Genomic DNA, 144,179 nt, shown 5'->3' on the forward strand with positions numbered 1-144,179 from the left:
TCAGAAGGTTAACTAACAATAAAATTTTTATGAAAGTCTGTAGTAAAATTAATATCATGTTTATAAAAATTTAGATTAGTAATATCTTATTGGAATGAGATAGCGCTTTTGCTTTGCTTATGAGTAAATGCCTTCAATTATTTATTTTTATTTTCAACTACCAAGAAAGCATTACTGCTTCCAACCTTTTCCTATTCATAAACACAATTTAATCTTTTACATATGTTTCAAACTATCTTATATTCAGGTACATGTGTAAAAGGGGCGGGATACCGGAATTTTAGTTTTGGTGGTATAGATGCGGTTTCGTCTTACTAACTGTTTCACAAGCTCCCGTTGCGGCTCAATAGCTTTCTCCATAATTTTGATAGAGAAGAGTGTTCGAGCAATGGTGCGAACAGCTCTGACTCCTCTTGTCCTATCAACAACCGACAGAAAGAAATTTCAATTCGCCATGTATTTTGAGTTCCTCTGTTTCGCATAAACACTACACTAGCGAACATCCATGCTTTTTCCAGGATCACAACTCGAATGCAACGAAACAACAGCAAAGAGTACTAATCATTATAACAGATCAGAGCAGAAGTCTTATCTTTAATCAAACATTTAATAATGAGCAACTTGTAAAAGAGTATCGCAGTCTCCATGCATGCTCTTCTAATGTGAGTGGTCAACATATCAAGCTCACAAGTGGAAGATGAACATATACGGTTTGAATCCTGACGAGGACACAGCTGATTTTTCCGGTTTCTCTATTCAGAGAGCTTGATAGTCTCTACGAGCTTTTGCTTGAAACACCTTGCTTCCCAAATAAATTTAGAATTCTTAATGAAATATTTATTTCCAGTATCACTTCCCGTTTGCCAAATTTGCCTCGCGAAATAATTTTTTATTCACAAATTAAAAACTTAATTATTGGCTCAATTATCTGGTAACCGCACATTCAGTTCTACAGAAGAAAATGAATTATTAAATTAATAAAAGATGATTTACAGATTTATGTACGATATGTTCCTTTCTTGTAGCATGTATGTACATGTAATGTTTGGTAGTATTATCAATATCGATGTATTTTCATAGGAAAAGAAATATTACTTTTTATTATCTATGTTTAAGAAGACAAAAGGGCTGCGGGAGAAATAACTTCCTGATTTCATATGCAATTAATGAAGATGTGATATATGTTACGAAAAATATTATTTCGCAGTCTGAAAGAAGAAGGCTTTTAATTTCGTTTCTCTTATTAACTTTAACTTATGTACTAAGAAATAACTTTCTATGTGGTTTAAAATGATGGTACTACAGCACATATAGCAAGCGAATCGATGAGCGTACTGTGCTAAATGTTTCCAGGGTGTCAAACCTCAATTCGAAGTGTCATTCTTTAGCCAGTTTATTCTCTCGAACTTGCACTTTGTGACTCTGTAGCGATATCCGAAAGCAAAATTTACTGAGGTAAGTGGAAGACAAACAATGAAGGATGGAATCGGTAATGAAATCGCAGCAACATCGCAGCAGACATGACAAGTGAAGAGTGATGCAGAACTTCTTCAAGAACAGAGTAATGCAGTGTAGAAAGAGTCATACAGGGCGACGCTTGAGAAATGAGAGCTCAAGTCAGCATTTGGACGATACCATTTTCAAATGAAAGAGAATTATGTTTCACAAAATGGTGATTGTTGCAAGATGTTTGTTTTTATAAAAATGGTATACATATTTTTCGTCGTAATTCTGCACAGTGGTGTATTTTATTATTTAAAAATGTGACAAAAAAATTATAAAACTTGTTCTTTCCAACTGGGAAACAAAAGTATTATGTAATATCCATTATCGTTTTGTTATATGCATATGAAATACTAAAATATGAGAGTTATTTCTGCTGCTTCCAATAAAAAGAATTACTTTTAGCCAATCTCTCAATGAAATCAGGTATTGCTTATAAATAAATCTTTATAGAAGCAGCAAAGGCTTCCTAAAATTTTATGATTTTTCATGTTAAACGTTTTGTATACATTTATGAACGCGTTATGAATTCATATTATTTCATTTAGGATGAACGTATTTTGAATTTGTATTGTGATCATAGAATTAAAAGTAATATATTATTTAGACTGAAAAATTATGAAATTATAAATTTCTGTATTTCATAACTACTTACGTAACTTGATTCTTTAATATTTTTGTAAGAAAGAATTATTTTCAAAACTTTGAAATGTACGTTCAATTAAAAAAAGTGCTATTGAAAATTCTTGCCCAAAAAGTTATTTTTAAAATATTGTTACGGTTTTTGTACTGATTTATTACTAGAAACGGCTAAACACTTTTGAAATTGTTGCCATCAAATATTAGAGCCCTGTATTATACTTAAAGAAATTAAATAATGAAGAATCTGCATAAATGTTTGTATGTTTCTCGCATTGTAATAAAACAACGGTACCTACAGCCCTCGAATTTTGTATAACGTACGTGTCCACCCGAATATGGGCATTTGGAAGTCTGAATTTAGAATTTCTTTATCTGCGAACGAGCCTGCGTATCGAAAATTCTAAAGATATGTTCTTTTAAATATTTTGTGATATTGCTGTTGAATTAAATTTTATTGTTTAAGTGAGAAGATAATGAATTTAATAAATAAAGGTAACACGCAAAACGTTAAAAAACGCCCCTTTGAGCATAATATAAAATCTGAAGGCTTTCAGATTTATTTATTTATTTATTTATTTTTATTTATTTATTTATTTATTTATTTATTGATGTCATAAGGCTCGATATACAAAACGGGCTCAGATGATCCTAAAATTTTTAAGGGGTTTTACAAGGAAAAAAAATCTGATGTGTACACCACTACTTCCTTGTATAGAATATTAAATTATAAGCATTTTTTCATGCATTTTATTTAAACTTATTGGATTGAATTAAATCTGCTTCGTCGATAGCGCATAAACCACAATAGAATAAATGCACTCTTTAAAATTCACTATATATGTTTACCATAGCGACAATCTGGCGCTAGGTTCACTTAACAGCGTTATATTTCGTTCATATTATAACTCAGAATGCACAAAATTTATTTCATTTGACGAATTATCTAATCGTTGGCACATGTTCTATTCAAATACTACAATAAATCTAGAACGATATATAAAAGAAATTAAGCAAACAAACAAACAAAAAAGAAACAGTTTTTCACAGACGACTCAGTATTTCTCATTCAATTAATTTAGTTCTCACTTCGCGACAAGGCAAAAATACATAAAACCTCAAAATATCTCTATTAAAAATTACGAAGCAAATCTTAAACACTTATTTCCTCGAAAAAATTCCAGAAAGGATTAAGCATGATTTGATTCGCAATAATAAATGAAGGCGTTATCTTTGTTGTTGAGAAGCTTAGTCTCTCTAGATTGGCAACAAATCTACTATTCTACTGTTTCAAATATAAACAAATATAGCCACCATGTTATTTAAAAATTAGGCTTAACAGCACTTAAACAGCTTTTAAGTTGTTGATAATTCTACAAATATTGCTTACAGAGTTCCTGAAGGCATAAAAACCTTAACCGGAAGATAAAGAACTACATAATTCAATCATTTTTTAAAGCAAAAAACGCACAATTTACAAACATATAAGAGTAAAGAAACTGAGATCACTGTGTCGGGTAACAGAGTGGATATATACATAAATATTTTTAAAATACGTTTGGTTGCCGATTGCAACCAAAATACGAAATGCACATCTACATGTTATAGTAGTCTTCACTTTCGAGAGACTCACTTCGTGAGAAGGCAAAAATACATAAAAGCTTAAAATATCTATATTAAAAATTACGAAGTATATCTCAAACACATATTTCCTCGAAAAAATTCCAGAAAGAATTAAACATGATTTAATTGGCAATAATAAATGAATGCGTTATCTTTGTTGTTGCGAAGTTAAGTTTCTCTAGATTGGCAACAAATCCACAAGTCTCCTGTTTCAAATGTAAACATCAATGGCCGCCATTAAAAAAAGGCTTAGCGGCACTTAGACAACTTTAAAATTGCTGATAATTCTAAAACTATTGCACACAGATTTACTAAAGGAATAAAATCCTTAACCGGAAAATAAAAACAACATAATTCAATCATTTTTAAAGCAAAAAATGTACAATTTACAAACATATAAGAGTAAAGAAACTGAGATCACTGAGCCGGGTAACAGAGTGGATATATATGTATAAATATATTTATATACGTTTGGTGCGGCCGATTGCAAACAAAATACGAGGTGCACATCTACATGTTATAGCAGTCCTATATACAAAATTTCAACGCTCTGAGGCTACTCGTTTTTGAGTTATGCGAGATACGTACGTACGCACGTACGTACATACGTTCGTAGAGACAACAAGAAAAATTCTCTTCAGAATTAATTTTAAAGCAGTTTTATAATTTTTTGAAGGAAAAGAGTCTTTTATTCTGTCCTTACGTACAGATATCACGCAAAAACTTCGTTAAATTGCATTCGATAGCGGTCAAAATGGATATTTTCGTTGAAATATACTGCCTGAAACTTTTCACGATTACAATACTTCCTTTTTATTTCATACAAGGAAGTAAAATGGGCTTGCTTGTAAGACGACCTCTTATATATGAGCTTGATATGTTGATAACTGTCTACAATCCATAAGAAAAATAAATAATATAAATACTTATTCAGAGATAAAACTGTATAAATGCGTTTTCCTTTAACGCATATTTGAACGAATAATAAATGTTTTAGTATGTTTTTAAACTTTAGACTGCGCTTATAAGGCAAGTGAAGTTTTTAGAAAGAGGTTTAAAGGGAAAACACCCTACTAACAATACAGTATATAATTCTATAAAAGCAAGTTTAGGGTCAGTGGTGTTATTAAACCATTATGAACTGCGAAAGTGTTACGAAAGATTATGAAATTCCTTAAAATGAATGTAAAATTTCAAATTACTATATGCGAGCAGTTACGAAATTTAACTCTATACAGTAAAATAATAGTTTTAAGATTTTTCAGTTTCTCGTTAGTGTGCAGTCGAAAGCATTTTCTTTGTTTAAAAAGGATATTTTGCTTACTTAGGTATAAAAGTACTTGTATACTAAATGGAAAAATTTTATTGAACTTTGAATAAATGAAGATTCATTTCAATTCCGAACGTAAATTAAATGTTATCCAAATAGCTATTTAATTTCGAACGTAAGTGAAATCCACGACAGTATTAAACGTAAGTTAAACAATCAAATTAATCTTCTTGTGCTTACCAGCACTCAAGTGTTTTTGAATATATTTCAAGAAATTTTTTTTCTTCAGCTAGTCTAATCTCCTCGATATAGCTGATATTGGCTGTTTCTAACGAATCAGCAGAATTTGGCTTTTGATTCTTAAGAGCGCTCTTTGGGAAGCACAGCATGTACACTGTTCCTTAACTACACTCATTAATAGAACTGAATAATTATTTAATAGCTACTAATGAAGCTAAATCGATCGCGGACACTTAGCCGACAGGACACTTAACCGACACCAGTTAGCCGACAAGACATCTAGCCGATAGGGACACTTAGCCGACATGTACATTTAGCCGACAGGGACACTTAGCCGACAGGACATTTAACCGACACTGACACTTAGCCGACTGGACATTTAGCCGACAGGTCATTTAGCCGGTACGGGCAGTTAGCCGACAAGACACTTAGCCGACAAGGACACTTAGCCGACAGGAGATTTAGCCGACACGGACAGTTAGCCGACAGGATATTTAGTCGACAGGACATTTTGCTGACACAGAGAGTTAGCCGTCAAGACATTTAACTACAGGACACTTAACTATCAACACGTTTAGTCGACAAGACACAAAGCCGACAGTAACGTTTAGCTGGCACATACCCAATAATTATTCAAACTTACTATCAAATACAAATTTCTCGACTACTCCGTAAGTTCAATATTTAAGTTATTTTTTCACTATCAGTAAAATTCATTTTTCGATTCTTAAAGATCTCATATATACTTTTAATTATTGTGTTAATTTAGCATTGTTTGATATGTATCCATGGACCTTATAAGAAACAGACCAACCCAAATGGGTTTTCTCCCTTGCCGTGGCGTATTGCCGGCTGTCACCTTGACCACATCCGGAGTAGTAGGGACAACTTGCAGAAACTTAACAATAATTGGCTATTGCAGCGCGTATAATTTTCAAGAAAATGCTGGTGATAGCACCTCATTTCACAATTTAGAATTTTTAAATATTTTTATTTTAGAAACTGAGATTGATTTTTAAAAATTTAGTATGTTTATCAAGCGTAATTAATGTTCTAAATAATTATAAAGCTGTTACATGCTTTCAGGTCTGGATATTTTTTTAGCTTTTCCTATGCTGTAAGGAAATCTGTATCTCCTTCTTTTAAAAAATAATACTTTAAATCTGAAGTAATAGAAAAATTCAAACAAACAATTTTCTCTTACAATTTTTATGCTTTTTATTGGTGTAAATAAGTAAAAAATACTAAAATCGAAAAAAATGGATTTTTGAAAGTTTTTGCTTAAAATTCTTATTTGTACTACTTTTTTAAAAGTATATCTGAATATTATAGCATAATATTCTACAAAGGAGTTTTATTTCAATAATATTTCTAATACATCATAGTGATTAACACTTTTAACAATTTAATAATTTTTATGCATTTATTCTAATGTGAAAAATTGTATTTAACTGTAATAATTAATTGTGCTAGTATTTTATAGTGATTATTTTTTAATTTATGTCTAGTTCTGCATAAGTTTTCTTATTTATTGCTAATTTATTTTATTAACCCAAAGGGGCGGCAGCTCAGAAAAGCTATTAGTTTCGAAACGGCATTTTGCTTTATTTCACTATAAATGTCCGTTTCACTTTGCAAACTGTTGCCACCAAATATTATCGCCCTGTATTAAATTTAAAGAAATTATATAATGAAGAATCTGCATGAATGCATGTATGTTTCTCTCGCACTGTGAAAAAAACAACAGAATTTAGAACCATAAAATTTTGAATAACGTAATCCTCCACCCGAGCATGGGCACCTGGACGACCTAATTTCGAATTTGTTTTAATCCATTTCATATTTTGTAACTTTAACGAAGTTTTGATTAAGAAACTAAACGAGTTTAAAGCAAGCAATGACAACCCTGTACAGAAAATAACAATCTCCAGCGCGGAAATTCTAAAGATATGTCATTTTCAAATATTTTGTGATATTGTTCTTGAATTAAATTTTATGTGGTTTACTTGCGAAGAACATGTTTAATAAATAAAGGAACCACGCAAAACGTTACAAAAACGCTCCTTTGGGCGTAATATAAAATTATATTGCAGAGTGCTTCCAGAGTTTATCTTTTTTTTTGCCTCATTGCACTCAAAAATGTTTATGCTCCGAATTTTATGAATTACTAAAATAAATAATCATCCTGTAATGTTAATAATTAATTATCATATAATCAAATAAATGATCGTCCTGTTATGCTATAATAATTTTAAAAACTACTGCCTGAAAATGCTCATAAAATCAAAGAAAATTAGCAGATCTTGTTTAATTTTACCTTATTTGTTTCAAAGCATCATATGCTATCAGTATTATTTAATTTTACTTTATTTGTACACAAAAATAAGTTAATAAGTTTTGCAATAGAATTTTTACCGTTTTACTAAAGTAAAGAAATTTATACAAGAATTACGCTTGAAAAAAAATCCGCAAAATGCAGTAAAAAGTGCTTTTATGAGATATTTTTAATATTGTTTGCAAAAACTGTGACTTTCATAATCTCTTCACTTATACAACTTATCACATTTAATAATTAAAAACAGTTATGTGATACTAACGTTAGCGGTTTCCGTGTTAAAGTAAGCCAGATCGTCCCTATTCTTTCTTACGGACATGTGGGCGACGCACGCTCCGCCCACTGGGTTAGTCTATCTCTTATAAGGTTCATATATGTATCGTGCTGTTTGGTGTATATTGGCGAAATTGATAAAGCGCTGAATTTTCGCGTCAGGGAATATGAATGAAATTTCGAAAGGAAAAAAAAAATTTTTAGCTAAGTACGGCGGTCACTTAATTACATTTTAATGTGAGATCTTCAAAAATTATTCATGAAGCTCCTTCATTTAATTAACTGGGTTCTTTTGAACACTTACACTTCATTAATAATTTTTCTTGTTTACTTAATGATATTAATTTTCCAATCTCGCTCTTCCAAATGCTTTCAAATTTTGAATACCTTTACGTTTCATTACTATTTTACACATCACATCATGTTACATTCTTTCTCTTACAAAATCGTTTGGCTCTTCCCACTAATGAAATTTTCTTTCCCTGTCATGAAAATTCTGAATAATGCAATAAAAATTATTGTTATTCTTGAATTGTATTTTTTATGGAAACATATGGTGGTGAGAGCTAGTCGAGCAAATATATTTTATTTTGTTATTAAAAACAATTAAAAAAAAAGTGAATTTTTAAGACAAGCAAAGGTATAAATTATTTGCGACCTCTATAATTTGCAGTTCATGCCACCATTCTTGAGATAAAAATTCTGTAACATTTTATTGACCACGTCTCTCGTTTGAAATACTTACTTAGGTTAATGTTTATAGCCCTAAACTAGTGCATAATGTTTAATTTAGAAGTAAAATATTCTTTAAGGTTTTGTTTTATTCCTTTTCGAGAAATTTCAGCGCTTTTTCAATTTGGCCAATGAACACCAAACAGCACGATACATATCAAACAATGCTAAATTAACACAATAAATTAATATGATATCTTTAAGAATCGAAAAATGAATTTTACTGATAAGTGAAGAAAATGACTTAAATATTGAACTTATGGAGTAGTAGAGAAATTTTGTAATTGGTAGTTTAAATAATTTTTGGGTACGTGTCAGTTAAACGTCACTGTCGGCTTAGTAACCTGTTGACTAAATGTCTTGACAGGTAAGTGTTCCGTAGCTAAATGTCCTTATGGCTAACTCTGTGTGTCGGCCAAATGTCCTGTCGGCTAACTGTCCGTGTCGGCTAAATGTCCTGTCGGCTAAGTGTCCTTGTCGGCTAAATGTCCTGTCGGCTAACTGTCCGTGTCGGCTAAATGTCCTGTCGGTTAACTGTCCGTGTCGGCTAAATGTCCTGTCGTCTAAGTTTCCTTGTCGGCTAAATGTCTTGTCGGCTAACTGTCTGTGTCGGCTAAATGACCTGTCGGCTAGGTGTCCGTGTCGGCTAAATGTCCTGTAGGCTAAGTGTCCTTGTCGGCTAAGTGTCCGTGTCGGCTAAATGTCCTGTCGGCTAAGTGGTGTCGGTTAAGTGTCCCGTCAGCAAAGTGGTTGTCGGCTAAGTGTCACGGACCCAAGCTAAATAGCTATAAAATAGTTTAACTTCTTTTTGATGGTCATTTCTAAACTGAACTGTAAATGACTAGCGGAGATCTGCTATAAATGAAAGTTCAAGTCTACAAAGTGAATTCATAGGACCAGTTAACTTCAGTTTCATCACGCATCTTCACCTTTTACTAAAGATTTCAGTAAACTGGTTAATAATTCACATTAAATAGTAAGAAGAAATGAAAAATTTTATTTTTTACTGGACTGTTTTAATGAGCAAAATTTTATGCACTATATATGTTATAAAACTAGATCATGTAGATGAATAGAGCTAATATAGAATCAATGCTTAGAAACAGAATTCTTTATATATTACTCATTGCATAACTAAGAAATGTTTAGATAACTTAGGTCATCGTTTCGCTGAGAAATATCAATACTACTTGCTACCCTAAAATATTAATTGCTGAGAATGGTACATGTATCTAATATCTGCGGATTTCTTATGATTCACAAAGAAGTAACCCTATTTCTCCCCTCTAGTAAGTTGCACCTTAGAAGAATTTACAAAAAAAAAAAAAAAAAAAAAAGCTTTTATGAATATGCATATTTGACAAGACATATTAAACTCGCATTCACAAATTAATAAGGATTTTCAGACAAAGATTTATATTGTTTGACCTTGAATTATGTACTTCGAAGAAAAGCAGATTTATAGAAAAATTTACAATCTTTGTGCAAATTCTTTGAATTTTTATGCAGAAGAAAAGGGAAATTTGATAAACTAAAATTATTTTGTTTTATTACGTAGTAAACAAAGGACTCTGTTAAAGCATAACTGCTCAAAATAATTTTTATCGGTATTTTTGTTTCGATTTCTTAATTATTTAGAGATCTTAAATGAAATGTGAGTTTCTAATTTTATGAAATGACTTATAAAGACAAACGACCTTTGACTAAACACATTCCTTTTATAAAAGTTTTCATATTTTATCTGAGGCCAGATGAATGACATTAAAAGTAGTAAATCTTGATTGCATTTTGAACACATTTTTTTTTTTGTTTGTTTGTTTGTTTGTTTCTTGATTATTGCAGATACTGTCCAGTTAGAGCTTGAAATTTGCACCGCACCTTTTTTTGTTGTTGCCATTTGAATAACACATTTTTTTGTTATTTACAGATTTTCATCTTACTTCTGCCATGGATTTTGCTAACAGAAGGCTTTCAACCAATTCCCAAGTTACGTTCTTCTGATGTTCCTCTTATTGTCAGATCTCTGCAGAAATCAGCTTCGGAATACATAGCTCGTGCAGGAACATCAAAATTTGATGATTTCGAAGCTGCAGCAGACAGTCTTTCACCATTGTTCATAAGAGCTCCTTCCACTCAACTGTTACCTTTGTCATTCAATGAGCAACTGTGGCAGAATAGTTATAGACGTGATTCACCTTCTTCTGGGTGGTTTGGTTTTAATCATTTCATTCCGAGATCTGCAAGAAATTTCCCTACTAACGCGAATCGAAAAGCTCGGAGCTCTTATCTTCTAGGGGAAAGTTCACAGTTGCATCCTATGACAAATATTCAGAACTCTCATCCCACTGATGAACTGGATCTAGACATCGCGTTGAAGCTCAGACAACTTCAACAGAATCTACGTCTGTTACCTCAGCAGAAACCTTTCGAGCAACCCCATTTCGTTTTGATGGAACAAGCAATAAAATTACCTACGGGATTTCTTGTTCCTGCTGTGCGCAATCATCAGCAAAAGATTCGTCCAAGGCATTTGCACAGTCCAAACAATAGTCCTAGACATTCCCACAATCCAAACAAAGATAACCTAAGGCATTCCCACAATCCAAACAAAGATAACCTAAGGCATTCTCACAATCCAAACGATAGCCCAAATCATTCTAACTATAATCCGTCTTCTAACAACCATCTTCATAAATCAGCGTCAGCTTTGACTCCGGTGACCATCAAAATCCTGCCTCTAAAACTGACTTCAATAGAGATAGCGAACGCATTGAAAAGTGTGTCCTTTATGCCTATACCTCTAGACTTTCTGAACATAAAAGGTAACGGAGGCGGAAGCGACTTTGAAGATAAGCCAACCTATAATGACAGAGACGAATCTCAACCTGAAGAAGGATGGAATGATGAAGAAGAAGATTTACCACCTCCATCTTCGCATGTAGCAACACCACAAGATAAACCTCTCGGAATTACATATGCGGAAGGCCGAAGATCTGAGCGTTACATCAATAGATATCACCCCAGAAAATAGAACCTGATTCTATGATTAGAAGTCCTACATTGCAGAATAAGATTATTATCATCAAAATATTACTCTCATATCCTTTCAGATCTTTGAGAGAAAAAATAAGATATTCGTACAAAGATCTTACGAAGATTGTTTATTGTGCCACTTATGTTAAGAAATGTGAAAATTTTCACACATTTATGTTTTTCATTTTGTCTTTGGTTTGCTAAAAATGAAAGCAAAGCGTAACCTAAACAATTTCAGTTAAGTACTGAAAACTTACATTTTTCACTCCTGGTAAATTTTTAGGCAGCAAGAAATCTGGCATTATAAGTTTCTTAAAATAAACTTTATTCAAAATGATGAATTTCAAGATTCCTCAACGAGTTACTAGCTTTGATATGCATTGCATACGCAGAGTTCAGTACACTTACAAGGCGATGGACGACCTGATTTCCCATAATATTTTCTTTCCAGTTACTAAATATAGGCACAGCGTCGAGGGATAATTCTAAGTTATTGAAAATTACATTTTCACTAAATTGCTTCTACTAGAAGCAGAAATTTTATTTCAAAATTTTAAGCATTAAGCGTTAATTGGGATAGTCGCAGCAGTACATAACGATTAATTGTCGGAGAACAGATATGCAGTATTATCTTAGAGCAATAACGAGTTTATAATCACTTCATCAGAAAGGCTGATGTTTTGCTTGATATCATTTTGCGTTATGTTGGGAATCAGAAATGTTAAAGATAAAATAATGTGCTGTGCTGAATGCTTTTTGAAAATGGTTGGTATGAAAATTATATTTTACTATCATGTTATTTACTTAATTTGACAATATGTTATGTAATGAACGTTTAATGGTACTTTATGTACTATCAAGCTGTAGATCAAAAATTAAATTTTTTTAAGAAAAGATAATGGAAAAGAATAAAATATTAAAAAAAAGATTTTTCTGCAATTTCACATCCTGCCTGTTTCATTCTAATTTTTAATATTTTACTTCGTATTCAATTTACCAAAGCGAAATCAGACAATTTCGACAGTTAGAATATCAAAGGAATTGAAACACCTTAAAATTACGTCTACAAGTGTTTGAGAAGTGCCGAAGGTTCAAAATCATGAGTTTGGAAACCATAAAAATTTGAAATGTATGAGACACTGATAAATCAAATTTCAATTCAGACATATAGAAAGTTAAAGACATATATATAGACATATAGTTATTTTATCAATTGTGGAATTTGAGATTTTATCGGTACACATGTTGAATAAAATACTTCGATAGGGTCTTCGAAATTAACAACTGTATAAAATAGAAGCTGCGGCTTCTTTTTTATTGCTCATAATAATAATTTTAACTCTTTTATCTAAGGAGCTATGCTTTACTGAATTAAGTTCCTTCTTCAGATGTTAACTACCAAAGAAGCTATTGAAATTAAATAGTCATAATACATCTGAATGTAAATAAATAATTTTCAAGTGAATAAATTAATATACACAAAATAGATGTGCTCTTCGATATAACTCGACTGAATAATTACATAAATCCGTTTAACATCTGATGAAAATTAATTACGGCCATTTTATTCATACGCCTCCGATTCATTCGGACTAAATTCAAAAGAGCTATATTTCTATAATATTTGCTCAAGGTCAATAACTTCTTTTTAAATCACTATTTATTTTTAAAACACTATTATGATACTCACTACCATGATAATAATACTAGAACAGAAGGTATGTGAAGAATATATCGACTTAAATAAAACTGCACATATAGATTTTATTATAATTCATTGATTATTTTCTTTAGTTCAAGCATTAATATTTTACTGATCTGAAAGATTTTAGTAAACAAATTCTTCTGAAGATTTTCCGTTAAAGTAATTAGTTAAGTGTCTAGTTAAAATGAGACAAAAGTCAACTTTAAATTCCTTATGAAAATTCTATAAATTTCCAGAAAGATAAGCATGGATCTGCCTGAAAGGTAAAAAATATTGCCTTTTCAAGAAGACTTCAGACTTCAAAATGCTTTCTGCCGACAGAGTAATTTTGCTCCTTGAAGTAGAAGGTCTTTTTCATATTTGATATTGCCATGTTTCTTTTCAGTATAAAACTGTCTAGATTGGCACACTTTTCTTAAAAAATAATTTTTTAAGTATTTTAAATCTTTTTCATTAACTTATTGAATGCCCTTCACTTGCATTATGTCTCAAAATTCATGCAACATATTGTCATTAAATAATAATAGAAACGTAGTAAATATTACAGAAAGAAAAACTGAAAAACTGTTGAATCAAATCCGAGTCGACTGTAGGCGAACAACTAAAACATAGAGTCTATTAATTTCAGTTAAGTATTAAATGGATTTTATTTTTCTTTATAAAATATTGGCAGAAGGTGTAAAATTATTAAATATTTTTATAAGTTTAATTTATGGCCGGCATATCAACTACATGAATAGCTTTGTTACGAAACACGTGCATGAAGGTGTTTTCTGTGGAATAAGTTCTAAAAATTTATTTCTTCTTCGACATGTAACCTTCATGTATGTGTAGTTATATATATATATATATATTCACGTATATATGTAAGTATAAATTAGAATTTAAATTAACAATAGTCCCTTAATGCTTAGTTTTAATTTGGTATTCCCCTCTCTATTCTAAAATAGTAATCTTTTCCTGCACTGCGTCCTTTCAAAACTAATACGTGTCATATGAGTCTTGCATAACGCTGGTGATGTAAATAGAACTAAAACAGCCAATAATAATTTTAAAGCAGTATTACCTATCCAATCAAATACATCGAGAATCCAAACTAACTCATTTTGAATGAAGATTTTATCCTATCGACTTGAAGATGTGAAGCCGGTAGGATACGAAACTACGCGGGGAAACCGGGATTTCAATATATAAGACTAAAAATTATATGTAAATATATCAGTTAAATTAGCAATATTCCTTTAATGCTTAGTTTTAATTTAGTATTTCCTCTCCCTATTCTAGGAAAAGTTTTTTTTTTTTTTTTTTTTTTTTTTTTTTTTTTTTTTTTTTTTTTTGCGTTGCCTTATTCCGAGATTAATCCATATCTCGAGATTAATCCATATCTATCATATGACTCTTAAATAATGCTAGTGATGTAACTGGAACTAAAATTCAAACAGCCATTAATAATTTTACAGCAGTATTAATTTTCTACTTAAATGCGGACAACCATATGCAAATCGATTTCATTGAGAATATATCTGCGTATATTAGAAATAGCTGTAAACCATTGATCAAAGATATTTGACATTAACTTTTGATCAAATATTTTTAATCAGAAATCTTATTCAAAGAAAAGACTAATTCAGTCAAGAAGATCACCACTGAAAAAAATCTTTACTAAATACCTTGCTATATAATTACTGAAAAACCATATTCAAAATAAACATTTACCAAAAAAATACGTTGAAAAAATTATTAAGCTGCAATGAGAGGGGATTCCGTTTGGGGAGGATATAGCTTTAATAAAAAAAGTATTTTTATACAGTTTCTCTTATAAATCTATTTAAGTTTTTTTTTTTCAGAAACTTAATTTAGTAGATTCTTAATGATATGTTGAGAAGAACACTTGTCCTTTGGAAAGAAAAACATTTTCAGATATTTCAGGCATCCAAACATTTCTGAAAGAAACACTTATATGAAAAACTTAGCTAGCTAAATGAGCACTCGGTTTGAACAGAAAGAAAATGAGTGAAGAGAGAAGGCCAAATGAATAATGTATTAACTTTTAAAACAGCTTCTTATTGTTTTTCTTTTCCCTTATGTAAGTTAATATATGTATGACATCCAAGTGTCGTACACATGTTAAGTTATAAGTATGTTAATATGTGTATGACAACAAGTCAGCAATCAATCTTTTTAGAAAGTCAGCCAGATAATAACTGCACTGTGCATATGGATACTATATATCAGCACATATTAATTTTTAAATAAATTTTAAAAAATATTTCGAAGCTTAACGAGCCCTGAAATTATTTCACTCTCCCACTTTTATTTTAAATAGGCCGAAAAAATTAAATACCCAAAGACAAAGTTCAGTCATTTGAAAATCAAATGGAAAAGTTTGACTGGAATTTAATTACTTTGGAGTGTTTGTTCTACAGGAGTACTTCCTATTCATTTATCTTAAAAAATTTTTGTATTTAGCAAGTTTTGCATTTTATTAATATTAATTACTTTTATTTTAATAAAAACTTATAATTAATTTACTATATTCTTTTTGCTTAAACAGAATATTCTTATAGGTCATAACTAAAAAATTAACGTGAATTTTACCTTATCTACATACGTATAAAATTTCCGTTTTCTAATCTATATACTATTTTTACTTCCTTGTACGAAGTAAAGAGGAAGTATTGTAATCGCGAAAAGTTTCAGGCAGCATATTTCAACGAAAATATCCTTTTGACCACTTTCGAATGCAATTTAACGATGTTTTTGCTTGATACCTGTACGCAAGGGACAGAATGAAAGACTCTTTTCCTCCAAAAAAATTATAAAACTGCTTTAAAATGAATTCTGAAGAGAATTTTTCGTGGCGTCTGTACGAACGTATGTACGTACGTACGTATCTCGCATAACTCAAAAACGAGTAGCCTAAGAAGGTTGAAATTTTGTATATAGGACTACTATAACAAGAAGATGTGCACCTCGTATTTTGGTTGCAATCGGCCGCGCCAAACGTATATAAATATATTTATATATATATCCACTTTGTTACCCGGCTCAGTGATCTCAGTTTCTTTACTCTTATATGTTTGTAAATTGTACATTTTTTGCTTTAAAAATGATTGAATTACGTTGTTCTTATCTTCCGGTTAAGGTTTTTATGCCTTTAGTAAATCTGTATGCAATATTCTTAGAATTATCAACAATTTTAAAGTTGTTTAAGTGCCGCTAAGCCTAATAATTTTTTTGATGGCGGCCATTGCTTGTTTACATTTGGAACAGCAGAGTAGTGGATTTGTTGCCAATCTAGAGAAACGTAGCTTCGCAACAAAAAAGATAACGCCTTCATTTATTATTGCAAATTAAATCATGCTTAATCCTTTCTGGAATTTTTTCGAGGAAATAAGTATTTAAGAGTTACATAATTTTTAATAATTTAATTTTTAGTAATTACTAATTTTTAATACAGATATTTTGAGTTTTTATGTATTTTTGCCTTGTCGCGAAGTGAGAACTGAATTGAATGAGAAATACTCAATCGTCTGTGAACAACTGTTTCTTTTTTGTTTTGTTTGCTTAATTTCTTTTATACATCTTTCTAGCTTTATTATAGTATTTGAATAGAACATGTCACAACAATTATATAATTGTTTAAATGATATAGATTTTGTGCATTCTGAGTTATAATATGATCAGAAGACTCGCAACCAATGATAAGTCAGCTTGCAGCCCACGTCACAATTGGTCACGCCCCTTCGCCATTAGCTCCTGCACTTCTGGACTCACACCTCGAACTTATTCTCTTTTCAGCGCCCAAAGAGCAAACATCTGATGACAGCCGGAACACATCAAGCAGAATGCTTGATAATCTCGGCAAAAGTGTAACTTGGAACTTATAATATGAACGAAATATAATACTATTAAGTGAACCTAGCGCCAGAGTGTTGCTATGGTAAACAAATAGAATGAATTTTAAAGAATGCATTTATTCTATTGTGGTTTATGCGCTGTCGGCGAAGTAGATTTAATTAAATCCAATACGTTTAAACGAAATGCAATAAAAAAGGCGTATAATTTAATATTCCGTATAAGGAATTCATTTGGTGTACACTTCAGACTTTTTTAAATGAATTATAGATTCGGTACAGTTTGCTTATTAAAACTGTTAACGTATTTTGTCTAATTCATGACAGTTTCGATTGTAAGAAGTTATCCTTATAAAACCTTATTTATTACCCTTCAACTTTGCTATACCTTGAGTCGATTGTAATAATTGGAGTAATAAACACAACAATTAAAAAACTGTTTACATAAATTTTTATAGTAATGTTTGTATCATTAATAGAATAAAAAATGGTACTCTAAGAGGTTTCTGATACGTAGTATTTCCACTAATCAATTGCATGTCGGATACTTTCAGTATTATGAAAATTAGTGTTCCATCTTAAATCTTCTCTTCAGAACCAAAATTTGTTGCATGTGGGACTACATAGTCGAACGAAGATGTATTAAGGGCCTCGCAAGGGATTTACTATTTATTAATTACCAGCATGTCAATCTATAATTTTTATTAAATTAAATCTGAAAAAAAAGAAAAGAATTTACTTTTAAACTTAGAAGATACTGTTTTGAAAAAATAATTTTTAATGATGGACATGACATTTTGAATGCGAACATTCTGCATGTTTTTCTATACCACTATGATTGACGTGGTTACAATTGCAGCACATATGTTTAGGATATTCGTTTGAAATTTTTATTCTCATTTCATTTTATGAATGCTAATTTTTTTTTCAGATTTAAAAATAATTCTTTTTTATCAGATTTAAAAGTAATTCTTTCTTTTAAGAGAAGAGTGAATTCATTTTTTTTTTTTCAGATTTAATTTAATAAAAATTATAGATTGACATGCTGGTAGTTAATAAATAGTAAATCCCGTGCGAGGCCCTTAATACATCTTCGTTCGACTACGTAGTCCCAGATGCAACGAACTTTGTTCTGAAGAGAAGATTTAAGATGGAACACTAATCTTCATAATAGTGAAAGTATCCAACGTGCAATTCATTAGTGGAAATACTACGTATCAGAAACCTATTAAAGTACCATTTTTTATTGTATTAATGATACAAACATTAATATAAAAGTTTATGTAAACAGTATTTAAACTGTTGTGTTTATTACTGCAATTATTACAATCGACTCAAGGCGTAGCAAAGTTGAAGGATAATAAACTTAAAACAGAAAGTTTCTTTCAATTAAGACCTCTGAAGACTGAGAGTTTGATTCAGGCTCGATCCTTGCTGGCTGTAGGTTTTCGTGATTTAATTCATGTGTAAAAGTGAAAACGCTGAATACAAGACAGTTTCCAGACTGCCCTCCACGAAGCCATCCCTTTCTCTAGGCAGATAACGTACTTTGCCATATTAAAAAAAAAAAAAAAAAAAAAAAAAAAAGTCGCCTATTTTAGGGGGGGGAGGGAAGCGAAGTTATTTTATTTTCGGAAATACCTTTTTCTCCTTCCATCGGTCGAGCATTTACTCTTCAAGTACTGGTCAAAATAGCAGAATCTATCTCTCCTTTATAAAGGCGATAAAGCGATATTTCTCCGCGATAAACCTGTTTCGGGGCTAGGATAGTACATCTTCGGAAGAGGGGAGAAAGCTACAGCTTTCTTCGAGATTAAAACTCAGGTCGAAGATACGGCAACCAGACTTCCCAAAACAGCATGCCTTCAAGAATACTTAGGAGCCTAATACTGAGCGAATGAGTAAGACAGTTGAACAGGTTGTTAGAATCATGACGAATGGACTGATTATCCAGATTGTGATTTTTTCCATGGACAAGGTATATATGAATCATTTTTGCTTACATAGTTCTCCACAAAAGCATTCCCCTTTGGATTCTTGTATACATTTCACAGTCTTGTATTTAATTAAGAGTTAATCAAGACCAAATTTGAAAATTGAGTTTCTTCAGGCTGACATTTGACGGCTTTATCTTTCTCCGCCGATATTGTGGAGTCAAAGGCAAATGTCTTGGATTGAATTGGATTGGATTATTTAATTATGGCAAAGCACACGAGGGCTATTTACCTAAAGAGAGGGATGCCTTTCTAAGGAAAACTGGCTCGTATACACGTTACACATGGGGAAAACCACGAAAACGCCCATGCAGCCAGCCCGTACGCGGGATTCGAACCTCGGACCGAACTACCAGTGTTCAGCGTCTTTACCGCTCAGCCACTAAAGGCAAACGTCTTAAAGGCCTCTGTGAGCGTAACCCCGCCTCAGACAAGCGCCGTGAGATAGCGGACGGTACCACGGGAGGTATAGACGTGGCTGTAGTGCGTTGAATAGTCGACAATGATACCGTTGGAGACGGTTCGGGCCTGCCGAATAATCATCCTATTTTGCCTCGCATTTGTGCTCCTTGGCCTTCCAGAGCCTTTTTCGTCGGCAATTTCCTTGTAGCAACCATTGCTGCCAACATCTTTGCAGAACATTGTCTGTATGCTGTAGGTGGCGGCTTATTATTCGGTATGACCACCCAGCTTCAAGCAACCCTACAATGCGACCGCGTTCGAAGTTGTTTAGTTATCTGTAAGGTCTTGTGTATATAAATGTACGTAAATGTGAGTGCTACTGTTTATATCTGTCTATGAATCAGTTATTCAATTACTAACTATCTATATCACTGTTACCACTATCTCATAACTATATTAATATCCTAAATTAGCGTGCTATTATAAACTCATATGTTTATAATACGAGTACATATAAAACTGAAAAATCTATTTCATTTCTCCCAAGTAATTTATATAAGCTGCTCATTTTTCCCGTTTGAAAGCTTACATTAATTATGGATACATTTTGTTTCCTTTACATGCTTTAAAGATGTATAAAAGCTTTAAAAGAAAAATTCAAAAATTATTCTTATAAAATAATATTAATTTCTAAGATAATGTATTTAGAAATGATTAAATTCTAATCTCTTTATGAATATCAGCCTGATTATCGATTATTCTAAAAACAATTTCTTTTATTCAAAATATGTCCCTTTCAAGACGAAGGGAAACACGCCTGAAATAAATCATAAAAAATAAGCAACAACCTGTGTTATGCTTAGAGTTTTAGCATAGAAACTCTATCGATTTGCACCTGATGAAGAGGCACATTGTTCGCTCTCGAAATCGACAGAATTTCTATGCTAAAAATATACGCCTAACACAGATTCTTGCTTCACGTTTATGATGCCCCATTCAATTTATTCAGATAATTGAATTATGTCGTAATACTTTTAATTCAAATCATTAAAAAATATAGAAACAGTTGAATTATAAAATTTAATCGAATTAACATTTTGTAATCCAAAAAAATTTCATGCCTGAATATTTCCATTTAGAGTTCACCTTTAGCCACCATCTTTTATTAAATCTAATTTCCAGGTTATCTGTCTTCCAGGAATAATAGATATCGACAATAATCTTTACGGATAATTATCACGAAATGTGTATGAAGGAAAAACAAATGACTCAAAAACTTCATCGTTTTTATGTTGAAAGAAAATTTTTTATTATACGTATTTACACCGTTTGGGCATTGACAGAAAAATTAATTTATTGTGAATATAAAAAGATGTTTCCCATCACTGGCTCAACAGTAGAAGTCCATTTAACTTTCCGAAATATGTCAAACATTATAAACCTTAAGTTTACCAAATGCTACTGGCACCTAAACTGCCAAGACCAAGATGCGATTGGCTAGGAGACAGAATTTGTAGAGGACTTTGGTTATATCCCAATCCGTATCCTCGGATTCCACCCAAGCCATGAAGACCATTGATTCCACCTAAGCTGAGGTATCTAAACCTGTCTAAGGAGTTGCCGATTCCTGGGAGATAACTTTTCTGGACGTATTCAGGCTGGTAGACGACAACGGGCTGGGGACGTGCAACATTCAAATCTCGGAGCTTGAAATCTCTACCATAGTTGGACAAAATGTCACTTCCTCTATTGTGGTTGGCGGCGACATCAATGAGGGCATTGTTGTGTCCATAAGCATTGGAACCATGCTGATATCTGTTTCCATGGGAAGCCAAATCACGTAAAGCATTAGCACCTCTGTTGTAATGGTCTCTGTTTTCATTGTGTTTGTAGCCGCTGCCATAACTCTGAGCGTCCTGATTTCTGTCGTGGTGCTTTGTTTCACGTTCATAGCCGTAACCCTTTTCGTAACCATACTTCTTTTCGCGTTCGTATAAGCCACGGTCATGGGCCTTTCTTATATGACCTTCTTGTGCTCCAGCTGAATGGAGAGCTGCATGGGCACCCTGGTCGTGATGATTTTGAACAGCGAGATCCCTGAGGGCGTGGGCATTTCCAGCACCGAAATTGCTAGCTCCATGGCCAGACTGTAAATGCTGCAGATTTCTCAGGCCTCCATGGTCATATCCACGAGCAGCATGATTTCCGTATTCAAGGCCACTATTCAGATGCTCACTTAAATGTCGTGGTTGTTCATGAACATAGACTTGTGGCTGAAGATAGTAGCCATCAGAGGCCAATGTAACTGCAATGCAGCTGAGTGCAACCACGATTTTCTGCAAAATGAAACAAAGCACAATTAACATATCATCATTATAGACAATATTTTAAATCTCATGCCTACAGAAATATTACGAAAACATTAGATATGACATCTTAAATTTCGCATTAATCATCATCATTATAACTGAAATCATTTTAACACTAAAGGATTGATTATCTTAACACTGGAAGCTAATTGTAAGATGAGAAAATATTTTTCTTAAAATACTTTTCCGGCCTACCCTTTTAAGATATTTTAATTCCCAGATTTACATTATGTAATGTTATGAACACTTTAGAAACTTAGTTTGAGTTTATGAACATTTAAATTTTGGTAAGAAAACTTCAGAAAAATAAATTAGTGAAATATTTCGCTCAAAAATTGAAAGCCCGTGTGTATTTCTTTTATACCCTCGTAAAGCTTCTTTAACTAACAGAAATGTGTTGATTATAACTTCAGCATTTTAAAATTTCATTAACATGTCATCAAGAAAATGTTACTCCGGCAAACACGGAAGATACAAGCAGAGATTAGATCTGTAACATTTTAATTCTTCTTGCATTTAAGAAGAATATTTGCTACATTTAGCTGCATGATTAACAATTCTTTCACTAATAATATCACAATATTTATGTAATGTTATTAAGTAACTTTAAAAAGCAGTTTTTCCTTATTCATTGTTTCTTTTCTGTTTTTATAAATAAATTATCTGAAATTTAGCAAATATTAGCAAACATGCAACAGATGGCGCCACAAGATATGTTCTTACGTTGAATTTGAGCTTCGTCGAGCAAACAGGAAATCATGCTATCGAAAATAGATCAATTCCCCTGCTATGCACAGAAAAAGGGAAAGAGGTAAATATTGTTGTCATAATACAAGGAAAGGGAAAAAAAAAATCTTTCTTTCCTTCATTTTCTTCCCTCCTCCCTTTTCCTCCTCAATGCGTTAAGATGCACAGCCCATTTTGATAATGCCATTAGTGATAAGTAATATTAATTTACTTTATGTCATATCGTAAAAATATGATTATGATATCTAGTATTAGTGTTAAAATGTCATGTTACAAAGATACTGATTTGAGCTACAACAGCATTAAATGTCGCCTTTTCCCACTTCATTACAAAAAAGAAGTATCGTTCTGTAGCCAAGGTAAGGTATTACATGACGTTAGAAATATTTTTTATAAGTAAGGTATTACATGACAAGTAAGGTATTACATGACGTTAGAAATATTTTTTATAAGTTACTTTAAGGAAGGTGTTTATAAGAATTTCCTATTAGTTATATTATAAATTACAGCAAGCTATGTTATTAAAAGTGAAACAGGGATTAAATGTTTTAAGTAAATACGTTATTTTCAAATCATTCAGTTTTTTATGCTAAATGCAATGTGTCTCTATAATGAAAAATTTCATTTAAAAAATTCTCTTTCCAAAGATTGAGAAATTAGAAATCTGTCAGTAAACATAAATTAAAATTTGCTAAAGACTGAGAAAAATTACGAAAACTGACAGTTTGCCATTATGTCTATATCGTTATTCTTAAATGAATATATACTTCAACATTGTGGTACAGCTAATGGTAATAGGAAAGCAACTATTACAAAAATGAGCATTTATAATTGTCATTCTTTCCATTGGCTTCACGTTTCATATTCGTTTTATTTTTCAAATAATTAAACTATAAGGACCAGGAATAATGAATAATTAAGATGTAGTTTTTAAGTGTAAAGGCAACAATATTAAAGATGCAGTTAAAAAAAAGAATTTACAATTGAGGAAAATTAAAAACTGTGATGAAAAAGAAGTAAAAAAAATATTAGTAATTGTCCAAAATATTCTTTTTTACCTCCCTCCACCAGGAAAGGAAAAAGATTTGAGGGCAAGTAAAAATTAATATGGATTTAGATTTTGAAGGCATTATCTAACTTTCTCCTTGCCATTGTTCTCTTTAGTACAATAAAATAGGTCTCTAGAAAAGAAGACATTTGAAGCTAAAATTTACATTCTAAATTACGTAATGATCAGATTTTTATTTTCTTTACGGATAATAGCTGAATTTCTTGCTTCATTACCATGCTTCCTTATCTCAAGATAACTTAAAATAATGTAATTACTACAATAAAAAATTTCAGTTTTTGAAACTTTGATAATTTTGAGTTATATGCAAATTAAGATGATATTCTGAAGAAATAAAATTTAAACACAGGAACTTTTTAATTCATTTACATGTTCTAGGTATGACAGAGGACATACTGTATCGCAATGCTTTAACTCAACATTTTAGTTAAATTATTTTTAAGAAAATTCAAGAATCATCTTCAAACCCATAACTGATGATTTGTACAGTTTAGAAATTGAACTAGTATAGTTAATAAAATGTATACTCACTTTTTTAGGAGTAGTATAAGGGCCAGCTAATTTGCTGCTATAATTGGTATTAATATCAAGAAACAGTAAAGAATTTTGTAAAAATGAATAATTTCGATCGGAATATAAGCAATCCAGACTTAAGATCTCCATGAGACGAGTAAAAAAAGGCGCTTGAAAATTTTAAATATAATTAGGAAAGTCTACAACTGTAATAATAATGTGTAATTTTAATTACGTTTTGAAAGTTACTTAAAATCATAGTATTTGATTAAGAAAGAATTTTTTAAAAATATCTCAATTTAATATTTAGAAAACACCTTTGTAGAAGACAGATATAAGATATATTAAGTCCGTAACAAACTGATGAACAAATACGACTGCTTTTTAGCTCATGTTGCCATTTTCAAAATAAAAAATTTCTTAATTAGTAAGCTCGTGCAACAAAATAGTCAGCTGATGCAGAAAAGTTATTTATTAATTAATTATTAGTGCTTCCTGATTTGAATAGTTAATTTTTTCTTGACATTCATTCCTAATTAACAAATATAATTTTTTGAAAAGTTACTTTTCAATAAATATTTAAATATTGAACGAGAAATAAAAAAGATATGGATGTGTGGCAATAAAATGCGCAAGCTGTTTCGATAAATTTTTAGAACTGCAATTCGATTTTTTTGCATTTACTTTGTTATCCGATTTTTCTTAGAAAAAAAAAGAAAAAAACAATTTTTTAAATGGGACTAATTATTCTATTAATATAATGAATAAATTAGATCTTCATAATAATGCAACTGAGTATCTAATTAATAACATATTTTCCAAAGTCTATATAATTTCTATGTGGTAAGAACTTCTTTTTCATCCTAAACTATTTGAAAACGTCAACTATGTCATTTGAAACGTCTGCAGACAGAGGTGAAACCATTACAAAGAAATTAAATAAATTTGTCTTTGCATTGACTACCGAGATGAAACATTTCCTCCTTCTCATCTTCATTATTATTGCTATTAATTTTCCCTTAATTCAAAGATTCTGAATAACAGCCCTAACAAATGCTTTATCATTTGAATTAATAACTTTTCCTAAAATATTATTATTTATATTTTAAAATGCTTTTAACTGCCAATTTACCAAATTATTCTTCAAAATCAATAATCCAATTCTTGGGTTTCGAAAGAAACGGAAAGGTAAAACTTTGTTGTACTTACCAAAAACATGATTATTCCTTGATGATTGTTTGTTGAATGACATTTTGTTGATTCTGCGGTCTTTTATACCCACTTCAAAATCCTTCCAAAAATTCCATGCGTTCCAGAATCAAAACTCTGAATCAGATACCACGTGACTTACCACGGTCTCAATGGCACGGTGCTCTAGAGTTCCAATAATACATTACACAATAGATTCCTTAACTTTGGCTAAAAGGATCATGAAGATTAGGGATTAAGAGCAAGGTTAGAATCGCCAATAAGATTTGTATAAAGGGGAGGGGGAAAGATATGTCAAATTTGGCGATTTGTTCGGAGATAAAATTTAATTGTTCAAAACGTGGATCACATTTCTCAGTGAAGATTGTTGTGGTTAAGGTTTCCTGTGGAATACCTTTTACGCTTCGCTGCGTATTTCCATAAACTTAGAGCGATGAACCAGAACAGCAAAATACTTAAGAGTACTTTAATATCTAATTTACAAACAATGTAATTTCTTTTAATTTGCGAATATTATGTAATAATAGAATATGATCGTAGTTATAGGAAATAATACTCAGCTTTTTCTAATATTATTGATGCTAGATTATGAAGAATATTACTGTGAATTATTGTGTGATGAGGAACGATTACTGTGAAATATTTTCTAAATTTATATAGATCCAGTGAAAAGAAATGAAATTTTTACACGCAGAATTCGGCTTCAACTGGTTTTTTTAAATATTTAACAGCAATCTGCTCAGAGAAAAAACACGCATATTATTAGAGAAAACATCTATCTATAATGCGCTGTCTGGATTTTATTTCAATTCAATTATTTTATTTATTTACATTTTTTATTTTATTATTTATATATATTATTTATATATATTATTATTTATTTATATATATTATTTATTATTATTTATTTTTATTTTATTATTTATATATTTTACTTTTTCATTTTTTGCACTTTTAGCATTACCAAATTACCGAACTTTTAGTGTAATTTTGTTATTTAAAGTTTCTGATAACTGCTTAGTTACTACTTAGTTGAAACATTTTTTCCTGCAAGAGCACTAGCTGCAGACTGTTGATGAGAATCTCAATGTCAGCTATCTCTTTCACTAGAAGTATTAGTAAAGCAAGCAGTTTTTCTATATAATAGGAATATAACTATCTAAAATGTTTGTTCATTGAGTTCCACGGTCTGCAACTGTAACCATTTCGAATGAAATCTCTAAATAATTCAGATTATTTTTCTATAAATAACAACGCGCTGATACTAGATCCTAAAACTAAAATGGGACTCACCGTACTTATCGGCCAATTATGTTTCGTCGTTCTATTCTAGTTCCAGAATTTCTTATTCGAATCTATTGAAATTTATAAATGGCCTTTTTCTCTTTCAACCATTTCAAATATTTCAGTAAATATGATTAAATGATTTTTACGTCGGCTGTTCCTTAACTGTCTCTAGTCAGTGTAATCGTTTTTATTCATAATGGTCGTGACTTTCTTCCCTCTCACGAAACACTAAAGAAGCGGTTTTTGAAGTTCTTAAAATTGTGCAAAAATAATTAATATTCTCAGTGACCTCATATTTTTAATTTTAGCCGCGCAATGAAAATCAAATTAGTATGCCACATAATAAAAGATCCGTTGGAGGCTAAAACATATTATCTATACCATGTTTGCTCTTTTTCTGCTGCTTCATGACTTAAGTTAAAAATTTGTAAAAAAAACACACTTAGAGATATTGTTATGAATACTTTTTAAAAGAATTTTCTACTCTAAAACAAAAAGCTTTCGACATATCCAAGGGACGAAAGATCAGAAGCAATTAGAATATAGGCTGAAATTGCGGAGAAAAGAATCAGGTATGAAACATTATTAAATAATCAAAGATCGCAAAGTGATTTCAGGCTATCGCCCGATAAGAAATTAAAGTTTCCCTTCCTGGATGGTAAAAAAATAAACATTGTTTCATTACCCTTTGAGTAAGCACATTCAAGACTTGGAGAGTTTAAGTGGACATCATTCTACAAGCTATTAAAAAAGGCAGAATATCTGCGAAGAAGGTGATGAAACCTTCTATTTCATTTACATCTTGTAAACTGGTGAAATAAATTAAAAGAATTTGTAAATTTTACAGAATTGCATGAAAAGAACTGAACTGAAGGAAAAACCACTGCTTCTAGATAAAAAGGCAAATCTTGTACGGCAAATATGTAAGCGTACACGTGTGTGTAAGGCGAAGGCAGCAGAAGAACAGGCTTTATAAGCTCGTGGAGGGTAAGACGAATTGCGTTCGCTAGCACACCTCGGTGAATTTCTTGGTGTTATCTTGCAGTAATCGGTTAAATTTACATCAGAACAGTAAAAATGAGTAACCATCAACTTTTAGATAATGGAATAAGGTGGCGAATTGTGGGGAGGCTAGAGGCAGGCCAATCGCAAGTCCAGATATGCAGAGAGCTTAATTTAACGCCCAGCATCGTATGTAACCTATGGAACAGCTCCAGGATACTGGATCCATCGAGAGAAAGCCTGGGCAAGGTCGTCCAAGAGCCACGACGGCCAGACAAAATCGCTATTTATCCATTTTAACGAGGCGTAACTGAGGGGCTACAGCTTCTCAGCTCTCTCGGGACCTGTATGCAGCCACAAGAACCCGTATAACAAGGGTGACTGTTTCCAAAAGACTGAATGAGAGATGGTTTTTTGCCAGAAGACCAGCTGTTTGCTCACGTCTACGGACAGGAGAGTCCTATTAGCATGGTGCAGGGCAGCATAGTGATTCGAGTACGAAGCAATGGACGACCGTTCTGTTCACTGACGATTCTCGGTTTAGCCTAAACACCGATTCTCGCCATACTTTCATATGAAGAGAAACAGGGACCCGCTACCTACCCTCCAATGTCCGCGAAATCAACAATTATGGCGGTGGCGATGTAATGGTCTGGGCAGGCATTATGTTGGATGGCCGCACACCCCTCCATGTCTTTGACAGAGGCTCTGTGACTGGTGTGAGATATAGGGATGAGGTGTTGGAGCCCTAGGTTTGCATTTTCCGGGCTGCAGTGGGCCCCTAGTCCATCTTTCAGGAAGACAACGGGAGGCCACATAGAGCTCTTCTGGTCGACGAATTTCTCGAGAGTGCGGATATTCGCCGGATGGATTGTCCAGCCAGGTCTCCAGACTTCCATCCTATACAGCATATCTTGGAAGCTCTGAGAAGAGCAATTGCAACTCACAACTTCCCTCTGAGAACTATCCAGGAACTGAAAACAGCGTTGTTGAATGAGTGGGACCAATTGCCACAGGCACTGATAAACTCCCTTATTTCCAGTATGACAATATGCTGCCATTCCTGTATGACTGTAAGAGGGGACCATACCCCCTATTAAAACATTTCTTTTGTGTCTTCTGCAACCGCTGTTTCAGACCTTCAGACTCCCATGAGTGTTACACACGAACATGTGTGTCTACTATAACTGTTGAATGTTTAGTTTGTTTGTATTATATCAACCTATATTCACACTAAATTTTATTAAAATCTGTCTAGTTGTTCTGGAGATCTAAGATCAAATATGAAAATTCTCTTAATTTATTTTACCGGTGTACTTACTGAACCATCTAACTCAGGGTCTAGGACTTTTCACCGTGGCCGTTTCGACGTCGGGATATTTCGTCGTCGGGACGTTTCGCCGTCAAGACATATTTTTCTTTACATGACTGTATTTTATCTTGCCGTATTATACTCGTATTAAATTTATTTAGTTTAATAATTCTGTTTATCTTTTAGCTTTTGCATACTTAGTAAAGGTTGCTTTTAATATATAGTTATTTACAAGTATGAGATATAAAGGATTACATATAGTTGGAAAATTATGTCAGTATCAAAGAGAACTGGGCTAAACTTCTCATATAATATAAGTTATATTATCGATTTTAAAATTATGCGGGTACAATATTTACATGATTCGACTATATTTCTTGAAATTTTAATCTGTTAAATCAGACAAATCACTCATAAAAGCAGAAATTCACATTTTTATGAAATCTGAATGGAAAACGAAATTACTTTGGAATCTTGTCAGCACCTTAATATGTCATGTGTAACGGTGTATTTGTATAAAACTGTACACAAAACATTTTATTTAAAATTTTTATCAAATTAAATAAAATTTTTATCAAATTAAATAACATTTTTATCAAATTAAATAACATTTTTATCAAATTAATAACTGAACGCAGTTATTAGTTTAAATCAACTTAAAATAATACGACAAGATATAATAGTATATACGCCAATATGCCCGCGAGGGTATTTTTGTGCGCCCGCGACTGTCCGATATATACTATATCAATATCAACCGTGGCCAACCCGCGGTACGCCACGATTTTTTGTGTGGCCGCGAGATTCCTCTTACTTTTAGAAATAAAATATAAGTCGTAAAATTATTGTACTGGCAACACTGTTTTGTCTTATCAGTTGTTATTGTCTTTGAAGATCCTCGCGTTGAATCTGTTGCAGATTAAGAATTTTCTCAGATTTAACTTTTATAACTCTTTAATTTTAATTTTAGTTTTCTCACCGTAAAATGAGTTCCTCTAGCAAAAGGCAACGAATGTATCATTTCAACAGCGACTGCAGAGAAGACTACGGATATATATAGATAAAGAACAAGTGTGTTTGTTTGATTTTCATTAGTACTGTATCAGTTTTGAAGAAACATAACCTCGAACGCAATTTCAAGACTAATTACAATGCTTCCGACGTTGATTACCCGCCTAAAACAGAGTTGAGAAAAAGGAAAATTATTTAACTTAAATGAAGGCTATCTGCCCAGCAAGCGATTTTTACTAATCGTGCAAATAAAAATAAAAATGCCACAGTCGCTTCCTTCAAAATTTCTCATTTGTTGGAAAAAGGTAAAAAAACCTTTCTCAGACAGCGAATTAATCAAGAAAGCATTTCTAAAGGGAGCTGGATGCGTTGTTTGAAGGATTTCATAATAAGCAAGAAGTTATTGCAGTAATACAAGATGTGCAGTTATCTAACAATACAATTACTAAGAGAATACAGATGTTATCAACTAATTTACAAAGTCAGTTGAACTTTGTAAATTTCAACTATATATATATGGAAAAATGTGATTATATGGAAAAATGTGAATGGTTTTCACTTCGGTTAAACGTGTCGACAGATTTATTTGATACATTATGCATAAGGATGATTTTTAGCCATTTTAGTGTAGAAGAAGAACTACTAAAAGTACTACTAATGCATGAGCAAACAAGAGAAGAAGATATTTTTAATATCTTTAAAAATTATGTTAGAGAAATTAATATGCCTTTGCAAAAAGTATCAGCAATAACTACTGATTGGGCTCCACCAATGGTGAGCTGCAATAATGGATTCATATCTCGTTGCAAAAGATGAATCTTTCACATTCTTCATGCATTATCATCGCATTATTCACTAAGAAGCATTATGTGCTAAAATATTATCCTTTGAGCATCTCATGAATTTAGTTATAAAAATAATCAACAAAATTCGAACAAATTTTTTGTCACACAGAATCTATAAATCATTTGTAGAAGAGGGCAATTCTTCAAAGTCTGACCTTATTTTACACACAGACATAAGATGGTTAAGTAGAGGCAAAGTTCTCACCCGATTTTTTGAACATCTATAAGTGATTAAAAATATTTCATTTTAACTGATATTTGAGAAAAATTGAATATTTTAAGCCTTCAACTCCAGGGGAAAAAAATAAAGATATAGTGGAAATGGTTTCTGCAATTAATAATTTTAATAAAAATTACAATTCTGGAAATAAAATTTATCAAAAGGTTCTCTCGATTATTTTCCCCTAATGAGAAAAGTTATCGGTGAAAATTCGTTTGACCCAAATTTATTTATTACTCACCTTCAGAAGCTTTTGGAACAATTCGAAAATAGGTTCCAGCAATTTTCGGATTATTGAGCCATTGACTTCATTTTTTTCTGTAAACCCATTCAATCCGCAAATTAATATTTCTGAATTTGCAAATACCATGGAGAAAACTATTCAGGAAGAAGCATCTTCAACTGAAGATGAGATTTTAAGTATTCAGGTGATATTATATTAAAATTGTGCAGACTATGAAATTATTCGAAATCTATTGGAAGATAAAAAATAACCCCTTTTGAAAAAAGAAGCTTACAAATTAAAATCTTGTTTAGGTTCCACATATTTGTGTGATTCGTTATTTTTAACAATGGACGCAAGTAAATGAACAATTAGATCTCGACTTAACGATAGCAATCTTGAATATGCTATAAGATTGGGAATAACATCTTATATGCCTGACATTGAAAAATTAGCTGATAATATACAATGCCAAAAATGGCATTAAATTAACTGTTTTTAATTTTTGTTACCTTTTTAGTGTATGATACTGTTGTAAATTAAAAAAATATTATGAATCATCATACTTTTTTTTGAACTGCACCCGCCAGCAATTTCCTGTTTGTCAGATGTGCCCAGACGGGGGAATAAGGTTAAGAACCTCTGATCTAACTGAACAGAGATTTCTTGCACTAGATATTGAAAAGAATTATTGATTTTATTCGCAGGTGAAAATTGAATTCCATACCTCAAAGAAGCGATTATTATAATTTAGAATTTAAATCAATAATGATTAGAAGGCGTTTAAGGCCCTGATAACACCCCTTTTCTAAATGAAATGTCTCGTTGAATTCTTTTATGCCAGAAACTGCAGGCATGCTAGAAGTTATCATATTTCCATGCAATTAACTGAGATTTTAAAAAAACTTCGATAATAATAATGTTTCAGTTATCTAAAGGGATCGTTACGCAACAGAGATACTGTATAAATTCCAAACGTGAGACTAAAGAAATTCTGGAATTGGTTTAATATGTTTTCATTATCAGCCTATCGAAACTGAATAAATCTAACACGAAAACGGCCTTCAACAAATATTTCATCAGGTGTGTGAAGTGAGGGGGATTCGGGGGGGGGAAGGACTGGGATCGCACGAAGTTAAATTAAATAAATTAATTGATTAAAAAAACCTTTAAAGGAACCAAGAACATATTCTATTTTTCAGGTTGCTTAGAATTAACTAATTTCAAACTTTTCACTCGAAAATTATAATTTTTACACTTCATTTTTAAACAATTAGTCACTTTTAAGATATTTGCGTCAACTACCAAATTCTCCACTATAGTTTAAACCCAAGCACTATATCAGTATATTTCCTAGAACCATAAAAATTACACTTCCAAGAAGCATAAAATAAATTACCGTTTTTCAAATTTCTAGCTTACATACTTCTTATATTTGATTTAAAGGAAACTTTAATGATGTAATCAGATGGAAGCTGGCAATTCCTTTCCTCGCCTCTCAAAGAAGAATGAAGATTCACGTATAGAAAGTATTAACAATTCTAGACTTCTCAGGACAGCGGTAAAACAAGCCCGCAGTGCTAAATATTTCAAAATAAATCTGCAGTGCTGTATATCGGGGTAGGCTTAAAATTTATTATATTATGTTAGATTTCAACCTAGTGCAGTCAAATTAAACCGAGCTTATTTTATTGAATGGAGGACCCAATTCACAAGTCCAAACATTTTATACGCCATGTGGACCAGAATATAAATGATATTTTTTAACTTTACCGAAGTGAGCTTCTGGACGTCAAACTTGTCCTTTTGCGCACCTTAACATTTGAAAAATAGAGTAAGATGATTTATTAGCTGCCCATTAAACGAAAACACATTTGATTAATTTTAGCTTCAGATGATAAGCAGAGATTTAAATTTAGATAGTATTTTTCCTTGTAGAACGTTTTCACAACGTCAACCTGATATATGTGTGATGATGCTCTTTTTTTGTCCTTGAAAAGCATTTAGAAAAAGCAGGAAAATCTGAACGTAAGGCTGCCTTATATTACATCTATTGCGGCATATTTTGGTTGTGCTTAAATGTTACAAATAACATATCAGCTATAAAAGTGTTCCTAAACATTAAAATTATACGTACACTGCGCAAAAACAAAAGTGGAACAGTTCTATATGTTCTATTGGGCCGATTGACGAACTTCAACTTGCGTTTTTCCATGTGTAGAAAGCGCAACTTCGGATATGTATAAGATTGATATATATATCTATCATTGTTCCAATGTAGAATGAACTGAAATTCATTGAAATCGGAAACAAGTTTTTCTAAGTTTTCTTTCGCTATAGCTGCAAAGATAATAATAATTTATTTACTAAAGAAATATTGATTATCCTAATATAAATTTAGTAGAATGTATCAAAATGAGGTCCCCTTAAAAAACTTTTATTCAGGATTTACATTCAAGTTCTTTTTAAAAAAACAATTTTCGGAATTAAATTTCATACTTCTGGGCTACCTCATTTTGATGCATTCTACTAAATTTATATTAGGAGATAATATAATCAATATTTCTTTAGCAAATAAATTGTTCTAATATAGGTATTTTGACACAAAATCGGACTTTTTCTGAAATGATATGCCATTTGCTTTTCCATGTTTCGATTTTGCGCCTCCAATTATGCCAAACTGCCAAGTTTTGTAAAAATCGCGCTGGTAGTTTTTAAAAACTTAGCTCTAAAAATTTTAGTTCCTCAACGTTAATTGAATTTGATACATATTTTTTCATATCTCTTTTTTTTTATTAAACTTACTTTATTCCTTCTGCCAGAATTCGAAATTTAGACTTAATCCAAATATAATGCGCATATTTTATATGATTTATTTTTAAAATTTGTATTTTTCAATATTTTTTATAAATTTTTAGAAAATATTTTTGTACTATAACCTATAAAATTTTTAACATCATCTTAAAGTAGATGTATTTCTAGTAACACCTGCAAAAAATTAGAGTTTTTATTCAAAATTTTCTAAGATATACATGAATTTACATATTGGCGCGTTTTAAAATTCAACAATTCCTTTTTTTTTTTTTTTTTTTTTTTTTTTTTTTGAGCGATAATAACGCCAAATGTGCTTTACGCACTTTGTTAAAATTATTTGACGCACTGGGGAAACGGTGTAGCACCCACCAGGGAGCCTGGCTCAAGAACCTTACCCCTTGTAGAACAGATATGTTATTTCGAATACTGTTATGAGTAACTAATATATATTTAGAATTTTGTTTATATATATAATTAAATCATGTTTTTTAACATTTTTTTAAAGTTATAAGAATAAGTATAAACTAAAAGATAAATTGAAGGATAAATTTCTAAAAAAACTAAAGTGTGCGTCAAGTTTCAATATAGACCTGAAGTGCTATCTGGGAAGGCCGAGAAAGGAGGAATGCGCTGGCTATAGCCTGATGCAGAAAAAAACATTCATATAAACAATAGGCAAAGTAGTGTGAGTCTCTTGGTGCATTAGTAATAATTAAACCTTAAATCTACAATATTAAGAGGTACATAACAGATTAAATAAGTTATACAGAATGGGTACTAAGTATGGCCATACGCCGTTTACTATTATTTGGGTCTTAAAGTCGTAATCGTAAATCCTTATAACTGGGTTGTTGATATTAACATGATTGGCATAAAAGTTCTAGGCGAGCCGGCAGTAAAAACACTTAAGTATTTTCTTCATGTAACTTTTGATTTCGAACGTACCAGGGCGAATTGGTAATCTGTCTTAGGACACAATTTTGTCCCTGTTGCAATTTTTTTCTATAAGATTTGCATGAATATGCCCAGACCGAGCAGGCATAGCATAGTATAGGACGCAATACGGTTTTATAAATAAGCAAATTGTTGTCTATTAAAAGTACACTGTTTCGAGAAATAAGGGGTTAAGTGTGACTTTACTAACTCGAAACTTATTAAGGATAGATGTTATGTGTGGGTGTCATGATAAGGTTTTACTGAGGATCACCCCAAGATAAAGGACTTGCTTGGCCCATGGCATGACTTCTTCAAAGAGTTGCAGGTTTTGGTTGAATTTAATTTTCTTTGTAAAAGAATTGCTTAAGTAGTGTCCACATAAACTTTGATTTTCCATTTAATTAAAAATACTTGAAAGTATGAATGAAGCCTTTTCTTCCGCTAATCTACAACGAAAAAAATCTCATGTGTACACCACATGACTTCCTTATACGGAATATTAAATTATACGCATTTTTTCTTGCATTTTATTTAAACTTATTAGATTGAATTAAACCTACTTGCCGACAGCGCATAAACCACAATAGAATAAATGCATTTTTAAAATTCACTTTGTTTACCATAGCGACACTCTGGCGCTAGGTTTACTTAACAGTATTATATTTCGTTCATACTATAACTCTGAATGCACAAAATTTATATCATTTAAAGAATTATCTAATCGTTGCCACATCTTCTATTCAAATACTAAAGCTAGAACTATGTATAAAAGAAATTAAAGCAAACAAAACAAAACAAAAAAACAGTTTTTCACAGACGATTGAGTATTTCTCATTCAATTAATTCAGTTCTCACTTCGCGACAAGGCAAAAATACATAAAAACTCAAAATATCTCTATTAAAAATTACGAAGTAAATCTTAAACGCTTATTTCCTCGAAAACATTCAAGAAAGGATTAAGCATGATTTAATTGGCAATAATAAATGAATGCGTTATCTTTGTTGTTGCGAAGTTAAGTTTCTCTAGATTGGCAACAAATCCACAAGTCTCCTGTTTCAAATGTAAACATCAATGGCCGCCATTAAAAAAAGGCTTAGCGGCACTTAGACAACTTTAAAATTGCTGATAATTCTAAAACTATTGCACACAGATTTACTAAAGGAATAAAATCCTTAACCGGAAAATAAAAACAACATAATTCAATCATTTTTAAAGCAAAAAATGTACAATTTACAAACATATAAGAGTAAAGAAACTGAGATCACTGAGCCGGGTAACAGAGTGGATATATATGTATAAATATATTTATATACGTTTGGCGCGGCCGATTGAAACCAAAATACGAGGTGCACATCTACATGTTATCGTAGTCTTATATACAAAATTCCAACTTTCTGAGGCTACTCGTTTTTGAGTTATGCGAGATACGTACGTACGCACGTATTTTTCGTGGCGTCTGTACGAACGTATGTACGCACGTACGTACATACGTTCGTACAGACGCCACGAAAAATTCTCTTCAGAATTCATTTTAAAGCAGTTTTTTTGGAGGAAAAGAGTCTTTTATTCTGTCCTTACGTAGAGATATCACACAGAAACATCATTAAAATGCATTCGAAAGCGGTCAAAGTGGATATTTTCGTTGAAATATGCTGCCTGAAGCTTTTCGCGATTACAATACTTCCTTTTTACTTCGTGCAAAAGAGTAAAAAGGGAAGGAAAGTAGGTTGCTATAAATTAAGAAGTTCGCCAAGTAAATTATTCTAGGCGCAAACTAAAAATAATGCGCGAAGATTTTTTTTTTTTTTAATTTCTCGGTAAATTTCGATCCAAATTTTAGAAAATTTAATATTTAGGCATAATTCGAGTCGTAGAATGGAAATATTGAAAAAAAATGGCATGTTCATTTCACAAAAATTTCGATTTTGTGTCAAAATACCTGTGTTCGAATAATGCTATATATAAATCTAATTTATGTTCTAAGTCGCGCTTCCGAGACATGAAAAACGCAATTTGAACTTCGTCAATCGGTCCAGTAGAACGGGAGAAATGGAACTCTCTCCCTTTCTTTTTTACCCCTCTGTATACTTTGAATTCCAATGCAAAGGATTCAAAGTTATTCAAAGTTAGCAGTTCATTATATGATCTGCATAAGATATTTTGTAATTTTGATGAATTTATTTAAAATTCTTCTGCTATCAAAACTCACTTTTGATAAATATCATCTACTTAATTTTTGTGTTTTAAATATTAATAATATTTAATAAATTTAAATTTTTAAAATCTGAAACGGGTAAGTATTTAAATTAAGTTTATGGGCATTATACTGAACTTTATTTCCTGCACTGATCATTGATTTAGTTAAAAAAAGATTGACTAAATCTACAGTTAAAAAAAGAAATAAAAATTCTTTTGCATTACTTATTTTTTAGACCTCCTTTAAACAAACTGCGAGGAATTTTTTTTATAAAAACCGCACATAAAAATTCAAGAAAGGAAAATAATTGTTATATTAGCCTTTCAGTTATTTGAAAATTTAATTTCGTAATGATTAGTCGCGACTTTATTAGCCTCCGAAAAGATTTATTGATTCACATTTTGATTGTTTGCGGAGAAATGGCAATCAATGATACGAATTACAAACAAACAAATGAAGACCCTAGGAGGAAAACCATTTATGTCCGTTGATGGGAATTTTTAGTAAAATGAATTTTCAGTTTGTGTTACTTCAATGATATAGGAAATATTGTTACGAAATCATGCAAAAAATTCGTAATAAACTTTCAACCTTTATTTAACGAAATTTGCATTATAAACAATACATATACACAAAATAGGAGAGAAAAGAAAGTTTTTTTTTTTCCAGATGACTAAATTTCTTTCGCCCAGTTTGCTCTGCTAATCTTGGGAATACAAATCTTCCTCGTTGTTATAGCTGGCTATTGCTCAAATGAAGTTGTTTTCCCTTCGTTTCTTTTTTCAGGTCTTGAATACGTTTTGCTTTTTCTTGTCTTTAAGTAAGTTTTGCTGATTTTTATCAAGCATATCTGCCTCTGCTTTTTTAATGTCAGGAATTTTGAGGAATTGCATGTTTTTGGCTTCTATGTTCTCCTCCGCGGTTTAGCGGTGCTTCTCCGTCAAAGGCTATATTCTTTTAAGCCAATTTTTTGTAATATCGTGGAATGAAGCAAAGGCGTTTATAACCATTATGTTATGTTAGGTATAAGTGCAGGAGTCACCTATTGTTTACCCTGAATAAGTAGTAAAGGCCCCTTACACTAGCTATTCAGGTTAACAACACCTTCCTGGAGCAAAAGGTGCCATTCTGGTGCCGAAGTGCTACTGTTGTCTGGTGCAAACGACATCGCAAGTTATTCCACTGTTGACGATGTCGGTGTCCGCCGAAAAAGTCGCAGCAAAAACATCGCGAACGAACGAAGACGTCGCGGACAAAACAACGCAAGGCGAATTAATTTATTTTAAATCAAGTACTATTTTCGAAAAGTATTGTATCGGGGAATAATGCTCTTCAATTAATGTGGCAAACTGCAAATTATCTTTGTTGCTTCAAGTATTCCAATAGAAAGGAAGTCTGTCATAGTTAAAAGTTGTAACTAATGATTTTTTGAAATTCGTTTAGTCACATCTTGAAGGAATAAAATAAGAGGAAAGGCAATTAAGTTGCTCTCAAGTGAAAAATAAATGTAGAAGATTAAAAGTCCCTGTCACTTCAACTTTTAGAGCTTCTCAAGCTGCTTATAAATAATTTCGAAATTCTTGAGCCATCGACTTTACTTTGCATGAGGAAAAATAAGCTGTCTTAAAGAACAAGTCTTGAAAAGCCAAAGAAAAGCAAAAATCTAATTATCAGAATTTCAGTTATTCGAAGTTCAAATTTTTCGGATTATTTTTTTTTCTTTCAACTCCAAATAAAATAGCTCTGTTTTTAATTTATTTATATATTTTCTTTTATTTCTTTATTTATAAAATTAATGTGTGACAGATTTTTAAAAAAGTATTTTCTTTCTCATATTATAATATAAGACAGAAAATGCTTATTTAAAAATCTTTTATTTAATTTAAATGCATAATGTTCGATACGTTGACTGATCTTCAATATTCGCTAAACATGTAGTCATTAATTATTAATAGAAGACGGATTACGTAATTGTGTGCAGGTATAATATTTTCTCTCCGCGTGCAAAACGTTTTTTTTCCTACAGTATGCAGCGTAGTCACAACTGGCTACCAAGTAATAGATTTTTATTGTACATCGTAGACCAAAAATAAAACGTGAAAAGTACCTTGCAAAAAGCAAAATTTAATATATGTAAAAATGTTATACAAAAATGATGCATTTTTAATTGGTTTAGTTTTTAACATAAATTAAGTAAATTACAGTAAATGAAAAATAAAAATTTCATTCTGGCATTTAAGCAAATACGTAAGAGAAATTATCACGGTTTTTCGAATATCGGGATGGATTGTGATTTCAGTTAGTACTTTAATCGGAATACCTTTCATTTTAAATGTGAAAACCGGCGAATCTGGACCCAAGGAAATCTATCATTTTAAACTCTAAGCCAGTGGTCTCAAACTCAAATTGCATGCAGGTGGAATGCACGGTTGAAAAGGACCTGAGTTAATATTTAAGACTCAAATTAATTCAAGTAATTCTAATATGTTTAATTAATAATTAAATAATTTAATTTAATACATAAACGAACAAATTTTGAAAATTTTCCAAGTTTTCCGAGAAAATTTTAGCAGTTGGGCAAAACATAAGAATAAATTATAAGACTCTTACTCTTATTTATCAGATCTTTCACTGGTACATGAATTAAAATAGCTCGATGAGTATGTAAATTTGAATATTCGTATATAAATAATTTGTACATACATGTATGCAAATAATTACAAACTTATTTAATTCTTACTGTAGTTTGATATGACGTTCAATTCGCAGATAAAGTTCGCAGCCTTGGAGAAATATCTTCATCCCGGATTGCAGATACCCATCGGTCAATTGGGTTCTTTTCTTACTCATTTTAACTGTGAAAAAACGTTGTTCAGATATAAATGTATTTCAAAATAAAGCAGTTGTTCTTAGAACAAATATTCATAACTGAGGTAATTTATTTTTTGGAAAGTATGAATAAAGTTTAATCAAACCTGCTTCTTTAAATCTTTGAATAAGATTTATATCAAATTCTTCATTAATGAGCTCAATTTATAGATTTTGTTGCGTGTTATTCACGTCGGTTTTCAATGGTAATGGAAATAATGTAAACTCAGACTTAAATTCTTGAAATCTTTGCAACGCCGCATTTGCAGAAAATAAATAAGTGAAATGCGTTTGCGTACCACATAATATTGTCTGTGATCGGTGTTTGGATCGCAGTTCCATCAGTTCCGTCTATATGTACTGCAGTGCTATCAATGAACGAAATTTATTACAATGTATAAATTTATTACGTATTTGTCACAGGCCGCCTAAAATCACTTCAGAGACCGCATGTGGCCTGCAAACAGCCAGTTTTAGACCACTAGTCTAAGCTATTTCAAATAATCTTTTGAAAAAACAATAGTTTTTAAAATATGGGCAAATTCCTAGACTGCTGAAACTGAACTGAATCCCTTTGGAATGAAAAGCGAAGACACTAGTTTTAAAGTTTCTTCAGAAACAGTTTCCAATGAAGAAAGGAATCAAATTAGCTAAATTCTCTAAGAAATGAATATCAGGAGTAAAAAATTCTATTACTACATTAAACAGAGAAGAACGAAAGTGTAAAAGTGCAATAGAAATCGCTTCGAACAATCTTAATAATGTTTCTATTTCTAGAGGAAATAGCAGACAACAGAGAGATAGAGTTTTACATTCTTTGTGATGTCGAATAACAATAGCCCAGCTTTCCCATTTGTCTAATGAGTTGTTGCTTTTTTTAGAATATGGATTTCTAGTAGTGAATATGCGTCTGGGGTAAGATTACTTCTCTTTCGTCAAACAAAGGTTGTGTACTCTTGGGTTTGATTTCACCCCCTTATGTTGATCTCTTAAAGGATATAAAATATGCACATAATATATTGCAGTATGCTGTATAGTATTATGTGTATATAAAATGTTTATTTTTATGCATATGACATATGCTAAGAAAAAATTTCTCAAAGGGAGATATTTTAGAACCAGAAGCGCTAGTAATCTCGAAATTCGCTTTTTATCCATATAATTGTGCCCTAAACATTTTTATATTTTTGCACCAAATGTTACTGAAATGTATTATTTAAAAGAAAATTTGATAATGAAAAATGTCTAGGTATTTATGAATATTCCTTGCATTGTGGGAAAACGACAACATCTAAAGGCATGTAATTTTTCATGCACGTAAGCTGTTCACCAAAACATGTGCTAATCGAAGCCCAAAATTTGAATTTGAATTTGTTTTTTTACTTATTACATTTTATGCAAATTTAATGAATTTTTGATTAATTAATTCAGAGATTTGAAGAAGTAACAACACGATTCGAAAGAAAAGACTGTTGCCATTCAGTAAAATGCAAGATATTTACAAGTTTAATCAACAAACTCTTCTGTTTGAAAGCAATGACTTTCCGCTGCCAGAAATAAAATACTTTTATTTTTCATGCCCAAGCATGTTGAAATTTAGTACATCTTAAAATATTTAACTTTCAGACTTAAAGAGAAAGTTTACTGAGTAATTCATTTAAAAGAAATTTATAAACTAAGTCATTTAAAAGTAATAAACAAAGTTCCTAAAATATTTTTTTTTTACTTTTAAAAATGGATAATTAAAATACAATTGCATTGAGATCATGACTTATCAAGTAAGAAATATTGAGTATTTTTTTGAAAATACACTAGCTGGAATCATTAAAATTAATTAATTATACTAACGTATGTTAATTAATTATACGAATTATATATCACGTACGAAGAACGTGGTAGTTTCTAAACACACAAAATGGTAATACTAAAAGGATGCTTTATAAGTGACCTTATTCAGGAAACTGAGCATTGATATGACGAAGTGAGAAAGATCGGGAAAAAAAAATGGGAAAATGCATGCTAACACTTAACACTGCATCGAAAATTCTAAACATTGCTGCTATGCTGCTTTTCAAAATTTTGTGATTTTGCTGCTGTGTGTGGCAGAAGTGTAAAGAACGTGATGCTTAATAATAATGCTAGAAAGACACAGAATTCTGTTAGCAGGAGAAAGTTATGGAGCAGAGTGGTAACATGCGATGTTTAGCAAGAGCATAAAAAACGTGTTTTACAACTTTATTAATACATTTCTACAGTTGCGAAAATTACGTTATTATGAAAATAACGGTTTAGTTAAGTATTAGTGGAAATTGCTGGCAAATGAAAAAGTAAGCTGACAGAAGTTTGAGAAAAAACTTCGATTTTAAAAGGAATCTTATACAAACAAATTTAATATATTTTCATTCATTAAAGAAATTTTACTTCCAACATCGACAGAAAACTTTTAATTTATATGCCGATTTTCTCATTTTTCCTTAAATATTCACTTATATAAATAAGTTTTATCAAATATGCAGTTTTTTAGAAAGGAATGATTGCATCTACTTAGAAAATTGAAAATTGGGTAATTTATAGGAGACAGATAAAACCTGTATTTTTTTAATAAAACTAAAATGAATGCTCTTTTGAAAAAATTTGCATTGTTTTCAATTATTAGGGTCAAATTTTAAAAATTTCTAGAAAATAGCCTATTTATATTTCTTTATTGTTTCTGTCATAAAACGTGGCAAAGAATTTGTTTTACAATGTGTTAAAATTTCGAACTTTATAACGGATATATTTTTGAATACTCGAATTTTAAAGATCTAAAAAAATATAATGTTGAAATGAGATAATGTTGAATAAAATGAAATGTTGTGGACAAAATACAGAAAGTTATAGACTATCAATAATACTGAAAATTTCTTTGCAAAAAGGTTTTAAGCCCCAGTCATACATTAAGCTCTATTTTTTTGTACAGTAGGTAAAAGGATGAGACAATAAAATGAAATGATTAATAAAAGCTAAATCTTTCTTTATTAAAAAGTAGAATTTATTAAAATGGTAGAGGCCTAACTTTAGTAAGCCTAATTTCTTTGCAAATTATTCTTTCTGGATAAGAAAATATTGATAAATTAAGAATTAAGATAAGTATTAGAAAAATAAGAAATAGAATGTATTTAGAAAATTTCTAAAAAATTGCGAAATTAACCTTTTATTACTGTTCTTGTTTTGAAAGAGGACCAAGAGTTCACTTCATACTCTACAAAATTTTAAGAGTTTGCAGCAGATGAATTTTTGATTTTCTAACATAATAGCCGTAAAATGGTAAAAAAATGACTTATTTTTAAAAAATCTCTAAATGTTGGCAAATTATTTTAAAAATTTAGCATAAGCTTAATTTAAAAACACGTTTTTGAGCTCTACACGATGGCAAACAGAAATTTTACTACTTTTTAGATTTTCATTAAGCAAGGGCATGAGCAAAAAAAGGAAAAATCCTTTCAACGTTCAACTTGAAAATTGTCTAAAGTGAATTTTTAGAAAATCGGTTTGTAGTACACACTTTCATCTTCCGGACAACTTATATGCCAAATTTTATATACCTGGCACTATCTACCGTTGCGCTATGCAATGAAATCGCATGCTTGCAGATTCTTTATATTGTAACAATACAGTTACAGAGATAAAATCTTTCTACACTTTTCAATGAAATCTATTAATCCAAATAATATGAATAATTTTTTCTGGAGATATTCTCCTTCTCGACAAAAAACATTAGCAGTACTCTTTTCAGCACATTAGCTTTCTTTTCATTTTGCTGGTGACTACTCTGTAATCAGTAATTTTGAACCTGGATCATCATTATTATCTTTTGTGCTTTTGCATAATATATTTTTTTAGAAGTGATAAGGTGGTAAACTTCTTCAAGTGGACTTCTCCCAGTGAAGGGGTGAGCGGTTTTCCTTTTGAAATATCGTAAAAACAAATGTTATTTTTTTTTTTTTTTTTTTTTTTGCCTGCTATGGAAACGTTTCTTTAAAAGAAAATAAATAACATTATTTGTAAAGTTATAAATCCCAAAACATGATAAATATTTTTTTTCTTCACAGTTCTTGTCTTGAGTGAAACTTTTGGTATATGTGACAGAATATTTTCCTTTTCATTAAAGCTATATCAAAATATTTTGAAAATGAATTCTGTATCACAAGGTATAAGCAGTCGTGCAGTTTTCAAATTTCGTTTTAGCAACTGAATCATATTTAATTGGTTAAATATATATAAACACACTGCTTAAGCGAAAGAAGCGCACTCTTTTAAGATTTTACGGCTTCTAGAAGTATCTTCATTTGATCCAGAGTAGGTAAAAGAAGATTTAATTTTCGTTATTTTTTTATTTCTTTTCCTTTTGAATAGAAGGCCAGATTCATAAGTACAAGAGAGCAAATTTGTTGAGTAGTTGCTTCTATTTATTACAAATATAAATGAGAAGAGAATTATGAAGAAGGGTTTACAAGAGGAGTATGTAAAGCAGAGAACAATTTTAAAACGTTATAGCAATACAAATACGGGTACATATTTGTTGTACAGGCATAATCCAATCGCCCTAACTCTGCAGCACCACTCCAGCTTCAATGAAGAACACCGCAGAGGACTGATTCGAAAATCTCCCATCTTTTTCTCCTACACTAAACCACTAAACAGGATATTTTTTAAATCAAATGTTTTGAAAGGAAGTTTTAAAACGCATAAAATTGTTCTAAAATGAGTAAAAACCCTCTGTAGAATGCATTGTAATTCCCTTTTACATTTCTTAGAGGGAACTAACTTTTAATACTTCTGTTGTATTTATTGGCTTGTAACTATAAGATCACCAAACTGAATTTTCCAGTCTAACTTCTATTCGAAACATAACGGTAGAGCAAGCAAAACATTAGGTAATAAGACAGTATTACAAAAGGGACAATAGATTTCATTACTCTAAGTATTGGCTGATCGTTAAAGATGGAATTAAAATATGATTCTCTCCCTTACTAACTGCCACTATTCTGATGATTTTCCATACTGTCTACTTTCCTGAAAAGAAATTTTTTTTTTTTTTTTTTTTTTTTTTTTAAGGAAAATGATGGATCTGTTAACACTTCAGACTTTCAGACTTTATCAAAGCAGAAAAGACATAAGCTCTTTGCTAACTGTATAAAATGAAATATCCAAACTTGGAAATTTTTCTTGTGAAATTATTTTGATAATTTTTCTTGATTAAGAACTTTAAAAATAATTGCTGCTGGATCACAGACAAGTTCGAGTGCCCGTATATTACCCTTTCTCAACTATACCCATGGTTGGAGTATCTTAAAATCGCAGATATAATTTTGATATTTAGATGCATCCAAGGATAAATGACCATAGCAAGTTATATGTTTAGTTTCTCTCTTTTAAGCGAATATCTTTTCGAGCTTTTATAATTGCATATCTTTCAATAAAAAGTTTTACTAGGAGTTCTTTTAAAATTGTACGTTATTTATTAGGCTGAAGAAGCCAGAAGTCTTCAATAAGTAAAACGACAATAATCTATGACGGCGACACCTAAGAAATGATAAAAGGAATCATGCATGGATTGAAAATTTTTTATCCGTATTATAGAGTCTCGTTATATTTGGCAGCATAAACTAGCGAGCTCTAAAAGATTGTATGAGGAATCATTCTCAGGTCTTAATGATAACAGAAAGGTCAGAAGAAGGTGTAAAGAACCCTTTATTCCTTCAATATAGATGCACAGATGGTCCCATTTGTGCTTACAGAAAGCCATCACTTTGGGCTTGACTCAAAACAGATGATGATGAAAATGCATTAAATTTTGCCTAACGACTCGTAGGATAATGTAACGCGCAGGAAGTTTCTGACTCGTAGAAGTCGGCGGAGAACAAGCCTAATGGCTAGAAACATTCAGCGCCACAGCAATCAAATCGCTAGTAATTAAAAATAGCAACATCGCCTTCAAGTAGGCATAGCACACTCTAAGGATCACCATAGACCTCTAAAGACCAAAGACCACCATAGACACTCTAATAATCACCCACTAAAGTTTATAGACCACCATACATACTCTAATATCACCTTCCAATACCTTCCTCTTAAACAGCACTTGAATATACGGCGCGCTAACTTATTAGCATTCTGGCAGGAAAGAGTGCGTGAAAACGAGACTGAAAGAGAAGTTGCTTTAATAAAAATTAACCGTTAGTCAAACTAAATAAATCCCTACAGTATTATTCCGCGAAACCTGTAAACGCAGCATAAAGCCTAACAAAATTATTAGAGAAACTCCGAAAAGTCAAGAGAAATGTTACCACCATCAAGATTCTTACTTTCATACTGTGATTAGATTTCATTCCTTTTCCATTACAAGGTAACTATAAAAAAGAAATTTTGGAAAAAAAAAGAAATTTCATCACCGAAATACTGATTCCATAAAGCGTGACTCATGTATTAATGAAGATTTACTAATTTTATTTTATTTCATAATACCCTTCTTTTTAGTTAATCCGCTTATATAAGCAACGATAAGTGTTGTGCATGGAAAAGAATTCGGCCTCTCTTCTGAGAGATGCCTGAATATTGATCCTTCAGAGGATATACCACATGACGATTTGTAACTTCTGTCTCCTGGATTCTTTTTTGAGAATCCATTTCATATTTGTTTTTGTAAACCTTTTATTCCCGAGAATTAAAAGATTTTTTGAAAATTTTAAAAACAAATGTCTTAAACATGGAATAAGTAGAATAACGGAGTAGGTAGGTTTTTGGAATGAGGCAAAGCAGACAAGGGCTATTTGCCTAAGAGGAGTGATACTTTCGTGGAGGAGTTTCTATGGTAAACTGAATCGTATCTATGTTACACATAGTAGAAAACAAAAAAACTAATCACACTGCCAGACCATTTGCCTAGGGTCGAATTCTCAGTATTCAGCGGTATTAACCGTTCAGCCTCTGGTGGGGACGAAGGAAAACGGAGAGGTATAAAAAGTGAAATAAAGTTTAGCAATTCAAGGAACTAATGTTCAGCGAAAGAATTTTTGGACTCAAAAAAAGTAAAAATTATAGAAAATTATGCAAACTTGAAGCAGCTCTGTTTACTGTAAAAAGAAGTGCACTTTTACGTTTAAGAAAATTATACATAGAAAAAAAATTAACACAAGATATGATAAAGACTGGCGGAATGTTTCATACACAACAACAACAAAAAAAAATTAAAAATAATAAGAAAATCTGAAAGGTTTCAGATTTTACATTACGCCCAAAGGGACTTTTTCAACGTTTTGGGTATTACCTTTATTTATTAAATATCATGTTCTTTGCACTTAAAACATAAAATTCAATGAGCTTCCAGATGTCCAGATTAAGATTACGTTGATTGAACATTACGTTATTCAAAATTTGACGGCTGTAGGTCCTGTAATTTTATCACAATGCGAGAAACATTTACGCAGATTCTTCATTATTTAATTTCTTTAATATAACACAGGGCTCTAATATTTGGTGGCAACAATTTGAAAAGTGAAAAGGACATTTAAAGTTTCCGAAGCAAAATGCCAAAACGAAATTAATAGCCCTTTTGGGCTAACGACCTTTGGGCTAAAAAAAGAGGAGAAATAATAGTATCGTAGAGAAAAAGCATTTCCATTTTCGGAAAGTATCGTTGATTGAAACCGTTCTCGTTATTCTGTAACCATATATATAAAGACATAAATTTAAACAATCAAGATATTCTTTAGTATTGTAAAGGAACATGTTTTTAGACATAAATATACTGAAAGAATGCACCAAATACGCTTTCTTCATCCTCTTCCCCGATTCTGAGCACATTAGCCTATTGAAAAAGAATACTGTTTCCACCTCTGTACACAATGTCCGTAAAAATCCTTTTATGCCGTTTAGTTTCGCAACCACTGGTCATAGACTTGAACTTAAAAAAGGCCTTTAAATACCAAAAATCTTTATTTTATGTCAATTTTTAAATTTTAAAAATCAATTTTGAAAAAAATTTAAATCTAACTTTTTATACGTTTTCCCAGCCCTTCTAGTTATATTTAGTAAAATTTCTATTCATTATAAAAAAAATTAATTCCAAAATTAATTACAACTCCTGTATGCCAAAAATTAGCTTAGATATTTATACTCGAAGTAAGGGATTTTTTTATGTCATTCTCGGTTTGTAATGAGATATCGGTTGGGCAAAAAATATTTAAGATAATGTGAGGTTGATTCCCTCCCATTTAAATGCCATTCGGTGACATTCTTCCGTGATTTTACTAGTGTATAACACTCTTTAATTTTTCATTTTGTTGTTTCTGACACACAAAGTACTTTCATCCAAGTAATTTATAAGTTTCCAAACGCTAAATATGTTGTTAAAGTTCTTATGAAATTTTATTACTTTAGAATTATTTTTTGATAACCACACGCCATATTTTGCTAAAGAAATTAGATTACACTACCAGTATGTATAGTATGACGTAGCTGTCAAATAAAACGATCATGATTGCTTAACAGTATCAGAATTTTAAATCAAAAGATTTAATGCTTCATTGTTAGTAACCTCGTGATTTTAAGCCTTGAACAGATCAGATTTCTGAATAAAACAGAAATTTAAATAACCTTGGGAAAAATATGACGTCGCACGTTCTTCGTTGTTATGCTGATGAGTAGGAAAAATTTTCCTGCATTCAGAGAAAATGATTTTCTTTCTTTATTACTTTTCCACTATAACAGATTAAGAAATAAATTTAATTAAAAAAATTAATTCAACATTGTCAGTTAAATGCACTAAAATGTTTTTAAGAATTGTGTTTTTTAGCTGCTTTTAGCTCTTAACCATTTATATATGAAAATAAAATTTTGAAACCCGCAGGGGGTTTAAGAGAAATGTAATTACAGTTGGGAAAATATATAGGATGTCCGGAAAAGAAGCTTAACAAAGAATGACACATATGATATTCGAAATAAATATGTTTATTACATTGTGGTTTACCTAACCTGAAAGACCTGTTCACAGGAAGACTGGCGCGGAAGGAACTTCTGGCCCTTTCAGATATCTTTCTGTGGCGACTTGATCCTTTCCCATTTCTTCCTGTAGTATTAGCCGGGCATGTTTTCTTTAGTTCTTTTTTTTTTTTTTTCTATTGGGGTTTGTAAAAGACTCATACGCCTCGGCTCGCCATACGAATCGGCTCAGCCGAATCGCACGGTATCACACGCCTCGACCAGTGTTGTAGATCTTCCTGCACAAATTACGGAGACGAATGAACTGGTCTAATCATGATGCTTTCAAACAAGTGTAGGATGAGTATCACACCATAAAGAGTTCCATTTATCATAAAGATTAAGAAATGCTAGCCTAGACCAGGGTTTCTCAATGTTTAGTCTTTTGGATATCCCTTAATATATCCCTTAATAAAACTTTATAACATTAAAACTACTCCAAATTTGCTTTTTCCAAACTTATGATCCTCCTCCTTCCAATATTCTCGCAATATATCTTACTGTTGTATGATTTTCAACAGTGGAACTTTGGATCACAAACAGATCGGTTCAGGAAGAAATGTTTTAATCGAAAAATGTCTTGGATAAGGAATGATATCTCTAGATATGAGCAAGTAAGCCGGCAACTAATGAAAATCCAAAATATGGTTAATGCAGTATAGGAAATATCTTCGGAAGAAAAAAATGAAAGGGAGGATGCTCCTAGTTAATTTATCCGAGAAATTTATGCAAAGGTTCATAGAATATTTTTACCCTGAAAAAGCAGTAATAAGCTGTAGTATAATATTTTCAATGACAATGTCATGTTTTGCTTTAGAAGCTTTTTAAATCGTAACAAAAACAAATCACATTGAACACATTTCCAGTGAGGAAAGGATACAGCGAATCTCAAGTACAGGCGAATGGTGTCAAAAGAAAAAAAGAAGAAAAAAAAAACACAACAGCTGTCTGATATTTTTATCAAGAGGATCTCCCTGTCAACTGCTTTCAACCAATAACATTTTGCAGTTTGGTTTCTTCACCATTTTCTATTTACGTAATCAATTTCCGTTCGTACAGATACCGTAAACTTTAACTGAAGAGTCTTACCTTTTATATCTTTAGTATTGTGTTAAATATTATGTACGTGTTAAATTTAATGAATTCCATAAGTTTTGCATCATGAATTTACATTCAAAATATTCTTTTCTAAGCACTCCTCTGGGATTCTATAATGAATTAATAATTTCACATTAATTCCTGTCGAGAAAATGTTTTGGGTTTTGAATATTTTGGGCGATATAGTATCTTCAGGGATAAATACGATTCGTGAACCAAGATTTCGCTATACGATAAAATTAATAGACTACAATAAATCAAAAAACAAAATCTATTTGATAAACCTTCTCATTCGTTTCGAGAGGAAATGTTTGAAAATTTTTGGAGTTCTTTAAACTAGGCTATTATGCTCTTTTTGACTTCATTTGCACGTTGCATTTTTTTCTGATAAAAAATTGAAAGAGTCTTGAATAATTTGGTCACTTCTTTTCGTAACTTTTAAATATTTGATCATAGATTCAATTGCGTCAGACATTTTGAGAATAGTTACGAAACTGCTCTGTAGTTCTAAATTGAGTTTTGGGAAGTTATGCAAAACCTGCAAACATGTTTGACGCATATTCTAAGTCATAGCTGCATTTTATCCAAGATAATATCAGATTCATGAAAAGATCCAGTTTTTAGCCACTCTTTCATTTATAAAAATATAAACTTTTATTAATTTATAAAACGCATCCGTTCATGTTAAACAGCTTTAAAAAATATAAGCTAATTTAAAAAGAAACGACACACTCAAACTAGTTTTGTTGCCGCAGTTAAAAAAAAAAAAGAAAAAACTGCTAAATTGACTTGATGATTCACGGAATGCTAAAACTATGAGCTGCCAGCCGCTCCAGGTCAGTTACTTTAAAATAGGCTCATAGATAGTAATGACCCTCCCCTCATTTACAATGCTAGCACATGTCGTCATCACTGTTCAATTCTTATTTTGAATAATAAAGGGTAATTAACCCTTCTTGAGTTTTATGTTCGTGCTCCCGAATTCAAGCGATTATTCGCTTATCTGTTCACGAAGTTCCTATACACTTAGCTGTTAGATAAAAAAGTGGAACCCCACACCTTAATAATTTGTATACATTTATTCTAATGTTAAAATTGTATTTAACTGTAATTAATTGTGCTAGTATTTTATAGTTACTTTATTTCTAGTTTTGCATAAGAGTTTTTTATTTATTGTCAATTTAATTTATTAGCCCAGAAAGCCTATCAGTTTCGAAACGGCATTTTGTGCTGTTTCACGATAAATGTTCGATTCACTTTGCAAATTGTTGCCACTAAATATCATCGCCCTGTATTATATTTAAAGAAATTAAAGAATGAATAAAAATGCACGAATACATGTATGTTTCTCGCACTGTGAAAAGACGACAGCAACTAGAGTCACAAATTTTGAATAACGTAATCCTCCACCCTAACATGGGCACCTGGACCGCCGAATTTCGAATTTGTTTTAATCCATTTCATATTTTGTAAAACTTTAACGAATTTTTTGTTAACAAACTCAACGAGTTCAAAGCGAGCAATGGCAACACTGTACAGAAAATAACATTTTTATCTCCAGCGAGGAAACTCTAAAGATATGCTGTTTTCAAATATTTTCATATTACTGTTGAATTGAATTTTCTGTGGTTTATGTGAGAAGAACATGATATTCAATAAATAAAGGTAACACACAAAACGTTAACAAAATATCGCTTTGGGCGTAATATGAAATCTGAGTGCTTCCAAATTTTATTTTATGCTTTTTTCCGTTACCCTTTGAGAAGCTTCTACTCCGAATTTTATGAATTATTAAAATAAATAATCCTAGCACCTAATTTTTTTCTCTTGAAAATATAACATAAAATATCATTAATTATACTTGCTTTTCAGAATTTTTTGTTTTTTGTATTCTTTTATGTTATTTATTGCTCATTTCACTGTTTTTAAGATATTGAAAAGTTTTGAGTGATTTTTTTTTAGGAAACAAAGTTCTTAACCTCCTTTATACCATTTGATCATATGAATAGAGTCAGCGGTAAAGCTTTCGGAGTAGTCTTCCTTCTGTTCCCACTGCTCAAAAATGAATTGAGCATCTCATTGAATCTCAGCATCAAAAAGAGACTTTATGTATCGGTCATACGTCCTATTATGACCTACGCTTCCCCTGACTAGACCAATGAAAGTGAAAAAGAAACCCTGAGGCTGCAAATTCTACAGAACAAGGTGCTAAGAATTATTACCAACGCGCCTTGCTATGTGAGAAATAGAAGGCTTCACTCTGATCTGCATATCGAAAGTACTCCGGAGTTCCTATCCAGATTGAATAGTAATTTCTCTAATAGTTCCTTCATTACGAATGCAGCAAACTTTGCCGAAGTCCACGCGTATGAAATTCTAGCTGAGGATAACAGGTACCGTCCATTCGCCGCCCAACTCCTAAACTCCTAACTGGACCTGTGGACCAATCCGGAACCTCCAACTTGGCGAGAGATAGCCAGCAATATCTATGTTTTTGTTCTCCCTGGATTTAAGAAACTGACAAACTAATTAATGTACTCAGTGGACAGAACTTAATTTTGTGAATATTTTAAGTGGTCACACTACATGATCCGTTCAGAATTTTCACTGCAAAAACTGTAATTCTCACTTTTTCCATGCATCTCTAAGACCACGTGACCGTACGAAACAATGAGAAGACATAACCTCCCACTTAGAAATGCACTATGGTCTGTTTAATTTGTTCTGTATATCGTGACTCTCATATGGACTCAGACTCCATTGCAGAGAGGATAATTTTCTGAAGATAATAAGAGGTCACACTTACGTGTATGTAAATATTTGTATAAACTCTTATTTCGTTTTTGTGTATTGTGTACTGGATGTCTGCAGCTGACCGGTCGAGCGGCACCAGCCTCTAGACTGCAATTTACTAACTGCGCTATTCTGAGCTTACTTTTGATGCTGTACATAACTTTTATTATTAATTTCATTCAATTATTTTAGTATTTTTGTATCAAGTTTACCTTTTACTATGTACCTGCAACAAGATTTCATGAAGCAGCTGGCAAGCCCTTCCCCATCGTTTCCTGATTCGACGTTCAATGCCACGTGACACATGGCGTTTTTGGGCCTTCCTCCCGACAACAGCATTTTCAATTTGGCAGATTCCACGTAGGAGCAAAGTGCTCCGTCTCTTCTTTCCACTCAGATATGCCTCTTCGGAAGATCATCCTATCATCTGGTTTGATCGCCGTCAGGCCCATAAATGGATTAGATAACGAACTGGCAAAAGCAGGCTAAAATTACCTGCTGTGAGCCAGTACAACCCCAAAGTTCCAAAGGTTAAGTTATTCGAATATATTAAAGCACATGAACATCAGCTACACCTATGTTACACATACAGAAAATCACTACAAACAACCATGCAGCCAGACCATTTTCCTGATGATCAAAGGATGAGCGACGTAATGAAAACTTTTCTTCTATAACAGTACCCTCCTTCACTGTTAGGAAGGCTTCCCAAATGGCGAGTGTTTATAAACTCATACTTCCCAAATTCGATATAATAGTTATAAAAATTCTATTCTGTGTACTTCTAAGTCACAGTTCATTGTGAAGAATCTTAAGAACTAGTAAGCGAATAATCGCTTGAGTTCGTGGGGGTAGAAAACAACAAATGAGAAGGGTGAAATAACCCTTTATTATTTCAACTAAAGTTTAATAGAACTCCGTCTTGGAGTTTTACAATAAAGCTCGACACTCGGGCTTGAACTTAGGAAACTAAGAATTGAAACTTAACTAATCTTAACTAAAAAGATGTAACCGAAGCTATCAAGATTCTAACGGAGTTGGCCCCTTAACGTTAATTGACTGCGAAGCTATCAAGGACCTAAAGTACGGTCGAGCGTAATAATAGCTTAAGAGGGAGTAACCTAAAAAGGCGGACGCGTGCTAACCAGAATCTCTGGTTCTCTGTGACAAAGGCAGTAGAACTTCGCGGTTAAATAGTGCTCTACCTCACTTTGCATTCAAACGTGATTCTAAAACTACGTTCTGGTCGGAAGTGGTAAGTTGAAATTAAGAAGCGATAGGAAAGGAAGTTTAACTCAAAATTTAACTGTTAATAAAATTAACATAACCCTTACATAGTCACTAAAAACATGACATATGGAATACTCGAAGTTTTATGTTATAATAGCTGTTGAGCGAAATGGCTTTGATCAAATGCTATCAAGTCATTAATTTTATGTATGCCTAAGCTAAGCTATGGTGTTCGTTAGGTTAGGTACGTCAGATGTACTTTTATCCTATATATATTCAACTTAAGCGAGAGTTTTATCATAATGTAACTTATTGTAATTCAAGAAGAACCTATATCTTTTTCTCTTGAAAATACCAATGTTTTGCATTATATATATTATTTAAGTGTTTGGATTTGCTGATAAATGATAGCAAATTTTGAACAACATTTGGGAGTCTGATAAATAAACAAATAATTTTTTCTTTCCTTAATCGAGGGGATAATTATTCCATAAATTCAGAAACTGTGACATTTTAACTTCCGAATTCTTTATATCTATGAGGAATGCTAGAAATCTTAGATTAAGAGACGAAAGGAATGGAATAATTTGTTCCGGTCTCGTGGTTGAAAGAAAATAATTTATTCCCGATGATTAATTTCTTTATCTAATCGACAGATAAATACTAGCAAGAAAATAAATTATCTGTTCCAAGAAAGTAATTTTTAATAATTTTTAGCAATCGCGTGGAAAAATAAATGAAATATTTGAGAAATACTATATATAAAGGTAAGATAATCATACTAGTTTCTAGTCAGTTATCAAATATTATATAAAAGTATATAGGATTTATGAAATTGCGAGAAAGTACACTAGGGCTATCTGCTTAAGAAAAAGGATGTCTTTGTGGAATATTATCCTAGGAAAATATGCTCGCAGTTTCGTTACACAAGAGAAAAACTCCGCAAACTCCCATGCAGCCGATCCGTGCTTTGGACCTGAATCTTAAAGCCTATTCTGCGATCACTGGCTCTCATGTACTATATATTACATCTACTATATATATATACAGTATTGGCTCAAAAAAAAAAAACGCTAATGTCTATCGCCTCTAACTTTACGGAGAAAACCATTCTGTGGTCCCTGGTTGATACGCTGTCGGGTCCATTTAACTTCATTGTGAGAGGACAAGTCTTCAGGAAGCTTTAGACCGATCATAAGTAGCTTTAGACAAGTGACGTAGTATGTAGGACGTGGATAAAGTTCTACGAATATTTATTAAAGCGCTTTTCACCATCGTTTCACAGTGGACAGGGCAGCTACTTTTTTTGTAGAGATTTTTCCCTTCGAAGCGGTCCCTGAATACAAACAAATAACTAAAAAAATGACATATAGAGAAATAAATTTACTTTATTTTTGAAAAAAAATTTTAATTCCGATATTTTAAAATTATAATGTTATTTTGCTGTTTTTTGTTATGAAAACTCTGGAAGACATCGTAGAAATCTGCTTGTTTGCTGCAGCTCCTATAAAGAAAGATTTCTTAAATGAAAAAATAAACTTTTTACATGCTAAATAAGCCTTTTTTGTTCTAAAATACTTTTAAAATAATCATCTATATTCAGAATATTCTTCTCACAACCAGCAGTGCTTGCAGTGATTGTGATGAAAGTTTGCAATAATACTGGAATATTTGGAACTTATTTTGAAGATTGTATTTTAGAATAAACCGGTCAAATTTGAAAGGACCGCCCTTCCACGTAACATGAGAAACTGCTCTGCTAGCAGTAGACTGATTGACAGGCAGAAAAAATTCAATTGCTGTGGACTAGTGATATGATCCTAAAGCAAAAAGCCATAAGGCACAAAATATCTGAAATTATGAGAATTATATATTACTTATGAAACGGTATGCAAAATGAGTAAGGGATATTAAGATACATTAATCTACCGTTTAACCGGGACAGTGGTTATCGATGCTGACTGCTGTACCGGAGGGTCCGAGTTCGAATCCTGAAGAATCCTAGATCGAACGGTCAGTAAGTCGTAATTGTACCCACTCAGTGGGTGTAACCATTTGCATAATATATGACATTAAAATATTTACACTACCTCAACATATAATCAACTTATAAACTTATCACGGGTTGGCTCCAATAAGACCTTACAGTTAAACAATGAATAGTATAGGTGGGTTGGGTGGGACCTTGTTCTTAAGTTAAACTGAATGTAATCAAATTTTATAAGTTTAAGAAAAAATCTGCAATAGTAATATGGTGTTTAAAATTCAACTACGATAATTTTAGCAAAAAATTTTTATTTTGATATCTTATAAAGTATATCAGACTAGTGTGTTAAAAATAATTAAGATAAATATTATGAAGAAGGATGGACATCTTTTCTTGTTTCTAAATCCCTTGACTTGTTAATCCGTTGTTCTACATACTCTTAAAATTAGAAATAATTGAATTACAGATTTTCTCTACGACATTATAACTAAAGAATTAACTGCCTGTTTGATATCGTAGATAGTTACAACTGAGGTAGCTTAATGTAATACTAAATTGCAAAGATTTAACCATAGTCTTTTCTAACTTTATAATATTGCAGGAGATGAAATGCATTTTTCAGACTTTGTAAATAGCATATTATGGTTTTATATACGATACGAATAATGCAGGGGTGGTATTTAAATACACGGTAATGGAATGAAGTTGCTTAGCAATGCAGAATGATAACCTTATTAATGAAGTTTCAACAGGAACGTGAATTACAGTAAACCAGAGGCGCATTCATGGAATCGCTCTTAATTTATTGTTTAAAATAATAATGAACGTTGTGGCTTAGGAGGATTTGGTTTTATTAAATTACGCCCAAACTCATTAATTTCATCTTTCTATGGGAAAGGGTGCCTTCGTATAAAAAAGTTTTAAAGTTTTGCCTGGAGAATTTTCTTTTGGTATTTTTATTATTAGCTTTTTGTCTTTTTTAACTTCATTTATTAAACATCACTTTTCTTGCACTTACGCCATGTAAAATTCAATAGCAAATTCACAAAAATATTTAAAAATAGCTTATCTTTAAAATTCCTGATAGAGTTCTAAGTCTTGCGACGACTGACTAATCAAGACAAATCGAAATGCAAGCTGAACACAAACTCAATGAATATTCTCATAAAAATTACTGTAAAACATTAACTTTCTTTGTAAACTTTTAAAGATCTGGAAAAAAAAAGTCTTTTAATGGAGAAGCATATCTTACTTATGTCATGAAAATTCATTCTGACAGTGTTACTAGAACTGGGAATGGTCATTTATCATATGAAATCCAAATACATTATCTATTTTTAAACTGTATAACATTTTCCAAAACCTCTGCTAACTGCTTTTCTTGGGATTTAACTGGGAATTTTATGATAAATTCCTAATATAATTATAACTAATTTCCGATTATGAAATCATACATTGAAATGTGGATTACGGTCTCAGTACATTTAATCCAATTGTACTGAATTCATATATTGTATTTTATGTGAATGTGAAGTGTTTTTTTTTTTTATTTCAGCACATATTTTAAAGTTATTTAATCAATGAATTCAAAAATTTCAAGCTTGAGTAAAAAGATTTGATCCGGAAAGTTGATAAAAGTAAACCTTCCTTTAGTAGAATGCGGTAACCTTGGCTACAGTTGAATAAAGGTTAAGCTAATTTGTGTATAAATAATACACTTTATTGCACTTGAAGGACATTTTTAATAAATGCAGTTGTACGAGAGAGAAAGAGAACTCTCGTAACGTTTTTCAGGAGAAACATATAAGAAATTATATTCCTATTTAAATAGCGTAAAATACATAATCTATGGGAAAAGATTTAGAGTAATATAGATATTTAAAATGGAATATCTCAAACATGAAAGATTTTAAGCAAGTGCAAATTTTAATCGTAATAAAAGGTATCTGTTTTCTCCTTGTATCAGTTTTCCTCATTGTGAGAATTTTTGCATTGAATTACATGCATCAGTAAATTCAATTTTGCTCTATCAGCATACGCTCCATTTCCTGTCTCACAGACAGCCAGTCAGAGGATGGAATCCAAGAATCTCAACCCCCTTCGGAATATTTCTTTTCGATTGTGTTCAATATAATATATGTGTGTTATTTTTTAATTAATCTGGGACATTAGGGTAGGTATTATACAGAAATCATTGTGAGTCCGTCGCAATAAAAGGTGTCACATGCTTTTCGATTTCTGACAACACATAAAATTTTCTTCACATTACATGTACTGTAATATTATTTGTCAAGGCTTGTTCAATTTCTTACAATTTGTGTCCTGTAGAATTTGGGCTACTACTTTTGACGTCAATCCAGAATTTTTTCTTTGTGGTGAAAATTCGATTTGTTTTGGTTTATTGGATCATAGCAAAGTATTCAAGGGCTAGCTGCCTACTGGAAAGGATGCCTTCGTAAAGGACTTTCTAAGGAAAACTGCCTCGTATACACGCTACACATGGTAAAAAGCCCCAAACTGCCCATGCAGCCAGTCAGTTCGCCTAGAACCCAGGTCGAATTGCCAGTGTTCAGTAACTTTACTGCTCGGCCGCTGGTGGGCCCCTTTTATAATGCAATACAGTGTATTAAACAAAAGACTTTTAGTTTTTTATCTAGCTCAATGTTCGATAGGTAACGAATAGCTTTGAATATAGCTGCCTCTAAATTGAAGTTGCTAGATTTTTACGAAGTCGTCGTGGGGTAGGAAGATTTATGTGACTAAGGGGAGGAGGAATAAAAACGCTTTGTTTGAATCATAATCTTATTATTTCAATCAGTCAATATTATTTTTTTTAAATGCTTCCATGATACAGTGAAACAACGCAAACAAATCACATGGTTCCGAACGATTTGAGTCTTTTTTTAAGGTGGTTGCCGTAAAGAATTCATTGATGTTCAGTGCTAGTATTTATTTATATTTTAAGAAATAACTGCCTAGTTTCAGAGATGCTTGTTCTGACAGGTTTCATTGCATTTATTATCAACTACACAATGCATTGCTACAGTTGATTCCACTAAGCTGAGTTCGGTTAAGAATGTTATAGATAAAAAGAAACGTATTTGCTCCGATTATGGGAAGAATCTGCATGCCATTTCACTCAATCTCAATTTAATATATGGACAATAGTATAATTATTTCAGGTATTTCATAAAAATGTTTAACTATTTTTTATTATGTGATTATCCGTCATGTAAATATTTTCTTTTAGAAGTTAAGCTTTCCTGTGTGCGTTTACATTCTATAACATTTCCAAAAGCTGACCCATTTAAAATTCTACAGTTGATTTTATTTCATCGCCCATTTTCTAACTACGAAACAAGCTATATGAGAATTTCAGACGGTCTTTTAATGAACTTTGAAGTTCTTTATAACGTATACTTAGATAGCCTAGACGTATACCTAAGTTATTTTACCACTGAAAAGGGATGTTTTCTGATAAAAGCCCCCAAGGAAAAAGCTCATAGACTCTACAGTCATAATTTCCCCCACGAGAAACACCCACACATATAAAAGCTCATAGAAAAAAGCCCTCAGTGGTAAAACCCACACTAGTAAATGCCCATAATGATAAAAGCCCGCATAAATAACAGGGTGCATGATTGTTATCAACATACATCATAATTACTGTCAGCATAAAATGAGTTTTGATTATAATTATAATAAATGAAGTATTTGAGCTGTATTAAACTTTTTTTTTTATTTTATCTTAGATCCATTAGTCCTCATTGACGTTTCTATCTTAGATTCACAGTCATCGGTAATCTTCATAATTAAAAAATATTTTTAAGTATTATTTTATGCATGGGCAACCAACGGGCATTGTTCTACTATCTGAATACTAACTGGCCTGTTAATTTCCGGAAATTACGTTACAGATTCCGAAAAAGTTAGCCATAAACTCTTAGATAATAATTTCTCTATCCATCCGATGATGTAAAGAAAAAAAATTCTGCGATGATTATTTTGACCATAAAAATTATTTGTGAGAAAATTTCAGCATTAAAAAAGGGTACCCGTATCAATTATCAATTTTCTTTAAGTTTCACAGAATCTTGTATTGTAATTTCAAATACGAACGTTTAAAAATGTCCAAAAAATGGGTTTGATAGACGGGACTAAAAAGCTAAGATTTGACCTGAAAAAACAGACAAACTCCGTTAAATAAAGTTATGTAGTATAAAAGGATAGAAGAAATTTCTATTTTTATTAACATATATTTTGCATTAAAGCATATCTCTCATTAAGAAACTTAAGCTATTTCAATATTTAGTGATATTTTTATGGTAAAGTTTTACTTCCCTCATACACTACCTTAACTGATAGAATAGAAAATCCAAGTAAAACTACAATGAGGTAATAAAATATTTCTTAAAACTCTTTAAAGGCAAAATAATTATGCAGCAGTAAATTTAGACGTAAAATGCTTCAGCTTAACAGTCTAGTAAGTACTGCAAGCATTTAAATATCAGTATTAGAAAAAGCAATATCAAATTAGATTTTTTCGCAGAATGCTAAAAGCAAAAGAATGCTCGATTTGCATTTAACGGGATTCAGGATCAGTACGCGAAACTGAGCTCAGAAAATCCAAACAAATATTTTGACATCTCTGTACATTTGCTGAAGCAGTGTCAATCTTGATACTCATGAATATATCCAATGTTTTCCCTTAAATTGCGATTATTTAAATATACTCTATGATGCATGTTAAAAGTGCGTATAAAATGTGTAAAAGTGTAATTTTAAGAGTTTCTGTAACGGATGACCGATTTCTGCAGCTTTTTACTTAGAGTAATTGTTTCACTAGTGTTTTTCAACAACTGAGGGAAAAAAGGAAAAGATTTTTAACTACAACTGAGCAAGGGCAACAGGTACTCTTGCACAAGTTCCGCAACAAAAGCCATCCTGAAATGAAAGTGACCGAAAAAATTCTTAAAGTACAATTTCAGATTTTAAATTTAAGATCCAAACATGACTGTGCAGTTTAATTATTACACAATTATACTCATGAAATTAATATTATATTACTAAGAACATTAATTTTTAAAATACAATCAGTGCATTTGCTTTTGTGAAAGCTAGAAAAGGGCAGTTAAATTCAATGCAACTTTTTTATTTATAAATGCATAAGAATAAATCTATGTAATTCAATGCCAGATGGAAGTTAGTTAAAAAATATTGTTCATCGTATTTGTCTTTCACTCGTATTTCATTCCGCATCGTTCAGCTACCCATAAAGAGTCTTCATTAGAATATCTCAGAAGCTGATTACGGTAACCTCAGAAATAATAAGTACGACTGCTGAATTTTCTGCTATCTAAAGATAAAAATACACTCTTACTTAAAGCTTTCTAAAGAAGTCTAATGTGAAATAACTTTCTATATAACTTCCATCATCAAAAGTTCAATTAAATCGGGTCATTTTTGAGAGAAACGGAATTTTAAACGAAATTACCAGTTTTTTACGATTTTAATCACTTAACCGTTTATTACATTTCACAAGAATAGAGAAACAGAGTAGCTTCTTTCGGGAATTGGTACCTTTTTAATTGGTTCATGAACAACTAACTCCTGTCTAGAACTCAACTTTGTCCCTCGGCACTGTGAAAATTAAATATTAAATTGATATTAGTTTTTTTAAATATCTTTTAGCAATTACAGTTCTTTACCCGTTATACACCAATTTTTGGCATTCAGTGTGATTTTGTTTTTGAAATATAAATATAATTTGGAATAAATATCAAGTTATAATACAGTTTTTTTTAAAATACATATTGCTCCACCCTTAGTGACTTTGACTATCGTCCCGAAGGTCCCGGGATCAAATCCCAAAGAAGGCATGGACTTTTATAAATATATAGTGTCATTGCGGCATGGGGGGGGTAAGCTAAATGTATGGCGAGTAGAAAGTCCTCAACTGTGATTGGGTGGCAGGGGAAGAAAGGTGGGATACCCTCGGACCCATTCCCCGGAGTGCTCTCTCTCAAATTTGGGATTTAACTATGCAAAATCGTACTGTCAACCTTTATGGTGTCCAAGGCTCTTGCCAATAACAGACGTAATCTTGTACTCTTTGCCATGATAAATTTCGTGCGCTTGTTCTGAAGTCAAACAAGTGAGATAAGTTACAATAAAATTCAGTAATTTAATTTTATGATTCGTAATAATACTTTCAGCGCATGGCAACGCTCTATATATCCGCTAAAAACACCGCAGAAGGAAACGCTGCTATTTGGTTTATTTAATTATGGAAAAGCACTCAAGGTCTATTTGCCTAAGGGGGAGAGATGCCTTCATGAAGAACCTTCCGAAGGATTTGGATTTTTCAATTATTGCAAAGCACACGAGGGTTATCTGCCTAAAGGGAGGGATGCCTTCGTGGAGGACTTTCTAAGGGAAACTGGCTCGTATACACGTTACACATGAAGAAAACCACGAAAACACCCCTGCAGCCCGTCCATTCGTGGTGTTCGAATCTCGGACCGAACTACCAGTATTCAGCGTCTTTACCGCTCGGCCGCTGGTGGGCAACTTTCTGAAGGAAACTGCACATATACGTATTACATATGAGCAAAACTACGAAAACGCCCATGCAGCCAAGCTCATTCGCCAGAGTTCGAACCGCGGACCGAACTATCGGGTCGAAAACGCTGCGAAGGCTAAAACGTTGTCATATAAAACATCGTTGGAAAAAGAAGCAAGGAGAAAACTTTGCAGTTTTAAAACGTCATCGAAAATAAAGCGGTTCAAAAACATTGCAGCTTTGAAACACCGTCATAGAAAATATCGTGATAAAAAAATAAAACATCTGCAAATCATCATATGACGATAACATTGCAGACATCTGTTCTCAGACTTTAAAAGTTATAAATATATATTTGCATAATGATATGTGAGCACAAGAAGGAATGAAGAGTATTTTATCCCTATATTTCATATTTTTAAATTAACTAATAAATTTTTGCTAAAAATGTAGGAAACAAACTCTAGCATTCAAAAACTGGAAATAAGTAGAAAATTAATGCTACATGTAGCAGAAAATAGAATTTTAAATTAGAACATTTAAAAAATGTCTGTTTAAAAAATGAACTGAGATTTTTCTCCTTACTTTCTGTTCTCCCACGATATTTTACATTACGACGTTTTTGGCCGTGATATTTTAGCTGCGATGTTTTCGCCTGTAACCGGGCTTTCAGTGTACTGGCAGTTTTCTAGATCATGGGGTGATTGTTGTTTCATATCTTAATAAAGATTGGAAGAAATTATAATTACAGATATCAAAGTTTTCTTTCATGTGTTATTTCATTTGTTCTTTCGAAGGGAATTAATCGTAAAGCTTAAATTTCTACAAATCTACAATTTTATCATCCTAAGAATTTATATGTGACTAATATTTTCATTTTCATAATTCTGAAGTTTTTAATTGGTTTTAATCTTCTTTGATTATTTTATCCAATAATTAATTCAAGGAAGTAACTGCATTTTTAATGAAGGTATAGGGTTATTGGGACAAATATTAAGTATTTTGTTTTATTCTGCTACTTTTGCCATTTTAATTATTTTCACTTGATATAAGAAACGCTCGAGTATTTAAATATCCATTTATGATAAAATGAAATCAAATTTATCTGTATGATATAAGTCTATTTGTATGATCAACAAGCCACCTGTGAGAAGTTTCCTTGCATTCACAAGACATTGTCGAAACGAACATTTTCTTTTCCTCTAATGAAAAGTTAATCTCTTGTCTCTCTTAATCTCTTCTCAATCGTTGTTGGGAAATGCATAATTTTATACTTCCAAAAAAAAAAAAATTCCGAAAAAAGAAAGAGAGAGAGAGAACAGGAAAGAAAATAAAACCTGCTTTCTCGGGATTTCTTTCTTGCTTCTTTCTTTTTTTTTTTTTTTTTTTTTTTTTTTTTTTTTCCTCTTCAGTTTTTTTTTTTTTTTTTTTTTTTGTGTAAATCCCTAAGCTAAGGACTTTCTATGTTTACCGCGTGATTTCGCTATTTGCTATTTAAATTTGAAATTCACAAATTTATAAATTGTCTCATCACCTAAAAAGGAGATCAGAAAGTACGACCGATTTTACATACGCGAAAACGAGGATATTTCATCCCAATTTTGATAGAAAACATATTAAGGAAGACAGGTAAGAAGGGCGAAAGTCTTCCGCCCTTCTTACTCTCGTACCGAATCTCTCGAGAAAATTTACTGCTTGCCAGTATTAAGTACCCCTATGCCGCATAGATACTATAAACATACAAACATCAAGAGTTCTCCAGGATCAGAGCCCAGACCAGCAAGGCAACCAGCAGCTTTAATCACTGCGCCGACCAGGCCGGCTTTTCGAAGAGTTGCCATCAAATGTTTTAGGGTAAATCCACCAAAGTTTGCTTATGTTTGGTTAGAAACGAATTTCATTAACCCCAATCTTATCCATCCAGCGCTTCGCTTCAGCAAAATAATATTCTCCACGTCTGAAGAAAATTCAATTTCATCTCCAATTGCTTATACTGATGGATCAAAAATTGAAGGAAAAGTTGGTTCCGCAATCTTTTTTCAAATTACCCCCTCAAATATCATCAACTGGAAAGGCCATCTCGATAATTTTTTTCAAGCGGTGTTTTCCAAGCGGAATTGTCAGCTATAAAAGCAGCGATTGAAATAGCCATTCTCAAAAATCTCAACGAATTTAGCATAAAATCTGACTCCCAAGCAGCTATTCTAGCTATTAAGAATCCCTTACCTTCCTCTCCATTGATATCCGACATAAATTCTCTTCTTGGCAAAATTCCAAACTACAAAATTCAAATTTCATGGATCAAAGAACATAGTGGCCATTTTGTAATGATCAGGCAGATGAACTAGCCAAAGAAGCAGCTATTAATCAATGGTACTGAAATCATCATTCCGTGGCCTCGCTCAAATTTCAAGTACCAACTAAAACAACTTGCTTCAAAATCTTGGCAAGATTTGTGAAACAATGCTCCACAGGGAAGACGCACATATAACTTGATCCCCAATGTAAGTTTCGCATCTCTGTACTCGAATCCTTCACTAAATTACTTTATAACAGGACATGGACCCTTCCCCACATATTTCTACGCAAGAAATTTGGCAAATTCTGATATCTGTATATGTGGGGAACAGGAAACTCCTGATCATTACACTTTTTCATGCCCCTTAACTAAGGATATTCACATAAAATCCCCAAGAACTGACCTCCTGGCATTCCAAAGATTTTTAATTAAAGATAAACATCAGTATCCAAAGTTTCAAAAAATTATGCAAAGACTCTCTTCCTACGGTCTAGATCTCTGTCAAGCGTAAGTCCACATATTGTTTAAAACTTAGTGAAATTTTACATGCTGTGATTATGGACAAAATGGCTCCGCTCATGAACTTTATAATAATTGCAATAAACCAATATATCTGAAATAACCCATGGACACCCACCTCTTTAGCATTATTATTACAATTCCTTTTAACATTGTGTTGCCAGTACTAATTATAATTATTTCATTATGTTTTTCTGTTTATTAATTATGTTTATCTCCTATTTTTGTTGCACCAAATCAGATGTTCAATTTATCTTGTGAATCTCAAATTGTATTCCGACTATTTTGTAATCTACTTATGCCCTACATCATTATTTTTAATAAATACCGGATGCGGGGCGTACTTTGAGATTGCATGATGTACCATAATAGGCAAACCTTTTGGAAAGCTTCAGTCTATGCAAATTCTTTTAAAACTCGCAATACAGCCCCTTTTGTTTTTCAAAGAGTTAGTATGGGAAGGCATTACCAGTTGACCTATGGTACATCGCTGGTGTCTCCCATACTTTTACGTTTACCTTTACCTATATTTTAATTTCCTAATATTTTGGTGAAAATAAATATTTGAAACCATGCAAATTTTAATGGATAATAATTGCAATATACAATGATCTGTCATCAAGAAGCCCTTCGCTGTAATTCAGTCAATCAAATTTGAGTATAAGAACCTGCAGAAACGCACAAAGGTTGTTTTGCTAGAGTGCTGTGATAGCAAGCAGAAAATGGAGCTGCCTGTTAACTATAAATACTATTATCAGTAAATTTCTTCTAGAATTCTCAAGAAATCTTGAGGAAAACACAGTACAATAAATTTTTCGTGGTAAATGGAAAAGTCGAGAAATCTTAAACACTAATACTGTATAGCAGTGTTGTCAGATAGCGCTATTTTTCGCAACTTTGCTACTTTTGACAAACCTGTGCTACTAAAATTTGTGTCTTTGGGATTTAGTGATTTTTCTGTTACTCCATCATTTCCTTCTGCTACTTTTTGCTACTTAATTGTTTTTTCAATATATCATAAAGTTCGTGTATATTGATATAACATATCCATTGAAATTACTTTATGACTAAAATTAACAATTTATTTAGGCTTAAATAAAATTGGTAACGGGTAATAATGCGACCGTAGCCATGATTGTAGGCGCACTCAATACCAGCCCTAGCAACTGATATTTTTATGAACTTCTTTGGTTAATTTTTTAAATATTTTAGCTATCTATGAGCAGAATTCCAAAATTAAATTTTATGCTATGGTAACTAAAATGAATAAGGTGAAAAATTTCAGTGCTGACTTTCAAAACGATTGCCTTAAAATACCAGGCTGAAGAATTGTCTAGAAAGAATAAAAATGGACAAGTTAAAAGCTTATTGAAAATTACGTGAAATTAAACTGAGGGCTCATTAAATTGATTTAATGGAGTATAGTTCTTTAAAACATGTATTTTTGTCTGAAAACAGATGGCTATCTTAGAAAGTGTTCACTAAGTTTATTCCATAATACATTTTTTTTCCATAAAACAAAATGGAATAATTAATATGTACAGTCTAAACAAAACAGAATCAAAATTTACACCTTAAGACACATGACTGTCTGTTTATAATTAAAATAACTATCCATTTGTATCTGAAACGTACTCACACATCATTAACTTTTCCTTGTTAGAACTCAATTCCAAAGGTCAATATAAATTTCTAAAAATTTCTTTTATTTACTTATTCATTAAATAAATTAGTTTTCTGCTTTCTATGCTAATAACTTCAGCTTACGTCACCTTAATAACTTATACATATATATGTTTGTGTGTGTGCGTGTAAGATAAAAAAAATTTGTAAATCAAAATTAAAACTTAAAAAAAAAAAAAAAAAAAAAAAAAAAATCGCCGACGAACGTCGCGGAGAAAACAATGCAAGGCGAAAAGGCCGTGGTGCAAAACATCGTGAGCGAAAAGAAAGCAAAGAGAAAACATCGCGTTTCTAAAACATCGTGGTACAAAATATCATAGTAGATCGTAGAAAATAAAGCGGTTCAAAAACTTCGCAGTTTAAAAATATCGTCGTCGAAAATATCGTGGTAAAAAATAAAATACCTACAAAAATCATCGCATGACGATAACGTCGCACATGTGCGTTTTTCAGGTATTAAAAGTTGTAAATGCATTTTCGCATAATGATTTGGGAGCGCAAGAAAGAAAGTGGGATTATTTTTACTTATGTATTTCATATCTTTGAATGAACTAATAGATTTTTGCTGAAAAAGTAAGAAAATTTAAATATTTAAAAATTGAAAATGAGTAAGAAATTAATGCAACTTATTACATTTAATAGAATTTTAAATTTACATGGTTAATTAACCTCATGCAATTATTTATCTTCCTTTTCTAAACATTTTTAGACTGCATTTTTTTATGAAAAATTATCAGTAAAATTTTATAAAAAAATCTGATGTGTGCACCACATGACTTCCTTGACAGAATATTAAGTTATACACATTTTTCTTGCATTTCATTTAAACTCATTGAATTGAAATAAATCTACTTTGTCGATAGCGCATAAACCACAATAGGATAAATGCACTCTTTAAAATTCACTATATTAGTTTACTACAGCGACACTCTGGCCCTAGGTTTACTTAACAGCGCTACATTTCAATCATTTTTTAACTCAGAACGTACAAAATTTATTTCATCTTAAGAATTATCTAATCGTTGCCACATGTTATATTCAAATACTATAACAAATCTGAAACGATATATAAAAGAAATTAAGCAAAGAGCAACAACAAAAACAAACAAAAAAAGAAAAAGAAACAGTTTTTCACAGACGATTCAGTATTTCTCATTCAATTAATTCAGTTCTCACTTCGCGACAAGGCAAAACTACATAAAAACTCAAAATATCTGTATTGAAAATTATGAAGTAAATCTTAAGCACTTATTTGCTCGAATAAATTCCAGAATGGATTAAAAGAAGTCGTTATCTTTTATTATTGGGAATTAAATCATATAATATAAATTAATATGTAAATATTAATTTATTTTTACATATTTTGATTTACATATTATCGCGAAGCTTACTTTCTCTAGATTAGCAACAAATTTACTATTCTGTTTTTACTTCTTTGTACGAAGTAAAAAGAAATTAAAAAATCCTTGTAATCGCGAAAAGTTTCAGGCAACATATTTCAAGGAAAATATCCATTTGGACCGTTATCGAATGAGGTGTCCGCCGAAAACATCGCGGCAAAAACAACGCTAGGAGAAAACGTCGTGTTAGGAAACATTGTTGGAGAAAACATCTCAAAGAGAAAACATCGCAGTTCTAAAACATCGTGTTGCAAAATATCGTAGTCGACAACAAAGTGGTTCAAAAACTTCGCAGTTTAAAAACATCGTCGTCAAAAATATCATGGTAAAAAATAAAGTACTTACAAAATCATCGCATAACGATAACATCGCACACATGCGTTTTCAAGGTTTTGAAGACTGTAGATGCATGTTCGTATAAGGAAAGAGGGATTCTTTTTACTTTTCTATTTTATAACTAACACATTTTTGCTGAAAAAATAAGAAGGAAACTTAATCATTTAAAAATCAAAAATGAGTAGATAATTAATGCAACTTAAAAAGATTGATCGAATTTTAAATCTACATAGTTAATTAACAAAGGTCATTAATAAGTTAAGCTTTTTACTTCCTTAAGTAAAAAGGAAGTATTGTAATCGCGAAAAGTTTCAGGCAGCACATTTCAACGAAAATATCCATTTTGATCGCTATCGAATGCAATTTAACAATGTTTTTGCGTGACATCTGTAGAAGAGTCTTTTCCTCCAAAAAATTATAAAACTGCTTTAAAATAAATTCTGAAGATAATTTTTCGTGGCGTTTGTACGAACGTATGTACATACGTAGGTACGTACGTATCTCGCATAACTCAAAAACGAGTAGCCTCAGAACGTTGAAATTTTGTATATAGGACTGCTATAACATGTAGATGTGCACCTCGTATTTTGGTTTCAATCGGCCGCACCAAACGTATATAAATATATTTATATATATATCCACTCTGTTACCCGGCTCAGTGATCTCAGTTTCTTCACTCTTATATGTTTGTAAATTGTACATTTTTTCTTTAAAAATAATTATTATGTTGTTTTTATCTTCCGGTTAAGATTTTTATGCTTTAGTAAATCTGTACGCAATATTTTTAGAAAATATCAACAATTTTAAAGTTGTTTAAGTGCCGCTAAGCCTAGTAATTTTTTTTTATGGTGGCCATTGCTTGTTTCCATTTGAAACAGCAGAATAGTGAATTTGTTGCCAATCTAGAGAAACTTAGCTTCGCAACAACAAAGATAACGCCTTCATTTATTATTGCGAATTAAATCATGCTTAATCCTCTCTGGAATTTTTTCGAGGAAATAAATGTTTAAGATTTACTTCGTAATTTTTAATTCTTAATTCTCTTTCTCTTTTTTCTTTCTTTTTACTTGGAATTCTAAACATATTGTTGTACGGAACAGAAGCCGCACAAAACAAGTTTTTTGTTCAAAACCTACAAAGTTGGTTTATGCTTCTATCAAAAAGATATGACATGCTTTGAAAATTTCACGAAGCTATAAAATCGAAAAATTTGTAAATATTTTTGTATACAGGACTTGTGTATATACATATATTTACCTCATTTATCCATATATATTCAAGAAAGTTGTGTATATCCAGAAAACCCTGTATACAGCTATAATACAGTGTTTCTTTATTACTATAAAAAAGCTTCTACTCATTTCCGTGCTTCACTGCAATGCTCGCTTAGTCGCACTTTTAAGAGCTCTGGTGGCGCAGTGTTCCACAGAATTGAAATGGTAAGTGCAATTTTTACAATATTTTATCTATATACTCCTTTAGGTGTAGATATACTGCATACAACTTTGCTTGTTGAAATACCGACTTTAAAGTGTAGTGCACCACAAAGGGTTAAGTGAACCTAGCGCCAGAGTGTCGCTATGGTAAAAAAAATAGAGTGAATTTTAAAGAGTGCATTTATTCTATTGTGATTTATGCGCTGTCGACGAAGTAGATTTAATTCAATCCAATAAGTTTAAATGAAATGCAAGAAAAAAATGCGTATAATTTAATATTCCGTAGAAGGAAGTCATATGGTGTACACATCAGATTTTTTTATAAAGTTTCACTGATAATTTTTCATGAAAAATACAGTCTAAAAATGCTTAGAAAAAGGAAGGTAAATAACTGAATGAGGTTACCTCTATAAAAATTGCTTAATTAATGATCAAATTATTTTCTTTCACATTTGTTAATCTGATGTTGTTTTAATGAAAATTACACATTGCTATGTTTCCGTTCATTCTTAAAGTGTCGTTAACATTTTCATCTATAGTGTGCAATCAATTTTTTTGGATGTCGATTTGTTAGTTATGACGAAAGTCGATTACATAAAATGTCACTATGCGATTTGAAAAAGGCATGTATGCGCTGTTATCGTCATGCAATGATTTGTAGGTACTTTATTTTTTACCACAATATTTTCGACAACGATGTTTTTAAACTGCGAAATTTTTGAACCGCTTTATTTTCGAACAAGATATTTTGTACAACGACAAATTAGAACTGCCATGTTTTCTCTCTGTTTTCTCCTACGATGTTTTGTACCACGACGTTTTCTCCTGGAGTTGTTTTCTCCTCGATGTTTTCGGCTGTAACCATCGAATGCAATTTAACGATGTTTTTGCGTGACGTGTACGTAAAGACAGAATAAAAGATTCTTTTCCTCCAAAAAAATTTAAAAACTGCTTTAAAATGTATTCTGAAGAGAATTTTTCGTGGCGTCTGAACGAACGTATGTATGTACGCACGTATCTCGCATAACTCAAAAACCACGGAACGTTGAAATTTTGTATATAGGACTGCTATAACATGTAGATGTGCACCTCGTATTTTGGTTGCAATCGGCCTCACCAAACGTATATATGTATATATATATATATATGTGTGTAGAATCGGTACTTACTGTCTAGGAATATGATGTCTGTAGACGTACTTCCGATGTGGCTGTCTAGGGGCTAATAAACTAGTCCGATTTACAAGTAACTTGAATATTTAATGAAACATGAATAGTTGCAACAAACTACAAAGTAATTACATACGTAGAAGGAAATTGATGAGATTATTTACAGATGAAGGGAAGGAATCGTCTTTACATTCAAATATCTTTTAATCGCGTCATCGTCTTAATGGCGGAATCGTCTGCCTTCTGTCATCGGAAAAGTAAAAGATTTATTTTCACAGCTTGTCGCGTCATCTGATTATAATGAACGATGCCATCCCCCACAAATGCTCGTCCATCCTGATGGAATGCGGCCTCGCATTCTCGTAGCACCACCATCTCATCTAGGGATCTGAAAAGTAAAATTTAAAAAAACAAAAAAAGAGATTTTTAGTTACTATTGAGGGAAAAGTCGTCTTAAATGGTTTATTTCAGCCATCTTCCCTTATCATCTTAACATCCTCAGAAATAACGGCGTTAGCTCTTCTTAAATGCTCTTTCAGTGTTCGTTCATCTTGAACAGTCTATCTGAAAATATGTGTTTTACAAACACGTCTTCCTTTGATGCTGTCTGGAACAATTCATCTTTGTATTTACGTCTTCTTAAACATCGTGTGAATACGTCTTCTGAATGCCTCTTCTTAGATACCGTCTGGATACGTCTTCTGAATGCGTCTTATATATCTTTAAGATCCGTCATTCGAATGCGTCTTCTCAAAATCATCTTCTTTAAGTCGTCTTCCTTCATACATTTCATCCATAGACATCATCTTCAGTCTTCTTAAATTAGTTCACGTCTTTAAAACAATAGTCCATTAGTCAAATCGGGAGAAATTTGTCAAGTCGGGAAAAGTCTATATCGGGAATCATCAAAATCGTTATTTCATTATCAAAGATTTTCGATTTTCATCCTGGGTCTTTTGAATCTGCATTTCCGCTTCTTTTTTCTCACCTTCTTTAATTTCGTTTATTCCGTTTTTGCTTTCTGTATCAGCATCGTCGTCATCAGGTTTTCTGACTGACTTCTGTTTTTCAACCTTTTCCTTTTCTTCAGTGGTCTCTGTAGTTTCTTCGTCTCCAGTGGTTTATTTTACTTCTCTATTGCAAGGTATTTCACTGAAATTGTTCTAGTGGAATTTGCATTTGATTCATCATCTTTAGCAAATGACTCTTTTTCGGGAAAATGCTTCTCTTCAGAATCTCCTTTTGTAGTCACGTTTCTCCACGTTGGCTTCAGAGCTAATTGTATTATGCTTGAGTTTCCTTTTTGCACTAATTCATCTTTAATAGCATCATTTGCATTTACAGCGGAATCTGCATCACTCGGGACATCATCAGAATTCAAAATCATGGAATCATTGCCACTAGCTTTGATTGCAGATGAAGTATCCAGTTTGATCAAATTCTGTATTGTAACAGGAACTATACTAACAGGATCAGTTTCTGGGTTTGGAAGTAAAACACCATAATTAACAACTTTTCCATATCCTTCTTCAGAACCATTTCCATTGCAATAAGCATTTACTTGCTCTTCAGAATCATTCTCAGATTTCTTGTTTTCTGCGATAACGCAAATATTTGATCTAAATGAAGAACCATCAATTTGGAATTCACCTTCAAATCTCTCTATAGGTTTGTTGCCAAATTCCGTTAACTGTAGATCTGCCGACTTAAGTTCAGGAGAACCTATCTTCTTATGTATATCTTCGCGGATTAGCGTTACTTGACTACCAGTATCTATTAAAGCAACAATTTGCAAATTCCCCAAATTAGCAATTTTATGCATTTCTTTCTGACAAGTCTGAGTTATTGGAGTAACAGCTTTGGCATCTTGGATATTTTTAGATGATGTTTTCGAACGATCTACGGCTTTGTGTCCAAACAAATCGCATTTAAAACACTTAAATCCTTTACTCTTATTGTTACAAAAATTCGACTTATGGCCAAAACTTTCACAATTATAACACCTTGGCTCTTTAATCTTACTATGTATAGCGCGTGTTTTATTTTGTGTGTTATTACTTGAATATCCCTTATTCTTCGTATCTGGAACACGAATTTTCTCATAAATTTTTAATTTCTCTTTGAATTCAGAAATAGTTTTACACCCATACAAAATAATTTTGTTACTACTCTGATCTGGTATCCCATTGATTATATAATCAAGAATTGATGAATCATCAACAGAACCGCGACTGGCTATTTCACGCATGGCAATTAAATATTCGGAAAGTGATTCACCAGGTTTTAAGTGTCGATTCTGTGACAAATTATGAAGTTGTGCACTGTTTATTTTAGAACCAAATTCAGATAACAGATTTTCTTTTAATTTGCCTCATGATATTATACCCTTCAAAGACCTAATAAATACTTTATCAGAACCAGTAAGCAATTTTTTAGCAAACACAATTTTCTGTAATTCCGATAACTTAAATAATTTAAAAGATTCTTCTAAATCACCAATAAAGGATTCAACTGGATATGTATCAGTGCCATTAAATTCAGAAACAGTTTCTAAGCTATCACGAAAATGTAAGGAAATATTGCTAGGCATTATAATGTTTTCATCCACTGAGTTATTTATGGGAGGTGATTCTGACCGAACAGAATTAATATCATCATTTTTATCAGAATCATAAACACTTTCGTTTTCAGATAACTCATCATCGTCATCACTTTCGGATTTTAAAAGCTTAAAATCACAAAGACTATTCAATATTAAATCACAGTTTTTATCAGGATTTGAATCATAATTAAGATGTAACAAATTACACACAGAAATAAAATCATTTGCAGTAAGAGTTTTAAGTAATATTTGTTTTGTTTCTTCAATATTAAAATCAGATGGAAAACCACAAAAGTTACGCAATCTAGCTCTATTTTTTCGATCACCCAAAGTTCCAAACACAATTTGATGTAAAAGTTTAATTGACTTAGTAGGCCCAGTCTTTAAAGAATTTGAAATTCTAGGAATAGGATTTAAGGTAGTCATCTTAATTCACAGTATCATAGAACACTATTCTTAGAAGTAACAATGTGGAAATAATCGAAACAAAACTTACTTCTCTTCTTTTGTAATATTCATCATGCTTCTTCCTAGGCTCATCGCGGCCTGAGCGCCCAAATCTGTAGAATCGGTACTTACTGTCTAGGAATATGATGTCTGTAGACTTACTTCCGATGTGGCTGTCTAGGGGCTAATAAACTAGTCCGATTTACAAATAACTTGAATATTTAATGAAACATGAATAGTTGCAACAAACTACAAAGTAATTACATACGTAGAAGGAAATTGATGAGATTATTTACAGATGAAGAGAAGGAATCGTCTTTACATTCAAACATCTTTTAATCGCGTCATCGTCTTAATGGCGGAATCGTCTGCCTTCTATAATCGGAAAAGTAAAAGATTTATTTTCACAGCTTGTCGCGTCATCTGATTATAATGAACGATGCCATCCCACATATATATATCCACTCTGTTACCCGGATAAGTGATCTCAGTTTCTTTACTCTTATATGTTTATAAATTGTGCATTTTTTGCTTTAAAAATGATTGAATTATGTGGTTCTTATCTTCCGATTAAGGTTTTATGCCTTTAGTAAATCTGCAAACTATATTTGTACAATTATCAACAATTGAAAAGCTGTTTAAGTTCAGTTAAGCCTTAAGTTTAAAATAACATGGCGAACATATTTCTTTACATTTGAAACAGCATAATAGTAGATTTGTTGCCAATCTAGAGAGACTAAGCTTCTCAACAACAAAGATAACGTCTTCATTTATTATTTGCGAATCAATTCAGGCTTAATCCATTCTGGAATTTAGTCGAGCAAATAAGATAAGATTTACTTGGTAATTTTTAATACAGATATTTTGTGTTTTTATGTATTTTTGCCTTGTCGCGAAGTGAATTAATTGAATGAGAAATACTAAATCGTTATTGAAAAACTGTTTCTTTTTTGTTTTGTTTGCTTAATTTCTTTTATACATCGTTCTAGATATATTAGAGTATTTGAATAGAACATGTGGCAACGATTAGATAATTCTTCAAATAATATAAATTTTGAGTATTCTGAGTTAAGAAAATAGTGGAAACGATTAGATAATTCTTAAGATGATATAAATTTTGTGCATTCTGAGTTAAAAAATCAGAAAAAAATGAGATTCTGAGTTATAAAGTGAAGGCTGATGATTCTGAGTTAAAAAATGAGATGTGCTCTTGCGACGACGACTACTCTTCTAGATTTTTGGTAAATATCATTTTTGCTTGTTCTCCTCGATATGGCCAGTAATAGCGAACCACCTGATAGGGGCAAAATTCCTTGGCATGCCATTTTCAGCGATTATGATAGCGATAATGATTCGACTTATTCGAATTATTCAAGAAAATCGACTACATCCAAAGAGATGCCCGTACAATGTACCAAATGCAGAGTATGCACTGTATGTAAATAATTCAATGAGAATCTCTAATGAAGTAATGTATGCTCCTAATGTAGGGTATTCGTCGAATGTATCGTATGTCTCTAATGTAACCATGAATCCTTACAGAATTGTATAACTGTAATCGCACAAGATCGAAATGCATAAATTCGTACAATGTACCAAATGTAGTGCATGCATCGTAACATATGTAAATAATGTAATGCAAGTCTCTAATGAAGTAATGTATGTTCTTAATGTATTTATCCAATGTATTGTATGTCTCTAATGTAACCATGAATCCCTCCAGAATTGTATAACTGTAATTATCCCAGATCGAAATGTAAAACATCCGTACAATGCACCAATGTAGTGTATGCAACGAAACATGTAAATCATGCAACAGACGCCTCTAATGAAAGTATGTACATTATGTACTGAGCATATTTCCGCATAGCTGTTCTGCTTTACGCACACTTTACTATGTCTCATATGTTTCTTCTGTGTGCAATATTTACATTTATGTGCTCTACGTGTTTCCGTATGTATTCTATGTGTCATGTTATGTATTCTCGTGTGTGTTTTTATATCTTTATGTTACGTAATTATGAGTGTGTTTTTATGCTTTTACGTTTAATTTTGTACATCTATGTGTTTCAGCTTATATGTGTGTTTTAGTGTTTTAATGCTATCCTTTATATTATATTTAAGTTACTTTGTTTTATAAACAACGTCCTATGTAAAATCTACTTGGCATCTAGCCCCTGTATGGCCATGTAAACTCCCGGTGCAGCCTCACGGAGCTCCAGCGAGTTGTTTCTTCGAGATAGCGGAGGACGTGGGACATATGCCTGTTTACCTATATTATACGCCAGGCGTCCCCGTCCTTCGTCACCTGTCACCTGTAATTGCTTTAGATGACACGGCGCTTCAAAGTATAATTGCTACTCTAATTTCTACTAAGAAAAGTAAATCCCAGAGAAAAGAAAAGACATCCGCAGGAAGTCCTAAGAAAATAGCCGATAATACTAAGAAATTCAAACCCTCCCCTTCAAATTTTGAAGCAGTAGTTAACAAACACAGAAACGTTTTTTCTAATTTAACAGAGGCTATCTCGCAAGAATATCTTAATACGCAGCTTCCGACTAACCCAAGAGATCTCTCACTCAAATTAGAAAACGAAATCGCCGATAAATTAAACTGTATTGAGTTTATGAAGCCATTAACCTCCCACCCCCAACGATAGAAATGCGTTCAAAGTTATAAGAAGAAATTTAACAAAATCAGTTCATTTTAGCAAGCAAGCATTCAGAACACCCCGAAACTCGCAAATTCTAAAACAGATGATAAAACAATAAATCAGAAGGATTGGCAAACTCCAAAGGAAACAGCGCAAAATTCCGAGTCTATCCCACCACCAGATATTCTGCAAAATAATAGATTTGAAACTCTTAACAAAAATAAGGAAGCTATGGAAGTTACAGATGAAACGCAGACGACTACAACCCAGAATAACGCAGAAAATAAAACGAAAATTCCCGCATTAGTCATTCCAGAAAACGATGTTGATTGGCCTGAAATAGACAAAATGCTCAGAGAAATATGTAAAAACGAATTTTTATATCTTTATGTTACGTAATTATGAGTGTGTTTTTATGCATTTACGTTTAATTTTGTACATCTATGTGTTTCAGCTTATATGTGTGTTTTAGTGTTTTAATGCTATCCTTTATATTCTTTTTAAGTTACTTTGTTTTATAAACAACGTCCTATGTAAAATCTACTTGGTATCTAGCCCCTGTATGGCCATGTAAACTCCCGGTGCAGTTAAAGTTACAATCAAATCCAGACAGATTTTCCTTTACACTACCACCGAAGCCGATTATAAATCTACAGTTGATAAATTCCAGAAAGCACAGATTACTTTTCATACGTACGAAATTTCCTCAGCCTCTTCAATTAAATTTATACTTAAGAATATCCCAAGATCCTACACAGAGCAAGCAATTCACGCAGATTTAGAACTCAGAAGCTTCCCTATAACTAAAGTAAAGCAATTCACGAAGAAAGTAGAAGACCAAATTATTCGTTTACCCTATATTTTTTCTTGAACTGAAAAGAAATTCTGCAGGAGAGAAAATTCATGAATTAAACAATATGTTCAGATCCAATATCAGAATAGAAAATATCAGCCCAGAAAACGCCCAATTCAATGTTTCAACTGCCAGGAGTTCGTGCACTTCCAAAATAACTGCTTTAAAAAGATCAGGTGCTGTAAGTGCGGACAAAATCACAGATCCAACACCTGTAAATTAAATCCAGATGAAAAACAAACTTGCATTTACTGTCACGAAAATCACGTTTCTTCTTATCGTGGTTGTAAGGTATACGGAAAAAGATTCAATTATTTAGAATAGAAAAACCACTAAAGATGACTTCCCCGAATTCATTCAAGCTTCAGGCCGAACTAATCAAGAAATGCCTAAAAACCTTTACAGTGACAAAGTTAAGCAGAAAAACCCGGAGGAAAATTTAGCAGAAATCATTAACATTTTCAAAGATCAGAAAACCCTTTATCTCATGAAGTCAATAACCACAATAGCTCAGAGAATTAAATCAAAATCAAATATGCAGAAACTTTGTCTAGCTTTTCAGGCCATTGAGATTATTTTGAACTTTGCAGATCAAGATTAATTCGCAGCTTCTCTTAAGACAAGCATAGCCGAGAGGCAGAAATCCTCAAGCTGCAGATCTTCACATCATGGGGCCACGTTAAACTCTACACTAGGTGAAAAGAGTACGTTTCATTTTACTGGATTCAACTCATCATTAAAGGCACCCTATTTATAATATATCGGTAAAGATCGCACTAGCCCGATTGTCTCTTAATTGTGTTACAACATAGACATAGACATAGTTAAAAAAAATGATTGAAATGTAGCGCTGTTAAGTGAATATACGGCCAGGTAACAGGTGTCGCTATGGTAAACAAATATAGTGAATTTTAAAGAGTGTATTTATTCTATTGTGGTTTATGTGCTATCAACGAAGTAGATTTAATTCAATCCAATAAGTTCAAATGAAATGCAAGAAAAAATGCTTATAATATAATATTCCGTACAAGGAAGTCATGTGGTGTACACATCAGATTTTTTTAAATGTAAACAAGCAATGGCTGACATGGCAAAAATTATTACGCTTAGCAGCACTTAAACAATTTTAAATTGTTAATAATTCTAAAAATATTGCTTACAGATTTACTAAAGGCATAAAATCCTTAACCGGAAGATAAGAACAGCATAAGTCAATCATTTAAAAAAAATGCACAATTTAGAAGCATATAAGAATAAAGAAACTGAGATCACTGAGCCGAGTAACAGAGTGGATATATATATACATATACTTATATACTTATGGTGCGGCCGATTGCAACCAAAATACGAGGTGCACATCTACATGTTTTAGCAGTCCTACATACAAAATGTCAAGGTTCTGAGGCTACTCGTTTTTGAGTTATGCGAGATACATACGTATGCACGTACGCACAGACGCCACGAAAAATTCACTTCAGAATTCATTTTAAATTAGTTTTACACTTTTTTTGGGGGGGAAAGAGTCCTTTATTCTGTCCTTACGAACAGCTGTCAAGCAAAAACATCATTAAATTGCGTTCGATAGCGGGGAAAATGAATATTTGCTTTGAAATATGATGCCTGAAATTTTTCGCGATTATAGTACTTCCTTTTTACTTCGTATAAGGAAGTAAAAAGATTAATTTATTAATGATATTTCTTAATTAGTGAAAAGAGACCTAAGGAAACGTCTTAGAGTTAAGTATTTAGGACAACTGCGAGACGTGCATAAGGTAAAAAAGGAAAAAGGAAGAGGTTATAATTTTGTTCGGAAGTGATCATACGAAAAGTCTGAACTGGAATTTAGGGCGCATAGTGAAACTCTATCCTGGAAAGGTCCATCGCGTTAGAGTAGCTCTTGTGAAAACAGCATATGGTTCCTTTTTGCGTCTTGTGAGGAAATTGTTCCCATTGGAAGTGCAGGAAAAAAAATCTTTTTGTCCTACTAACTTTTCTTCTTTTTCAGATTCTTATGGACTGCATTTAACAGTTAATTTAGACCCAGGCACAGTTTGACAACGAAAGGCGAGAAGTATTTCATACCAATCTTGCTCCAATAACAATGGCAGTGAAGCTGTGCTGCAGAGGACAGTTCAGACTTTCAGACTGTCACCTGATGATCCAACTCCTACTCGAACATGAAAGCCTTATCATTCACATTATGGCAGACTTATTAAACCAACAAAAGTGAATTTTTAAATGTTGTTTGAATTTTAACATTAAATTGTTTAAAACTCAAAATGGCGAGTGCCAAAAATGGCCCCCAAAGAAAAAAAAATACAAACAAGAAAAATAAACATTTCTCTTTATTATCACTGGCAACAGTAGTTCCGTTTGAAAAAAAAAAAAAAAAAAGACAATTTTGATGTTGGTTCTAATTATTTTAGTACCGTCTGCGTGTAGATATCTAGTGTTTTTGTATCTACGTTTATTTTCGTGTTCGGCATGTAAAAATTATGAGAAATAAAAGTGTTTTCTGCTATAAATTAGGCTTCAAGTATAGCTTGATATTTTTTTACCTTTTAAGCTCGTCCCAGATTTGGAACCTTTGGAAGAAAAAAGGGTAAGTGAAAACTTATTTCTAAATTTAGAATTTTGAACTGAAAATTTTTGTAATAGTTTCTCAATACCAACTGTACTTTATTTCACTAAGCTCTGCTAAGACTATATTTCGGCGTTAGCCATTTTGCTAACAGAAGTCAAATCGCGTCGCAATTAGAAATTTGGTCTAATGATTTAGTATATGTACTGCTGAAGCAAAACCAGTTATATTGTAATCACAATGGCTACGAATCCATTTAAATTTGAATTCAAGTTTCTGTTGTTTAAACCCTACTAGTGGCGGACTTTTACTTTGCAAGTGCAAATTGGGCATTTACTAAATTTGGCTTTAATAAAAGTGTTATGTAATAACCTTTTTCGGACTTTGCACTATTTTCATGGCAGGAACGATACCTAGTTTGTCAATTATGGATGTTATGTCAAGTCAGTTAAACTAAGTATGTCAGTATTCTCAAGTCATATTAAATATGTCTGTCAGTTATGTTAAGTATGATTAAGGATTTTTAAATTAGAATTACACAGTATACAGGCGTACAGTCCTTGTTAAATTTGTATCGAATTGGCGAGACCTTGTTTTGTCGACCTGAACAAAAAATAAATACTAAAGCTGAACATATAGATGATTATATAATTAATGGTTCAAATTTATATTGATTTTCCGAAAATTATTTGAAAAATAATTTAACTGTATTTTTTCTGATGGAACTAGTGTAATGTTATTGAAGAAAGTCCAGTGTTGCATGCAACTTCTAAAAAAAAATCCTAACATGAATTATTCATTGTTTTAAAATAACACTAGAAGTTTCGATCAGAAGAGACAACGTTATATAGAAAAACGTTAACATGAACAATTTGGAAATATTTCTTGATAAATTATGTATCTTTTATCACCAATCCTTTATCAACAATTTTTTCTACGTAAAAGAACTGTCCAGCGATTTACAAGCTTAGAACAATAACTGTAAGTGGTTTCTAAACCGACTATGAATTTTCAAACCGACTCAAAACTCATGAATTTGGAATTTTGAAAATTGTGATTGGTATCCTACAAGAATTATCATATCAAATATTTAATTTTTAACCAGTTTTCTTAATTTTAATCTTTGCTTTTTTGTTTATGTATAATTGTTTGTATTTTCTGTTTTTGTAAAAAGTTATACTTGGATATTAGGTTTTTATACGATGAGTCTTTCTTTTTTAATTTTCATGTAGCTCATATAATTGACTGCACCATAGATCTTACAAAACGCTACTATGGATATTAGTTAGAATTTGCGGGGAAAAGGAATGTATCTATTGATCTGTTTTGACCTAACTCCAATTACACTAACTTTGCTGTTACTAGATTATGTTATATACTGAAACCAGAAATACCATCCTTAAAATATTTTCAAATTTTCCGCATAATTTACTTCTGGAAAATAGTTATGGTGAAATAAATCATTTCTCCTTGCTCCTGGGGAATTCAGTGAAGCTGAAATGAAAAGCAAGAGGCTCAACTATCTGAATAGATAGAAGAAGAAGTTATTGAAATAAACCTATCTGAAGCTTCGTCGTAAATTTAACAATAACAGTTCAAGTAATTCTCAATTTGCTACATATATCTAAATTAACAGGTATTTACTCTAACCATTAAAAATATTATCTTATTTTAGAAAGATCACTAGGTTTGGGATAAATTTACCAATTGCTTTACACGCTCTATTTATTGCCAGACCACAAAATTACCTTTGAACTGTTAATATAAGAACTTATTGGAAATGGACTTTCCGAGTTTTATAGTTGTTTCAAAACCGTGACATTACGACCTAAATCGAACACAGTTCAACACCGCATTAGCAGGCCCAAATTCGAAATTAATACATTTTTATCAGTTGATAATTCTAATCCTTTCGTAAGACTAATTTAAAAAGAATTTCTTTCACAAAAAGATACATGTAAAATGTGATGGAATGTAATGTAGTAGTGAGTATATAACTGATACTTATCAAAAGTCGGATACATTTATATGCAACGAGATAACTGTGCCAGTAATCAGTTTGTTTAACATGGTTATTACATTAAAAAAATCGTATAAGTTTCCATGTATTTTTCTGAGGTATTCAAATCTGCTGTCCTATTTTGTTTGCTAAATTTTAATGTACTTTAGTTTCAATTCGTATTTAAAGAACTAAAGAAAAGCGTTGGCCAAAAGACAGTCTTCCAGTTTTTTAATGAAACGCCCAAAGTTAAATATATGTTTCATAACTTAAATAACTGATCTCAGTTCATTTCTGCGCAAAATCTATGAAATCTTAGATTTGGACATGACAACGGATGACCTACTTTTAATAGCTGCAAAAGGTTTTCTTCGAAAAGGTTTAATTTCATTCCCTCATACCTTAATTAACTGCATAAAATGGCAGAGTTAAAGAATTATTGTAAATTTAAAAATATCTTGTATAGATTCCAAATGAGTTTCAACATTTTGTGAAGACTGGCGCTTTTGTCGCATCTAAAAAACTAAGGAAGAAAAATTGCTAAAAGTTACTTATCTAAACCTGGATTATAAAATATTAAACTTTTTTTCTTTTCGGATGCATATTATTTTTTTCATATCATTAAAATAAAAAATCTGATGTGAACACATCATGAATTCCTTGTACGCCCTATTAAATTATACTCATTTTTCTGCACTTTCTCGTTAGAGATATATTTCTCTTTCAATCAATTCAATTCTTACTTAGCGATAAGACAAAAATACATAAAATCTCAAATCAGTTTCACTAAAAATTGTAAAATACACAAAAAACTAAAAAAAAAAAAAAAAAAAAAAAATTAAATACAGTTAAAAACTAAAAAATGTTCATAATTAATATTAGAATTTCTGTGCACGAAACTTAAAATTAATTTTGATCTCACTAGGCAGAAAGACACTGAAGTTGACGACCCAACTGATTTAATTCACTATTCTACAAAAGTAAGCAAATGCCGGTCTCGTTAGGCTTAACTCGCTACTTAAACTTTCAAATTGTTGAAAATTCTACAACTTTTGCATAAAGATTAACTAAAGGCCCCAAAACTTTAACCAGAACATAAGAACAACATAATTCAATCACTTTTTAAGAAAAAGTTTATGCAGCCTGGAACAACAATTATTGCAGATTCATATTGTGAAACTTTGCAACGATTACGGAGAGCTATTCAAAACAAACGAAGAGGCATGCTGACTTCTGGAATTGTTCTGATCCATGACAATGCCCGTCCTCACAGCGCTCGTGTAACGCAACGGTTCCTTCAGCAATTTCAATGGGACACTTTCGAACATCCACCATATAGTCCTGACCTAGCGCCGAGTGACTTTCATCTGTTCCCTGAATTAAAGCAGTAGCTTGGCGGGAAGCGCTTCCAAAATGACGTGGAGCTGAAAGAAACCGTCACAACTCACTTCCAATCATTGGCGGGGACATTTTATGAAGAGGGTATTGCAAAGCTTGTTCACAGATATGACAAATGCCTTAATCGTCAAGGTGATTACGTAGATAAATAACCTGTATTGTACATTATTTTTGGTAATAGAATCTTTTTTGTATATTCACCCGTCTTTTCTTTATAGCCCATCGGAGGTTGAAAAAAAATAGCCCTCGTAAAATCGATTGAAGAATAATCTCATAAAATTTTGAGAGGGAAATCCAAAATTAAGAATAGGTTAAGAAAATGTAAAGCAGACACTGAAGTTAACGTAATTCAAAATGCACCTTTAACTCCTTAATAAAAAATAAATTTATTGCGGCAGTTAAGTTGCCGAAATTAAATATTAAATAGTTCTCTGGTGATCCCAGCATTTATTTAGGATTTCTTAACTGTTTCAAGAATTTTGTGGATAATAATGACTCTTTGTCAAAAATAAGTAAATTTCAATACCTGAAATCCCTTTTGACAGGTACTGCATATAATGTCGTATCAGGGTTTGATCTCACTGATGGGAGTTATGACGAATGCCTAAAATTGTTAAACGAAAGATATGGTAGGCGGAACACAATCATAAATTGTCATATAAAATCAAATTTTGAACTCAGAGCCAGTAAAATCATCTAATAATATAAGGGGGCTTTGAAATCTGTATGATAAATGTGAAATACTACATATCAGAAATCTTAAGTAAATGGGTGTAACAACAGGTTCATACGGGCATCTATTTTTGCCCACACTGTTAAAATTGTTACCAGAAAATATGGTTCTAGAATTTTATAAGAATACAGAAAATGAGTAAAATGTCAACGATCTGTTGGAATTTATAAAAGAAGATTTACGTGCCTGTGAGACCACATTATTACTTCTAATAATAAAATGCATGACACTTGCACTAGTTTCAATTCCAAACAAAAATATAAGGAGAACTTTTCTTCTGAGAAAAGTTCCTTCGCCTGCTGACTTTTCTATAAAAATATTTTGTGACTCATTAGATCATACAAGCTTAAGTTGTAAAAGGTATACAGACCAAGAGAAACGTTTACAATTAAAGAAGGGAGGACGTTGTTACAAGTTTTTCCTTAAATCCCACCTGTCTTCTAACTGTAAAAGTAAATCAACCCCATTTTCGAAATGTGATAATAAATTTCACAATGAGCTATCCTGTAATAAATCAGAAAAACATGAAAGTCCTGAAAATAATTACACATATAAATCAACAGTATCTTGCGTTTCTGAACAGAAAAGGAAAAAACTATTTCTACATTACTACAAACTTGTATTGTATGTGTCTCTGGTGGTGAAAGCAGAATGCATGCAAGGGTTTTGTGTGATAGTGGTTCAGAAAAATGCTTTATAAAAGGAAATTTAGTAAGAAAATTGAATTCAAAGCCCATTAGAAAAGAAAATTTATTAGTATATTCATTTGGCGAACGAAAATCACAAGAATCATCATTTAACGCAGTTTCTCTTGAGTTACAAAATGTTTCGCAACCAAGCAATTTCATAAATATTGAAGCCTTGGTAGTTGAAAAAATACCTGGCGCTACAGTCAAAATTCCTGACAAAGATTTGATTCAAAGCTTGAAAATGAGAGGATTTAATCCTGCTGATACAGGGCATGAACGAGAAATAACTATTTCACTAGGATCAGACTTTTTATGGCAAATTCAGTTAGGTATTGTGGAAAAATTGGAAAACATTTATACATTGCAAAAGCTATTTTACGACATACTATCCAGGGGCAGATAGAATCAAAAAATAGAAAAATAAATTGCTGTACTGTATTCAGTTGAGAGTGAAAATAATGAATTGAAGAAATTTTGGGATTTGGAAGTCATGGGTATTGCTGAGAATAACGAAAAGAATTCTAGTGATTTAGAAATTATAAATGACTTTCAAAATAATTTGAAATTCAAAAATGGTCGTTATGAGGTAAAATTACTATGGAACAAGTCATGCAATTTATTAAGAAACAATCTTGAAGTGGCAAAAAGAAGATTCGCTGGTCTAGAAAATAAATTTAAGTGTAATGAAATGTTATTTGAAGAATACAACAATATTCTAAGAAAACAATCATATTTGTGGATTGTTGAGGTTTGCAGCTCTACACTTAATTCTTGTTATATGCCTCATCATCCTGTAATTAGAGAGGACAAAACAACAAAGGTACGCATGGTTTACGACGCTTCTTCAAAATCAAATAATGCTCTTTCTCTCAATGACTGTCTTCACCCAGGGCCAAATCTAAATCCAAATGTTTTGTATGTTATTTTGAAATTCCGCGAAAATAGGATTGCCTTTTCAGCAGATATCGAAAAGGCATTCCTTCAAATATCAATCGCAGAAGAAGACAGAGATGATCTGAGATTCCTTTATTTTAAAAACCTCGATAGGAAGAGAGTGTAATTTCTTAAAAAATGACAAGAGCAACCTTTGGTGTATCTTGTAATCCTTTCATCCTTGCCTGTACAATAAAACATCACATTGATAAGTACAAGAGTTCTAACTTTAAGACTTTTGAAATGCTTAACTCAAATCTTAATGTGGACGACATATTTTTTGGAGCGACAACCGCAGAAGCTCTTAATCTATCAAATGAGTCTGTTAGAATTCTTCCTGAAGAAGGTCTAAATCTACGAAAATTCAAAATCAATTCCCTAGAGTTTAAGCAAATATGGCTTGAGGAAAAGTTAATCTCTTTCAATAGTGATACTCCATCCTTAAAGGTACTAAGTTTAATATGGAACAATGAGGAAAGTGTCTTCTAATTAAATGTTTATTGCAACAGCTAGGGCTTCAAGGGATAGCTTGGGATGAGGTGTCTTCTGCAGAACTCGAAAATGATTGGAAAATATGGCTCTTTGAAATAAAAGAACTTAAAATGTTGAAAATTCCCAGATATTATTTTTATGTACTAAATTTGGACAGGGACACTGTTCAGTTACACATTTTTAGTGACTCTAATCCGAATGCATATGGCTCAGTCTCATACTTGAGATATAGAACTGATGAAGATAAATTTGAAACTTCATTTGTTTTCGCAAAATCCCGTGTTGCAACATTAAAGAAGTTAAAGCTTCCCCGCTTTGAATTGATGGGAGCACTGGTGGGTGCTAAGGTTGTCAACTACCTGAAAAATATTCCACATATTTCAAATGTCATTTTTATGGTCATATTCCGAAACATTACAGTGGAATAAAAGTACAAATAAAAGATGGAAACCTTTCATTGCTAATAAAATTTCGGAAATTCATGAAATTTCAGATCCTTGTTTATGGAGACATTGCGAAGGAAAACTAAACCCTGCAGACATAATAACCATAGGTTGTTCTGCAAAAGAACTGATAAATTCTCCGAAATGGTGGCATGGCCCTGCATTTCTTTCGTTACCTGAAAGTCAATTGCCTAAAGCTAAACTATCAACACCAAAATTATATGATGTATCAGAAGAATCCCGAAAATCGGAAGCTATCCTATAGCGTGTGTTATCAAAACGGACAAAACTGATAAAGTTCCACTCATGAATTTGACAAAATTTAGTTCCTTGAAAAAATCTTTATCGTGTGATTGCCTGGATCTTCAGATTTATATCAAACTTGAAAGTAAAAAGAGAAAATAGAAATTTTGTGGAATTTTCAGCCGGAGAAATAAGTAAATCTGAAACCTTTTGGTTAAAACAATCCCAAGAAGATAATTTCCCTGAAGCTATAGAGTCCTTAAAAGAAAACAAGCATATTCCAAAACATTCAAAATTGTTCGAATTAAATCCCATATTATCAGATGAAGGTCTACTTTTGGTACGAGGTCGGTGACAAAAGTCAAACCTACTATTTAACTACAAACATTCAATAGTAATCCCTACAAAACCTAAATTAGGTGAGTTAGTAGTATGAGACGCTCATGAAAAGGTTTATCATGCGGGAGTATCTGATAATCTAAGTGCATATACGTGAAACATTCTGGCTCCTAAGTGGAAAACAATACTTCAAATTAATCCTGAGTAAATGCATAATATGCAAAAAATATAATGTACGTCCTGGGCAACAAGTCACTGCACCTCTTTCAGCGAATAATGTTAACGAAAATCCTCCTTCCGTAATTTGTGGCCTTGATTTTGCAGGTCTCTTGTATGTAAAAGAAAATGACAACAAATACTACATTTTATTGTTTACTTGCGCCACTACAAGAGCTTGTAAAAAGCATGAGCACTCAATTTTTACTTGCGTTTTGCAGGTTCGTATCCCGAAGAGGTTTGTGTTCCACTATGTACTCGCACAATGCTAGAACGTTTAAAAGAGCCGAACTTGAATTAAAGCAAATGTAGAAAGTGATTAGCCACCCTGAAGTTAAAAAATTTTATGCTTCTCATGGAATTGCATGAAAATATATTGCGGAACGAACTGTCTGGTGGGGCGGTTTTTGTAAACGTTTAGTTCGCAGTGTAAAAACTAGTTTATGGAAGAACATTGGGAATTCATCTTTAAATCAAAGTGAATTAAAAACGTTGTTACTTGAAATAGAAGCGATGATAACTCGCGCCTATTAACATATGTAACACTTAAAGGCTGAAAATCACTTTTAATATTTCATTTCAAAGTGACTACAAAATATGCAATAAATTTCGTAAACATGAATTCTATGTTTTAAATCAATTAATGCTATCGTTCATTTACATGGCATAAGAAAATGGCCTTTGGAAAAGCAAATAATTTAAAGTGTTATTTAGCAAAAATGTTTGCTACAGTTGTTTACTAAATTTAAATTTATGAAATGAATTTTGTAAATAAAAAAAATGTAAATGAACGATAGCATTAATTGATTAAAACATAGAATTCAGGTTTACGAAATTTATTGCATATTTTGTAGTCACTTTGAAATGAAATATTAAAAGTGATTTTCAGCCTTTAAGTGTTACGTAATTTTTAATAGAATTTTTTTTTCATTAACTAGTGCATTTAAATTTTCCAGCTATATATATTCCATATTGCTGTACATACCTAAAAGGCGGATATGTAAAAATTTTATATAAAAATGACATTTTATGTTTTAATTATAATATTCAGAAAATGTTTGCATAGATTTATATAAAAAATACCAGATTAAAATACACTGGTGTGAAAAAATTAAGGACGAAGTCGAAAAATTAGCATATCAGCTGAACGAAGAGGCAGAGCGGACAGAAAGACCAATCAGGAGATTAAGTAAGGTGATGTACGGTAGCACATGCGCAGATATGCAGGTAGACGTAATGGGGGAGTGTCTGAGTAGTATAAAGCATGTTGTCGGTGTAAGATCAGTATTTCTGGCAAAGATATTGCACGCCGTATAGCAGTTAAAATCACACCGAGTTGCTGCCTCAGCGAGAAATGGCGAATAATCAATCTGTTAGACGACATCTGGATGCTTTTACCCGAGGTCGAATCATTGGGAAGTTGGAGGAAGGCCGCAGTGTGACAAGTGTGGCTGCAGAGTTCGGAATTGCTCACAGCATCGTTTCACGACTTTGGAGACAATTTCAAACTACAGGAACCAGCTATCCGGGGGTTTAGTAGTGGTCATCCACAAGGAACCACACCCGCAGATGACCGGTATATTGCCTTACAGGCCAGAAGAAACAGGCGGGAGAAATCGCTAGACACACGACACAGGCGACTGGACGACCGATATCGCGTTTTACCGTGGCCAGAAGACTGCACGGTGGTTTTCTGTTTGCACAACGCCCTGTACGGTGTGTACCTCTAACGCCTGCCCATCGGAGAAGGCGTTCTCTGTGGTGCCGGAACACCGTTATTGTAACGAGATTCTTCTTTCATGTGTGCGTCTTTTTAGAGGCGCTATGGGTCCGCAGTTCCTTTTCATGGACGACAATGCACCATGTCATCGCACAGTAGCTGTCGAACAGCTCTTAGAGAGTGAGGATATTGAACGTATGGATTGGCCGGCACAATCTCCGGATCTCAATCCCATCGAGCATGTATGGGATTTTCTAGGCAGACGCTTGGCAGCTCGTACCTTACCACCAGTAACGATTCCGGAGCTTCGATTGGCGCTGCAAGACCAATGGGCAGCGATGCCTCAACAACTCATTGACACCCTCGTTCTCAGCATGGGCAGACGCTGTGAAACCTGCCTAGCAGTCAGGGGAGATCATATGCCCTATTAAAGACCGGATGTTTCTTGCTGGACACCCATCACAAAGATGTTTCGGCCTTCAGTCGCATTGCGCTCCATGCTACTTTTTCAATAAAGCTTCTTTTTATCCCTCTGATTTCTCTTTTAGTAAGTGTTGCTTACATTACCCATGTCCTTACGTATTGGGGATCTTACGGTATTAAATGTGTTGATTTGGAAAGCTTTTGTACAAAGTTATATTGAAAAAACCGTCTCGTCCTTAATTTTTGCACACCAGTGTAAGTACATTTTAGGAAAAATGCAGTAAAAAGGTAATTGGAGATTTATGCAAATTTTTTACCAAAAATGTGCATTTATACACAGTAAAGAGGAGAAGACATCGGACTAAATTTTTACTAGTCATTCGCATATGCAAAGAAAACATAGGGAAGATTTAATTCAATTACTATCAAATATATACGTTTTTGTACCGTAAAATACGGAAAATATCTACGTTAATTTCTATCTAAAGAGCAATATTGTTAATTACCGAATTCAGTAAACGATTGTAGCGCAAAAGAAAACATAATACATTTAGATTATTTTAATGAGTATGCTAAATTTTAAAATTGTTAAATATAAACCAGGAGGGATATTGTAGAAAACTTATCTTTTTCAATAGTTACGAAGTTGATTTTTTGCTTATTTTTCTTGAAGCTGAATGTTTAATGTAATGTCACAAATATTGCATTCACATCTTCAGATAATTATACATATATATATATATATATATATATATATATATTCATTTGTTAAAATTAAGTTTATAAAAAACATGTTAAAGAAAATATTATTAATTTGCATGCAAGTTAATCGAATAACTTCTGTTTTAGTTACACACATAATTATGATATGTAAAAATTTTACATTTATCAGTGAATCTTGCAATGTATTGTAATCTATTATTGTTATCTTTCTCAGTTTAAAATCTTATAAATATAGTAAGATCAGTACTAAAAATTCACCTCTACAAAAGAAATGCTTTATCGAGGCATTTTTATAAAGTTCTCTTTTACAATGTAACTGTTAATTTCATAAATAAGTTCATAAAATTATGCAAATTCAAAAATTACCTAAATATGTTCTTTATTTCATTTTATATACCACATGAAATTTTAAAAAGTTAATTTGGTTACGAATATTCAAATTTCTAAATGTTTATGTCATGTGACTTTTTCTCTAACATCATTATAAATGTACATGTTGATGTGGACATATCAATTATTTTTTTCATCAAATAGCTTTATGGTATTAAATAATTTAAAAGGAGGCAATTGGACAAAAGAAATCAATTAGAAGTTGGCTAATTTTTTATTAAATTGTTGTCAAATGCTATGCATTTTAGATTACGCTCATATAATGACAATGAGTTATTTAAATTATAAAATTAATATGAACATATCCCACATAAATTAACAAGTATCAAATTTCAAGTAGTTTGAATTATTATGAACTGTAATATTTGCAAAAGAAATACACCGGCATGGCTAGATTTTGCACCACCACTGTATTTAGACGAATTTCTGAGGGGCTTTCTTTCCCATTAGGTGACCGTGCCCCCTTACCGATCACCGGTTTCCGTTTAATTTGGTTTCCCGCTCCCTTTTTTCGCTGATTTTTACACCCGCCACTTTTTTCGCGCTTTATTTATTCTCTCTTTTGTTATTGGACTTTTCACCTCTTCCCGTCTGCCGATACGCACTCTGCTGAACTTGCGGTTTCTTCTGACGAGTAAACCTTGAAAGTTGGCCAAACTCGTCCGCATGTACTTTCTCCGAGTTCCTTCTGCTTTGGAACTTCACCGAAAGCTGGAATAAATTTTCTAATATTTGCGGGTAACGGACTTCGAGGAAATCTTGAGCTGACGGCAGAAGATGCGGTAGAATTACCTCCGATAAGTTCACTATCGGGCCTCTTCCCATACAATAAATTGAACACTTTTTCTTAGAACGAACTCCGTCAAATCCTCGATACTGCTTTGATATCTGCTAAACAATTCTGTCTCTAGCTTCGCACGGTCGTTAACAACTGGAAATGCTTTTAATAAGGCAGACTTGACATTTTCCCAGCTGTACGATTCCGAACATAGGTCCCCCAACAAGAATTTGACAATTCCTTTACACCAGCTGAAAGCTTGACCTCTGAGGTTTGTTGTAGCGATGGTAACTTTCTGCAGCTAGTTTACTGGGTATAAAGTAAAGTGCAGGTCCAGGTTGTTCCAGGAAGGTCATAACTGAGCATTAGCCATCAAATGTTGCGGCTGGGTTCATAGAGGCACGCATCGTTTCCACGATAAATCCGAATCCTTCCATTGCATTTGCGGACGTCTGAGGGACCTGAAAGGTCGGAGGGGTCAACGTGAACTTCTCGCTGTCTAACGACATGGTCCGTTGAAAACTTTTCGGGCGCCAATTGTAGGATTCTCCACTGTGTAATTCTAAGTTACAGATGAATGTGAAGAACCCTAAGAACTAATAAGCGAATAATCGCTTCTTGAGTTCGTGATACAGTAAATAAACTTGGAAACCGTTAAAAGACGCTTTATTATTCAAATAAGACTTAACAGAACTCCGTCTTGGAGTTGTACGATAAAGCCGACACTCGGGCTTGAACTTCAGAGATTAAGAATTAAACTAAACTAATCTTAACTAAAGAGATATAGCCGAAGCTATCTAAATCCTAACAGATTTGGCCCCTTAATGCCAATTGACTGCGAAGCTATCAAGGGCCTAAATTACGGCCGAGGGTAATAATAGCTTACGAGAGAGTAGCCTAAAAAGGCGGACGTGTGTTAGCCAGAATATCTGTATCTCTCTGACTAAGGCAGTAGAACTTCGCGGTTAAATACCGCTCTTCCTCAGTAGCATTCACACGTGATTCTAAAACTACATTCTGGCCGGAAATGGTAGGTTGAATTTAAGAAGCGATAGGAAAGGAAGTTTAACTGTTGATAAAATTAACATAATTCATACAACTTAAATCAGATTCGTTGAAGAAAATAGAAGTAAAATTTAATAACTTGACGCTTCACTTTAATAAATGGCGTTGAAGAGAAAAGATAGAGGTCCCTCGCAAATTACGAATTGATGGGAAAATTCGGAGGCTTGGGTGAATTCATTCAGCTATCTTGGAGTCTTTACTGACTTCAAGCTAAAACTTTATACCACATTTCAATTACAGATGAAATTTTAATAGTTATATTTTAAAGCAAAGGAAAGATATTTGAAAATTTCTCTACAAGAAATTTTTAAACCAATAGTTATCCACGTTACCATCGCTCAGGGTGGCAGGGCAGGGGTTTGAATCAGATTAACGTTGGATACCGCAGCGGGCTGACATTTGGCGATCACTCATTGTTTTCGCATAGTTTTAAGCGAGGTGTTATATCAAAGAATCTGTAAGGCCCTTACAAATTTTTTGGCTGTATGTCATGGGGGAAGAGAGCCACCTTGTTCTCTTCTTCGCATATTTCGTTTGGATAAAGCAATACTGAGTAATCTTAACAAGGCTTATATTAATTATGACGAAATTTGAGTTTTGCAGTCATTTACAGTTTTTAATATACATTTGATTAATCCTATTAATCGTGTTTCTATTCAATATGATAGATATGTTCCTGAAAGCAGTTCTATGATGACAATATAAATGAATCCTTCTGCTGACTAAAAAGGAGTCTTCTGAGTATATTCGTGTAAAATTTAGCGTAAAATAACAAGAAATGAGAAAGGTTTGTTACACATTTGAACTAAACTGGGCATAAATGTGCATGAATTTAGTGTTTAAATATTGAACATCTGAAAATAAATATTACTTTTTAAAAATAAAAATATCTGATATGCACATCATATACATATCAGATTTGTTAATGGCATGAAACTGTTGTGCTCCTTTTTCAAAGTCAGTTCATCGACTATAAAATATTTGTTTAAGTCTGTTATCACTTTTGAGGTAAAGAATTAAGAATTTAACTTGACCGTGTTTTAAAAGCAGGATAAAAATAAGGGAAAATGTAGAAATAGGAAATATAAATCAACGTCTCTTTGGACAAATTGGCCGAAACATTTTTCCGAAAAATCCCGAATGTAAATACTATCACTATACGTGTATTGAACTTTGATTATCCTGCTTATGAAAAGGCCGAAGGCCGTGCTGTGATATACCTTATGAATATTGTAACATGTGTATTGAATCTTGCATTATGTGCTCTATCTACCTATACCTCATTGCTTTTGCTTTCTGTCTCGTATTTTGCCTTGCCTCTGTAGTTTTATGCTCATGCTCATATTATTTATACTGTATAATTATACAAATTAATTGTATGTAACGGTTTCATGCAATTATTGGCAATTATTTTAAATACGGCTTTGCACTGATTAATCGCACTGTTATGGACTTTCCATGGATAATGGATCAAAGTTTTAGTGTTCCAGCAGATTTAAATATAATTCTAAGTAAAAAAGGCGGGAAATTTTATAATAAAATAACATAATATTATGTTAGAAATTCTAAAACAAAGATTCAACGAAAGTGTCTATTAAAATCTTCGAAATTAGTGCTACAGTTCATGCGATTTGAGCTGATTCATTTTAGCTTCAGTATCTCCAAAATTTTCTTCGCTTTGTTTTTGTAACTAATATTCATTATGATTCTCTTTTTACTGTTTTTAAAATCTATAGGTTTTGATTTGTGCATTAATTGTTATAAATTTATAAATTATGCATTTCATGATTATTGCTCAATTCTGTTGTTATAAATGTAAAATAACTTTGACGAAAAAGATCAGCAAAAATTTTTGCAGAAATAAATAATAAACTTTAAAAAACCCTGCTGTTTTATGGAGAACAAGAAAATGAACACTATGGAATTTTGCTCTTTTTTTTTTTATTTTAATCTTCAGTAATTTGTACATACTTAGAAATGACGCCACATTTCCGATCTCATAAAACATCCTTTTCATGCATATGCCGATAAATCATGTAACGTATTTCCATTAATCTCTAAGTTGCAGACGTCTTAGCAATAATGGTGGCAATCCAAGTTGAATGGCATATTTTTCTAAATTTCTAGTATTTTGTCTGATAGTTATATTACAGAGGTTTTCTAAGTTAAGACACTGCTTCGATTCATTAATAGCATAACTTAATAGGTAAGTATTTTTCTCATTTAATCTTCTAAAATTTCTCCACTGTTTTACAGTACGTTCCCACTCTCGCTCGTAAATTAGCGCCAGAAATTATGAGTAAATCAAGTAGTATCTGGCTTTCCTTGAGACATGCATAATGTAATGGAGTATTACCAAACCTGTCACGTCTGTTGATGTCACTTCCAGAAATAAGAAGTTCTCGAACTACATTTTCAAGCTGTCTAAAAACAGCCAAATGCAGAGCAGTTATACCATGCATGTGAGCAGCGTTAACATCACATCCACGGTCAATCAACAACATGCACAAATCTACACGGAGAATTTTGACTTTTAATGGAATACGTAGAAGGTAGCGTTACATTACCAGCTTTTCTTATAGCAATATTCAGTGGTGGTTCCCAAAAACGAACGTTCATCTGTGAAAGAAAGAGGATATAAATATTTGCATAACAATAGTTAAAAAAACGGTGCAAAAGAATTAATAAATCAAATATTCCGCCCTTCTCCCAAAAAATTATCTTTACCTCAATAAAGGCTTAATTATGAGAAATCTCTAGAAACACATTAGAGAAGAAATGTACCATGCAATGCTATCTGTTGAATTACTGAGTAAATACTGACTCAAAATTTCTTACGCTTCCTCGTTTTAAATATATATATCATTATATCAAAAGGGATTTCTGGAGCATGTAACTCCAGAAATCCCTTTTGATATAATGATATATATATTTAAAATTTTATTACTAATTTTTATTTACGATTATTCTGAAACTATCGTAAACTGAACTTACGTAAGTTTTTTTTTAGAAAATTCGTAAGAAAATATACCAGCAGATGTTTTAAATGTAATGGGAAAAACAAGTAAAATTTATCTTTTTTACCAATATTCCCAAGTTTTTTTAAATTCACATTTTTGCTCTCTAGTTTTGAAGTCATGAATAAAACATCTCACTTGCGGTTCTGAAAAGGCATAAATTATTAATATCGTTTATATAGATCTGGCAATGAAACTAAATTTTCTCCTTTTCTTTTTGCAAAATTTTGATTGAAATATTTTCAGTTTTTTAAGCAAATAAACCTGTCGTTATTTAGTCGCATTTGGATTCATTAATTAATTATTCAGAAAATTGGAATGGCCTTTATAAATTTTTTCGTTTCAATTTTGGAATTTTTTTTAATATTAGCGTTATTTGAAAAGAGTTTAGCAGTTTTAATTGCGGCGTGGTGAACATAAGCCACTGGTGTTACCATAAACTATAAAGAAATAATATTTCTATCATGATTACTCTCAAATAAGTGAATTCAAATTATATCACTAGTTCGAACGATGAAAAAAACAAAGCTTTGTACAGTAGAAAAATCTATCTAGAAAACTACTTTTCGTTTGAGTTATAAATAATGATCATTGGATACAAGTAGTTACAATGTTACATAGAATAGATCAGCAATGTTTTTGATGTGTGCCAAAACGCTATTTATATCTTCATTTTGAAATTTACGTTAACTGTTCTACAAAAATTAAATTTATGTTGAAGTGGGATATTATTAAATATATTTCATTATCATTGAAATCATTTCTCATAATAGTTAGTTCGCATAATGCTTCAAATTTGATGAATATTTGATGTATGTCTTTGTTTGTAGCGGTTTTGACTCGGTTTCGCTATGTTGCGAAAAACAAAAATTTCATTAAACGTATAATTTCAGAGAAACTGCATTTATCTCTTTATGTGTTAATATGTACATTACAGGATTGATTGTGACCACATTTCATATATACACACATATTTAATTTATTAAAATGAATTTGAGTTTCACCACACTACTTCACACAGTAATCATTTATTTGGATTATAATTGAAAAACTGTTACTACCTTTACGTTTAGTTGATTTTCGTGGAGAAGGGATTTTCATCTGAGAACTACTGATTTTACATTATTCTCGCTAACCACTGAGTATGATCTGCAGCCCATTTTGATGCAGATGGGTCATTATGAGAAACGGGCAAGAAAAAACGGGAAAGATTCATGGAATGTAATAATAATTTAATATTTTAATAAGCTTTCCAGTTATGCCATAAATTTTACCTAACATCTTTACCAATAGTTATTAAATCGGTTTTTGATCAAAATCTTTATGACTGCAGTCTTGTGTAATGAGAATAAATAAGATTTCAGCCTGTGCTATACCTAAGCTATTACCCAAGTAGCACATGACGTAGCAAAGACGTTGCAAATTGGTGCGAGAGGTTACAAAGTGGTCGTGGTAACTTTTATTAGAATTGTTACAAATTATTTCCGGTTGCATCTTGGCAATTTATCGACGTCGATGAAACGTCGTAATCTGACCGCTTTTAGGCGTGGTCGTTGTGCTTCGATATGGGAAATTTATTCGTGATGATACTGAAAATAAAAAAGCTATTCATGCTTCTTATTTATAAACATGATAGTATATTTCTTATGTAGGTAGGTCTTGAATGTAAATCGAATTATTACAAAAATGTTTTATGTTTCTAGTGAAATCTGGAAATTAAGGCCTTAACAGCATTAAACACGTTGCTGCGATTATTCGTTTAAATGAATAAACTTCTTTGAAATTAGATTTTTCATTTTCAAATGCTTGGTTTATGTGAATGATATGAATGTTTCAGGTTTTTGCTATATTGAAGAAAATGTTTTGGAAATTAGTTAATGACATTAATGCTCTTTCAAAAGATGTTGTTACTGTTAAAATTTGGTCTATATGAGTCTACTCATAACAATTACAGTTCTGAAAATAAATTCAGAAAACTAATATTCTCTTTATTTAGGATCACGATGGTATATTTTTGGCACAGGTAATAAGAAACTGTAAAGGACATCAGAAAAGAAAATACCTACTATTTTATAATCTTTCTAACCTAGATGTATGTATGGTGTGAATGTTTGTATAGGTAATATAAAAAACTATTTAAAACCATAAAAACAATGTTGGGGTTACTGATTTAAATAAGAATACTTTAAAACTCAGAGTTTAATATTAAAAATGTTTGACTTATATGAGTTTTGTCATATAATTTAAATGTTTTATGCTGTTGGCAGCATTTAAAATAAAGTTATAGATACATATGAAAGGCTACAGAATATCTTCGGAGTGTGTCTAACATTCAGATGTTTGGCTCAAGATAGTTTATTTGAAAATGAAACTAGGAAATTGATTACTTGCTTATTTTTTATCATGAATGTAAATTACGAATGAAAGTGAAAATAGGTCGATGTGTACATGAATACCGAGTTTGTACAATTCTTTGACTTGTTATTTTGTCTTTGTGTAGCGGGGATTTTTCACGCAGAAATCGCCGCTAGACAAAGCCAAAATAACAAGTCAAAGAATTGCACAAACTTCTTACTGATCATAATATTATGCCAAAACCCACTGCAAACAATATTTAAAATGATATTAGTAGACCTGGTGTAAGTTATGTCAATACATTTAGAGGAAGAGTGGACAAATCCGTTGGTCGGGGTAATTCGTCCAAATTGGATTCAATTGTTTAAAATAACGGCATAAAAATGCTGACTTTTTTTATTAAATTTACTGATATCTATAAAGTATTTAAGGAAATATGTAACATATTTGAAAGTCTCTCTGTTAATAATGGGTTAAGAAAAATCTCTGAAGAAATGTCTGAGTTACATACCTAATAATGCGCAAAATCCTGACTATTGCAAGTTAGAATTCACAGGTTATAAAATGAACTGAGAATTAACCCAATTAGAACTTTTTGATGTCGCCTTGAGGAGAAATTCTTACGAGTACCACGGTTTTCTATCTGTATAATTTATTCTTGTATTGTTTGTATCCATCTATTTATCTTTTGTGTTCTTTACTTCATTTATCATAATTTTTGTATGCATATTCGTGTAATATTGTACACTAGGTCTCGCATTTATCTTGTACCTGTTTGACAATTACATGTTTTTGTCATAGCTGTTCGCACTGGCTCGATGGGCTTCTTCAGCTTTTTCTGGATGGCATTTTCACTTTTTAACGATTCTTGTACTCTCTAATTGTTATAAATAATTACCCTAATCTCACTTACTATTTTCATCAACTATAATTTAAAAACATTAAGTCTAGTATTTTGTACATATTTATATATATCTATTAATTATGTTTTTGTGATTCGAAGTAGCCCATCTTCAATTAGGTGTAGGGTCTATGACCCGGGCACTCTGGTGCGTACCCATCACTCGCTGCGTATCAATTTTATTGTAAAATCCATGTATCTGAAGCTACAATATAATTTTTTTTTGTTTTGGTTGTGTAATTTATTATACATTTTCCTTTATATCATTCTATTATTAGTTCTAATATTTCCTAATTTTTTAAACTCTTAGAATACTATTATGAAATTCATCTGCAAGATAATTAATTGATCTTTTGATGAAAATAAAAATTTATATTTTTGATTTTTTAATTTACGAAATTTTCTAGCTCTATGAAAGGAATATTTCTGTGCATGTTATTCAAAGCTCATTTTAGAACATCTTCTTACAAATAATGTTCTAATTAATTTTTAAATGTAGAATTCTTGGAAAATATAAATTTATAGGCGATGAAAGCATACATGAAGGAGTGCATGATATTTAATTAAATACAGTATGTAAGAGAAACATCTACGAAAGTCGATAAACATGTTTTGACACTATTTGGTCGATTATTTTTTGCGATTTAAATTATCATTTTTAAAAATTGTTCTAAATTAGGCATAAATAATATGATTACCAACATAAAATAACTGCATATTAGGTAAATATAGAATAGTTTTTTCTGAAGTTATAATGTAAAATGTTATAATAATTTTTAATATAGATTAAGAAGAATGATTACTTGTAGAATCATTAGATAAAAAGAAAATTAAGTTTAAAATGTTTCTGATCTAAGCAATGGTATTGGTAAATTATATGTATTTAAAGTTCTACAATTAATTTATCAAAATGTAAACAAAAATAAAATGCTTTTCCCATAATTATTAATTGTTGAATTTATATTAATAAGCAAGTGGAATTAAAATCTAAAAATACTAAATTTATATTGTCATGAACTCTTCAGGTGACTGAATTTAAAAGAGGAAACATTCTTATTTTAATTTTCTGAAACTTAAAACATTTCACCATGAAATACTCTATTAAACAATTTGTCGTCAAAAGTTTCATTGATACATTTTTTTAAACATTGCTCTAACTTTGAGATGCAGCTTGTGTATTTACACAACTGTTCAATCAATATAAATAAATTTTTATAATGGATAAACTTAACGTGAATAATTTAGCATTTAGTGTTATATTGTTAAGGGTTTACGGTTACATAGTTTTCGATTAATATTACCCTTTCAAATTAAATGTTTTCTGTTAGAGTTTATGCATTTAATGAATTGCTGCAATTAAACAAACACTAGCATTTTTATGGTGCATAATTAACCATTTTATGTTATATTGTTAAAGTTTTATTACTTTATGTATTTTGACTAACATCATTATTTTTGAAATTAAAAGAAAAAAGTTTACTTATGTTAATAATATGTATTAAAGGAGCTTTTACAGTAATAATTTAATATATTTGAAATGATGTGGCTATTTTGCAAAGCTGTCTCTGAGATTTAACAGAAAATGTGATAATTCTGTTATAATTAAAAACGCTCTTTTTTTTTTTTTTTTTTTTTTTTTACCCACATATATAGCTTTAATTTTATTTATGTCTGACTGAGTTTTATTTACTTAACATACTATTATTGTTATATATTTATAAACCCCTTTCATAATTACTCGCACTTACATGCTAAAAGATTAAGAAAACAAATGATGAAATCTTAAATAATCGTAACTTGGAATTTAAGTTATTTAAAAAATATAGTTTAAAGTACTGAAAATAATTAAGGCTATTATTAATTATGCATATTTATTCTAAAGAGAAAAAATTATGTTATCTTCTGGTTTTCAGGAAATGATAAAATATTTAAACTTTAGAAAAATACAGGGAATACAAAATTCTAAAAAAAGAAGAAAAATACATTAATTATTAAGCTTATTTTTCTGCATAAATCAATATATAACACAAGGACATAATAACGACGTTTTCACAAATTTTGCAAAAAGGTCGAATTCTGCGAACATTTAGGCGTTTAAGACGTCGTTATACGATGCTTTCACAACCAAAACATAACCTAAGAAAGACGCAACAACGACGTCTGTGCGACAAAAACCTCATCTGCAAAGAGGTATTGCAACGTTTTTGCAACGAAATCTGTGACGAGTTTGCAACGTCGTTACGACGTTGCCATGCTCCTTGGGTAATGTTCGAAGATGTCCTTCATTCTGACGTAATATCACTCATATAATTATATAAACTTTATATAACAGATCCATGTCAGCAATTTTTAAGGATATTTAAGATTTTCAGTGTTGGATATTTCTATTTTGCATGTTTTCTCAGTCTGAATACTTCAAACCCAAATTTTTCAATATCTAATTTATCGTTTTCTGTATGTGACAAACAGCAAAATAGCGTTTTTTATAAGCCACACTTAGTTTCTACTACAGTTTACCATCTAATAAACTTTATAGAACCTAAAACCTATTGAATCTGAATGAAATATTACTTCTGAAAGAAAATTTGAAAGGAGATTTTGATTTGACGCATTTACTGATTACAGAATCTACAGTTTGACATCTAGTAATATTTATAGAACCTAAAACCTATTGACCATAATGAAATATTTGTTCTGAAACAAAATTTGAAAGGAGATTTTGATTTGACGCATTTACTGTTTAAAGAGTCTACACGTTCCATATGAGAAAGCGAAAAATTCGAAATTCTTCCTATATCCTGAGCACATTGACCCTTGTAATATTATTACCTTAACATTATAGATAACATTCATTCAGTCAAATAAACTAAAGAGAATATCTAGTTTTAAGATTATTTTCACTTACAAGACGTTATGAAATGCAAAAATTTTAATTTCTAATTTAATTAGTTAACTGTTACCGAATGTCATGAAATATCATACAAATTTACAAATTGCCCTTAATTTCATTACACATTGTTTATTCTAAAAATGTGTGAACAATTAAATTAATTCTTTAAAATAACTGTAATTCAAGGTAAAAGCTTTTCAATTTGAGAATCATTTTTTGCATATGACTGTTTTACAATTAAATATTAACTCTTGAAATTGACTTAATAAATCTCTAGACTTCCTCCTGAAAACACTCGCAAAATGCTAAAAATTGGGGAGAGAAAAATAAGATTATGTATTTATATGATAAAATATTTTTAATCAATTACCAAAAAAAATGGGTTATAGTTGCTTTCAATGCGATTAAATTTACGTGTCACAATGCAAATTTTCTATTGGTTAGTGATATCCGGATAAAGACTTACATTTTTTAAAAATTAATACTAAACATTTATCATTCAAAAACACTGATTTGATTTCGTTACTTACTTTTGCACCAGCGTCTACAAGTAGAGTTGCAATTGACGTTGCATATTCTGCCACGGGATTGTGTACAGCACGGAATAAAGGAAATCATAAGGAATTATTTGAGTCCAAACTACTGCCTTGTGACAAGAGAAACTGAACAACATCTGGGCTATTATATTCACAAACATAGTCTAAAGGCGTGTATCCCCATGTAGTCAGCAGGTCAAGAATATGTGGCGGCGATTTCTCAACTAGTAACTTTATCATTTCTGAAAAATAATGCATACATCAGCTTTAAGATTTTACAATAAATTCGGAAACAACAAAATGATTATTAGCATTTGTTACAAATGGGAATCGGATTCATTTATGTAGAGCGAGAACATACAAGTACTCAGAAATATTTTCTCAGTTTGTGCAATCAAAATTCTCTCTTGAGGGAATTCTAGAACAGAAATTGTCCTTTGTATGTTCAAATAGGAACTATTCGCATAATGTTTTTAAGAAGAAAAACCAGATTCTCTCACATCCTAAATTATTGCATTCATACGCACAATTTTAGATTATTTAATAACGAAGATAAAGATGAAATAGTCGTAAAAAGGAAGGATTTTCAAATTATCGGCATTCAATAAAGATTCAAAAATTTCCCATAAAGTTCATTTCGCAGACATTTTTCCCGGTCTATCCGAAACCAATAAACAACTGAGATATTTAATGTTTTCGTAAAATGGAGACTTTGTGCGATTAATTGTAACGGCATTTAATGAACACGAAGTTAAATCGATTTTGGAAAAATTACTACACTCTATTGATATCCATAAAACATTCTATATACCGCACACTACACTAATTCGAGGGCAATTTTGAATGCATTAATATTCTTTTCAGATTCTTTATAGAAACCATTCATTTTCTCACCTGCCGGAATGGTTCCTCAACGACAGCTATTAAATCGTCTGTCTTAAACTTGGCAGTTACAGTCATGCTCTAAACTATAAATTAAACTAAACAACAAAAACTACTTTTACATCAAATGAGTAGAATCGCTGAATTACTTACTCCATTTGCTTTTGTCAACTTATTTGAAACCAATACACAAACTGCATTCATCGATACGTGTAACTTAATGACATAATAAGTTTTAAACTGTTTTCTTAGAGAAAGGAAGAACGAGTATTCCTCTTTTACTTCAGAGAGCATTACAAAATCACGTGAATAATATTTTTTCTTGTTGTTCTTTTTTGAAAAGAATGTAATTTGTTTGTTTTATAATCTGTGAAGATTTCAAAACTTTATTTCTAATGCCTTTTTAGATGCTGACATTTAAATATAATAAAAATAAAACATTCTAGAATAATCCTGCGATTTTTCGAAATTCGCCAAAAGACAAAAGTTACATAAAGAATTTAAAAATTTCATTTAGTATATTTTTCCACTCAATCGGATAGTGCAAACAGTAAATATGTGAGATTTGTATCTGTTTTTGAACGAAGATAAGTGGGAAAAACTATTTAAACATCAAATCTATAAAAAAATCTAAATCAAGTTTTGAAACCATCTTCACTAGATTGTGCTGCCATACACAAACACTGTGTGCGGGAAATTTGACATCAGTAGCTTATCAAGATGTAGTTTAATAATCGAGGAAGAATTGACCATTACAGGGAAAACAAAACAGAACTAGTTAAAACTAATAAGAATGTTTTAATTTTTCATGTAATAAAGAGAAAAGAATTCGAACGGGTAGCCGAATGTTGGAAAGAACACGTAAATTAAAATATATCTGGAGATGAATATAGCGCTGTAATATCCAAATAGCCTTCATAAAAAACTGAAAATTCGTAACAAATTAATTTAGCGCGAAAAGATTTGTATATTTTCCGTTAAAAATTACGAATAATTGTCGGTTGTTAGATATGCACTGCTCTTAATGGCCCTAGAAATGGGGCAGGTAAGACTACCTACGCATATTCCCCCCCCCGCAATTTGAATTATTCTGATATCACAAATAGTCTCAGAACATCTTTCACTTTGTTAAGTAAACTGTTCTATTTTATTCTTCCTTACCAGCAGATAACTTCAGAATATCTCACTTTTTCTCAAGTGCTCTAACATGTCTTTCAAAAATTTTCGGATTCTCTTATGACAGCAAGTGAAAGCATGACTTTTACAAAAATGACGCTTCGACCTTCCTGAAGGATAAAATTTTGTCAGTGTGTCAAAACTCAGGCTTAAGGCCAGAGTCAAAATCAAAGGAACTCCCTTTGCTCAAAGCAAACGGATAGTTTTCTTTCTGATAGCAGCTATTTTGGAAGGTTGGATGAACAGTAAATTAGTCATTCCTAGAAGTTTCATTTTGATATGACCAATTGTTCCTTATTGTTTACAAGGCCAAACTGCGAGGCTACGTGGTTTGACTTTCATACTCCTCCAAATTATTTATTCGCAATTAAAAAAGCAGTTAGCGAAAGACATCAGATGAGTAAAATTAAGTAGGTCTTGCAAGTTTTGGACGAAATGTGGCAAAAAAGAGAATCCTCATATCGCTTGAACTTACATGTGTATAGGATAGAATGGAATTATTTGCAGTAATTCTACTGTGCCTGTATATACAGATGTTTTATGTAAAGTTAAATTTTAGATGTTTTTGCAGACATAACGGACGACGCCTTTTCACGTGCATACATTCTCGAAAAGCGCATTTTTAAGCATCAAAATTCCACATGCGGATTCGCACTGACTGCTCTTTTTCATGACTTCCTGGCTGACCTTCGGGTTACAATTTCGACATTTATTACTTTACTTTTTTTTACATATTTTTTTTACATAAATTTTCTGACTTTACTATTTTTTGACAGACGTGTGGCCCACGGATCTTTGTGAATTTATTGATGTGGCTCTCGGGCGTGAAAGGTTAAAAACCTCCTACTCTAAAATAATGTCTCCGTTCTGCGGGGCTTATGCTTCACGCACGCGCAGTGATACGCTTCGTTAGCGTAATAGGCTGGCATCTGCTATATACTATCGGCGATGTATCATAAGATTGCCGATTAAAGACATGTTGTTCCGCTAACTTTTGTCACTCTACGAAGTTAACCCTGACTTACCAGTTTACTTGTGACTTATTTAGTGTGATTATTACGGAAGAAATTTTTTTATGTTTGGAATGTTCGAAATCCTATTCATTCCGACGAAATCTACGGGCGCATATTATTAAGTGCCATCCTTCGAAATTAGTGGAATTAGCTCCTACATTAAGAACTGCTCGCAAATTTACATGTAATGACTGTGAGGAAGTTTTTTCAAAATAAAATCTGCTTCGTGCACATGAACGCACAGAACATGGTAAAAAGGACGCACCTGAAAAACTAAGATTTTTCTTTGAAAATAATGGAACTATTAATATCAATACAACCCTACAAGAATTTACAACCTTTTTGATTGATGTCTATCTTATACTGAGATAAAGGAAAACTGTTTTGGTGAGGTGGAATCTTTTATTTGAATAGACAACAGTAAATTAAAACGGTCTAAAATTGAAAATCCAAATAAAAAAAATAATTAAATTGTTATTATACAATAAATATGGATCAAGTTTTTGATTAATTAATGATTTCAAAAGGTTTGGTCAGCTAATTATGAAATTTAGAAAAGGAAAAATTGTGAAAAAATGGATAAAAAATTTCAGTCACTTCGGAGAAAAACGCGTTTCATTGCACAGTGCCATTTAAATGACAGAATACATTTTCAAGCATGCGAGACATACTGGCAGCAATCAAAATAATATTGTCAATTATATTACCATAAAAACTGGATTGAAGAAAGACGTAAATTGGCTGAATACACAGTTAAAGCTTTACTAAGCTGAAAAACTAATAGTCAACTAAATTGCAGTGAATTTTTCATCAATGTTCAAAGAATTTTTAAACAAAGTTCACACTAGTTATAAAAACACTAGTGTGAACACTAGACGCTAATGATAAATACTAATGAATAACGTATTGCGTTACTAAAAATTTATTTTAACTCATTGTTGTTTTTTGTTAATAACTTCTTTATTTAGCATTCTCAATCCTTCTTTATTTTCCTTTTTCCTTAGTAGTTGCTTTTTCAGGTTTTATTTTCTGTGGGAGTATTTTCTCAAAGTTCTTCCGGTTTGAGCAAAAAAAAATATGGTAAGCCTAGTCATTAGAGGCTCGATTACGAATAATGCGTATGTCTTTTGGATTACTAATAGATAAGATAATGTAATCAACAAGAAAATATAGACATATAATATCGAAAGATGTACATAGTATATGTATACAAGATATGGATGTATAATATATAAGAAAATATAGCTAGATACATAAACAGATATAAAACCTGCATTAGAAAAAAATTGTAAAATGAGTTTAAATTAATTGATTATGGCAAAGCACTTAACTATTATTTGGATGAGAGATGCCTTTGTGGAAAATATGAATTCAAATAAATTTCAAAAGAAATTTTGTAACAGCAGATATAAGATGGAATATTAAACAAAACTACATTAGGAAATAGATATGAAATAAGGTTAAGTAAATTGGTTATTAAGCGTTACGGTAACCTACCGAATTAATTCATCAGTATTAACATCAACACGTCAACAAAGAACAACGTCTAATTTGGAGAAAGAACATCTGTTTTCGCATAAACTTTTAAGTCCCAAGTAAATAAATTCCGCATTTCTGGGTTTATCAGAATAACAAATCAGTAATTCTTAATGCAAACAGTACGTAATATTTATCTTTTGAGCTAAAAATACTTCTAAGCATTTATTTTTTTGTATATGAATAAAAGATCACACACAATTCGCAGCAATTCATCATGCGTGCCTGAAGTCTAGATACGTCGACAATTGGCAAAGGTTGCTGTATAGAAAAAACGTCCATTGCGCGTGCGTGAAGAGTAAAGGCTCGTTTCCACTACTGCGTACGAACGCGTTGCGTCAATTGAAGACACGCCTACGGCATCCGTACAAGCGTTTCCACTGCTGCGTATGCGTAAAATATTTTCATTTTCCGCCGCTAGATGTCACTGTAATATTTTGGCGCATGCAATTCGCAAGTTACGACGCTGAACATCTGAATTTTTCCCGCTTAAGCGAGTATTGTTTGTTTTGGATTTGATATGGAATTTTAGATAAGTAAGGTTATAATGCATATTATGAACATCACGAATTCCATAGAAGCTGAACTAAATTTAAAAAAAAAAAAAAAAAAATTGTGTTTCTAGAAGCCTTAAATATTATGAAATAATATATATATTATTAAAATTAAAATGTACTGTTAGTGAAAAAGTAAACAAATAAATAACATAAAATAAAAAAGTTAAAGGGATTAAAAAATAGTTGGTACTTTAAAAGTACAGAGCAACTGTAAGGAAAGGTTCACAATATTTAAGCAAAATTTGCAATGCTTGTATACCGCTGACTTCAGGGTCATAGCTGGATAATTTATTGGAAATCTCGTTTGTTTTAAAATGCACTATGGGCAGTTATATTTTATACATAATCCATAAAATATTATTTTTAATTTAAACATTTTTAATTCATATCTCTTTTTATACAAGAAGTTATAAAAATAAGATTTTTCTCTTTATATATACACACATTAGGTAAAGAAAATGGAAATATTTAATTAATTAATTCCTGCGCTTCTGCAGGAGAGGACTGAATTTAAAAGCAATTATTATAGTAATTTTTTGTTAAAAAAATGTTTAGGGCATTAATACTGTCTCATGTTAATTGGAATGAAAGTTTAGAGTCGTAAACATCCCAAAGTCTGAGCACATGTATATACATTCACATAAAAGTGAAACGAAAATATATATATATATATATGCAGGGTTTCAAAATAAATTAAATTTAAATAATTCTCTTGCGCCATTGCTGCAAGGAATGAAATTTGAATTTAACGAACATTTTCTATTCGTAAAAATTAAAAGTTCATTAAATTTAAATAAAATTTAATGCAAACAAATAAAGGATTAATTATTGCTGCGAACTAATATACAATATCATTTAAATTCTGAGAGCATATGTAAATCAAGTGAAAGTATCAAAATCCATGAATAAATATATAATTCCAAAAATTTATTTATCCTATTATTCAGTTATGCATTTTTATAAGTTTTTTAGGATTAAATCTATCCTATTATTCATTTATGCATTTTTATAATTTTTTTAGGATTAATAATCTATCCCATTATTCACTTATGCATTTTTATAAATTTTATAAGGATTAATAAATTTTTGGAATTATATATTTATTCGTGGATTTTGATACTTGCACAGCAATAATTAATCATTTCTTTGTTTGCATTAAATTTCATTTAAATTTAATTAACTTTAAATTTGCTTTTTACGAATAGAGAATGTTTGTTAAATTCAAATATATATGTACAGGATATGCTTTAAATTAGTATTATATAATTTTCAAACTTTTTTGCGGGAAAAATTTAAATAAATAAGAGCATAAATAAAACAATATATTTAATGCATATAATAATAGAAATAAATTATAAAACACGAATATAGATCAAATTGGAATAAAAAGGTAAGAAAGTTGCAGACATGGTGCAAAAAGCGTATGGGATTCGAACTCACGACTCCAAAAAAATGGACATCGTTACCATCAGCTTTACCACTTAGCTAAGATTACACGTAAGTTGCATGCATATTTTGGGTTATATACATCATCAAGTAAATCAATTCTTAAAACTTAAGTTTTTTGGTCCTATTTCATTCAAATTATTTCATTCATATTTGTATCAAAGTTCCGAAATTTCATTAATACTTCATTTGCTATTCAATTAATTAAATATTCCGTACATTAAATGTATTTCTAATCTACAAGTGATTTCATTATGCAAATGAAAAAAAAAAAAAAAAAAAAAAAAAAAAAAAAAAAGACGTAAACACATTTAAAATATTTTTAACATTAAAGATGCTTTGACACAAGCAATATGTAGAGCTGTTCTCCCCTGTACGTCTGTGCTTGTAACATCGGCTCCCTTTTCTAGAAGCAAACTAATTAACTCCCAATCTGAAATGTAGGCTGCATGATAAAGCAGAACATGGCCTAGGTTGTTTCCATAATTCGGACAGAAATCGCCATCATATCTGAGAATATCTATAAAAGTACAATATATAATAATTACTGAAATCTCTGAATGACAATTCTACGTACTAAATATTATATTAGAAAGGAACATTTCATGATGTTATGGTTATTTAGTGTACAAGGTGAATGTTAATAAGGAACATTTATCAGAAACACGTAATATCATATGCACAAATAAAATCTTTGGCTCGAAATTATAGCAAAAATGGGATAAAACTATGTAGAGTCATCAGGTTATTTTGAAGCAGGAGACGTGAAAAATGTGAAATGCCCTCGCTGGAACTCGAACCCTGCATCTCTCGAATACGCGTCATGTGTGCTACTGTTACTTTCCGAAGGCGTGCTGGAAGAATGGAGAATATACCTTATATACTACTCCTTTTAAAGGGCGACTGGGGATTGGGGAACTCAAACACTAAATCCTAGTGGTGACGAACTATCGTCCACCACCTTTTAGTTTGGGCACCAATGTAGAGTCATTAGTTTATTTTGAAACAAGAGTCGTGAAAGATGTGCAGTCTCCTCTGCCGGACTCGAATCCTAGACCTCTCGAATATGCGCCGGATGTGCTACCGTTACACCACAAAGACATGCAGAAAGGAGGAAAAAATCACCTTATCAGTTCTTTTTTCCCCCACAAAAGGATAATGGAACCAACTTGATAGTCACAATTCTTAATGTTAATTTATCATTTTTAACACAAAATCAACTGATGTAATATTTTTACTAAAATTCTACCCGTCATCGGTTCCTTACGCTCGGAAATAATGCTTCGTTATACCACGTATAAAGGATAATTTCCTTTATAAAGAGCATGGATAAAATTCTCTATCTTTAAAAGAAATTTATTCCATATCAGAGACATCTTTTTTAGCTCAAAAGGAAGCTCGAAATGCAATTCTGCATGTTTCAATTTTCCTTCGAGTCTGTTGCCATTGAGGAAAATGTAAGATGTTTATCTTTCAAACTTAATCTGTTTGTTATTAATGAACAAACCAAGTTATTTAAAAGTAATGCATGCAGTAAAGGGAAGAGTCTCTCTGTATATACGTGCCTTTGGTTCTTCCTGCGTGTAAGCTAACAGACCCAGAACTACGAAATTTGGAAAATAGGTGCATCTAGACAAGAGCCGGCGTACCTAGAAGCGATTTTTTCAAATTCGAAAGAGCTTTTTTTATTTTATGTTTTTTTAGGAAATCGCGTCAAATCGGTAATTTTCTCTCATTGCATCAGCAACAATGACACGCAGGCATTGTTGTTGCTATATCACGATTGCCACGATCACGATTTATTGCTGATATGAACACTGTTGCCACTTGGAAAAATGAGGGCAAAAATTAGAGTTTTCAGAGATTTTCACTAATATCTCTGATTAAGATTTTTTTTTTTTTTTTTTTTTTTTTTTTTTTGTGGGGGGGAAGTGGATTTCGACCTTGTCCTGGACCCAGAAAAGAATGGTAAAATGTTTGGTGACGACAGTTACATTTTTTTTCCATGAAGTTGTTCTGCACAGTAAAATTATGTGCAGTTTTTAAATTTAATTTTTGGTGTTCCCTTTAGGCATATTTCTGGTGCATTTAAAAGCAAGACGAAGGCAGTTCATGATATATCTAGTTAAAATGTTAAATACATTTATAGAATTACGTAATGTTTTTTCACTTTTTAAATATACCGAAGGTATATAACGCTCCATGCTGGTTTAAATGCACATTCAACGAGTACTCTATATATACCTGGGCAAAGCCTATGAGTAATCTCTACTGATAAGCAATATTAGTTGCCGAAAGTTAACAACTGAATCCTATCCGTAATAAATATTGAAATATGTTCCTTCTTAAAATTTATCATATATTATATTGCTTTTTAATAAGAATTATGAATAAAATCGTTGCAGAAAAAGATTTATCGCAAATACAATTATGTATCTCCCGTCATACAAATAATAGAAAATCTTTAAAAAGGGAAGGAGACATTTTATATTATGACATTTTAATTCAAGCAAAATTTTAACACTGGCGTAAATGAAAATAAGTTTAAGAATACTTTTTTAAAAGTAAACTTAATTTTTTTTAAAAGGAGAGAACACAAATTAAATTAATGAAGCAAAATTGTAATTCTTGAGCACATCATTTTATTTTTTATACAAAATTTGGCAAAACATACTCTAGAGGTATACCATCTTTTTATAGGATATTTTTAACTTAAAAAAAATGACTTCAATAATCAACATTGTTAAACGCTACACATAAAACATTGATTTATCTCCAAAAAGTTGAAACCGTGTCCGTAAAGGCTACCAGGAGGTGATAAGTGTAATCCAAATCAAGTGAAATTTCAAACGTCTGTACATTTTTAAAGTACGTTTCTACTACATAGATATCAAGATAAAGGTAGAAAGAAACTAATCGTAGTAAAATTTTGAAGGAATGAATAAAATTTCGATTTTAATCATTCTTTTGTAATTATAAAGCATTAAAAAATGTGTGTGATAAAAAAAGTAAAAACATTACCTTGTACGATAGCTCTGGCTCGCAGGAACAGAATCCAAGCAGAAAGTCGCGCACGACCATCCGTCACCGAAGCGAAGATGTAATCCGCAAAACAATCTTGTCTTAAAATGCCTTTAATAGCTTCAGTATTGTCATACAACAAAGCTTGCATAGCAGCGTTGACAAGATTTTGTAGATCCTGTAAAGGAATGTAGTTTTTCCATTTATAATTATAAAATATTTCTTTAAAAGAAAAGGGAAAATGAGACCCAGAAACAAGTAACATTACTAACTGTGAGGAAGGAGAAACTTTACCTTACTTTCTAATTCTTCACAACACACATTACTTTTCGTACGCTTCCAAATTAAATTAAAAATTTCCGACAAAGTTATGAATATATCACTCATAAGAATTTATTTAGTTATCTAGTATTATCTTATTTTTAATAAACTATTTTAAGTCAAGATTTAATAAAAAATTTCTGTGATATTTTATTCCAAACATGAATGAACTACCATTTCAAAGAACTTAGTTACGTACAATTATTGCGAGCAGAATGCACACTCCTTTTTCTCTATCTTAATTAGATAAAGTTTATTCACGGTATAGTCTGAAAGTGTGGGCCAATCTTACAATGAAATAAAAGGAATTATAGAAGAATAAGGCGTTTAATTTCTGGCTAATCGCTACTACTCTTTTCAAGCAATGTGCTCTTACGGGCGGACAAGATTAAAGGCAGACGTATCGCTCCTCTGGCTAAAGGAAAGCGGCAATAAAATTCTCCTCATATTCTTTCTTGTCAGTGTCTTATCAGTTGCAAAAATCGGGCACGAATATGATTTCACACCAATGTAATGAAATGAAATTCAAAGTCTGTTATGGACCTGCTGAAATCATATCATATAATAATTTTAGAATTGCATTTGGACTTAGAAAATAGCTGAAATATGTCATTACCATATCACCACTTTGCCGTTTACAGTGGAGAGCCAAAGTCCCGTTTCGAGACTAACAGCCGATTCCGGCGAACGCCATTTTGAGCTAAAAATTAATATCGCACACTGCATTGTTATTAACTGCAGTTGCAGCATTGAAGAGGTATACATAAGGAAATACATAATAATACCGAATAATAATTAAAAATGATACTCATTTAATAAATGGTTTCTGTGTCCACGTCTCAGTGTAAAACAAGTACCTGATAGAAATAGTTACCGTTCATGGCTATAAATGCCGCTTGAAATGTACAAAAATATACAGGAAATTCAGATTAATAATATCGACATACGACATCGTTATTATAAATGTTCGAAGCTGTAAATGCCTCGAAGTTCTTGAAAGCAACTTTGTTCCAACTCCTTAGCCGATTAATATTAAAGCCAAGAAATTTCGAATGGCTAAGCATGAAAGATAAGATTGAACCAGTCTGAATTTCTTGCATATAGCTAAATATTTTGAACGAACGCTTATATCTGTATGACAATGTAACACTGTAAACAATTAAAAACAGCTTTTGAGCATGTGTAAAACCTGTAAAGGGATTATCCAGGAATTGAATTTTCTTTAAGAAAATGCTTAATTATAATGTTCCCAAATAAAATTAAGGTGCAGAAAATAAAAATCCTAGCTGAATTTTTTTTAAAAATTGTCAAAATACAATCTTAAGTACGATTTAGTTAAATGTTCTTTGTTTTTTTAAAAATAAAAATTTTTAAAAATGCATTTGTTAGAGTAATAAAAAGGTTTGAAGGAACCATTCGGCATATTGCCTTTTTTCTTCTGAGTATTATATTGACAAAAGTTTTAAATAGGGTAATAAATAATTAATAGATGCTCTCAATTTGAAATTCAGTTTAAAAGATAGCAGCTCTTTGAATTTACCATTAATGTTTATAAAGGTTGCAAAAATTTTAAAATGTGAAAAAATTATCACATTAAAAACGATATGCAATTTTTTGTAGATAATCCTATTTTTGTTTCACGTATGAAGCAATTTTATTAAAAGCGGTTGTTATAGAGCTTTCAGCTTAAGAATTAGTCCTTCCAAAATTACAAATACATAGCATGAAATCTTTCATTTAAAAGGAGCTGAGAAAGAAAGATTATTTCTAGATAAATATAATTATTATATATTTCAAGGCTAAGGGAGAAAATCCTTTTTTTAGACACGTTTTTAGCAAGAAGGTACAGCCAGAAAAAAAAATTTTTTTGTGAGGGAGAATTTTTTTGAAAGCCTTGTAATCAAAGTGATCCAGTTAAATATACGAACAACTCGTTTCCTTATTGTATAATCACGTATGTTTCAACGTGGTGATACCGTGGGAATAAGATCTAAATTAACTAGGAGAAATGGACTGCCCGATGCATTTTAGAGCCCATTCTCACAAATTACGCATTTTTAAAAAATATATTTCTGTTCCTAATGTAGAATTTTAAACTTTCAAAAGCAGCAGAAAATATCAAGTGCAGTTGCGTTGCATATGAAAGTTTTCACCATTTATATGCCAACGATATTGGTCTCTAACACGTATATATTTATGAATATAAAATACATATTAGATTGCCACTAACAACAATAATTTATCCCAAACCACGTGGTCTTTATGACATACTTCAGAACAAGGATTATATATATCTTATTTTTTTTATTAGCGAACGTTTTCATTTTAAGCTAAATTAAAATATCTTTTGCTTTACCTTAAATTGGACAGATTTATTACATTTTAGTTTTTGACTGATATTTAAAAAACACAAACATTAGAACTTATACATATCTTAGTGGGGAAAGGTCTTCACAGAAACCTCATAATTTACACTGATATACTGCTCTCCATTTTTAAATTCCAACTAATAAAATTAATGGGGAGAATGAATTGTCATTTAATTAATTGACCAAATAATGACATATTTCAGAAGAAATTGTAAAAATATCATTGACTTTCTCTCATAAAGCAGCTTTGATAAGAAAATATATGAATATTTAATAATAAAAATATTAACACAAAACGTGACCAAAACTATATTTAAAAATTGCAAGCGATTCTTAATTTTTGCACATACATATATTATTTATTAACAAAATATATTGAAAACATACCATGCTGAACACGTTTCTTGAAGTCTTATTAAGCAAACTACAGCCTGCTCCGTAAAACGTCAACAACGATATGAGAGATGTTTTTTCACTTCAAATTCCCACCCCAAGCGTTCAGCAAGACACGTTTCTATGCGCTTGCGCAATACGATCAATTGCTTTTATGACCAATCAACGTCGCTTATCTGACCATGATGTCTTACTCATGGTGGTGTTATTTCAAATCTGGAAATATCCCCGGTCATCACACACACACAAATAAAACAGACCAGTATTCATTAAAATCCTGTGCATTGTAGTTATAAAATACTAAATTCTATTTATGCTAATGGAAGATATATTACTTGTGATCGTATAAGATATTTATAGAGAAAAAAATCATACAAATAATTAAAATACAGGAAGACGAAGCCTGGCTCTTTCCACAAATTAATGCGAAGGGAAATCTTGATATTATTAAAATGTAAACTGGAATATAAATTATACATTGAATTAGCTTTTCGAAGTTTATGCAAAGAGAAATCATATCAGAATAAGCAGCTGGTTCGCTTGATTAGAATTTAAAATGAAATATGGCCTTATATTGGATGGATTTAGCTTCCAGTGACGTGATGTAAATAGACAAAACAGTTGTCGTGATTAAAACTTCGTTGATTGTCTTCACAAAAATACCTGTCATAAAAATCTTCTATAATTTATATAATTTCTATTAAAACAAAGTCATACTTTCTTGCCATTAAATGGCGGGCATCCTTGATTTTTCTTCATATTTTCTCTCATTCAGATCTGGGAACGAGACTGAATGCGAACAGCTTGCTGAGCCCGGGTAGTAGGCTGATTGGTCTATACGAATCCGGACGGTTGTCAGGCTTCTGTGGCTTTAAGAGAGGCGTGATGAGTGCAGTTTTCGAGGAACTTGGGAAGTGCTGCATACGAAGAACTTCGTTGAAGAGTTTAGTCAGGACTAGGACAACCTTGGTAGGAAACTTCTTCACCATGTAGTTAATAATTCTGTCCTTGCCTGGAGATTTCTTTTTCTTGAGTTTCTTGATGTAGCTAAGAACTTCTGAAGGCATAACTGGACTAATGTTGTCCGTGTGTGGAGTTGTAAAATTGGAGTGGAAATTAGAAACTAGATTTTTCTGTTGGAATGTCAGTAATGTTGTTCATGGAAAACTGAGATTCCAGATGCTGTGCTAAAAGTTCTGCCTCCTCAGTTTCGGTGTAGTGGATCCTGTTGAGGCCTTTAAGGGGCGGAATTTTATTGTGGCATTTTTTGTACCTGGACAAGGCTCTCCACAGTGAATTATCATCTGTAGAGAGTGAGTTCAGGTAGTTCGTCCAACTGTTTTGTGCTTGGAGTTTTGTAAGAGACTTGACTGCATTATTGAGATGATTGAAATGCTGCTTATCCTCACGGCTTCTGGTACGTTGGAAATGCCTTCTGGCAGCATTTCTCCTTTTAATAAGGGCATCAAGTTCACTGGATCTGATGTACTTTTTTCATTTAATTTCTTTTTGTGCGTGATCATACGCAGTTTTAATTTTATTCGTGAGCTCTTCCACGTAACTGTCAATGTCATCCCCTGAGTGGAATGCAGGTAGTGTGTATTGAATGTTGTTGAGAGGTGAATTGAGAGAGATGGTGGCTGAAGACTTTCTGTCTTTGGTGTGTCATTCGCTGGACACCATCTAATCCATGGAGGTAGGAAGTAAGATGGAGTAGCCCTAAACAAGTTTCTCCCGTACCCTGCTCTGAAGCACCGGCGATCCCTACGTGGTGACCAAAACATTGGGTCATTTACCATTGAGTTCAATGGGATTTGACGCGTTCGGATGTAAATATTTTGTAATTACGTCGTAAATATAACCTTTTAACAGATTGCTTTCCAATACGAACAATTCTTGCTTAAATAGTTTTATAACGTATTTGTCAACAGGATTTCAATTTATGTTTACAACCTACGTACGTTAGACCAGCATAAGTTAAGAAGCCAGCATAAAACTCGAATTTCCGAGAAAAAATGACTTGCGTGGGAAACATTTAACAATCTGGAATCAATAAGAGGACCATTCATGATCGGATCTCCTTTGGCAGGTCTGATGTGGTGTGATTATGGCAAAGCCTCGAAGGCTATCTGCCTAAGGGGAGGGATGCCTTCGTGGAGGACTTTCTAAGGGAAACTGGCTCGTATACACGTTACACATGGGGAAAACCACGAAAACACCCATGCTGCCAGCCCGTTCGCAGGATTTGAACCTCGGACCGAACTACCAGTGTTCAGCGACTTTACCGCTCGGCCGCTGGTGGGCCCTCTCCTTTGGCAGGATATACAAATGTTTTCACCTCCGTCGATTACCCTATTTTCAAATTCTTAATAAGCCGTCTTGATGATGTAGCACGTTCACATGGTCACATCATCTTGACCGCACATGGTACTTCCGCCAAATTCGCAAATGTATCCCTCTTCTGTTCCACACATTTGTGTAAAACTGTACATAATTTTATACAAATGTGTGATTCCAAATCAAGGGAAAGCTAACTTGTTGGCATATCTGTGTGTATATTTATTAATTTTGACGAGGATTGCAGCATTTGATGGTAATTTTATTTTTAATTAACCCAAATAAGTAAAACGTGTAAGCCCAAAGTGATTACTTTTCAGATATATAAAATTAAAACGATGGGTTTAAAATGAGCAGCAGTAAAGCCTCTCCTCTAAAAAATTTTAAAAGGTACATGTTACAATAATATATGGATGTGAAAAAAATTTGTTTTATTTAAAACATTTTGGCGTTCGGAAAATAAAATAAAAGTAGCGAATACTCTATCAAGGGTATCGAAAGACGTTTAAATGTACCGTAAGGTATTTTTCATTCTTTAAGCATGACATTTTTCTTAAAATCTATATTTATGTAGTGCAACAGCTTAGAATTTTATAAAACAAATTCATAATCAAAATCGCTGTTGTTAGTTATCGAAAAATAACCAAGATGTGATTTTTGCGTAAATGTCACTAAACTATACAAATTGCTATTATCCATCACACTATGAATGTTTCTTTCATGCGAAAGTGTCCCTTTTTCGATTTCTATGGAACTGTCGTGTGTCGAAATATTATCAGAATCCTGTCAAGCGAGCTTCTGAATGTAAACAAAGAACACCCCATCTGGTGACCCAAGCTTCAAAGCAGTGCTTCACTTCTAGCGCCTTTGGCCCCTCCTCCCTTTCCTATCTCCATGACCTCCCTTTCCTATCTCCATGATTCAATCACTGGGGGGAAAACGATTTTTAAGCCAGTTTTCAACGATTTGATTTTGAACCTGAAAAACATCGCTGATCTGACGGCAAGACTGCGTTTAAAATTATGAAGGCAGTGTTCGGATGGAGCGGCAGAAAATAGAATTGTTTAATTGTTGATGTGATGAAAATGTTCTACAGATACTAACGATAATACAGGAAGACATGGCCCGAATGAAGTTTCTGTGATTAAGATGGGAAGTGGTGGAAATTATATGAATGAAAAGGATCACCTAGAACGGGGGAATGATGAACTGGTTGTCCGCCCCAAAGATAGTAAGGCTAATGTATATGATATTCTAGAGAATGCCCTTAAATTAAGAGAAGCTTCAATTTTGCTAAATAGAATGTATTTAAATTTAGAAATTGTTGCTAAGAAAGGATTATCTATTTTCGGAGTGTGAGAGTTGGGTGAAGGACATTTTTCGTTTCTCTATTCGTCCACACCGGTTGTTATAATTGCCAAAAAAAAAAAAAAAAAAATGCCAGTATGAGGCCTGCTACCTTTCCTATACAGAAACTGTCCCCTCTAGAGATTGTAAGCGGACTTTCCTGCGAACAAATTTACGATTGCTGGGTATAATGTCGCTCATCTTGATGATTCATGGAACTACCCAGTCTTCGAAACGGATATTGACTTTACTAAGGCGCACAAGAACTTTAATTGCTAGAGGCTTTCTCTTGCTTTTAATTTTAGTTTCTGCGTTTCAGTTTTTTTTACTTTTTTTTTTTTTTTTTTTTTATTTTAGGCTTTATTGAGTTTTATCTGTTTATGTTGTTAGATTGTACTCCATTTTATTGGTGAATTTGCATCTTCTTGAAGAAATTCTTGAATTCTTGAAGAAAATCATTTTGAAGATTGTTGTTGTATTTTAAGGGTTTGTGTATTTTACATTCTTATATAATTAGTTTGAATTTTTATCGACATTATTAAGTTTTATAGTGTCTGATTGCATTTGTCCCCCCTTCCATCTTTTTATCTGGTTTTTAATGCTTATTTTTAAAACTAAATCACGTTAGCCCTGCAACTTGTCAGGTCATCTATACAGTACGGTAGCCTTAACATTTTAATGGTGTCCCCGCTTTTCTGCCTGGATATTGGTCAGCGGTGTTGAAAAAGGGCGGGAGAGGTGCCATTTATATTCTGAAAACACAATTGTTGCTATTAAGTGCGCAGTGCATCACTCTCGAAGTTTTGTCTGTTTTTTTTTTTTTTTTTTTTTTTTTTTGCCGGCCGAGAATATGAATGCACAATTTTTCAAGTTGTAGAACGTGATTAATATACTTAATTAATTTGTTTTTCTGGATATTTTAACTCGAAGAATTTTAATGAGGCAATTTTAATGATGGTAGGAGGATTTTAACTGGAGATTTTATTTTATTTTATTTATAGGTCTTTAATGATTTATATTTCTCCTTCCTTTCGTTTCCTGGTTTTCCCCATGTGTAATGTGTATACAAGCCAGTTTCCCTTAGAAAGTCCTCCACGAAGGCATCCCTCCCCTTAGGCAGATAGCCATCGTGTGTTTTGCCATAACCTTTCGCCACCTTTTGCCTTTAACACCACACACCTTTCGTTTCCTTCGTCGGTCGGCAGCGGACAGACCTATTCCTTAGATCCTCCTCAATGAGCAAATATTATATTAATTTTACAGTTTTAAAGGAAGAATCGCATAACGATTCATATGTACTTAAAGAAATCGGGAATTTAAAGCCATGAGACTCGAACGTTGTCTTTATTTTTTGATTTTTGGCTTATTTTATTTTTGCTTTTGGAAGTTCTCAAAAAATTGCTTTAATCCCTAAGGCGGAAGGAAGATCTTTACAGAAAAATTTGTATAACAACAACGGCTAAGTTTCTTAATAAAATTATTATACAAAGACTTTTCATTTTCCATTTCATCTAAACTTAATTTCAGAAAAACAATATGGTTTTGTCCCCGGCCATAGAATGGAGGGGGCACTCGACATCGTCATTAATTTTATTAGGACCACTACGAATAACAGTCATTTCGCGGTGGTCTCCAGTATTTTTCACGCTGTTTATTGGCCACCTCTTCCGTGTTCCTTAGTTGATAGGTATTAGCAAATCATTTATGAATTAATTGAAGATGTTTTTTACCGATCGGCGATTTTTACATTCCAGATCATTTAATAACAATCTCTAATATTTGTATAAGGTTTGCCTGCGGGGCTCATGCAGCACTTTTCTGCTCTGGGACATCGTAACTGACATATTATTAAGGCTTAGTACTGAAGAGTATTGATGGGACATGTTTACGCTTGTGGATTTATTCACAAACTTTATTGGCTTAGAATCTTTACCGACGTCAAGATAAAACATTATACAACAGTTTAATTAGCGACGAAATTTTAATAATTATATTTTAAAACAAAGGAAAGATATTTGAAAATTTTACAAGAATATTTTTATACTATAGCTTGTTACACTCCTTGGTGTGACGGGGCAGTGGTTCGGCTCAGATTAACGTTAGCTACCGCACAGCGGGCCTGGCGTTTGGCTATCACTCATTGTTTTCGTACAGTTTCGAGCGAGTATTGTATGTCTTGGGGCAAGTCTTGACACCTTATTCTATTCTTTACAAATTTCGTTTGGATAAAGCAATGCTGAGAAATCTTACCAAGGATTTTATTATTAATGACTAAACTAAGTCTTGTAGCCTTTTACAGCTTTTAATTTACATTTGATAAAACCTACTCATTGTGTTTCTATTCAATATGATAGTTATCTTCCTGAATGCAGTTGTATGTTGATAGTACAAATGAATTCTTCAGCTGAATAAAAAGGAGTGTTCTGTGTATATCTGTGTAAAATGTAGCGTAAAATGATATGAAATGAAATAATTTTGATCCTGTTTGAACTAAACTGGGCATAAATATTCCCGAATTTATTTGTTTAAAAATTAAACATCTAAAAATAAATATTAGTTTTGTAAAATAAAAATATCTGATAAGCAAACCACGACTTACTTAAATTTATTATTCCTATGAGATTTGTTCAAAGTTAGTAGATCTACTATATATATATATATATATATATATATATATATGTTTTTAAGTCTGTGGTCACTTTTGGAGAAAAGGAATTAAAAATGTAACTTGAGTATGTTTTAAAACAGTATAAAAGTAAGGGAAAATGTATGAATAAAAAATAGAAGGTATAAAATTTATATTTGTTGGATTGGTGATTCCTTTAAATTAAATAAGGATGTGTAAAAGAGTGGCGTTTTGGATAGACATGGTTTGGTGAACATTTTGAATAAAAGTAAGATGATCGGAAGAGAATGTGTGTTGTTTTGCATATTGCATCAAAATATCAACAAATAGTAGTTAGTAGAATATTATTGAATTGTGCAAAACGAAAGACGATTTGTTTGTCTAAAAGAGGATAGTCCCTGTTGAGGAAATCGGGTCACAGTTTTGCTGTAGCAGTAGATTTAAATATAAGTAAGAAGCAGGGAAAGTTTATTTCTTGCTGGAATTATTTTATAATTAAAGAACCTGATGTTATGTTAGAGATTTTAAAGCAAAGAAGATTCAACGTAAGTGACTATTAAAACCTTTGAAACAAGTCCTGCAATTGCGCTGATTCTTGTCAACTTCAGTATCTCAAATATTTTTCTTCGCCGTGTTATTGTAACTAATATTGAGTATGATATTCTTTTTACCGTTTTCAGAATCTATAGATTTTCATTTGTGTATTGTTTCTTATAAATATATAATATATGCATTTCGTGATTATTGCTCAATTCTGTTGCTATTGTTGAAATTATTTCTTTCCCCCTCCGATGGAGTCAATTTTTTTAAAATTTTTTATCGTCTGTCCCCGACTAGGTCATGTGACCGGCGGCAGAAAAAGAATGTAATAACTCTTTTAGTTTAGCTTGAGAGTGACGCTTGAAAAAAGCTTTATTTATTGGCCGCATGGCGGTAATCAGCAATTACAATATTGTTCTTGAAGTATTCAATCTTGGCCCTATGATGAGTAATTTTATACTACATGTAAATTTCGTGTTGGAATAATGTACATATTGTAAATAGTTTCTTCATTAGATCTTACTGTATTTCAATTGAAACTTGTCATTCTTGAGTTCTTTACGTGAAAATGGATATATTGACTCTTGATTAAAGTAACCACACGTTCCGATTTTGGCGGGACATTCCCGCTTTTTGGAGGACTACCGCGTCACGCCGATTTTTAAAAATGTCCCGCTTTTTAGAAAACATCTGCATTTCTTATTTTAAATGTACTGTAAAAATATATTACCTATTATTTATTATTTATTATAGCAAATATAAAGAAATAAAAAATACATAAACAAGAAAACACATAAAATCCATGCAGAGTAAACTAAATTAAGCGATGTAACGAGTTAGATTTACTCGGTGCTGTTCGATCATTCTCGTTACGTCTCGTCAAGGAATATGTATTGTTAACGGAGGAACAGCTAGCATTAGCTGAAGGGCTGTTTGCGTTCCACACCATAAACCACAATCAAAGTTTCAGATCAATAGATTGTACCTCGCAAATGATCAAAACATTGTACGACAAAAAATTTGCATGTGCAATTATACCGAAATTAACTAGCTAGCATTAGCAATTATACCATTTTGCATATGCAAAAACCGAAGCAATTATTTGTAATGTTTTTTCACTATATTCGTTTTCAAAATTGCAGAAAGAATTAGATAAGTGCACATATATATCCATATTATACGATGCTTCCAACCACAAATATTTAAAATTATTTCCCACAATTGTTAGACTTTTTGATCCAGAAACAGGAATTAAAACCAAAAAATTATTGGAGTAGGTTGTGCAGCGCACATTCTACACAATACTATTCAAACAGCCTCTGACTTACTTCCAGTGGATCTTGAAAATATTATTGTAAAAATTTTTTCCTTATTTTTATATATATACTGTGCGTGTTGAAAGTTTGAAGGATTTATGTGAAAGCGCAGAAATCAAATATCAAAGAATTGGGTGACATTAAAAAAGGAGATTTTATGGGAATATGTGGAAAAATCTTTTTAATATATATTTCAAAGTCTTTAATCTGGACTCGTCGGGACTTCGGCGATTCCGGATTAGGGTTTTTTTCCGGATTATAGATCATCAATTTAAATCTGGTAAGACAGTATGCAGAAATTATAAAATTAAAAATATGAATGCATAATTTATGAAATAAAGAGCAATTATGATCTAAAAGGTATCAAAATTTACAAAAAAAAAAAAAGCTTGATATTTATTTGTTTACTTTATTAAATATTTCTTTTAACGCGCATCATACATTACGCATAGTCGAAATTAGAAAATTGCAGCCAGAAAACTATTTGATGTGTATTCGTGATATTTATAATGACGAGGAATTTGATTTAAATCAGATCAAAGAGGGAGTACATCGAGATGAAATACTACATTTAGTAAGGAATTATAAGCCGAATAAAATAAAAACATCTGCCCTGAAGATGAGGATAGTGCTGACAGATCAACTTCCAGGTCATTGCGCACCTCGACGTTCCCCCCCCCAGCAGAGCAGCGTGAAATTGATAAACAGATTTCGGAATGATTAGAGAAACAAAGGATATGCCTTTATCCATTTTTTGCAGCAATTCCACTTTTTGTTTGATGGACATCGAAACATGCTTTGGCTTTGTAGATCCTTTGGCAGCTCCAGAATTGGAAACTCTTTTTGACTTAATCGAAAGTTTAAGCTTTTTATAAAATTGCTCTAACAGTTTGCAAAAAATAATAAGCTGGATCCAATTAGAAGATTAAGGAACAACGCAATCTGCAACATTAACTGAAGTAGATAATTAGATAATTTTAGCCTAGCTTATACCGTCCGTTATACATTAAACGCGCATGCGTATGCGTTTACGCATGCGCAGAAAATTTGTAGCTCTGAAATCCGGATTATAGATCGTTCTGGATTATGGACGTCCGGATTAAAGACTTTGTACTGCATTAGTAACCACTTTCTAAAAAAGAATATTTGTCAAAATGATCTATTTGATAAGGTGGCATTGGTAAAAAGATACGTTACTGAAGAAAAAATTAAATACTGGTTGTCTGCAAATGTGGAAACAGAAAAAAATGGACGGAGTTATTCCTCCATTTTAAACAGAATAATATTTCTTATGAAAATATTTTGAAAATTGTGGAACACGCGCTCTCCCTTCCAGGAACAAATGCAGCAGCAGGACGTGTTTTTTCTTGTATCAATAAAATATGGACAATTAAAAAAACGCAGTTGAACGTTAAAACTTTAAAATCTGTATTAAGGGTAAAATATAATTTGATCATTTCATGTGAGAAATTTCACGACATTTTAATAAATGATCCGAATCTACTGCAGAGTATTCATTCGGATAAAAAATATGACCGTGAAAGAAAATAATAATTTTTTAATTAATTAAAAAGCATATCATTCAAATTTACCAATAGTTAATAATATATATATTTTTGTATATTTATAGACAAGTATATGAATGTATACAATAAAATATATTATTTTTAGAATTATTGGTCTGCTTTCATAACTAAATTAGAATTTTCATTTCATTCCATTTGTCCCTCTTCGCCTCAATGAAAATGCACTCAATTTACTCTTGATATACTCGTATATTCTCGATTAAATTGATGCTCTCCCAACTCGTGAATAAAAGAGAATCGTGAATCGTGATCATAACGTTCAAGTTTTTACATTTTAGAGCCGAAATCCCGGGACCTTTAGAATCGAAAATGAATATAGTTCTTGATTATTCCTAGACTGGAGTAATGGAAGGATACCTGAAAATATCAGGTAAGCCATTTTCTTTTTATTCTTAAAGTATTCAACCTTGGAAGAAAAATGATTGATTAAATATTTTTACATACGTATATATTTGCATTTTCTTCGCATTGTGGTTAAATAGCGGCACCTAGCTGTGTGTTGCTACTCTGCAAGGCGCAAGATATTAACTATAACATATTTTCAAATTCTACTCGCTCCTTTGCAGGTAGAAAGAGTCAGGTGTTAGCAGTGGGATATTCAACAAAAATATTTAAATTTTTCTTTGTGTAAAAGGCGGCAAAATATCGCCTTAAAATTATGCTAACTGTTACAAACGAAGAGTATTAGCTGGGTACCCCTGCTTTTCTTGGGATCGTGGTTCGTGATTTTGAACTGAAATTAGAGCCATATCATTAAGAAAATAACAGAAAGTAGTAAAAAGAGTAGTAAAAATTATTAGTAGTTTCCGAAACGTATTTTTTGAGGATATTGATTTTAAATTGTCATGTAATGTGCTATTACTTATAAATTCAGCGATTTATTAAAAAAGAATATTGTCACTCGGAAAAATACAATATTCTTGATTTTAGGCTTTAATCCCGTTGTGGAGAAACTGAGGTACCTGCCTCTTAGTTTACATAGTTAGCCTGTTAGTTACCATAGTTACCAGCCTGTTAGTTACCAGCATCTGAAATCCTCCATTAGGATAAGTGCACCTAGAAGCCCAAATATTGGATTTCAATTTTTTTAAATTTATTTCAGATTTGGAGCAAATTTTGATTAGGAACTCAGAAATATAAAAGTTTTGTGTATTGTTTGTGTGTAAGTGTGCACAAGTCATTAAAATGTTAAAATATTCACTAAATATAAATATCGCGAATTTTTAAGAGCATTGTTAAATTTCTTCATTTTTCAGCAAAAATCTGCATCTGTTGAACGAAATGAACGAAGTTTTGATTTACATATCTCTATTCTTTTACAGTTTTTAAAACTGTCTTACTCGCAAATAAATAAAGGAATTATCAGTATTCAAACAACGTCCATATAAAAGCTCAATCATTTGCATATTTATTGTTATACGTTTTTGATATCAGGTAAAATGTAGATTTTTTCGGTTCCCTTGTAAATTTTTTTTTTCATTGAAAATGTACATTCATATTGATTTTAAAACAAGAATGTAAGAAAAAGTTGTGCAAAAAAATAAAAAATCTGAAAATTTCAATTCACCGTCTAGTACCTAGAATAATTTGCACTTAAATTTTCAGAAAAATTTAAAAATAATTTTAATTTTCAAAATATAAAAATCATAAGATTGAAACGAAGTTGCAGTGTCTAATCTATTGGCAGGATTCAGTTTAGCACCTGAAATAACTGTAAGTTAAGCAGTTATGATAGACCTGTTGTTTTAAGAATCGGCGCCCCAAACGTTAAACAAATAGAACATGACAAAATCTTATGCTTGGAAAAAGCTGTTCAAAATGAAAAAGTCAAATAATGACACTCAAATTTTGGTATGATATTGTTTTATCGTAAATTAATTCCATTTAGAGACAAGTGCATTTATTTAGTAAAGAAAAGACTTAATTATTCACGATGTAGCTGTATCATCGATGTAGCTATTCACGATGTAGCTGTATGTGTATCACTTGCGCATCCGCGGTGTCCGCCCAAAACATCGCTGCAAAAAGATCGCGGACGAAAACGTCTCGGAGAAACCAACGCAAGGAGCAAACGTCGTGGCACAAAATTTGTTGGAGAAAATAAAGCAAAGAGAAAACATCGCAGTTCTAAAACATTGTGGTACAAAATATTGTCGTAGAAAATAAAGCGGTTCAAAAACTTTACAGTTTAAAAACATCGTCGCCGAAAATATCGTGGTAAAAATTAAAGTACCTACAAATCATCGCTTGACGATAACATTGCACACATGCGTTTTTCATCCTTTAATAACTGCGAAAGGACACTGCGAAAGGATGTCTGCGATGTTATCGTCATGCGATGATTTGTAGGTACTTTATTGTTTACCTCGATATTTCTGACGACGATGTTTTTAAGCTGCGAAGTTTTTGAGCCGCTTTATTTTCGACGACGATATTTTGTATAACGATGTTTTAGAACTGCGATTTTTCTCTTTGCTTTATTTTCTCCCACGATGCTTTGTGCCACGACGTTTTCTCCTTGCGTTGTTTTCTCCGCGACGTTTTCGTCCGTTATTTTTTCGGCTGTGACCACATCAACAAATATTCTCTATGTTGCGATACTTTCCGTTTTTGCCTAGGCTCGAAATCTGTAAACTGAAAACTTCAGAAAGGTTTCTTTCGATGTGTTTAGAAATGTTAAAACAATGTTTTTGGTATGGTAAAAACGAATATCGATATTTGATTACATTCGGGAAAATTAATCTTACTATTATGAAAAACACGGATATTTCCTTAAAGTTACATATAAATGAGTCCCGACTTTCCGAGGTCTGAAAAGTGGCCTGATTACTGGAAATGTTGGATAGGAAAGAACTACCAAATATGGTATATTAAAGTAAATCCTCTAATATTTTAGAAATTGGACACAGTACGAAATACTCGCAGTTATAATTACTGCCTCCTGAAGATAACACTTTTTTTATTTTTAAATACTCTTATGCCTTTAACACTAAAATTATTTTATTAGAAAATAAGGAGACATGCATATCAGAATGTTAATATCAGGATCTGTATAAGAATATTTTCTAATATTCTATAAACAGGTCTATAATTATTTCACACACACACACACACACCATACAAAAAAAAAAAATAAAAATAAAAATAAATAAAATAAAAATAAAAATAATAATAAAACGAAATACAGTGATCCGTTCAGGATCCTTGTAAAAAGGACATATCTAACAAACGAACTTTTCTAATGAGAAACAAGGAAAGAATAATTAATTCGTCCTTATAAAAAGTCCTACTGTCATAATTATAATACCGTTTAGTAGTAATATACAAATTCAGTGCATTAAAAATATACTGTATGAAATTCTATGTATTGCACTGTACATAAATGTTTTTTGCTATCCATATCAAACGCAATTTTTCAACATGCTGTAACGCCTCTGTACTTTGTTTGGTAATCGATTTCACAGCCATCGCACCGTTAACCGATTTAATAACCATTGGTTCTCCCGCTCGTAGACACCATTACTCTTGGTATACGCTGTGCAATAAGCGTACCAACTCAGTACTTTTCAATAATCTTGTTTTCCCCTTTATGGTGATCCTAACAATTTTCTTCGTTGCTTGACTTTTCTCATTAACTTTTCTAAATCGTTGTTAATGAATTTGTACTAAATTTAAGGGGGAAAAACATGAAATCATTTTAAAATTCAGAAGCATGGATTATTTATTGAATACTAGCAACAGGCGTATTGACGCTTAAGGGTAGTCGTAGCATTGTTTCGAAACAGGTGAATAAGTGTAGTACGCATGTCGTGACTCATCGAACTCGCGTCATATTCTAAATAAATATCGTTTACCAAACAAAAGTTTTCGTTTCCATATTTCAGAGCGGTCGTATACCGAGGTATATTTTAGAGTGAGGCGATTATTAAAGGAAGTGATGTTATTTGTTTTTCCAGTTTCTTCAAACTGCTTTGCCAAAAAGTAAAGAAGTCAATAATAGTAATATTAGCATTTAGAATAATAATAATTTCTATCATGAACTCTTTTTTTTTTTCCTTTCTTTTTTCTTTCTTTCTTCTTTTCTTTCTTTCTTTCCCCCCTCCCCCAATGGCGAATAAATCGGAATTTCAGGTAATTGGAACTTGTTATTAATGTTTGTTTAAGTTGTATTTTCAAAATGCTGATGAATTAACAGATGATAAACTTGTTCTTTCAATTGAAAAGAAAGAAAGAATTTAAAAAAAAAGAGAGAGAGAAGAGAAAAGGTCATTAAGTTTTTGAACGAAAAACTAAAAGATTCTTAAAACTGATGTCAGTTTTAAGTGCACTTTTATTCGCCAATACAGTCTGTAAGACAGAAATATGGGTAAACGATGTAAACAAGAAAATTATCTAGAACCAGACTTTGAAAATAAGAAAGCATGTCTTTATTTTGAGTGAATAACAACATAGTCGCATTAGTAATCCTTACCCTTAGGCTTCAGGTATGAGCAAAAATCGAATGTAAAGCCTTTCTTTTTTTATTGTAAACGTAACACCCATTAGATAACACGAAATTCTCAATGGAAGGAAGAAATGTGAGAAATGTATTTCTTCAAAGAATAAGTTAGAAAATTGTTGATGCCCGTATTTTTTTAACGTAGCTTGTATGATTTATTGAGTAAAATCCCAAAATTCTACAATGCTTTTGTGCACTACATCTTAATCGCGCAAGGAATTTAAAACAGTTTTATCGAAATATTACTAATTGACATATAAATATTTACTAAATTAAATGTTTATCTTACACTGCAACTGAAAAATGCTGTGCATGTCTAAAATGAAATAAATGATTTTGCTCGGTAATATTTAAAAGTGATGCATATAATAAAAAATAATGCATGCATAAGGTAGCTTCGGAAATATTTTTCCTACCACATTGTTAAAAGCGTTCATTTAGGCAACTACGCAAATTGTTAATAAATATTGGAAACTAGTAATTTTTATAATTAAATTTCCTAATGAAGTGAGATTTTAAAGAGAAATGGAATAGTATTGCAATATTGCATTGAAAGAATTTACAATAAATCTGTCATTAGGCAAATTTTACTTAAATTTTAAAAAAACGCAAAAATGTCGAACTGATTTTGCATTTATTATCTGTTATTTATTATCCTTAATTTTGCATGTTAAAACAAATTTAATTAGAGTAAACATTGAATGATTATTAATAATGCTAATGATATCTACTTGTCCAAGTATTAATTGTTTTCAAAATATTTTGCAAAATATAAAATGCAGTATTTATTCTCTGTCAACACAACCTCTTTGGTCTTTGTGAGACTTAAAATAGGCTTTCTGAAACCTTTTTTTACCTTTTGCAGTCTTTGTCTTCCACTATCTCATTCACGAAGCTCACATTAGCTGGATTTTAACAGAGTGCTGGTAATTGAAAGAATTTCGCAACCCAGATCATTATTTTTATAAAACAAGGAGAAAATTCATTTTAGTGAGAGAGAGAAAAGGTCTGGTTATTTGGAACAAAACATAGTTACTTTATAACTTCATGCCAGGTCTTTCAGCGGTTGCACAATTTTTCCTCAAGCAAATTCCTTCCACAGATTAATAACTACTTAGCGGGTTAATCTGCTCCCGCTTCGCTGCAGATGTTTGGTTTTCCAATGCCTCTCCAACAAGATGGTCGACTTTCCATAAAAAGACTTCTGCAAACGAAGAGTATGGAAAAGACCTAGATAAGAAATATACTTTAATTACATAAACTAATATATTGCCTACGTTATTCAATTAACAAAAGCAGTAGTAATAAGTAGTTTTAGGTCAAATAGAAGATAATCTTTAAATGCAAGTGTTTAAAATATTTAAAATACAACCTTTTCAAATTAGCATGCATTTTATAAGGTATTTTAGGTATTTCTGCTATACATGATTCTACTATTTTTCTATTACATTTAAGCTACTTAGTATCCGTTGTACCTAATCTCATTTCGATCATATCATTTTACCACTTTAAGCCATTCTGATAATGACGTAGCTAGAAACTTCGGTCGCTCGATGCGGTTTTTTTACCGCACCTCTCAATTTACACTAAAAATCAAATCTATAAAATGTCAGAACGGCGTATAGAAAAATAAATAAAAGATATTAGCTAAGTTTTAAATAAAACTTTAATTACTACTTTTTAACTTCTATTTTGTGTCTTTTTCTGTCAGCAAAATCGTCAAAGGCATTCTAGAAGTTTTTTCATCATTCCAGTTTCTTTTCATTACTACAAACCAGTATTTATTTAATACAAAATTCTCATTTTTAGGTCTTAGGTGCTTCTTAACCGATTTGTATTTAGAAAAACTGCTCTCACAAAAAGTAATAATTACAGTAATTGTGAAAAAAAATTCAAAGATGAATTACAATATTTGGACTTTCGTTTTAGAATAAACTGTAAAAGTTCAAAGTAACTTAACTTTTACTTCTAGGTTTCATCTTCCCAAGTAGTAACAGAAATAAAACTGGAATTTTTGTTTCTTAGTGAGGAAGTCTTTCCTATTTAGGTCATTAAAATCACAATTCAATTGCCTTCGTATTTTCTATCAAAAGTTTTGATGGAGTAAAGAACGCATAGAAAGAAAGAAGCTATTTCTAATTTCTTTGAATACTATATATAGTCTAAAAACAATTATCCCCCACTTTTGTTTTGTATCCGATTCGACATCCTGTGATTCTTGACACCACCAATGACCGAGTGGTTAAGATGCTTAGCTGGTTCAAACCCCAAACAACGAGCTGACTGTCGTATGTTGTTTATTTTATGTATAACGTAGGGTTTGTAACATTGTATTCACTCATGCATGAAATGAACATTAGAAGTGAAAAAGGGCCAAAAAATGTTTGTTTTTTTTCAAATTTTATTATTTCCTGACACAAAAAACAGGGTTCCATTCGACGAAAAAAAAAAAACGCAGTAGAAAATTGCACCTCAATCGCGCGTCATCTTCAGGTTCTACATGAGGTAAATAAGAAGTTAGTATTAATGAAACCATCAAACTATTTTTAACAATATTTTTAATGATTTTTTACAACAATTTTGTTTCCTGACCCAACGTATGGTTGTAATTGGTAAATAAATGCCATTAAAAAGTTTCAGCTTCATCACTTGTCATCTTCAGGTTCCACAAGAGAACGAAGAAATTCATCTTGGTGTTGAACTTCGTAAGTTCGTTCCGGAACTTGATTCGACAGCGTATGAACCCATCCCTGGCTTCTGCAACATATGTTGCCAATAGTGCTTCTGTCACTGGTCTCACATGCCTCTCTACTACTTGAGAATGGTAAGGGAGCTTTCCTATTTCAAACTGAGAACCGCCTCTAACCAATCTTATTTCTTCGTCACTGAGGTTCAAGGTAGTCGGTGATTCCAAGGGACTGTCACAGCGAATCATCTGAAAATACTCTTCTGCTTTTGAAATTCAGTTTGGGCAGCATAAATTGTTGTATTTTGCCCTTCCAGTCAGTTTTCCTTTTCCTTTCAGTATTCTTCTCAGGCCAAGTTCACTCATATGTGCCCGTTCATTTCCCAGCATCGCCAACAGGATATTTTCAGAGCAAAATAACAGTTCTTCTGAATAATTTCGTGATCAATTTCCTTAACATTTTCTGGCAGGAATAAACTTCTCTCGATCATTCCGTGAAAATGACGTGCTCTATGTGTTACTTTCGGGATTTTCTTTATTTCAAACCAGGATGGCTCATAAATTTTTGCAATATATCCGGCTAGTAGCTTCAAGTCGACTGTTGGTTTGGCGGTTGACACATAAAGGTGAAGAATTCTGTTGGCTGTAGTGGGCCAGCTTCTCGGGACTCTTGTTTGCTAGATCTGAAGGGCACTCCTCCGAGGATACTGCGTTAGAAACATCAGGGAGGTATTTTTGGTCAGTACTCATATTTTTTTTGTCAATTTCGGATAGATCAACTGTAGTAGGAGCATAACCTGTTACGGGGAGGGGTTTTCCTTGTTTTCAGGGAATTTCTTATTGCTCCAGAAAACGGTTATGTTCCAGATGTATTTCAGTCAATCTTCTGGGAAAGATGACCTATGGAAAGTTCATTGTTTGAAACAAGCATAAAACCAATGCACCTTATGATCACCAGAGATCTCAAGACAACTGATTACGCAGTTTTTTTTCCAGTGTTGACAGTCGTTCCATCACATCCAACAGCAATCATTTTGAAAAGTTCAATCTTTTTCTGTGTAACAATGTTGGTGATGCTTTGTGTAATATGTGCACTGGACCCAGCAGCTGGAGTTACATGTCCTGTATAAACAAAACCAGCATCTGACAAGAGAACAATATGCAGTTTCTCAGCTGCAGTCCTGTAAAAAGAATTTCCCTTCTTCTTATATAATATAGTTTTGTCCTTCCTTCCTTCAACGTAGATGCCAAATACAAAGACTATACTATTGATGTAGCGGTTGATTGAAGCTGAGACCGTACCTTATTACGACGTTCGTTTCGCATCTTACTCCTCTCAATAACTTTCGTGAGGAATTTACTTGAGGTAATTTAACTAAAGTATGGTGCTTTTCTTTAAAATTCTTGAAATGTCACAGGAAACAATTTCGGCAATGTCTTTGATTGACGAGTCTTTCTCGTTCCCTTTCCAAAATAACTTATTTCTGACCCAAAGGAAATGCGTGTGGTAAATGTGGGTGAAACTGTCCCTTTAAGTTGTACTGGATTTCCAAAAATATTTCAAAAAGATGCACTTCTAGTTGATGTCATTTCAGTCAAATATAAACAATGACTATATAAAGCAGAATTGACAAAACACATCCGAACAACCAACTAATTAACAATAATAAGTTGTTGAAAGATCAGGGAAGCTACGTGATTGCTTACCCCGAGCTAGAACCAATAGTCAGATTAGAACCCGTTCTGCGCTCTAGTAGTATACTTTGAGTTAAATTTAATATTTTGGTGTTAGAAGCAATTTTCCGCGCTATTATGGCGTTTTTTTACAAAGCAGTTCATGAAAAAGCATAAAACCGTTCAAAACGTCAATACAAAGAACTTCAAGATGTCAGTATTTTGGGCTGAAATATGAACAGAACTTGTTCTTGCTCATTTGGAACCAAATAATGACACAGGCAATATGAATTTCAAAAAAAAGTATTTTCCCTCCACCCTAACGATCACGTGCCCCTTTCGTAACTAGGAGCAAATTCCCATGTTTACGCCTTTTGCGGAGAGTTTCAGTCTTCCAAGAAGGTATCCCGTCTTTTAGACAGATATCAGTAGTGAAATTTTCCATGATCTTGCAGGGATTTATATTTATTTTAACTAATAATTTAAATTTTAGTTCATACTTTCCTATAAGCCTTCATTCCCCTAATTGTCAGTGCCAGAATAGTTAAATTTGGTAGCGCGCGTAACGAGAATGCAAATTCTACTTTGAGGAGGAAAGTTTAAATACCGAGGTTTTAGAAGGGAAGTGAATGAGTTGGGCTCGAGCAGTAGTCTCTGCCGGAAAAAAAAAAAAAAGGGGGGGGGGACAGTTCTATATCTCCCGTTCTACTGGGCCGATTCACAAAATTCAAATTGCGTTCTTTATGTCTCGAATGCGCGACTTAGGATATATATTAGATGTATATATAACACTATTCTAACATAGGTATTTTGACACAAAATCGGACTTTTTCTGAAATAACATACCATTTTTTTTTTACATATTTCGATTCTACGACTAAAATTATGCCTAGATATTAAATTTTGTAAAATTTGGAGCGAAATTTACGGAGAAATTCAACAGTTTATGTTGGCGCTTTTTTTTTTCAGTTGCGCCAGGAATAGTTCACTTGGCGAACTTCTTAATATATGGCAACCTATTTTCCTTTCCCGTGAGCGGAAAAAAAGGCACAATCGTTCCTTTTTTTCAAACAATGTTCTTCATATTATATTTTTAATTATAATTGTTGTTATTTTAAGTAATTTTTTTCCTTTTTCGAACATTTTAATTGTTTAAGTTGTACGGTTTCTTTCGAATAACTATTTTAAAAATTTCTTTTTACCCATTCTTTTTACTCATTTGTTTTAGACAATTCGATTTAAACGACGTTAAAGTAAAGTAGCAGACGATAAAAAGCCGAAGATAAAAATTTACTCTTACAAATATGTTTAAAAAAAAAAGGAACATAGAGAGAAATTAAAAAAAATAGTAAAAAATTTGAATAATATCATCTATAATTTTTAAAAAATAGCTTTTCATATAGTATTAATAAATATTTATTACGCATCATTGAGGGAAAAAATTTCATATAATTAATTCTCCGTAAAATTTATTTGAAATTCAAGGTTAAATATAGCTGTGGCAATTCACTGCAACAAAAATCCACAAATCACATTTGGCGTTATTATCGCTCAAAAAAAGATGCCAAGTTTCAAAACGCGAAAATATGTAAATTCGTGTATATCTTAAAAATGTTTGAATAAAAAAGTCTAATTTTTTGCAGGTATGCTTAGAAATACACCTACTTTAAGATGATGGTAAACATTTTGTAAGTTATAATTCAAAATATTTTTCGAAAAATTTATAAAAATTATTTAAAAATAGAAATTAAAAAAATAAAACACAAAAAATGGGTAAATTTTATTTGGAATGAACCTAAATTTCGAAATGTGAAAGGAAAAATCAAAAAAGTTTAATAAAAAAAGAGATATTAATAAATATTTGCCAAATTCAATTAACATTGAGGAGCTAGAATTTTGAGAGCTAATATTTTAAAAACTACTCGTACGATTTTTACAAAACTTGGCATTCTGGCATAATTTGAGTCGTAGAATCGAAATATGGAAAAAAAATTGGTATGTTATTTCAGAAAAAGTCCGATTTTGTGTCAAAATACCTATGTTAGAATAGTGCTATATATAAATCTAATATATATCCCAAGTCGCGCTTTCGAGACATGAAAAATGCAGTTGCTTAAATGCATTTATCTGTTGCCACTAGTTTTAGAGGGGGACGAAGTTCGGTATCTCGCTGAGCCCTGCAGGTTAGTTTAGCACTTGTTACACATTTCAACATTTGATTTTCAATTACCTGCTTTTCGTTTACCGCCCAAGTAGAGGTGAATTGTGTTAGCGTCGAGTTGACGCAGTGTAAATTTTAAAGAGTTAATAAAGGGTTTGACCCCTTCTTCTGTGTAGTTTTCTGTTACTTCTGTATCCAGATAGAAGTTAAACCGCCTTGACACTACAATCTGATGAATGTCAGGGCGTATTTCTGCTTTTAAGGTCCATATAATTAACCACTTAATGTCTCAGAAAGTGTTTTTAAACACGGCATGAACAAGAAACAAAAAAGTCACGCTAACTTGCATAAGCATGCAGCAAAATTCGGGCATAACCAAATAGAAAAAAAAAAAAAAATAGTGAATATATCGTGACCGGAGTATTTACAATCTCAGAGCGCTTTGTTTTACTTAGCACAGTGCTTGGGCGATAGTGTTCGCATTGCGGTTACTGCATTTAATAATGCAGATGCTTGAAAATTAGAAATTTAAAGATTTATTATCAATTTTCTTTTAAATTCTGTATTTTATATGTCTTCCCTTCAAAGAGAAAATGGCTTGGCGACAGAAAAGCCGTTTGCGAGAAAAGCGTTAGAGTGTTAACAAAGGAAGAGAAATTTTGTACAATATTTACAACTTCAATCAGAAAGCAAATGAAGGGCTTTAGGATGTAATTTAGAAATACTAGAACAAAATACGATTCTGTAAATTAATTTTTGGGTCTGATTGTAAATTCTCTACTATGGAACGTTTTTAAACTTCTTGAGGTGAACGTTCGTGAAATTCTCTAATGAAGATCACATAAAAGATTTTGCAATCTTATACAAAATAAATGTTTTCCTCAAAGTAAAATCAAAATGTTTCTAATACAGAATCATGAAATTAAGTTAAAAATGAATAGTTGTTTTTGCACTGTAAAATAAAATTAGATATTCTTATTGTACAGCAATATAATAATTAATACATAAAAACTAAAAAATGCAATACAGAATGATAATAAACTTGGCAGATCTTCTACAAGCAAATCAGCGTAACGAGTTTCTGATGGCTGTGAGGTGCTTAAATGCAATTGGCATAAAAACCTTCATTCTTTATACAAGGTAACTGGTTTTAATATTTTATAAAACAAAATCAAATTTTTTATTTTAACTGTTTATGATCATAAAATTATTTATGATACGTACGTATAACAATATAGATATATAGAGAGAAAATTAAATTTCAAGTTAAGGCGAATAACTTTTATAATCCAGTTACTTCTTATAAATTTAGAATATCAGAATTTTACATTACTCTGCAGAAATAATAATAATAATAGTAATAATAATAATAATAATAATAATAATAATAATAATAATAATAATAATAATAATAATAATAATAAATAATAAATAATAATAATAATAATAATAATAATAATAATAATAATAATAAAATTTTCAGATAACAAGAAGACAGATTAAGAGAAAGAATAAAATTTGGAAGTAAAATTGTCACAATAAAGGTTTCATAAGGAATCTTTATAATCATTTGTTTAGGAAAACCCTTTCAAAATGTAAAATTTTTTAATACGTCCATTAATTCGTGTACATAATCGCAACAAATTACAAAATTCTATAATATAACTAATTTTCATTGTATTTAACATCAATCGAAATAGTTTTACAGAAGTTATGTTAGTAACACATGTTTAATTTACTTAATTTGCCCAAAACTAGAAGACTCCACAGCTTTCACTAAATACGAACATTTCCATCTTATGGTTAAATCCACATTAATAAACTGATGTATGAATTCACGAATGACTTCTAAACGTCCTCCGTTCCTTGTTTAAAGGCAAATGGTTTTTTTAAACTGCGCTAAAACATTGAATTATAATATATATATATATGAAATGTATTTTCTCATACATTATTTGTGTTGGGGCAACAGGAATGAGACAAATTTTAGAATTATAAAGTGATGCGTTACTTTGGCATCCATCTCACAAGCGTTCCCTCCTGTACCTTTGATACTTTGATATGCCTGTTTCAGCAGGAATTATATCCCGCTATTACAGGCACCTCAAATAACCCCGGTTAGGGAAGACATAACATACAGTGCTTCGCAGGAATACCTTGATAAGGAACTGCAGGAAAATTGTGTAAATGTGGCCCAGGCCAGTGTAAATGAAAAAGTCATACTTTGGAACTTCAAAATTTGCTGGCAGAAGTTAGGAATATTTATGGGGAATTCCGATGAATGTGGGTTGCATAGGGTTTAAATTGATGTCAATTTCTAGGAGCTCGTACTTAAAATTGTAAGAATAATTTACCTCCGCGTTGGTGATGGCTTTCTTGAAATAATTATCATTTAATTTATTGATGAATAACGCCAGATTTTGGAGTTTAACGGCTCTGTGTAGCTGTTCATTGCGAACGAACCAGGGGGCTCCTGTGATTTTTCGTAAGTAGTTGTTTTGGAAAACCTGCAATTTATTTAATACGAAGGGGGGAACAGAGCACCATGCAGGGGAGGCATATGTAAGGATGGGTCTTAATACTGATGTGTAAATGTGCTTCTTCTTGTGTAAATGTGCTTCACCGCTGGATCTTGCTCGCAAGATCCAGTGGTGAGGAGGCGTCAAGAAAGTTTCGGAGCTTCCTAGAGACTCTTATGGCTTTCCCTATGGTCATGGAAATGTGAGGACCCCATGTATGCGAGCCTTAAAACGAACTACAAGTATGTAGCCTCTCTGACTTTGGGCACTGTTTCATTAAAGAGGGTCAGATCTGCATCAATGTTTTTTCTTCTGTGCCGTCCTATCAGTAATAATTTAGATTTTGTGGCATTAATGGACGTCCTCCATTTGCGACGCCATTCCTCTATCTCGTGTGTGTGGTTTTGGATTCTGATCATGGGATGTTGTGGATTAAGTGAACTAGAAAGGATGGCGGTGTCGTCCGCGTAAGCAGGCGGTGATGCAGTTTGTATTTTCAATCATAGGGATGTCCTTAACATATATAAGATAGAGAATAGGCCCTGGATAAGGATGCTTCCCTGGGGGACGCCGGCTTTAATTATTGTGTTTTCAGAATAAACATCGCCCTGCCTGACATAGAAGGATCGATCACTTGAAAAGGGTGAAGAATCAAAATCATTTCCCTGGGGAGATCGAGAGAAGCAAGCTTGTAGATAAGTCCGTTATGCCACACGCAGTCAAAGGTTTTACCACGTCCAGCATAAGGAAAGCAGTTGTCTGGTGCTTATGAATAGCTGCGCTTAAAAATTCAACGATTCTGACAAGCTGCATTATGGTAAACAACCTTTTACGGAAACCAAACTGCTGGTTTGGAAGCGCGTTTAGGGCTGGCTGTGGTCTTCTGCAGATAATCCTCTCAGTGCAGGATAATCTTTCCCAGTGCAGGAAGTAAGCTGATTGGGCGAAACCCATCCACTCTTGTATTACCTTTTCCGGGTTTGGGAATTAAGATGACAACCGCTTGTTTCCACTCAGCTGGGAAATAGCATAGGTACAGGCAGGCATTGTAAATGCTACAGAGGAGTCTCATTTGGAGTGAACAGCTTGGCGAAGTGGGTGGCAAAGGCTTTTGCTTTGTCTTCGTTGCTGTATTAGAATCCAGTGTCGTCCTGTAGAGTAGAGGTTTGTTGCTTGTTTTTGTCGACTCCATTAAACGGAGGGACTTCCAGAATTCTCCGTCTTCCGCATTTAATTTTTCAATTTTGTTATTCCAAAGTTTAGTCTGGTGGGAGTCAATTAACCTTTTAATGTTGCGATTACGTTTATTAATTTGCAATTTAATTGCTGGGTCACGTGAGTGGGCGAAGATCTTGCGGAGTCTATTTCGTGTTTGGCTAATTAATTTACCTTCTTGCTGAAGTTTGAAGTGATGTTTTTTATTAATAATTTCTGTAGTAGAATTTTGCAATGCCGTATCAATGCAGGTGGTGATGCTTGTGATAGCCTGATCGATATCATGCGTATTTTCAAGTTACTCTGTTTTGGGGAGGTGATTGTTAACTTCAGATTTAAATTTGTCCCAATCAGTAATTTTGTAAGTGGTGTTGGCTTCAGGCCTGCTAATACCCAGGTGTGCCAGAACTGGCACGTGATCTGAAGAAAGGTCATTGATTACTTCCGTAGTGATTGGTAAGTTATCAGATGTGAGGAAAAGATCCAGTATGTCTGGATACTGTCTTGGGTTAGTAAGCCGGGAAGTAAAATCTTCTGGTGGGTAATTGAACAGGAAGTTTTGAAGGATATCACCGTTTTTATTTATTTTGCGGCATCCCCAGCTAACATGATTAGCATTAAGATCACCTCCGATTATGGTGGGAAAGGAGTTATTTAGCAAATTCTGTAAGTGTTGATCTTGCAGCCTGAGATCTGGAGTATTGTAAAGGGCGCATACAAGCATATTTCCCCAATTAGTGATCCGAACGACTACCCTTACTTCTTCAAACCCGTGAGAATTTTCAGAAGCGAAGAAGCAGGAGTCCAAACTCCGCCGATGTGAAGGATCCTTCACATCCAATCCTCCCGACACGGCCCTACATTGAAACAACCAGAACCGCCCGAAAACGGCCGAGATTATAATCTTCTTTTTTTCCCTCCCCCTAAGTAACAGGTGCACTTTCCCCAAACACATTATATCAGTTTACTGCAGACAGCTTGTCCTAAGAGGTTTCCTTATCTTTTGTTTGATCGTGACATTTCGTTGTTGATTCTTTTGTGGTACAGTGTGCTTTTAAGCTTTAAACAGCAATAAAAGAGCAGTTTAAAAATTTAAGGATTATATTTATTTTTAAACAATTTATTCCTTCCTATGAAAAAAAAAACGGAAATAAACAAAATCTCAGTCGTAATCATAACAAAGCCGGAAAGGCTTGTTGATCTGACCTTCAGAATAGTTTTATAAAGAACGGGTTCAAATGCTATGAAATCACGAGGTGACGCTATCTTCTCATCAAGAGTGTTCTTAAGGACTTTGTGTAATATGACAGATTTATGAGTTTGGCGATTTGGCGGGCGCCAACAGGTTAATATAATTTATAATAAAGGAAGGATTTCGCCAAAATTTAGGAACAGGGATGCAATTTAGGTAGAGAACCGTCAACACATTATTAAGGAATATGATTAGAATTTAATTTAATCAATTGATTTAAAAATATCATTACATAAATTATTTATCTTAGTTTTTTTAATTCATTAATTTTTTTATTATAATGGTGTGAAGTTTTTTAAAAAATTAATTAATTTTAAAATGTTAAACAATTTAAATTAAACTTAAATTTTAAAATTAATTAATCAAAATTAATTAATTAATTTTAAAATAGAAGTTTTTTTTAAATTAATTAATTAAAAAAAAACTAGGATAAATAATTATATTTTTTAATTTATGTTGAAAATTTTGCATTGCTGATAAGAATTCTTAAATGAATGAAATAATTTTTAAGAATTAGTACAGAGTATGATAAACATATAGTTTTTTAATATAAAAGAATTTTTTTTTAATGTAAAAGGAAAAGTCTTTTAATATAATAGAAAAGTAGGGAAGTAATTTTGAGTATCAGGAAAGAAAATGGATGTAAAATTATCTTTGAGTATAACATAGAAAATATTTGATATTTTGATAGTGAATATTGTTGTAATGAATATAACTAATTTTAGAGATTGAATAATTACAATAAAATTTATTATGCGTAAGGTAATTAAGAACTGAAATTAATACAAACGAGTAATATAAAAATGTGGTTAATGAATGTTAAAACTAATAGATAAGTGGTATGTTAACATAGAATATATTAAGATAAAGTTTCGTACCTTACGAAAAATTACTTAATTTTTTCTTATGTGATTATTATTTTTAATAGTCATTCTTTTTTTATATATAATTGTGAGAAATATTTTTCTTTAATATAATGTTTTAGTGCAATTCTAAAAGGTCAGTTGCTTTTAAATAAGGAATAGAGACATTTTTACAAGTAACTGCCGAGCACCCCATTATCCATTGGTGAGTTCATAAAACAATTTGTAAATGTGGATTTGCCTTTAAGATGGGCATGGTAGTATTTAGAGAAAGCTGTGCAATCTCCCAATTTTGCATAAAATAAGAAATACCTTAATAATAAGAAGAAAAGTATTAATTCAGTAAAACTAGTTTAAATAATGTTAATGAAAATTATAAAATACTGACATTTGTTGAGATTACGTAGACTAATTAATAGATGACTCAAATTTTTATATTTTTATAAAATTCCTTCCTTAAACAAATATGAGTAGGAAAATCATAATTTTAATTTTGACAGTTTACTTCCAAATTTGATTTTTCTTTCAGTCTGACTCCTTTTTTATCACGGTTTGTTTTTCTTAAAATTATTATTATAGCGTAATGTTTACTACATGTTTACTAAATTTTTAAGACCTAACTTAAGTATACAAGTTATTCGTCTTAATTTGAATTTCAATTTTGTGTATTTAATCTCTTTTATTACAAGTATGTACTATAAAACATTTTAAACTAGATCAAAACTCTGATTTTTTTTTTTTTTTTTTTTTTTTTTTTTTTTTTTTTTTTCCGTACAATGCTAAAAGCCAGTTAGTTACACTGTATAAAGACCGGATTTTTTTATGTCAGCTGCATTCAAACATCTTACAGACATCAGCAACTCGTTAGGCTGGTTTGCTTGTAGAGGACCTGCCATTTTTTTTCAAAGTTTATTATTATACTGTATTGTACTTTCTTAGTTCTTGTGTGTTAATTATTACATTGCTGTACACTAAGGACATCTAATTTTGATTTCTAATGTGTAAATAAGTGTTCATTTTAGCATAATTTCATGATTATAAATTTAACATTTTGATTTTATACTGATGTGAACATTTACAAATCTCTTATGTGCAAAAATCTCTTATGTGATCTTCCTACCACCTCAAGAACTTAAAAAACTTCAATTGTAGAAGATTTACAATTGGACTCTAAATTTAATTTACAGAATCATACTTTATTATTTCTGAATTGCTTGTGTTTGTGTTTGCAGTTGTTGCCCATGATGGTGCGGCGTATATTATCGGCCTAGCTTGTAAATATAGTATTCTTTTGGTATTTATGTTTAATTTAGATTTTCTTCCTACTAGCGCATAGATGCTCATTAGGGCATTATAAGCTTAATTTTTGACCGCGCTTTAAATGCTGCTAAAAGTGAGATGAACGTTGATATAGACTAGGAAATCATGTGACACGACTGAGAAATTAATAATGATGTCTTCTACATCACTGCTGATTGCATAATTCCTGACGTAAATCACAGAAGATTTCTGTGCATTATTTTTAATTTTCTAGGCTTGGAAACATGGAGCAATTTAGTTAGTAGTATCTTGAAGCTTGCTTCTTGCATGGTAAGGTTGACAGATAAACATAGAATATTTGTGTCACCATCGTGGCAAGCCATAAGTGCCTCACTGATCTTTGG

The 144,179-nt window shown here is 31.9% G+C and overlaps 3 protein-coding genes and 1 long non-coding RNA gene across 4 annotated transcripts in view; 2 read left to right on the plus strand and 2 right to left on the minus strand.

Annotated features, from left to right (window-relative positions):
* LOC118191205 (uncharacterized) overlaps positions 1 to 12,576 on the plus strand; it is a 21,632-nt gene extending 9,056 nt beyond the window's left edge. Inside the window, exon 2 of the mRNA XM_085820696.1 lies at positions 10,543 to 12,576. Within this exon, the coding sequence (XP_085676822.1) occupies positions 10,543 to 11,646 (1,104 nt within the window). The 3' untranslated portion in view covers positions 11,647 to 12,576. The remainder of the gene's footprint in view (positions 1 to 10,542) is intronic.
* An 8,314-nt stretch (positions 12,577 to 20,890) lies between these two features.
* LOC118191206 (uncharacterized) lies at positions 20,891 to 25,649 on the minus strand. Its single transcript, XM_035362005.2, has 2 exons — positions 25,514 to 25,649; positions 20,891 to 21,942 (listed from the first exon to the last, which is right to left on the minus strand). Exons 1-2 carry the CDS (start codon positions 25,520 to 25,522, stop codon positions 21,055 to 21,057), a joined length of 897 nt encoding a protein of 298 aa, XP_035217896.1. The 5' UTR covers positions 25,523 to 25,649; the 3' UTR covers positions 20,891 to 21,054.
* On the plus strand, positions 22,823 to 80,842 carry LOC118191207 (uncharacterized). The gene is made up of 2 exons (XR_004758538.2): positions 22,823 to 23,081; positions 80,323 to 80,842. It is a non-coding gene; the product is annotated as an uncharacterized LOC118191207 (long non-coding RNA).
* Positions 80,843 to 103,181: 22,339 nt separating this feature from the next.
* LOC118191204 (uncharacterized) lies at positions 103,182 to 115,946 on the minus strand. Its single transcript, XM_035362003.2, has 3 exons — positions 115,890 to 115,946; positions 112,813 to 112,990; positions 103,182 to 103,423 (listed from the first exon to the last, which is right to left on the minus strand). The coding sequence occupies exons 1-3, from the start codon at positions 115,890 to 115,892 to the stop codon at positions 103,260 to 103,262; spliced, it is 345 nt and encodes a 114-aa protein (XP_035217894.2). The 5' UTR covers positions 115,893 to 115,946; the 3' UTR covers positions 103,182 to 103,259.
* Between the last annotated feature and the right edge of the window lie 28,233 nt (positions 115,947 to 144,179).

The sequence above is a fragment of the Stegodyphus dumicola genome, chromosome 7, assembly GCF_044657685.1.
Source record: "Stegodyphus dumicola isolate Sdum_Otavi_A_Nest chromosome 7, ASM4465768v1".
Lineage (NCBI taxonomy): Eukaryota > Metazoa > Arthropoda > Arachnida > Araneae > Eresidae > Stegodyphus > Stegodyphus dumicola.

Coding starts and splice junctions, on each gene's coding strand:
- LOC118191204 (XM_035362003.2), bottom strand. Junction 103,424..112,812: donor AGCCAGAGCTATCGTACAAG/GTAATGTTTTTA, acceptor ATTATTTTTCAG/AAATGATAAAGTTACTAGTT.